The 142,414-nt window shown below is 49.0% G+C and overlaps 4 protein-coding genes across 7 annotated transcripts in view; 3 read left to right on the plus strand and 1 right to left on the minus strand.

Annotated features, from left to right (window-relative positions):
* The first annotated feature begins 938 nt into the window (after nt 1-938).
* On the plus strand, nt 939-45,777 carry LOC115080591 (cdc42-interacting protein 4-like). 4 transcript variants are annotated; one of them, XR_003853603.1, is made up of 16 exons: nt 16,829-16,884; nt 18,519-18,634; nt 24,377-24,433; nt 26,690-26,837; nt 28,079-28,141; nt 28,273-28,377; nt 30,656-30,784; nt 30,874-31,020; nt 32,476-32,679; nt 34,097-34,258; nt 34,391-34,500; nt 35,765-35,897; nt 38,716-38,837; nt 41,695-41,825; nt 42,452-42,964; nt 43,009-45,777. XR_003853603.1 is itself a non-coding variant. In XM_029584846.1 (15 exons), exons 1-15 carry the CDS (start codon nt 1,044-1,046, stop codon nt 42,598-42,600), a joined length of 1,800 nt encoding a protein of 599 aa, XP_029440706.1. In that variant the 5' UTR covers nt 939-1,043; the 3' UTR covers nt 42,601-45,777. The 4 variants fall into 4 exon arrangements, 3 of the variants coding, with proteins under 3 accessions (XP_029440706.1, XP_029440705.1, XP_029440707.1); XM_029584846.1 differs by lacking the exon at nt 16,829-16,884 and adding an exon at nt 939-1,067 and having other exon boundaries at nt 42,452-45,777; XM_029584845.1 differs by having other exon boundaries at nt 42,452-45,777.
* Nucleotides 45,778-49,730: 3,953 nt separating this feature from the next.
* LOC115080771 (breast cancer anti-estrogen resistance protein 3-like) lies at nt 49,731-81,584 on the minus strand. Its single transcript, XM_029585170.1, is given in 12 exon segments — nt 49,731-49,973; nt 52,838-53,029; nt 53,582-53,611; nt 53,614-53,669; nt 55,628-55,819; nt 56,017-56,132; nt 59,255-59,841; nt 60,511-60,608; nt 67,820-68,223; nt 71,021-71,148; nt 80,154-80,344; nt 81,496-81,584. Coding segments are annotated over 10 exon segments (1,995 nt in total). The 5' UTR covers nt 71,129-71,148; nt 80,154-80,344; nt 81,496-81,584; the 3' UTR covers nt 49,731-49,761.
* A 5,684-nt stretch (nt 81,585-87,268) lies between these two features.
* On the plus strand, nt 87,269-142,108 carry LOC115080416 (proto-oncogene vav-like). The gene is made up of 7 exons (XM_029584557.1): nt 87,269-87,567; nt 109,521-109,637; nt 137,574-137,632; nt 137,714-137,779; nt 137,867-137,975; nt 139,950-140,048; nt 142,058-142,108. The coding sequence occupies exons 1-7, from the start codon at nt 87,364-87,366 to the stop codon at nt 142,106-142,108; spliced, it is 705 nt and encodes a 234-aa protein (XP_029440417.1). The 5' UTR covers nt 87,269-87,363.
* A 19-nt stretch (nt 142,109-142,127) lies between these two features.
* The window catches only part of LOC115080978 (proto-oncogene vav-like), a 10,127-nt gene continuing 9,840 nt past the window's right edge, over nt 142,128-142,414 (plus strand). The window contains exon 1 of the mRNA XM_029585473.1: nt 142,128-142,164. The gene's annotated coding sequence lies outside the window, so the exon portion shown is untranslated. The remainder of the gene's footprint in view (nt 142,165-142,414) is intronic.

Genomic DNA, 142,414 nt, shown 5'->3' on the forward strand with positions numbered 1-142,414 from the left:
TAAATGCGCGCATGTTATAAAGTAGCCTGGCCGTGCGCAAGTGCTCCAAATTTTAAGTGGGCGCGTGAATGTGTGCGCAAATCACGTAAATCGGGGGATTTTAAAAGGGGTGTGCGCTGCAGCTATTCCCAGCTTTCCCCCCAGTCTGCCCCGTTAAGGGAGAGGGCTTCCTCTCCCTTAACGGGGCAGACTGGGGGGATCCAGGACCCTTACATCAGGGCAGAGCTTGTCTTTTAAAATTACACGTCATCTGCAGCAGAAGTAAAGTTAGGCGGCAGGGGGCCTCAGCGCGCGCCGGATCCCCTAAGTATTTACGCACACATCGCAGGTTCACGCCCCCACATGCCCAGGCCCCACCCTGACCCTGCCCCTGCCCCTTTTGGGAAACTTCCCAGATGGAGATACCCGGCCATCTCGGCATGCACGAGCCTGACGTACTCGCGCATCCCCTCATTAATGCGCCCACCTGGCTTTGACAATTTCAGCCCCGAGGGGCATTTACACCCCCTGAACGCTTGCTGGGCAGACTGGAAGGCCCATTTGTGTCTTTATCTGCCCTAAATCTTGCTTCCCAGCCTCCAAGCCGGGATATCCCCCTCCCCCACCGGCCCAACCTTAGTGGTCTCGGGACGGCTTCTTAAAAGAGTGGGCGGGGCTTCCAGAGGAGGGTGTGGTTTTTCCCCCGATGGGCGGGACCTCGTGGGAGGCCCAGGGCGCTTTTCACACTGAGGAGGGCGGGGTTCTTGAAAAGTGTCTCTTGCTGCGGTGGGCGCGGCTTCCCCACTGTGGGCGTGTCTCTTGCTGCGGAGGGCGCGGCTTCCCCACTGTGGGCGTGTCTCCTGCCGCGGAGGGCGCGGCTTCCCCACTGTGGGCGTGTCTCCTGCCGCGGAGGGCGCGGCTTCCCTCCCCTTTGGGCGTGTCTCCTGCCGCGGTGGGCGCGGCTTCCCCTGTGGGCGTGTCCTCTCCCTTCCCGGCCGCATTCCTCTCCCTTCCCGGCCGCTTTGCCCTCGCCTCCGCTTCCGTCCTGAGTCCGCAACGCCGCCATGGACTGGGGCTCCGAGCTCTGGGTAAGTCTCTGCCCGATCCCGTCTGCGAAGGCTCAGTGCCCGGGGGGATAGGGGGGTGCGTGGAGGGAGGGGAGACGGAGCTGGCAGGGACTGTGGGGGAGAGAAGATGTAGTTGACTGGGGGAGTGGAGGAAGGGAGCTGCCTGGGACCGTCGGGGAGAAGAGAGGCGGAGTTGCTCCAGATACTGGGGGTGGTGTCTGGGACCTAGGAGGTTGCATTGGATGTGGGAGAGGGGGTGCTGCCCAAGATCCTGGGGAGTGGGGAGAGAAAAGCATGAGAGGGAGTTTTCTGGGAGGGGAGAGTTAGTGCTACCTGGAATGATGGGGATAGGTAGAGGGGGAGGTGTCCAGGACACTGGGTGGGGACAGGTGGCTTCCCATAGGATGTAGGAGGAAGAAGTTTGGGGAGGGAGCAGCCTGGGGCTGGAAGAGACGATACCGCCTAGGAGGCTGGGGCTGATTCTCGGGGAGGAGGAGAAAGGCCTGAGAGGGAGTTGCCCGTGATCCTGGGAGGGGAGAAATGGAGGTAGCTGGAGGAATATTATTGGGGGTTACCCAGGATGCTGGGGAGCGGAGTGAGGATGGAGTTGCTTGGGACCCTGGGATGGGAGAGGTGGTGTTGCCCAGGATGCTGGAGAGAGGTGCGGGGGAGTGCAGTTGCCTGGGAGGGCAGAGGAGATGCTGAAGGAATACTGGGGGAGAAGAGTTGCCTTGGCATCTGGGAAGGGAACACAGTGATGGTCGGGATGGTGTGAGGCAGTGGAGGAGAAGCCTGGGAAGGAGGGAGGGGAGAGCTTAGTTTGTTCTGGATGCTCTGGGGCAGAGAGGGGCAGGCACCTGGGAGGGAAGGAAGTGGAGAGCTGGTCTTGCTCGGATGCTGGGGAAAGCCTGGAATTGGGGAGGTAAGGAGGGAAGGGTAGAAATGATCTTGCTCAGGATGCAGGGGGGGGGAGGAGTTTCCTGATACAGAGAGAAGGGAGGAGGTGGTGTTGCTCATGTTTCTGAGAAGTGATGGGAAAGAGTTGCCTGGGAGGAAAGAAGAGAGGTGGGGAGTGGTGGAGGGGAGATGACAGCACGAGTGGAGCAGGGATAGGGTGGGCAACAGATGAGAGAGAGAGTGACAGGGAGTGGCCCTACCACGTGCAGTAGCGTAAGCGGAGCTGGAACTGGATGGGCAGCAAAAGAGAGATCAGGTTAGGAAGTGATGGCATTAACTCCACCAGCAGGAGTGGCGCAGGGATGGATGAGCAGCAGGAAGCAGCCACAACAGACACCGCAGCAGGAGTGAAGCAGGGACAGGGTGAGCATCAAGCAAGGTCACAGCAGGAAGTGGGGAGGGCAGCAGGAGGGTGAGGGCAGCAGGGACAGGGTGAGCATCCAGCGAGGTCACAGCAGGAAGTGGCACCACCATCCTCAGCAGTGGGGTTAGGGGAGGGCAGCAGGAGGGTGAGGGCAGCAGGGACAGGGTGAGCATCAAGCGAGATCACAGCAGGAAGTGGCACCACCACCCTCTGCAGTGGGGTTAGGGGAGGGCAGCAGGAGGGTGAGGGCAGCAGGGACAGGGTGAGCATCCAGCGAGGTCACAGCAGGAAGTGGCCCCACCATCCTCAGCAGTGGGGTTAGGGGAGGGCAGCAGGAGGGTGAGGGCAGCAGGGACAGGGTGAGCATCAAGCGAGATCACAGCAGGAAGTGGCACCACCACCCTCTGCAGTGGGGTTAGGGGAGGGCAGCAGGAGGGTGAGGGCAGCAGGGACAGGGTGAGCATCCAGCGAGGTCACAGCAGGAAGTGGCACCACCACCCTCGGCAGTGGGGTTAGGGGAGGGCAGCAGGAGGGTGAGGGCAGCAGCAGGAGTGAAGCAGGGACAGGGTGAGCATCAAGCGAGGTCACAGCAGGAAGTGGCACCACCATCCTCAGCAGTGGGGTTAGGGGAGGGCAGCAGGAGGGTGAGGGCAGAAGCAGGGACAGGGTGAGCATCAAGCGAGGTCACAGCAGGAAGTGGCCCCACCATCCTCGGCAGTGGGGTTAGGGGAGGGCAGCAGGAGGGTGAGGGCAGCAGGGACAGGGTGAGCATCAAGCGAGGTCACAGCAGGAAGTGGCACCACCATCCTTGGCAGTGGGGTTAGGGGAGGGCAGCAGGAGGGTGAGGGCAGCAGGGACAGGGTGAGCATCAAGCGAGGTCACAGCAGGAAGTGGCCCCACCATCCTCGGCAGTGGGGTTAGGGGAGGGCAGCAGGAGGGTGAGGGCAGCAGGGACAGGGTGAGCATCAAGCGAGATCACAGCAGGAAGTGGCACCACCACCCTCGGCAGTGGGGTTAGGGGAGGGCAGCAGGAGGGTGAGGGCAGCAGGGACAGGGTGAGCATCCAGCGAGGTCACAGCAGGAAGTGGCACCACCACCCTCGGCAGTGGGGTTAGGGGAGGGCAGCAGGAGGGTGAGGGCAGCAGGGACAGGGTGGGCATCAAGCGAGGTCACAGCAGGAAGTGGCCCCACCACCCTCGGCAGTGGGGTTAGGGGAGGGCAGCAGGAGGGTGAGGGCAGCAGCAGGAGTGAAGCAGGGACAGGGTGAGCATCAAGCGAGGTCACAGCAGGAAGTGGCCCCACCATCCTCCGCAGTGGGGTTAGGGGAGGGCAGCAGGAGGGTGAGGGCAGCAGGGACAGGGTGGGTAGATGTTGTAGGAGTCCTTGAGGACGGGACTGTGGCCATCTATAAATTTATTTATTTATTTAGCATTTTTATATACCGAAATTCATGTAGCAGAGTTACAAATCAATTTGGTTTACATTTTAACATTAACATGCATGTAAGAATGCAGTTACATAGAACAAGGAGTATATAACTTGAAACAAATAAACTGGGAGACTGTTATCGCCATATAACATGAACAATAAATAGTGTGAAATTTTTGTGTATTAATTACAAATTATGTAAACGTGTATGCGGAGCCTGTGAAATCATCTGTGGAGGGTGAGCTTATAGCCATGTATAAAGAATTCAAATATATAAATCGGGATATAGCATGCGTATGAAGAATTTATTCACAGAAACATTGTCAATGATGAGGATACCAAGGGCCATCTACTCGAGCAAATTTACTTCCTGCTGCTGGACACAAAACCTAGTATAACTCTGTGCTTATCCTCACTCCCTCCCATAGATTATCCCAGGCTTTATCCCTCACTCCCCCACAGCTAAGGATCCTCTGTGCTTATCCCAGGCTTTATCCCTCACTCCCCCACAGCTAAGGATCCTCTGTGCTTATCCCAGGCTTTACCCCTCACTCTCTCACAGCTAAGGACCCTCTGTGCTTATCCCAGGCTTTACCCCTCACTCCCTCACAGCTAAGGATCCTCTGTGCTTACCCCAGGTTTTACCTCTCACTGCCCCCACAGCTAAGGATCCTCTGTGCTTATCCTCACTCCCTCCCACAGCTTATCCCAAGCTTTACCCTCACTCCCTCACAGCTAAGGATCCTCTGTGCTTATCCCAGGCTTTACCTCTCACTCCCTCACAGCTAAGGATCCTCTGTGCTTACCCCAGGTTTTACCTCTCACTGCCCCCACAGCTAAGGATCCTCTGTGCTTACCCCAGGTTTTACCTCTCACTCCCCCCACAGCTAAGGATCCTCTGTGCTTATCCCAAGCTTTACCCTCACTCCCCCCCAGCTAAGGATCCTCTGTGCTTACCCCAGGCTTTACCTCTCACTCCCCCCCAGCTAAGGATCCTCTGTGCTTATCCCAACCTTACCCTCACTCCCCCCCAGCTAAGGATCCTCTGTGCTTACCCCAAGCTTTACCTCTCACTCCCCCCCAGCTAAGGATCCTCTGTGCTTATCCCAACCTTACCCTCACTCCCCCCCCAGCTAAGGATCCTCTGTGCTTATCCCAGGCTTTACCTCTCACTCCCTCACAGCTAAGGATCCTCTGTGCTTATCCCAGCCTTTACCTCTCACTCCCTCACAGCTAAGGATCCTCTGTGCTTATCCCAGCCTTTACCTCTCACTCCCTCACAGCTAAGGATCCTCTGTGCTTATCCCAGGCTTTACCTCTCACTCCCTCACAGCTAAGGATCCTCTGTGCTTATCCCAGGCTTTACCTCTCACTCCCTCACAGCTAAGGATCCTCTGTGCTTATCCCAGGCTTTATCCCTCACTCCCCCACAGCTAAGGATCCTCTGTGCTTATCCCAGGCTTTACCCCTCACTCCCCCCACAGCTAAGGATCCTCTGTGCTTATCCCAGGCTTTACCCCTCACTCCCTCACAGCTAAGGATCCTCTGTGCTTATCCCAGGCTTTACCCCTCACTCCCCCACAGCTAAGGATCCTCTGTGCTTATCCCAGGCTTTACCTCTCACAGCTAAGGATCCTCTGTGCTTATCCCAGGCTTTACCTCTCACAGCTAAGGATCCTCTGTGCTTATCCCAGGCTTTACCCCTCACTCCCTCACAGCTAAGGATCCTCTGTGCTTATCCCAGGCTTTACCTCTCACTCCCCCACAGCTAAGGATCCTCTGTGCTTATCCCAGGCTTTACCCCTCACAGTTAAGGATCCTCTGTGCTTATCCCAGGCTTTACCCCTCACTCCCTCACAGCTAAGGATCCTCTGTGCTTATCCCAGGCTTTACCCCTCACTCCCCCACAGCTAAGGATCCTCTGTGCTTATCCCAGGCTTTACCTCTCACAGCTAAGGATCCTCTGTGCTTATCCCAGGCTTTACCTCTCACAGCTAAGGATCCTCTGTGCTTATCCCAGGCTTTACCCCTCACTCCCTCACAGCTAAGGATCCTCTGTGCTTATCCCAGGCTTTACCTCTCACTCCCTCACAGCTAAGGATCCTCTGTGCTTATCCCAGGCTTTACCTCTCACTCCCCCACAGCTAAGGATCCTCTGTGCTTATCCCAGGCTTTACCCCTCACAGCTAAGGATCCTCTGTGCTTATCCCAGGCTTTACCCCTCACTCCCTCACAGCTAAGGATCCTCTGTGCTTATCCCAGGCTTTACCTCTCACTCCCCCACAGCTAAGGATCCTCTGTGCTTATCCCAGGCTTTACCCCTCACAGTTAAGGATCCTCTGTGCTTATCCCAGGCTTTACCCCTCACAGCTAAGGATCCTCTGTGCTTATCCCAGGCTTTACCCCTCACTCCCCCACAGCTAAGGATCCTCTGTGCTTATCCCAGGCTTTACCCCTCACTCCCTCACAGCTAAGGATCCTCTGTGCTTATCCCAGGCTTTACCTCTCACTCCCTCACAGCTAAGGATACTCTGTGCTTATCCCAGGCTTTACCTCTCACTCCCTCACAGCTAAGGATCCTCTGTGCTTATCCCAGGCTTTACCCCTCACTCCCTCACAGCTAAGGATCCTCTGTGCTTATCCCAGGCTTTACCCCTCACTCCCTCACAGCTAAGGATCCTCTGTGCTTATCCCAGGCTTTACCTTTCACTCCCTCACAGCTAAGGATCCTCTGTGCTTATCCCAGGCTTTACCCCTCACTCCCCCACAGCTAAGGATCCTCTGTGCTTTTCCCAGGCTTTACCCCTCACTCCCTCACAGCTAAGGATCCTCTGTGCTTATCCCAGGCTTTACCCCTCACTCCCTCACAGTTAAGGATCCTCTGTGCTTATCCCAGGCTTTACCCCTCACTCCCCCACAGCTAAGGATCCTCTGTGCTTATCCCAGGCTTTACCCCTCACTCCCTCACAGCTAAGGATCCTCTATGCTTATCCCAGGCTTTACCCCTCACTCCCCCACAGCTAAGGATCCTCTGTGCTTATCCCAGGCTTTACCCCTCTCTCCCCCACAGCTAAGGATCCTCTGTGCTTATCCCAGGCTTTACCCCTCTCTCCCCCACAGCTAAGGATCCTCTGTGCTTATCCCAGGCTTTACCCCTCTCTCCCCCACAGCTAAGGATCCTCTGTGCTTATCCCAGGCTTTACCTCTCACTCCCCCACAGCTAAGGATCCTCTGTGCTTATCCCAGGCTTTACCCCTCACTCCCTCACAGCTAAGGATCCTCTGTGCTTATCCCAGGCTTTACCCCTCACTCCCCCACAGCTAAGGATCCTCTGTGCTTATCCCAGGCTTTACCTCTCACTCCCTCACAGCTAAGGATCCTCTGTGCTTATCCCAGGCTTTACCTCTCACTCCCTCACAGCTAAGGATCCTCTGTGCTTATCCCAGGCTTTACCTCTCACTCCCTCACAGCTAAGGATCCTCTGTGCTTATCCCAGGCTTTACCCCTCACTCCCCCACAGCTAAGGATCCTCTGTGCTTATCCCAGGCTTTACCCCTCTCTCCCTCACAGCTAAGGATCCTCTGTGCTTATCCCAGGCTTTACCTCTCACTCCCCCACAGCTAAGGATCCTCTGTGCTTATCCCAGGCTTTACCTCTCACTCCCTCACAGCTAAGGATCCTCTGTGCTTATCCCAGGCTTTACCCCTCACTCCCTCACAGCTAAGGATCCTCTGTGCTTATCCCAGGCTTTACCTCTCACTCCCTCACAGCTAAGGATCCTCTGTGCTTATCCCAGGCTTTACCCCTCACTCCCTCACAGCTAAGGATCCTCTGTGCTTATCCCAGGCTTTACCCCTCACTCCCTCACAGCTAAGGATCCTCTGTGCTTATCCCAGGCTTTACCTCTCACTCCCTCACAGCTAAGGATCCTCTGTGCTTATCCCAGGCTTTACCCCTCACAGCTAAGGATCCTCTGTGCTTACCCAGGCTTCCTGAAATGCTGCTGTTTGTGATTCTGCCACTCCTGGAGAGGATGCCTGCAGGATGTTCCCTATGCCCCTGTGAGCCTTGGTGTGCAAGGCCCTTGCTCCGAGTTGCACAGCCCCCGTTGTCCAAGTACATGCTTGGGCTCAGCAGGACACCCAGCTTTGAGAATCGGGTCCCTGTATACAGCTGCATACAGCTGTGCTTCCCCTCCCCTCCTCCTGACAGATGTTCTGTGTGCAGAATCAGTTTCCATAGGGCTGGGTGGGTGTAGATCTGGGAAGGGGGGTGCCATGTCTATCCTTCAGGCTGTGCTTCCTGCTGCCCCTCTGCTTGCTGGGCAGGAATAAACACAGGCAGGAAGTGGGAAGAAAGATCAGATGTGTGGCAAATCTTATCCCCTCCCCACTACCCACACACACACACAGAAGAAACTCCTGAATCTGCTCTTAAATGCAGGTTGGGAAGCGTCTGCAGTTGGAGGTGATGCTTGATGCTCGCATCTCTCTCCCCTTGCTGGATAATTCGGGGCCCTGCACGCCGATCCCTCAGCTCCCTGGGGGAGGCAGGAGTTTGCTGTTCTCAGGCCCCCGTTTCTGGTCTGCGACTGGCGGGCTCTGGCCTTGGCTTCCTCTGCTATTATCTGCTGCATTTTTGTGCTAAACCTATTCAAGCAGGATTTAAATGAAGCTGCAGATGGTAAATAAGGCCTTAGAAGAGATGATGCGAATTATGCAAAGGAGCTGAGGTGAAAGGGAAGAGCTGAGAGTAGGGAGCCCGGGGCTGGCCATAGGCAGGGCGAGGGAGGAGGGAAGGCAGCAGAGCTGCTGCTGCTTGGCCTGTAGGAGGCGCTCCACACTAGACTTGCATGGCAGGTTTGCCTGCACTTGGCCCTCATTCCCCACACCTTGCTTTATGGGGAGGGGGAGCAGGAAAACCATCCGGAGCCGATTTACGTGTTCACTGCGGAGCTGGCAGAGGCTCCCTGATATACGAGTTAACAGAGGGGAGAGCAGAGGCAAGCTGGGGCTTTGGCTGCCCCAGCCGGTGCCGTTCAGACTGGCAGAACCAGGTCTGCTGCATTCTCCACATTCTGCAAAGAACCTCAGCTGCACGGGCTGTTAACCCTTCCGTTCCCTGTCACCCTGCACCCCGGGGGCATTTCCTACAGCTCGTGTGTTATGATTTCACTGTGCTGGTGGCGTGCTGCCTGCCTCGGATATGTCCTGATGGCTGGGCACTCGGGCACGCTGCCACATCCTACAGCACTGACTCGTCACCAGGATGCTCAGTTCTTGGTGCCTGTGCAGTGACCGGTGCCCAGCTGCTTCCATCATTATAACCGTCATGAAGGGAGAGAGGGGAGAGATCCCTAGGCTACCCCTCCAGCACGGGGTTCTTCAGGGGAAGGGCAGGCCAGGGAGCACAGAAGAGGCTTGAAATAAACCAAGCCCAGAGCGAGCACGAGGAGGAACTGCATTCGCAGGGAAACCTGTAAGAAAATCTGTAGCACTTTGAGAAGTTTTACACCCGCTGCCGTGCATTGACTCTTAATATTCTCCCACTCCCGGGGTCTGCCAAAATGCAGCTTTACTTTTCCCGAAAAGCTGGGTCATGCATTCCTCAGCACTTGTCCAGTTTCACACAAATGCCAACTCTTGCACTACAGAAATGAGTGATTGCCCTTGTCCCAAAACACCAGGGATGTGCCTCTCTGCATAGGCCTGAATGGCAGAGACGGTGGGAGAGCTGACATTACCTATGCAAGAATTCTGGTCCGGACAGGAAAGGGTTTATTCTCCTACAGCTGCTGCCCAGACCGCAGCCTGTTCTAGCCCCCTCCCTGGGATCCTGCTCCCGGAGCTTCACCCTCAGGTCTGGTGGCAGATACTCGGCTGTCAGAGTTATCTGGGTCTTTACTGTGCTTAATTTTTCACACTTTATTGCTTTGAAAGGGTTGCAGACTGGACTCCGTTTTGAGAAGTGCTTATGCATGTAATACACTTTACACGCGTGTACAAGCCTTGTGAAAACTACCCCGGGGATTGAAAGGGTACAGGAAGGCACAGAAGTGATTACGATCCTGGGGGCAGGGAAAGCCTTTTTGCGTGTGCTTTCCAAAATCAGGAGTCTGTGCATAAAAGTACGTGTGAACATTTATAGCCTCTCCCGTGCAGGTGTAAATGTCCATCCGTACCCGCTGCCTTATAAATCCGGGCTTTGAGCAGACAAACAAGTCACGCGTGCCAAAACCTGCCTTCCGTGTTCTAAGACAAGTGCACGAACCTCTGAATCTTGGAGAGCAAGTCCTGGCAGAGATTTAATCCCATGACCTCGCCCCATGAACGGCTCATGTGAGCCACCTTAGGGTAAGGAGGCAAGCTCTATACAGCTGACGGTTCCAGCCGTGCTCTGAGAAGGGCCCCGCTTCTCGTATGTAAGATTTTCCATAATCGGAGTCTCCTAGACCTTATTCAGTCCCTTCCCTTCTTACAAACCCCACAATGGCGCAGCCACTAACAGGTGGGAAATAATAGCTCTCTTCTTACCAAGCGAGGTCCCTATGTATCCCAGCAGCATATTCACAGGTAAACGAGTGCCATGTAATTCTCACATTCCTGTTATTAACTAATTTCCAGGACACTAGGAGACTGCCCACACCCCTCCAGCACAGAGCACGGGAACCCTACAAATCTCAGCTAACTTGCTTTCTGTCAGGTGTTATCTGTAAATATCTTTATAGTTGTTCTGTTTAACCTGGATGCAGAGAGGAACTCTCTCCCCTGAGTCTGATATCCATGCACGCCTTTTCCCTGACAAGCACCCTGTCGTGTGCGCTCCTGAGCCTACCGCAGAGACCACTTTCAGGGGATTCAGTTCAATTCTACCCCTCAGGAGAGGCAAAGTGTCCACAACCAAGAAATTCAAGACAAATGAAACTGCTGGGCAGACTGATAGTTATTATGAAAATTGGAAAATTCTGACTTTATGGCTTGGATTTTAGGTTTAAACTCTGTGATAAAACTTGCTAAATCGGCTCATGTAATCTGAGACTCGGTTGGGTATAGGATTTTCACCTTTCTCCTCGGGATCCGCTGCTGCCATGTTAGGGCTCAGGCAGAGATGAGATTGCCGTTCACTTAACGAACAATTCAGAAGGGGTAAAGCACTTTAAATAGGTCCAGAGCTGGGAGCTTAAGTTGTCCTCTCTGGGTGCTGAAGTCCTCTCTCTCTTGTCCTCCCCCTAGCATCTTCCCTGTGTATCTTCTCGCACCCTCTACAGGGCTGTATGGACTCTTCTGTCTAGAACAAGATGGTTGAATTGCCACACGAGTCTCATCTGCCATTGCTGGATTCCCTTTCAGTCCTCTGTGCTAGGACAGTGAGATTGAGTGTTCATGCCCTGATCTGAGGGGGTTACTGAAAGGGTTTGTAGGACAGACGATGGGTCACCGCTTTTTCAGTCCTCTGTGCTAGGACAGTGAGAGTGAGTGTTCATGCCCTGGTCTGAGGGGTTACTGAAAGGGTTTGTAGGACAGAAGATGGGTCACTGCCCTTTCAGTGCTCTGTGCTAGGACAGTGAGAGTGAGTGTTCATGCCCTGGTCTGAGGGGTTACTGAAAGGGTTTGTAGGACAGACGATGGGTCACCGCTTTTTCAGTCCTCTGTGCTAGGACAGTGAGAGTGAGTGTTCATGCCCTGGTCTGAGGGGTTACTGAAAGGGATTGTAGGACAGACGATGGGTCACTGCCCTTTCAGTCCTCTGTGCTAGGACAGTGAGAGTGAGTGTTCATGCCCTGGTCTGAGGGGGTTACTGAAAGGGTTTGTAGGAGCAGAAGATGGGTCACTGCCCTTTCAGTGCTCTGTGCTAGGACAGTGAGAGTGAGTGTTCATGCCCTGGTCTGAGGGGGTTACTGAAAGGGTTTGTAGGACAGACGATGGGTCACTGCCCTTTCAGTCCTCTGTGCTAGGACAGTGAGAGTGAGTGTTCATGCCCTGGTCTGAGGGGGTTACTGAAAGGGTTTGTAGGAGCAGAAGATGGGTCACTGCCCTTTCAGTGCTCTGTGCTAGGACAGTGAGAGTGAGTGTTCATGCCCTGATCTGAGGGGGTTACTGAAAGGGTTTGTAGGAGCAGAAGATGGGTCACTGCCCTTTCAGTGCTCTGTGCTAGGACAGTGAGAGTGAGTGTTCATGCCCTGGTCTGAGGGGTTACTGAAAGGGTTTGTAGGAGCAGAAGATGGGTCACTGCCCTTTCAGTCCTCTGTGCTAGGACAGTGAGAGTGAGTGTTCATGCCCTGGTCTGAGGGGTTACTGAAAGGGTTTGTAGGAGCAGAAGATGGGTCACTGCCCTTTCAGTCCTCTGTGCTAGGACAGTGAGAGTGAGTGTTCATGCCCTGATCTGAGGGGGTTACTGAAAGGGTTTGTAGGACAGACGATGGGTCACTGCCCTTTCAGTCCTCTGTGCTAGGACAGTGAGAGTGAGTGTTCATGCCCTGGTCTGAGGGGTTACTGAAAGGGTTTGTAGGAGCAGAAGATGGGTCACTGCCCTTTCAGTGCTCTGTGCTAGGACAGTGAGAGTGAGTGTTCATGCCCTGGTCTGAGGGGGTTACTGAAAGGGTTTGTAGGACAGAAGATGGGTCACTGCCCTTTCAAGTCCTCTGTGCTAGGACAGTGAGAGTGAGTGTTCATGCCCTGATCTGAGGGGGTTACTGAAAGGGTTTGTAGGACAGACGATGGGTCACTGCCCTTTCAGTCCTCTGTGCTAGGACAGTGAGAGTGAGTGTTCATGCCCTGATCTGAGGGGTCACTGAAAGGGATTGTAGGAGCAGAAGATGAGTCACTGCCCTTTCAGTCCTCTGTGCTAGGACAGTGAGAGTGAGTGTTCATGCCCTGGTATGAGGGGGTTACTGAAAGGGTTTGTAGGACAGAAGATGGGTCACTGCCCTTTCAGTGCTCTGTGCTCGGACAGTGAGAGTGAGTGTTCATGCCCTGATCTGAGGGGGTTACTGAAAGGGTTTATAGGAGCAGAAGATGGGTCACTGCCCTTTCAGTGCTCTGTGCTAGGACAGTGAGAGTGAGTGTTCATGCCCTGGTCTGAGGGGTTACTGAAAGGGTTTGTAGGAGCAGAAGATGGGTCACTGCCCTTTCAGTGCTCTGTGCTAGGACAGTGAGAGTGAGTGTTCATGCCCTGGTCTGAGGGGTTACTGAAAGGGAATGTAGGAGCAGAAGATGGGTCACTGCTTTTTCAGTCCTCTGTGCTAGGACAGTGAGAGTGAGTGTTCATGCCCTGATCTGAGGGGGTTACTGAAAGGGTTTGTAGGAGCAGAAGATGGGTCACTGCCCTTTCAGTGCTCTGTGCTAGGACAGTGAGAGTGAGTGTTCATGCCCTGGTATGAGGGGGTTACTGAAAGGGTTTGTAGGACAGAAGATGGGTCACTGCCCTTTCAGTGCTCTGTGCTCGGACAGTGAGAGTGAGTGTTCATGCCCTGGTCTGAGGGGGTTACTGAAAGGGATTGTAGGAGCAGAAGATGGGTCACTGCTTTTTCAGTCCTCTGTGCTTGGACAGTGAGAGTGAGTGTTCATGCCCTGATCTGAGGGGGTTACTGAAAGGGTTTGTAGGACAGAAGATGGGTCACTGCCTTTTCAGTGCTCTGTGCTAGGACAGTGAGAGTGAGTGTTCATTCCCTGATCTGAGGGGGTTACTGAAAGGGTTTGTAGGACAGACGATGGGTCACTGCCCTTTCAGTGCTCTGTGCTAGGACAGTGAGAGTGAGTGTTCATTCCCTGATCTGAGGGGGTTACTGAAAGGGTTTGTAGGAGCAGAAGATGGGTCACTGCCCTTTCAGTGCTCTGTGCTAGGACAGTGAGAATGAGTGTTCATGCCCTGATCTGAGGGGTTACTGAAAGGGTTTGTAGGACAGAAGATGGGTCACTGCCCTTTCAGTGCTCTGTGCTAGGACACTGAGAGTGAGTGTTCATGCCCTGATCTGAGGGGTTACTGAAAGGGTTTGTAGGACAGACGATGGGTCACTGCCCTTTCAGTGCTCTGTGCTAGGACAGTGAGAGTGAGTGTTCATTCCCTGATCTGAGGGGGTTACTGAAAGGGTTTGTAGGAGCAGAAGATGGGTCACTGCCCTTTCAGTGCTCTGTGCTAGGACAGTGAGAGTGAGTGTTCATGCCCTGATCTGAGGGGTTACTGAAAGGGTTTGTAGGACAGAAGATGGGTCACTGCCCTTTCAGTGCTCTGTGCTAGGACAGTGAGAGTGAGTGTTCATGCTCTGGTCCTGAGGGGTTACTGAAAGGGTTTGTAGGAGCAGAAGATGGGTCACTGCCCTTTCAGTGCTCTGTGCTAGGACAGTGAGAGTGAGTGTTCGTGCTCTGGTCCTGAGGGATTACTGAAAGGGTTTGTAGGAGCAGAAGATGGGTCACTGCCCTTTCAGTGCTCTGTGCTAGGACAGTGAGAGTGAGTGTTCGTGCTCTGGTCCTGAGGGATTACTGAAAGGGATTGTAGGAGCAGAAGATGGGTCACTGCTCTTTCAGTCCTCTGTGCTAGGACAGTGAGAGTGAGTGTTCATGCCCTGATCTGAGGGGTTACTGAAAGGGTTTGTAGGACAGAAGATGGGTCACTGCCCTTTCAGTGCTCTGTGCTAGGACAGTGAGAGTGAGTGTTCATTCCCTGATCTGAGGGGGTTACTGAAAGGGTTTGTAGGACAGAAGATGGGTCACTGCCCTTTCAGTGCTCTGTGCTAGGACAGTGAGAGTGAGTGTTCGTGCTCTGGTCCTGAGGGATTACTGAAAGGGATTGTAGGAGCAGAAGATGGGTCTCTGGAGCTGTGGACTCTACCTGTGCTTCTATTCCCCAGCATAACTTCTCTGCTTTCCAACTGAAGGGCTCTGCCCTGCATAGGAACAAGACTGGACTGAGGTTTTCCTTGCTTGGTATTCGTCCATTCTGTTTTGTATATTTTTGTGACTCACCCAAAAATCTGGATGATGACAGAGGCCCCAGAGACGATGCTTCCTTTTGCATCTGTTTCTCATCAAATACAACAAAATAATGTTTTACAATGCCAGCAGTGAAGCTTAAAGCGCTAAAACTGCAAGATTGAAATGAAATTACTGCTCCGAGATAATCTTGCTACAGGAGCAGAGATGTGAACATACCCCAGTATTAAACCTCAGAAAGAAAGACACACACACAGAATCATGCTGCAGGAGCAGAGACGTGAACATACCCCAGTATTAAACCTCAGAAACACAGACACACACACAGAATCAAGCTGCAGGAGCAGAGACATGAACATACCCCAGTATTAAATCTCAGAAAGACACACACACACAGAATCATGCTGCAGGAGCAGAGATGTGAACATACTGCAGTATTAAACTTTAGAGAGACACACACACACACACACACACACACACACACACACACACACACACACAGAATCATGCTGCAGGAGCAGAGACATGAACATAGTGCAGTATTAAACCTCCGAAAGACGGACACACACACACAGAATCATGCTGCAGGAGCAGAGACATGAACATACCCCAGTATTAAACCTCAGAAACACAGTCACACACACAGAATCATGCTGCAGGAGCAGAGACGTGAACATACTGCAGTATTAAACTTTAGAAACACAGACACACACACAGAATCTTGCTACAGGAGCAGAGATGTGAACATACTGCAGTATTAAACCTCCAAAAGACAGACACATACACAGAATCATGATGCAGGAGCAGAGACATGAACATACCCCAGTATTAAACCTCAGAAACACAGACACACACAAAGAATCATGCTGCAGGTGCTGAGAGATTAACATACATAGAAACATAGAAACATAGAAATGACGGCAGAAGAAGACCGAATGGCCCATCCAGTCTGCCCAGCAAGCCTCACACATTTTTTCTCTCATTCTTATCTGTTACTCTTAGCTCCTTGTTCTATTCCCCTTCCACCCCCACCATTAATGTAGAGAGCAGTGATGGACCTGCATGCAAGTGAAATATCTAGCTTGATTAGTTAGGGGTAGTAGGGGCAGTAACTGCCGCGATAAGCAAGCTACACCCATGCTTATTTGTTTTACCTAGACTATGTTGTACAGCTCTTGTTGGTTTTTTTTTTTTTTTTTTACTTCTCCCCTGCTGTAGAAGCAGAGAGCCATGCTGGATATGCATTGAAAGTGAAGTATCAGGCACATTTGGTTTGGGGTAGTAACCGCCGTAACAAGCCAGCTACTCCTCGCTTTGTGATTGCGAATCCTTTTTTTCTTCACCCCTGTTGTTGAAGCTATGCAGGATATGCGTGAAGCATCAGTTTTTTTGTTTTTGTTTTATTTTTCCCCCTGCCGTTGTTTGTTGTTTGTTAATTTTTTTTCCCCTGCCGTTGAAGCAGAGAGCTATGCTGGAAATGCGTGATGTATCAGTCTTTCTCCCATGCCGATGCAGCAGAGAACCATGCTGGATATGCATGGAAAGTGAAGTATCAGGCACATTTGGTTTGGGGTAGTAACCGCCGTAACAAGCCAGCTACTCCCCGCGTTTTGAGTGCGAACCCTTTTTCTTCTCCCTTGCCGTTGTAGCAGAGAGCTCTGCTGGATGTGTGAAGTATCAGTTATTCTTCTCCCCTGTCATTGAAGCAGAGAGCTATGCTGTATATGCATTGAAAGTGAAGTATCAGGCATATTTGGTTTGGGGTAGTAACCGCCGTAACAAGCCAGCTACTCCCCTCTTTGTGAGTGCAAATCCTTTTTTCCATTACCTCTTGCTGTTGAAGCTTAGAGTGATGTTGGAGTCACAGTAACCATGTGTATGTTTATTGACTAAGGGTATTGTCTCCAGGCAGTAGCCGTCATTCTGGCGAGTCACCCACTCTTCATTGGCGGCCTCTTGACTTTATGGATCCGCAGTGTTTATCCCACGCCCCTTTGAAGTCTTTCACAGTTCTGGTCTTCACCACTTCCTCCGGAAGGGCATTCCAGGCATCCACCACCCTCTCCGTGAAGAAATACTTCCTGACATTGGTTCTGAATCTTCCTCCCTGGAGCCTCAAATCATGACCCCTGGTTCTGCTGATTATTTTCCTACGGAAGAGGTTTGTCGTTGTTTTTGGATCATTAAAACCTTTCAAGTATCTGAAAGTCTGTATCATATCACCTCTGCTCCTCCTCTCCTCCAGGGTGTACATATTTAGATTCTTCAATCTCTCCTCGTACGTCATCCTATGAAGATCCTCCACCTTCCTGGTCGCCCTTCTCTGTACCGCTTCCATCTTGTCTTTGTCTTTTTGTAGATACGGTCTCCAGAACTGAACACAGTACTCCAGGTGAGGCCTCACCAAGGACCTGTACAAGGGAATAATCACTTCCCTTTTCTTACTTGATATTCCTCTCTCTATGCAGCCCAGCATTCTTCTGGCTTTTGCTATCGCCTTGTCGCATTGTTTTGCTGTCTTCACATCATTAGACACTATCACCCCAAGGTCCCTCTCCTGCTCCGTGCACATCAGCCTTTCCCCCCCCATCGAGTACAGTTCATTCGGATTTCCACTCCCCATATGCATGACTTTGCACTTCTTGGCATTGAATCTCAGCTGCCATATCTTCGACCACTCTTCCAGTTTCCTTAGATCCCGTCTCATTCTCTCCACTCCTTCCGGCGTGTCCACTCTGTTGCAGATCTTAGTGTCATCCGCAAAAAGACAAACCTTACTCAGAATCATGCTGCAGGAGCAGAGACGTGAACATACTGCAGTATTAAACCTCAGAAACACAGACACACACTCAGAATCATGCTGCAGGAGCAGAGACGTGAACATACTGCAGTATTAAACCTCAGAAACACAGACACACACTCAGAATCATGCTGCAGGAGCAGAGATGTGAACATACTGCAGTATTAAACCTCAGACACACACACACACACTCAGAATCATGCTGCAGGAGCAGAGATGTGAACATACTGCAGTATTAAACCTCAGAAAGACAGACACACACTCACACTCACTGCAGGAGCTGAGACAGGAATACTATGCAGTATTAAACCTGAGAAACAGTCGCTCTCACTGTAGGTGCTCATAAGGTCCCTCTCTCATGTTTTTTCTTTAATATTTAGGAAGCTTTCTCCATTGGGAGCTTGTTAGCTCTCATAGCAGCCTATTCTTGGCCACATAATGATTTAGGCTTTTTGAATATTGTCTGCACCGCACTAATAATGTGCCTCAGCTGGTTGGGAATTATCCACTGCCCCTCATTACCCATCCTGCTGTTAGTGGGGTAGGGGCCTGAAATCTTGCACTTTTACCAAGGTAGGTACAGTGATCTCTTTCACCAGTTTAGTTCCCCACCACCATAAAACATCTTTAAATCTGAAACTTTCGTTCATGCTTAGTTGCCTTTTCTGTCTGTCTTGTCTAGATTTTAAGCTCTGTGTAGCAGGGACTGTCTGATGCGTCTCTGTAATTACGTAGCTAGGAACAGTGATGTTAAACCTGACACACAGACTGTCTGACTGCGGGAGCAGCGACAGGAACATTCCCCACTAGTAAAGTCCAGGAGGAAGGCTGCTGACGGGAGAATATTCATGGACTGGATGTTAGTTTCTCGTTTCTGTAGCACTCAGAAGAGGCAGTCCCTGCTCCGTGGAGCTTAGAAAGTAGCCGAGGGACCGTGACATGACTGAAGCCAGGTTAAATCCACTCAGCCTCCTCATCCTTTTCTTTCGTTATAGGATCAGTTCGACACCGTTGAGCGCCACACCCAGTGGGGGCTGGAGCTGGTGGAGAAGTATGTGAAGTTTGTGAGGGACCGGACGGAGATTGAGCAGTGTTACGCCAAGCAACTGAGGTAAGCTGGCTCCTCTCTCATCTGCGAGGCTTTTCCTTGCTTGGCTCGTGCGCATTTTGTGTTTCTCTGCTTCTGGCTTGATTTTTCTCCTTGTGGCTTTTCCAAAGCCTGGAAAGTTTCAGCCAACTTGTGCTTTACTCTGACCCTGAAGCACTTGCTAGTACTAACCCTGAATTTGCTTTCAGGCCTCTGTCCATGTGCTCTCCCTCTGGGTGTGACTTTCTCCCCCATCCCTGTACCCAAAACCAGCTCTCTCAGCTACTCATCTACTCTCCCCATTCCCTTATCCAAAACCAGCTCTCTCACCTACTCATCTACTCTCCCCCATCCCTGTACCCAAAACCAGCTCTCTCGCCTTCTCTTCTACTCTCCCCATTCCCTGTACCCAAAACCAGCTCTCTCACCTACTCATCTACTCTCCCCCATCCCTGTACCCAAAACCAGCTCTCTCGCCTTCTCTTCTACTCTCCCCATTCCCTTATCCAAAACCAGCTCTCTCACCTACTCATCTACTCTCCCCCATCCCTGTACCCAAAACCAGCTCTCTCACCCAATCATCTACTCTCCCCTTTCCCTTACCCAAAACCAGCTCTCTCACCTACTCTTCTACTCTCCCCATTCCCTTATCCAAAACCAGCTCTCTCACCTACTCTTCTACTCTCCCCATTCCCTTATCCAAAACCAGCTCTCTCACCTACTCTTCTACTCTCCCCATTCCCTTACCCAAAACCAGCTCTCTCACCCAATCATCTACTCTCCCCTTTCCCTTACCCAAAACCAGCTCTCTCACCTTCTCTTCTACTCTCCCCATTCCCTGTACCCAAAACCAGCTCTCTCACCCAATCATCTACTCTCCCCTTTCCCTTACCCAAAACCAGCTCTCTCACCCAGTCATCTACTCTCCCCTTTCCCTTACCCAAAACCAGCTCTCTCACCCAGTCATCTACTCTCCCCATTCCCTGTACCCAAAACCAGCTCTCTCACCTACTCTTCTACTCTCCCCATTCCCTTACCCAAAACCAGCTCTCTCACCCAATCATCTACTCTCCCCTTTCCCTTACCCAAAACCAGCTCTCACCCAGTCATCTACTCTCCCCTTTCCCTGTACCCAAAACCAGCTCTCTCACCCAGTCATCTATTCTCCCCATTCCCTTACCCAAAACGAGCTCTCTCACCCAGTCATCTACTCTCCCCTTTCCCTTACCCAAAACCAGCTCTCTCACCCAGTCATCTACTCTCCCCTTTCCCTTACCCAAAACCAGCTCTCTCACCCAGTCATCTACTCTCCCCCATCCCTGTACCCAAAACCAGCTCTCTCACCTACTCTTCTACTCTCCCCATTCCCTTACCCAAAACCAGCTCTCTCACCCAATCATCTAATCTCCCCTTTCCCTTACCCAAAACCAGCTCTCTCACCTTCTCTTCTACTCTCCCCATTCCCTGTACCCAAAACCAGCTCTCTCACCCAATCATCTACTCTCCCCTTTCCCCTTACCCAAAACCAGCTCTCTCACCCAGTCATCTACTCTCCCCTTTCCCTTACCCAAAACCAGCTCTCTCACCCAGTCATCTACTCTCCCCATTCCCTTACCCAAAACCAGCTCTCTCACCCAGTCATCTACTCTCCCCTTTCCCTTACCCAAAACCAGCTCTCTCACCCAGTCATCTACTCTCCCCTTTCCCTTACCCAAAACCAGCTCTCTCACCCAGTCATCTACTCTCCCCATTCCCTGTACCCAAAACCAGCTCTCTCACCTACTCTTCTACTCTCCCCATTCCCTTACCCAAAACCAGCTCTCTCACCTTCTCTTCTACTCTCCCCATTCCCTTACCCAAAACCAGCTCTCTCACCCAGTCATCTACTCTCCCCATTCCCTTATCCAAAACCAGTTCTCTTGGGAATGACTGCACTCTCCCACCCAGTGATTGACCCTGTCCCTTTCCTTACCAAAAGACAGTCCTCTCGCCTACAATTACCTAATCTCCCCCTTTCTTGTACCTAAAACCAGCCTTCTCACTTGAGTGACCTATTGTCCCCCTTTTCTGCATTATTACTTAAATTTGTTTGCTTTCCTAGCATGTGGCCAGATGGACTCAGGACCAATGGTTTTATGCTCCCCTGTCAGCAGATGGAGATGGAGTCAGGTTTCAAAGCTGATGTCACCTTAGATACTCTCCTGCAGTGACCTCAGCCCTCCAGTATCTTTCCGTCTCCAGCAGATAGTCGACGTACCTATGGGGATCGCTGTACCTTTTGGGTAATCCATCGTCCAGTCCCTGGATCAGGGCATCTATAATCTTATTGGGGTTCAGTGTTTATGTTTGGTTCAGCACAGTTATGGTTATCTGTTTAATTTTTTAATCAAGTTTTTTATCAATAGTATATCTACAGTGGCTTTTGAAGAGAATACTGAAGGGCTAAGGTCACTGCAGGGGTATGGATAGGGTGACATCAACTTTGAAACCTGACTCCATCTACTGGCAGGGAGCATAAACCCATTGGTCCTGAGTCCATGGGGCTCTGATGAAAATCTGCCCTTCAGCTGTCTGTGCTGTATTCAAGGATTTTCAGAAGGCGTTTGACAAAGTCCCTCATGAGAGGCTTCTACGAAAACTAAAAAGTCATGGGATAGGAGGCGATGTCCTTTCGTGGATTACAAACTGGTTAAAAGACAGGAAACAGAGTGTAGGATTAAAAGGTCAGTGGAAAAGGGTAAACAGTGGAGTGCCTCAGGGATCTATACTTGGACCGGTGCTTTTTAATATATATATATATATATATATATATATATATATATATATATATATATATATGATCTGGAAAGGAATACGATGAGTGAGGTTATCAAATTTGTGGATGATACAAAATTATTCAGAGTAGTTAAATCACAAGCAGACTGTGATACATCACAGGAGGACCTTGCAAGACTGGAAGATTGGGCATCCAAATGGCAGATGAAATTTAATGTGGACAAGTGCAAGGTGATGCATATAGGGAAAAATAACCCTTGCTGTAGTTACACGATGTTAGGTTCCAAATTAGGAGCTACCACTCAAGAAAGAGATCTAGGCGTCATAGTGGATAATACTTTAAAATCGTCGGCTCAGTGTGCTGCAGCGGTCAAAAAAGCAAACAGAATGTTAGGAATTATTAGGAAGGGAATGGTTAATAAAACGGAAAATTTCATAATGCCTCTGTCTCACTCCATGGTGACACCGCACCTTGAATACTGTGTACAATTCTGGTCGCCGCATCTCAAAAAAGATATAGTTGCGATGGAGAAGGTACAGAGAAGGGCAACCAAAATGATAAAGGGGATGGAATAGCTCCCCTATGAGGAAAGGCTGAAGAGGTTAGGGCTGTTCAGCTTGAAGCAGAGATGGCTGAGGGGGCATATGATAGAGGTCTTTAAGATCATGAGAGGTCTTGAACGAGTAGAGGTGACTCGGTTATTTACACTTTCGAATAATAGAAGGACTAGGGGGCATTCCATGAAGTTAGCAAGTAGCACATTTAAGACTAATCGGAGAAAATTCTTTTTCACTCAACGCACAATAAAGCTCTGGAATTTGTTGCCAGAGGATGTGGTTAGTGCAGTTAGTGTAGCTGGGTTCAAAAAAGGTTTGGATAATTTCTTGGAGGAGTAGTCCATTAACGTCTATTAATCAAATTTACTTAGGGAATAGCCACTGCTATTAATTGCATCAGTAGCGTGGGATCTTCTTAGTGTTTGGGTAATTGCCAGGTTCTTGTGGCCTGGTTTGGCCTCTGTTGGAAACAGGATGCTGGGCTTGATGGACCCTTGGTCTAACCCAGCATGGCATGTTCTTATGTTCTTATGCTTTGTGTATCGGTGTGATGCCTGCATGGGGCTCTGATGAAGATCTTCTCTTCAGCTGTCTGTGCTGTATTCATGCTTTACGTGTGTGATTCCTGCATGGGACTCTGATGAAGATTTTCTCTTCAGTTGTTTGTGCTGTATTCATGCTTTATGTGCCTTGGTGGGATGTGCCATTAAGCTGTGGAGGATCTGTGCATTAATAAGTGAAAGAGACTTGGGAGTTGCTCCTCATGTGGAAACAAGGAGATGGTGCGTCCTAGCTGTTTATCATCTCAAAGTATCTGCTATCCTCCTGGATTTTAGATTGTTTGTTTTATTATTGGAGTAGGACCCCTCTCTGTCTTGTCTTAATTTTTTCTTGTAATTTATGGGATGTTCCCGATCAGGGGTCGGCCTCCGTTGACTCGTCTACGGGTCTTTGAAGAGTTTTTAGATTTTCTTGTCAGAGCAGTGGATTGGGGCGTCCGTGGAAGCGAGGCAGGATGTGGGGTAAGGAAGACCTGCCTGTGCTACGTCTCCTAACGAGCAGATGAATTGCTGCAGAGGAAGAATGGTTTCACCTTACCTGGTTTGAGCTCCCGCTTATATTAAGAGCCTTGGAAGTTTTTCCAGCCTTCCTGCTTACGGTTTCCTCTTTTGGTCCAATTAATATTTTTCCCCGTGGTCCCTGGGAGTCAGCACGCCAGACCTTTGGAAGAGGGAAGCTTTCCCCCAGAAAGATACAGAGGAGTTACAGTTTCCACCTAAAGAAAGGGCTGCCAGTGGAGTCCATTGTTAGAGGAAACAAAGAAGATACAAAGTAAAGGTAACAAGAACTTTGTTGCTATTGGGGAAGGGAAGGTTACAGAAGGCGGTGAGAAGTGGAAAGAAATCAGGAGAACACAGGGGAGGCTGAAGGACCTTCAGGTGCTGCACACCAAGTTTAAGTGCTCAGAGAGGATTAAATCTGGGACTTGTGCCCTGCAAGAAAAAAGAAACGTTGGTGGGGAAGTGAAGGAAGATGAAACTAACTTGATCCTGAGGAACTGCGTGCAAGGAGGAATTTGGTGTAAACGCTGAGCTTCCATGGAGTCGCCTGCTGTCTATCTGTCTGTCTGCTGTCTATCTGTCTATCTGCTGACTTATTATTTATTGCTGCTAATCAGTCGAATGGGAGAAGTGTAAATATTACTCAGTCATCCATCAGTAAAGGAGTTGGAAAGCGCCAGTCCTCAGATGCTGAGATTGTATAATTATTGATGCTGAGAACTAAGGACAGAAACTGGGATTCATGACGAAACAGCTCATCCCCACATATGCGACCTTGTGGCCTCAGGTTAAAGTTATCCGGTAGGGGGAAGGTGTGCAGAAAGTGTCCGTCTCTGATTTCCTTTCTGTGTGTTCCTGGGTGCCAAATACAGGATCCATCCCTCCCAGGGGTTACACTTGCAAGGGAATCGGACAAAAATCTGCTTTTCAGCTGCCCGTGCTGTATTCATCATTTACATATCAGTATGGACCCCTGCATGAGGCTCTGAGGAAGATCTGCTCTTCAGTTATTTGTGCTGTATTCATCATTTACATATCAGTATGACCCTTGCATGAGGCTCTGAGGAAGATCTGCTCTTCAGTTGTTTGTGCTGTATTCATGCTTTACATGTATCAGTGTGACCCCTACATGGGACTATGCTGAGAATCTGCTTTTCACCTATCTGTGCTGTATTCATGATTTACTTGTACCTGTATGGAGCAGAGCAGTATCCAAGTTATTTACATTTTTATTGGTTACAGAAGTTAGACAGGGAGAATCTTACAGGAATAAAAGTAATCCCTGCCTGATTTATTGAGTCCTATTCATCCTGAATTATTGAGTCCTGTTATTACTACTTCTGCTTCCATGCTTTCTTTTCTTTATTTCCAGGAATTTAGTGAAAAAATATCTTCCAAAGCGGAACAGCAGAGAAGACCCAGAATTCAAGTAAGGAAACTGATTTTTCCATTTCCCCTCGTCTTTCGTGTCACTGGGAGATCCTAGGAGGAGGGATATGTGGAGAGAGTAGGGAAGGGGTGTAATATAATGATTTTTAGTTTCTCCTCCTTCTCTTGTGTCACTGGGAGATCCTAGGAGGAGGGATATGTGGAGAGAGTGGGAAGGGGTGTAATATAATGATTTTTATTTTTTCCTGCCTCTCTTGTGTCACTGGGAGATCCTAGGAGGAGGGATATGTGGAGAGAGTAGGGAAGGGGTGTAATATAATGATTTTTAGTTTCTCCTCCCTCCCTCTCTGTCACTGGGAGATCCTAGGAGGAGGGATATGTGGAGAGAGTAGGGAAGGGGTGTAATATAATTTTTAGTTTCTCCTCCCTCTCTCGTGTCACTGGGAGATTTCTAGGAGGAGGGATATGTGGAGAGAGTAGGGAAGGGGTGGAATATAATTTTTAGTTTCTCCTCCCTCTCTCGTGTCACTGGGAGATCCTAGGAGGAGGGATATGTGGAGAGAGTAGGGAAGGGGTGTAATATAATGATTTTTAGTTTATTCTCCCTCTCTCGTGTCACTGGGAGATCCTAGGAGGAGGGATATGAGAGAGTAGGGAAGGGGTGTAATATAATGATTTTTGTTTCTCCTCCCTCTCTCGTGTCACTGGGAGATCCTAGGAGGACGGATATGTGGAGAGAGTAGGGAAGGGGGTGTAATATAATGATTTTTGTTTCTCCTCCCTCTCTTGTGTCACTGGGGGATCCTAGGAGGTAGGGATATGTGGAGAGAGTAGGGAAGGGGTGTAATATAATTTTTAGTTTCTCTCCCTCTCTCGTGTCACTGGGAGATTTCTAGGAGGAGGGATATGTGGAGAGAGTAGGGAAGGGGTGGAATATAATTTTTAGTTTCTCCTCCCTCTCTCGTGTCACTGGGAGATCCTAGGAGGAGGGATATGTGGAGAGAGTAGGGAAGGGGTGTAATATAATGATTTTTAGTTTATTCTCCCTCTCTCGTGTCACTGGGAGATCCTAGGAGGAGGGATATGAGGAGAGAGTAGGGAAGGGGTGTAATATAATGATTTTTGTTTCTCCTCCCTCTCTCGTGTCACTGGGAGATCCTAGGAGGATGGATATGTGGAGAGAGTAGGGAAGGGGGTGTAATATAATGATTTTTGTTTCTCCTCCCTCTCTTGTGTCACTGGGGGATCCTAGGAGGTAGGGATATGAGGAGAGAGTAGGGAAGGGGTGTAATATAATGATTTTTCCATTTCCCCATATCTTTCGTGTCACTGGGACATTCTAGGAGGAGGGATTTATTTTATTTATTTATTTATTTAAAGACTTTTCTATACCGTCGTTTAGTAGTGCACCATCACAACGGTTTACATTTAGGCACGAAATAGGTTTGATAGTTTTCTAAGTTACCCAAGTGGTGCCAGTATTTTACGGTTACATTGTTCAAAAATATACTCTAATTGAATAGTGGGTTGGAGATGCTATTTACGATTGCCGTGCTAATCGTATATGTGCATACTGTATTTAAATTAATATTTAATTATGAGTAAAATAAAAAATAATAAAAATATAAAGACAAGCAACTCTGCTTTTATAGGTGATTTTCAGCAGAATGTATTTGTTTCTTCAGTGACCTTACTGTGGAATGCTTTTTTGAAGAGCCAATATGTGGATATGTGGAGAGAGTAGGGAAGGGGTGTAATATAATGATTTTTAGTTTCTCCTCCCTCTCTCGTGTCACTGGGAGAATCTAGGAGGAGGGATATGAGGAGAGAGTAGGGAAGGGGTGTAAGATAATGATTTTTAGTTTCTCCTCCCTCTCTCGTGTCACTGGGAGAATCTAGGAGGAGGGATATGAGGAGAGAGTAGGGAAGGGGTGTAATATAATGATTTTTAGTTTCTCCTCCCTCTCTCATGTCACTGGGAGATCCTAGGAGGAGTCAGATGTGGAGAGAGTAGGGAAGGGGTGTAAGATAATGATTTTTAGTTTCTCCTCCCTCTTTCGTGTCACTGGGAGATTCTAGGAGGAGGGATATGAGGAGAGAGTAGGGAAGGGGTGTAATATAATTTTTAGTTTCTCCTCCCTCTCTCGTGTCACTGGGAGATTCTAGGAGGAGGGATATGAGGAGAGAGTAGGGAAGGGGTGTAATGTAGACATTTTTAGAGGCTGTTGGTTAATGACTTTATGGTCTCGTAACTTTTACACTCCTGTGACTGTTCTCTCTCTTCCCCTCCTCTTAGGTACTCCCAGTATCACTCTTTCCAGCAGGTGATTAAGGAGCTGAGTGACTTTGCAGGGCAGAGGGAAGTGGTGGCTGAGACCCTGATGCTTACGATCTGTGTGGAACTCGTAAAGTATTCACAGGAGATAAAGCATGAGAGGAAAACGGTAAATAGGGTCTTTCCATGTGTGAGGGGAGCAGGGTTTTATTTTGGAGGGACTGGCTTGAGGCGGTGGGGTTAGGGTGCAGCTGTCCATGGTCCTGGGCTCTCTCTTTTTTTTTTTTTTTTTCCATGGCTTTCTCTGTCATTGGAGCTGGGCTATGGTCTGAGGGGTCGATGTAATAAAAGCTTCGCTCAGCTGAGTGTAGTGTGTAACACGCAATTGGATGAGCGTTTTGGACACGAGTCCACAATCCCTTATACTATAAGGGGTATAGCGCATCGGAAATGCGTGACCAACCCCCCCCCCCCCAAAAAAAAACCCCTAATAGTCCTCACTTGCAAATGCCTGTAGATCTGTGCGCTCAGAAATTAACGCCAGCCCAGGGCAGGAGTTAATTTCTGAGCAGCCCAAAAAAGTGTACAGAAAAGCAGAAAATACTGCCTTTTCTGGATATCCTCTGCCTTAATATCCTTTTCCTAACCCATGGCTGGGCACAGGCTGAGCATCCGTTTTCCTAACCCGCTGACAGCCTCCTCTCCTGGGTTGCCCAGGAGGTGCTAGGAGCGAGCAATTGTCCCTACCGCCTCCTTTTAGCACAACCCCGCGTGCCCAGGAGAGGTGGCTGGGCGTGCGTCAGGAAAGCGTTTTGCGCGTGACTGTACTGTATCGGCCCGTTAGTGTGAAAACATTTCTCCCCTACTTGTTAGTGTCCCCCGTGTAAACGTCATGGTAATTACAGCAGTAGGTAATGCACGGAGGTGGACTGGCCTACCCCGTGCTTTCCACGGTTACCGCAAGTCCATGGACAGAAGCAGGAGTTGCACTGATGGGGCCTTTCTTCAGGGTTTCTGAGAAGAAATCACATTTGTATGTGCACAGAGCATTTTTTAAAACACATTTTCGGGTTAGTGCTTCAGACTCCGGATGCGTTAGCGAGCATTAGCTTCCTGCATCAGAGGTATAATGGACTGAGCGCAGCCCCTGAGTGAGCCGCACGTATTCACTATGGGGAGTGCATCCTGCTGCTTCTCCTTCTTAGCGGCAGGGATATCGATGGAAAGGTGCCGGCCGCTTCCTCCTCATCCCTCAGACTCCGGCCTGTCTCGCACTAGCCGGGATTGGAACCTGGTTATTCTTTCTCACCTTTTCTCCCACCCCGGAGATGCTTTGCAGGTGGTGACACCTGCTACGTATGTGAGAGGATTTCTCCCCTCGTTTATCAGCTTTTCTGTTTAATTCCCCAGTATCTGCAGGAGGGAAGGAGAGCGCAGCAGCAGCTGGAAGGCAGTCTGAAGCAGCTGGAAAGTGTAAGTCAAAGCCTCTAACCCGTCCCACCCCAAATGCTGAAGGAGGGAAAGACTGCGATCCCGGAATGAGAATGGAGCAGCAGAAATCTTCCAGCAGTGAACGAGTGACAAACGAACAATTTCTTTTGCAGAGTAAAAGGAAGTTTGAGCGTGATTGCAGGGAGGCAGAGAAAGCTGCACTGACAGCCGAGAAACTGGATCAGGATATCAATGCAACGAAAGCAGATGTGGAAAAGGCAAGTAGCGCCCTCCGTGAAGGTGTCACAGGCTGCACGCCAGTCGCATGATGACGTGTGTATGTGCTGCCAGGGCAATAAGATGGTAAGATGGTCCTCGGCACCCATGCTGTGTTCAGGGTGGCAGAGATGGGCTTTCCTAGTTATTTCATTAATTTATTAGATATATTTTCCATATTAACAACGTGTGTGTGTGTGTGTGTGGATGCTCGTGCCTCTGCAAAGTGTGTGTGTTTGGGAGAGTCTGAGTGTGTGTGTGTGTGGATGCTCATGCATCTGTGAGTGTGTGTTTTGGGGAGCCTGTATGTGTGTGTGGATGCTCTTGCCTCTGTGTGTGTTTGGGAGAGTCTGTATGTGTGTGTGGATGCTCGTTCCTCTGCGAGTGTGTGATTTAGGGAGCCTGTATGTGTGTGTGGATGCTCTTGCCTCTGTGTGTGTTTGGGAGAGTCTGTATGTGTGTGTGGATGCTCTTGCCTCTGTGTGTGTTTGGGAGAGTCTGTATGTGTGTGCGGATGCTCGTGCCTCTGTGTGTTTGGGAGCGTCTGTATGTGTGTGTGGATGCTCGTGCCTCTGTGTGTGTTTGGGAGAGTCTGTATGTGTGTGCGGATGCTCGTGCCTCTGTGTGTTTGGGAGCGTCTGTATGTGTGTGCGGATGCTCATGCATCTGTGAGTGTGTGTTTTGGGGAGCCTGTATGTGTGTGTGGATGCTCTTGCCTCTGTGTGTGTTTGGGAGAGTCTGTATGTGTGTGTGGATGCTCGTTCCTCTGCGAGTGTGTGATTTAGGGAGCCTGTATGTGTGTGTGGATGCTCTTGCCTCTGTGTGTGTTTGGGAGAGTCTGTATGTGTGTGTGGATGCTCTTGCCTCTGTGTGTGTTTGGGAGAGTCTGTATGTGTGTGTGGATGCTCTTGCCTCTGTGTGTGTTTGGGAGAGTCTGTATGTGTGTGCGGATGCTCTTGCCTCTGTGTGTGTTTGGGAGAGTCTGTATGTGTGTGCGGATGCTCTTGCCTCTGTGTGTGTTTGGGAGAGTCTGTATGTGTGTGCGGATGCTCTTGCCTCTGTGTGTGTTTGGGAGAGTCTGTATGTGTGTGCGGATGCTCTTGCCTCTGTGTGTGTTTGGGAGAGTCTGTATGTGTGTGCGGATGCTCGTGCCTCTGTGTGTTTGGGAGCGTCTGTATGTGTGTGCGGATGCTCGTGCCTCTGTGTGTTTGGGAGCGTCTGTATGTGTGTGCGGATGCTCGTGCTTCTGTGTGTGAGTGTGTGTGGGAGAGTCTATGTGTGTGTGGATGCTCGTGCCTCTGTGTGTTTGGGAGCGTCTGTATGTGTGTGCGGATGCTCGTGCTTCTGTGTGTGCGTGTGTGTGGGAGAGTCTATGTGTGTGTGGATGCTCGTGCCTCTGTGTGTGAGTGTGTTTGGGAGAGTCTGTATGTGTGTGTGTGGATGCTCGTGCCTCTGTGTATGAGTGTGTTTGGGAGAGTCTGTATGTGTGTGTGTGGATGCTCGTGCCTCTGTGAGTGTGTGTTTTGGGGAGCCTGTTGTCTCTGCACAGTACAGCTTCCCAACAGAATGACTGACCGATCAACCAGCTGACCAACACAAACCTTTTATGTTTATAGATTTAGCACAGGGCATCGAGGAGTTAGCTCAAGGTGAGATACGTTCTGCTCCTCAAGGTATTTCCCTGTCCACAGAGGGCTCTCACAATCTGTTGGTACCTGAGGCATTTTCCAGGAAAAATCAGGTGTGAATTCTGGGTGTCTCTTTATGCACTGACTGTGTACACTTTCAGCTCCCCTGGGGGAGGAGGTCTGCACATTTTGTCACGGCCTATGAGGAAAGGAGTCTCCAGTGATGGTGGAAGTGAATCTCTGCTTGTACCTGTCTCTGATTCAGTGGTCTGCAGGTGTGACTGACTGAAGTGCTACCTTCTGTGTAGGGATCTCTAGCACTGCAGCTTGATCTATTTGTTTTCCCCTGGGAGATGTATTTGGGTTCTAGGGCCGGTGTGGTGATTGCAGTGCTGCCTTTTTGGTGGTAGGTTTGTTGACGTGAGAGTCCTGGCAGTTAGTGCTGAGTGATTCAGGTGATGCCGGCAGGTGAATATTCTTGGTTTGACTGGTGAGCAGGAAGGGGATGTGTCGTCGTTCTGCTCTGCTCCTGTGGACGTGGATTGTCTGTTTACAGAACTGGAGGTGCAGGATTTCTGTTGGGGTCTGTCCCATCCTCTCTCTCTCTCCTCTACCTCCTCTCTTGCTAAATGATTTTCCTCTTGTCCTGCAGGCCAAGCAGCAGGCAAACCTGCGCAGTCACATGGCTGAGGAGAGCAAGAATGATTACGCCTCCTGCCTGCAGAAGTTCAACCAGGATCAGAGCCAGTTCTACTTTACCCAAATGCCCCAGATCTACCGGGTGAGGACAGGGACTCTGCAACCACCCCCCACCGCTCTGGCACGGTCACAGGCCTTGCGATGTAATCAGACTTTCTCTGTCTCTCTCAGAAACTGCAGGAAATGGACGAGCGCAGAACAGCAAAGCTGAAGGAGGGCTACAGCCTGTTTTCCGATGCAGAGCGGCAAGTCCTGCCCATCATAGGGAAATGTCTGGATGGAATGAAGCTGGCGGCAGATTCTGTGAACGAGAAGCACGTAGGTAGAAACGGACGTCCTCGCCCGAAAATGCTCCTCTTCCTTAGGAAGATCGTTGCAGAGAATTTACAAAACAGAAAAGGTGCCTCCTGATGCTGGGATGCTAGAGTGGCCCCCAGTGCTGGGATGGGGGGCTGGCCCCTGATGCAGCGATGGGGGGAGGCAGAGCGTCATTGCTGGGATTGTGGGAGGGGGTTTAACAGGAATGGCCCTCCCCTGGTGCTGGGATTGTAGGAGGGGAGAGGGATGGCCCCCCTGGTGCTGGGATTGTAGGTGGGAGAGAGGGATGGCCCCCCTGGTGCTGGGATTGTAGGGGGGAGAGGGATGGCCCCCCTGGTGCTGGGATTGTAGGGGGGAGAGGGATGGCCCCCCTGGTGCTGGGATTGTAGGAGGGGAGAGGGATGGCCCCCCTGGTGCTGGGATTGTAGGAGGGGAGAGGGATGGCCCCCCTGGTGCTGGGATTGTAGGGGGGAGAGGGATGGCCCCCCCTGGTGCTGGGATTGTAGGGGGGGAGAGGGATGGCCCCCCCTGGTGCTGGGATTGTAGGGGGGGAGAGGGATGGCCCCCCTGGTGCTGGGATTGTAGGGGGGGAGAGGGATGCCCCCCCTGGTGCTGGGATTGTAGGGGGGGAGAGGGATGCCCCCCCTGGTGCTGGGATTGTAGGGGGGAGAGGGATGGCCCCCTGGTGCTGGGATTGTAGGGGGGAGAGGGATGGCCCCCCTGGTGCTGGGATTGGGGGGAGGTGAAGCCCTGGTGCTGGGATTGTAGGGGGGAGAGGGATGGCCCCCCTGGTGCTGGGATTGTAGGGGGGAGAGGGATGGCCCTCCCCTGGTGCTGGGATTGTAGGGGGGAGAGGGATGGCCCTCCCCTGGTGCTGGGATTGTAGGGGGGAGAGGGATGGCCCCCCTGGTGCTGGGATTGTAGGAGGGGAGAGGGATGGCCCTCCCCTGGTGCTGGGATTGCAGGGGGGAGAGGGATGGCCCTCCCCTGGTGCTGGGATTGTAGGGGGGAGAGGGATGGCCCCCCTGTTGCTGGGATTGTAGGGGGAGAGGGATGGCCCCCCTGTTGCTGGGATAGTAGGGGGGAGAGGGATGGCCCCCCTGTGCTGGGATAGTAGGGGGGAGAGGGATGGCCCCCCTGGTGCTGGGATTGTAGGGGGGAGAGGGATGGCCCCCTGGTGCTGGGATTGTAGGGGGGAGAGGGATGGCCCCCCTGGTGCTGGGATTGTGGAGTAGGGGAGCGGCCCTAGGTGCTGGGATTGTGGAGAAAGGGGGTGACCCTCAGTGCTGGGATTGTGGGGTGGGGAAGGGTTGGTCCCTGGTGCTAGGATGCTTTCTCTGGGATGGTGATGTCTTGTGTGCATGCTGTCTGCGCTGTGCTATCCTGACCTGGGTAGAGGGGTAGAGCGTGTTATGGGTCATGGATATTGATTTTGCTTTCTTGTGGTGTCCTCAGGACTCTCAGCTCCTGATAGAGATGCACAAGTCTGGCTTTGAGAGACCTGGAGACGTAGAATTTGAAGATTTCAGCGAGACCATGAACCGCACATCCTCCGACAGTAGCTTAGGGACTCCAAAAGGAACCCTAGATACCCGGGGAGACAACAGACAGCTTGCAAAGAGCAAAGGCAAGCGCTGGCCATTCCTCAAGAAGTATAAAGTGAGTGAGTGGCGTTTTCTCACAGCCCTGAACCCCCCTGCCAGGAGCACAGGACCCGATTCATCCCTCCACCCTTCCACAAAAAATGACAGGAGTTGGGTGGTGCCTTATAGAAGAACCAATGTATTGAACTATGAGCTTTTCAGGAAAGCATCTATAAGGCACCACTCACCTCGAGTCATTTTTTGCTACACCAGGCTGGCCCTCTGAAGATTTCTCACCCCCTTTCACAGACACTTCTGAACCTGCTGTGATTTAGGAGCTGTGCTGGGTGCTTTCCTGAGCTTGTGTGATAGCCCAGGTGATTCGGGGGGGGGGGGCGGTCTTGGCAGATGGTTACTGTTGAGGGGCCTGGTGGGACTTGGACATCCCGAGGCAGGAGTCTGGAAGCACTGAGTATTGATAGTGGAGTTGACCCTAGATGTTTCCTGATGAGTTGGTTTGGAACTATATTTGGAGCTAAGAACCTGTAGGTCATTTCATGAAGAAGTGAGAAAGGGGTGTTGGTAGTAATGTCTGGCTTCTTGGCCTGTGGTAGCTGGAAGAGCATGAAAATGGTGCATGTAATGAGCTATTAGCTTCGTTTAGACACCCCATGCCTTGCAAACCTTGACAAGCAGACGCAGACCCCTCCGCTGACACCTCTCCACACATGTGCTTCATGCTCCCTTCTACCCTCCTTGCCTTTTTTCCACTTTTCCTATGCTGCTCTCCACACCTTCCACATTCACCTCCAAGCCCTGATCCTTCCACCCCCTGTCATCCACTGCTGCCTTCTCCAGGCTCTGTGCCTCTGCCCCTACTGCCTCTGAACCCTGTTCCTTCCCTGTTTTTCTTGATAATGTTGTTGTTTTGGATCTGTTGTGTGTGGGGTGTAGACAGGTACGGTGGAGGGAAAGGTCTCCTGTTGCGCTGGGGAGATTGAGTAGGGTCTCTCCTTGGTCTCTTGGAGGAGGGCCTCTCCTTGGAGGGTCTTTCCTTGAACTCTTGGAGGTCTCCTTGATCTCCTTGGGGTCTTGGAGGAGGGCCTCTTCTTGGTGTCTTGGAGGAGAGTCTCTTGGTGTCTTGGAGGAGGGTCTTTCCTTGATCTCTTGGAGGTCTCCTTGATCTCCTTGGGGTCTTGGAGGAGGGCCTCTTCTTGGTGTCTTGGAGGAGGGTCTTTCCTTGATCTCTTGGAGGTCTCTTTGGTGTCTTGGAGGAGGGCCTCTTCTTGGTGTCTTGGAGGGAGGGTCTTTCCTTGATCTCTTGGAGGAGGACTTCTCCTTGGTATTGTCAGGGGAAGGGGTGGGAGTTTCTCTTTTTTGTCTCTCCTTGGTGGCGTCTCTGGGAGGTGGTATCTGTATTTGTGTTTTATACTTTTTCCCCAACTGAGTTTTTCTTTCTCTCTCTTCTTGTCTTTGTTTTCCTTACACCTTAGCTTCCTCCCCCTCCTCTTTCACTGCTAAATTCTTATCCTTCCTCTGCTGCTAATGGACCCCCATCCCCCAGGTTCAGCCGGGACCCCCTGTCTTACTGTCTGAATGAGATCAATAAGACCATGAAGCCCCGAATCTCTTCCTTCCGCACGCTGAAGAGGGGGGTAAGTTGCATTTCCTGCTCTCTGTGCTCTTCTGGAGATTGTGCGGTGCTTGCTCATACATGTAACACACATGCATAGGTGAGGATGGCATGCGGAGCAATCAGAAACATGTCTGCATGTCTCTCACTACAGAATATCGTCACAGAGGATTTCAGCCATCTCCCACCCGAGCAGAGGAGAAAGAAACTGCAGCAAAAGATCGAAGAGAAAAAACGAGATTTACAGAAAGAAACAGATCAAAGGTAAAGTCCATGGAGAATCTGAGGCCCACTCATCCTGTGCTCCCACAGACCCTGCTCCTCAGCCTCATCTCCCCCATCTCTCACTCATCCTGTGCTCCCACAGACCCTGCTCCTCAGCCTCATCTCCCCCTTCCACTCATCCTGTGCTCCCACAGACCCTGCTCCTCAGCCTCATCTCCCCCTTCCACTCATCCTGTGCTCCCACAGACCCTGCTCCAGAGCCTCATCTCCCCCCACTCATCCTGTGCTCCCACAGACCCTGCTCCTCAGCCTCATCTCCCCTTCCTCACTCATCCTGTGCTCCCACAGACCCTGCTCCTCAGCCTCATCTCCCCCTCCCTCACTCATCCTGTGCTCCCACAGACCCTGCTCCTCAGCCTCATCTCCCCCTCCCTCACTCATCCTGTGCTCCCACAGACCCTGCTCCTCAGCCTCATCTCCCCCTCCCTCACTCATCCTGTGCTCCCACAGACCCTGCTCCTCAGCCTCCCTCATTCATCTCTGCTCCCACAGACCCTGCTCCAGACCTCATCTCCCCCCCCCTCACCATGTCACCCTCTTTCCGCCTCCGCAGGGTGCTTGCTCCTGCAGTACTCTCTGAGCTCAGGCACACACCTACCTTGCTCCAGAGATCACATCTGCCTCTCCACCCCTCAGTGACCCTGCTTGAGATGCTGATCCAGCTAGTTTTGGGATGTGCACCCTTGCTGGTTTGCGGATTTGTCTCAGTTTTAGTTATTTTTATTTATTAAAATCTTATATTTCGTACACTTGTTGTTATATCCCATGTGGATTATGTATTAAAAAGACATATAATATAAACATACAATTCCTGTCAACTAAAACATTTACAACATTAAGACAATCTGTTACACAGATGGCAACAATTTGCAATGTAGCCCTTAGTTATGGTTGTGAAAGTATAATCATGTAAAGGTTTCCTGAAGGCACATGCTCTTAAGGGGTTAATGCCTGCCTCTTGCCGAGGATTCCTCGCAGGGCACTGCAGAGTTAAAAGCTCGGCTTCTGGACCTTTGTGGGTTGAAATCCTGAGAGCATGGGAATGGCTTGGACTATGAACGATGGTACCAGACTAACAGTTGTGCTGGGATTGGCCATCAGAGCCTCCCTGTTTATTCTGCCTCCCTGTTCTCTCCTTTTATTTGTACCTCTGGTTGCAGTTTTTAAGGGAAAGATCATACATAGCTCAACCCCCATCTCCTACTCAGCTTCACAGCTCCTTTCTCTCCCTCTCGCCCTGCAGAGATGCCTTACATAAAATGAAGGACGTTTACCAGAAATCCCCCCAGATGGGAAACCCTAACAGCCTCGAGCCAAAGATCACAGAAACCCTCAACGACATTGACAAATTGCAGCAGGAAATTCAGAAATACGAGGTGAGGATAATGGAAGTGGGGTTCTCTCTGTGCCTGAGCTGCAACTAACCTTGCGCAGCTTTGTGGCTCCAACAGGTACGGTGAGGGGCTCGGATGGGGGGGGGGGGGGGGTACTGAGTCGTGCAGGTACAGTGTGTGAAGCTCTCAGGGAGTGCTACAATGTGACAGGCTTGGAGCGGGCACTGTAGGACATTACAGGTACAGTGTAGGAGGGACTCAGGTGGGCTCTACAGGTATAATGTGAGAGGCTTGGAGCGGGCACTGTAGGACATTACAGGTACAGTGTGTGAGGGACTCAGGTGGGCTCTACAGGTATAATGTGAGAGGCTTGGCAGGTGCACTGTGGGACATTACAGGTACAGTGTGTGAGGGACTCAGGTGGGCTCTACAGGTATAATGTGAGAGGCTTGGCAGGTGCACTGTGGGACATTACAGGTACAGTGTGTGAGGGACTCAGGTGGACTCGGCAGGTATAATGTGAGAGGCTTGGAGCGGGCACTGTGGGACATTACAGGTACAGTGTGTGAGGGACTCAGGTGGACTCGGCAGGTATAATGTGAGAGGCTTGGCAGGTGCACTGTGGGACATTACAGGTACAGTGTGTGAGGGACTCAGGTGGGCTCTACAGGTATAATGTGAGAGGCTTGGAGCGGGCACTGTAGGACATTACAGGTACAGTGTGTGAGGGACTCAGGTGGGCTCTACAGGTATAATGTGAGAGGCTTGGAGCGGGCACTGTGGGACATTACAGGTACAGTGTGTGAGGGACTCAGGTGGGCTCTACAGGTATAATGTGAGAGGCTTGGAGCGGGCACTGTGGGACATTACAGGTACAGTGTGTGAGGGACTCAGGTGGGCTCTACAGGTATAATGTGAGAGGCTTGGCAGGTGCACTGTGGGACATTAAAGGTACAGGGTGTGAGGGACTCAGGTGGGCTCTACAGGTATAATGTGAGAAGCTTGGCAGGTGCACTGTGGGACATTACAGGTACAGTGTGTGAGGGACTCAGTTGGGCTCTACAGGTATAATGTGAGAGGCTTGGCAGGTGCACTGTGGGACATTACAGGTACAGTGTGTGAGGGACTCAGGTGGACTCGGCAGGTATAATGTGAGAGGCTTGGAGCGGGCACTGTGGGACATTACAGGTACAGTGTGAGGGACTCAGGTGGGCTCTACAGGTATAATGTGAGAGGCTTGGCTGGTGCTCTGTGGGACATTACAGGTACAGTGTGTGAGGGACTCAGGTGGGCTCTACAGGTATAATGTGAGAAGCTTGGCAGGTGCACTGTGGGACATTATAGGTACAGTGTGTGAGGGACTCAGGTGGACTCTACAGGTATAATGTGAGAAGCTTGGCAGGTGCACTGTGGGACATTACAGGTACAGTGTGTGAGGGACTCAGTTGGGCTCTACAGGTATAATGTGAGAGGCTTGGCAGGTGCACTGTGGGACACTACAGGTACAGTGTGTGAGGGACTCAGGTGGGCTCTACAGGTATAATGTGAGAAGCTTGGCAGGTGCACTGTGGGACATTACAGGTACAGTGTGTGAGGGACTCAGGTGGGCTCTACAGGTATAATGTGAGAAGCTTGGCAGGTGCACTGTGGGACATTACAGGTACAGTGTGTGAGGGACTCAGGTGGGCTCTACAGGTATAATGTGAGAGGCTTGGAGCGGGCACTGTGGGACATTACAGGTACAGTGTGTGAGGGACTCAGGTGGGCTCTACAGGTATAATGTGAGAGGCTTGGAGCGGGCACTGTGGGACATTACAGGTACAGTGTGTGAGGGACTCAGGTGGGCTCTACAGGTATAATGTGAGAGGCTTGGCAGGTGCACTGTGGGACATTACAGGTACAGTGTGTGAGGGACTCAGTTGGGCTCTACAGGTATAATGTGAGAGGCTTGGAGCGGGCACTGTAGGACATTACAGGTACAGTGTGTGAGGGACTCAGGTGGGCTCTACAGGTATAATGTGAGAGGCTTGGCAGGTGCACTGTGGGACATTACAGGTACAGTGTGTGAGGGACTCAGGTGGGCTCTACAGGTATAATGTGAGAGGCTTGGAGCGGGCACTGTGGGACATTACAGGTACAGTGTGTGAGGGACTCAGGTGGGCTCTACAGGTATAATGTGAGAGGCTTGGAGCGGGCACTGTGGGACATTACAGGTACAGTGTGTGAGGGACTCAGGTGGGCTCTACAGGTATAATGTGAGAGGCTTGGCAGGTGCACTGTGGGACATTACAGGTACAGTGTGTGAGGGACTCAGGTGGGCTCTACAGGTATAATGTGAGAGGCTTGGCAGGTGCACTGTGGGACATTACAGGTACAGTGTGTGAGGGACTCAGGTGGGCTCTACAGGTATAATGTGAGAGGCTTGGCAGGTGCACTGTGGGACATTACAGGTACAGTGTGTGAGGGACTCAGGTGGGCTCTACAGGTATAATGTGAGAAGCTTGGCAGGTGCACTGTGGGACACTCAGCTGTTCAGGTGAAGGGGGCATTGTGTAAGGAGCTCAGGGTGCATTATGGGATGTTTTAGATTGGCACTCAGGGTGCACTGTGGGATGGTCTCATGAGTCCGTGGTGGCTGTACTGGAGGTCACAGTGTGCACAGAGGTTTTCTGAGGTGGTGCTTAGATTGGCACTGGGGAGGGCACACATGGTTAACACAGGCATGTTTTGGGTTGTTGTGAAGGGTGCTCAGGGTGTTTTGGACTGGCAGTGTGGGAGTAGTGGAAAGCACTTGGGATGCGCTGTGGTGTGTGTTGGATTCTGTCTGCTATAAGGCTTTTATTCCTTCTTTCTTTCCTAGTCTTGGCTATCGAATGTGGAAAGTCGCATGAATAGCCGTGGTGACACTATTACGAGGTACACGGGACATTCCGAGCGCACCTCCACCCTGAACAACAGCACTAGCTCCCTCGAGAAAGACAGGTAAGGCATTGCACCGCTCCTGCTCAGGCAAAGCGTTCTCGCCTTCATAAAATGGCTTTTTCCTTACTGTCCTGGGAGTGGAATGTAGAAGGATCTCCCTGCTGTGCAGACCTTCCTCTAATTTTATTTATTCAGAATTCTTTATAACCTGCAATTCCTTATTTGTTCAATGCAGATAAAATCATTCAATGTACATAATAAAAACAAAAAATAGATCACATCATAAAATTAAAAACAGCAAATTCTCATGTAACATAAATGTGCACTGGTATTTCCTTACAACAGTCTCGTCTGCAGTGCCCGTAAGCACAACTCTGAAGATGCCTGAGCAAACAAACACTTCTTTACTTTTCTTGGAAGTTTTTTGTAATTTGCTTCCATCCTCAGCTCCAGTGGAATATTATTCCATTGTACTGGCCCCATACTGAAAAGACATGCAACCAAATTTGCTGCAGCCTACATTCCCTGTTTGATGGAAGGCACAACAGTTCTCGAGTTAGCGAGCGCAAAGTACGCTATGGAATATGTTCTGGCAAACATTGAACCGCCTCATAAATTGCCCCATGCACCAAAGAGAGTAACTTAAATTGAGATCTTTGTACAATAGGCAGCCAATGTAATTCCTTCATATAATTCTTTACAATGCTGTCCCATCCTGGAGGAGGAGGGGAACGCCGTTTGACAAGGGAAGGGCTTGGGATATCACAGGCGCTGGATTGTGACATCACTAGAAGAGATGGTAGAGGGCTGGGAGATCACAGGTATTGGATTGTGACATCACTAGAAGAGATGGGGGAAGGCTGGAATATCACAGGTGCTGGATTGTGACATCACTAGAAGAGATGGGGGAGGGCTGGGAGATCACAGGTGCTGGATTGTGACATCACTAGAAGAGATGGTAGAGGGCTGGGAGATCACAGGTATTGGATTGTGACATCACTAGAAGAGATGGGGGAGGGCTGGAATATCACAGGTGCTGGATTGTTACATCACTAGAAGAGATGGGGGAGGGCTGGGAGATCACAGGTGCTGGATTGTGACATCACTAGAAGAGATGGGGGAGGGCTGGAATACCACAGACATTGGATTGTGACATCACTAGAAGAGATGGTAGAGGGCTGGGAGATCACAGGTGCTGGATTGTGACATCACTAGAAGAGATGGTAGAGGGCTGGGAGATCACAGGTGCTGGATTGTGACATCACTAGAAGAGATGGTAGAGGGCTGGGAGATCACAGGCGCTGGATTGTGACATCACTAGAAGAGATGGGGAGGGCTGGAATATCACAGGTGCTGGATTGTGACATCACTAGAAGAGATGGTAGAGGGCTGGAATATCACAGGTGCTGGATTGTGACATCACTAGAAGAGATGGGGGAGGGCTGGAATACCACAGACATTGGATTGTGACATGACTAGAAGAGATGGTAGAGGGCTAGGAGATCACAGGTGCTGGATTGTGACATCACTAGAAGAGATGGTAGAGGGCTGGGAGATCACAGGTGCTGGATTGTGACATTACTAGAAGAGATGGTAGAGGGCTGGAATATCACAGGTGTTGGATTGTGACATCACTAGAAGAGATGGGGGAGGGCTGGAATACCACAGGCGCTGGATTGTGACATCACTAGAAGAGATGGGGGAGGGCTGGAATATCACAGGTGTTGGATTGTGACATCACTAGAAGAGATGGGGGAGGGCTGGAATATCACAGGCGCTGGATTGTGACATCACTAGAAGAGATGGGGGAGGGCTGGAATACCACAGGCGCTGGATTGTGACATCACTAGAAGAGATGGGGGAGGGCTGGAATACCACAGGCGCTGGATTGTGACATCACTAGAAGAGATGGGGGAGGGCTGGAATATTACAGGCGCTGGATTGTGACATCACTAGAAAAGATGGGGGAGGGCTGGAATATTACAGGCGCTGGATTGTGACATCACTAGAAAAGATGGGGGAGGGCTGGAATATCACAGACATTGGATTGTGACATCACTAGAAGAGATGGGGGAGGGCTGGAATACCACAGACATTGGATTGTGACATCACTAGAAGAGATGGGGGAGGGCTGGAATATCACAGGCGCTGGATTGTGACATCACTAGAAGAGCTGGGGGAGGGCTGGAATATCACAGGCGCTGGATTGTGACATCACTAGAAGAGATGGGGGAGGGCTGGAATATCACAGGCGCTGGATTGTGACATCACTAGAAGAGATGGGGGAGGGCTGGGAGATCACAGGCGCTGGATTGTGACATCACTAGAAGAGCTGGGGGAGGGCTGGAATATCACAGGCGCTGGATTGTGACATCACTAGAAGAGATGGGGGAGGGCTGGAATATCACAGGCGCTGGATTGTGACATCACTAGAAGAGATGGGGGAGGGCTGGAATATCACAGGCGCTGGATTGTGACATCACTAGAAGAGATGGGGGAGGGCTGGAATATCACAGACATTGGATTGTGACATCACTAGAAGAGATGGGAGGAGTCATGGGATATCACTGGAAGAGATGGAGAATGCTGGTGGAAAGGGGAGGGATGTGATATGGCTGGGGTGCAGAGCTACAGCCCCCCACCTCTCTAATCATTTGGATGCAACCGATGTTACAAAATGATTTTTGGTTGCAACACTCCTCAGAAAGGTGCTGTCTGTACAGCCTGGCATGCAAGGAATTCATTTAATAAAATAGTCTCGCTTTGAGAGAAATAGAAGAGTCTGGCCCATGTCTTGTCCGTGCTCCTGTGCCCGCACTCTGGCGATGTCTCCTCATCTCATGACGGCAGCACTGTTGGTGTTTTCCTCTGGAAATAGTCCATTCGAATGATGCCGTCTTCTGCTCTTTCTCTGCAGCCCAGAAACCCCTCACTCGGACGACAGCCAGGACCCTTTCAACCAGCCAATTTATACAGAATTTGATGAAGATTTTGAGGAAGAGGCGGCCTCTCCTATTGGCCAGTGCACAGCTCTCTACTCCTTTGAAGGTACTTGTGTAGTTTTCTTTGCCTGAGTCTGGCCACAGTCACTTTTCCTGGAGAGTTTCTCTCTGGATTTATCAGACATTGCTCAGGATCAGCTTCCTTCTCATTACCTCCACCTCCTCTTCCATGTGTGCCTAGCGCTTAGAGCAGCGGGAAACGAACCAGGGGTCAAATGGCACTGCCACCCTCCATTGCCTTAGGTACAGATTTAAATTGTGAGCTCTTTGGAGATGGGGAAATAGCTACAGTACCTGAACGTGATCCACCTGAAGTCCTGAAAAGCGGAATATAGATAAATAGCTCATTCTCCTAAACCTGAGAATTCAGTCCAGTTCTCTAGTGATAAAGCCACATTCTCATCCTTTCAGTACAGCGAGGCAGTTCCCAGCTCTGTCAGACGGTAAATGTGTGCAGCGCAGAGCGATGAACGGAAGGCGGGTCACACTAGGGTGATCGCATGAGATCCTGGCTTCCTTCTCTGGCTCGCTCCTGCATGGTTTACCCTGGTATAAACCTGGAGGGGGGGAGAGCAGCTTTTCCCAGCTGAGGTTATGGTCCCTGCCACTGTCCTAGCTCACAGGCCCTCTCTGGGCTGCCCTAACTTGACCTTCTCATCTCTTGTGCCTCAGGATCTGGTGAAGGAACGATTGCCATGAGCGAGGGGGAGGAACTGAGTCTGATGGAAGAGGACAAAGGTGACGGCTGGACGCGTGTTCGGAAGAGCAAGGGGGCAGAGGGCTACGTGCCCACATCCTATGTTCAAATCCATCTAAAATAGATGACGTAAACAAGACACAATTGGTTGCCCAGGTCCACAGGGGAAGAATGGATCACAGCAGAGGTGCTGGTATTGTAACTTTGTTATAGGAATTTAAAGCCATTGTCTCAGCTCACATTTTCAGTGCAGGCCACCCACAGTATAAGAGACGGGTGACAACTCTACGAGCTCCGAGCATCTGATCTCTGAGGCCTCCTGCCCCTGCATGGCAGCTCTCTGCTTCTGGCCTTGGAGACATTCTGACTCAGTGTGACGTGAGAGCTTTCCATTTCTGGCCTTGGATGTCATTTGTCATGATGGGACAGCTCTCTGCTTCTGGCCTCAGAGGTCCCCTATCATGACGTGACTGCTTCTTGTCTTGGAGGTCCCCTGTCCTTGTGTGTCAGCTCTCTGCTTCTGGCCTCGGAGGTCCCCTGTCCTTGTGTGTCAGCTCTCTGCTTCTGGCCTCGGAGGTCCCCTGTCCTTGTGTGTCAGCTCTCTGCTTCTGGCCTCGGAGGTCCCCTGTCCTTGTGTGTCAGCTCTCTGCTTCTGGTCTCGGAGGTCCCCTGTCCTTGTGTGTCAGCTCTCTGCTTCTGGCCTCGGAGGTCCCCTGTCCTTGTGTGTCAGCTCTCTGCTTCTGGCCTCGGAGGTCCCCTGTCCTTGTGTGTCAGCTCTCTGCTTCTGGCCTCGGAGGTCCCCTGTCCTTGTGTGTCAGCTCTCTGCTTCTGGCCTCGGAGGTCCCCTGTCCTTGTGTGTCAGCTCTCTGCTTCTGGTCTCGGAGGTCCCCTGTCCTTGTGTGTCAGCTCTCTGCTTCTGGTCTCGGAGGTCCCCTGTCCTTGTGTGTCAGCTCTCTGCTTCTGGCCTCGGAGGTCCCCTGTCCTTGTGTGTCAGCTCTCTGCTTCTGGCCTCGGAGGTCCCCTGTCCTTGTGTGTCAGCTCTCTGCTTCTGGCCTCGGAGGTCCCCTGTCCTTGTGTGTCAGCTCTCTGCTTCTGGCCTCGGAGGTCCCCTGTCCTTGTGTGTCAGCTCTCTGCTTCTGGCCTTGGAGACCTCCTGACCCACAGTGACAGCAATCTGCTTCTGGTCTTGGAGGTCCCCTGTCCTTGTGTGTCAGCTCTCTGCTTCTGGCCTTGGAGACCTCCTGACCCACAGTGACAGCAATCTGCTTCTGGTCTTGGAGGTCCCCTGTCCTTGTGTGTCAGCTCTCTGCTTCTGGCCTTGGAGACCTCCTGACCCACAGTGACAGCAATCTGCTTCTGGTCTTGGAGGTCCCCTGTCCTTGTGTGTCAGCTCTCTGCTTCTGGCCTCGGAGGTCCCCTGTCCTTGTGTGTCAGCTCTCTGCTTCTTGCCTTGGAGGTCCCCTGTCCTTGTGTGTCAGCTCTCTGCTTCTGGCCTTGGAGGTCCCCTGTCCTTGTGTGTCAGCTCTCTGCTTCTGGCCTCGGAGGTCCCCTGTCCTTGTGTGTCAGCTCTCTGCTTCTGGCCTCGGAGGTCCCCTGTCCTTGTGTGTCAGCTCTCTGCTTCTGGCCTCGGAGGTCCCCTGTCCTTGTGTGTCAGCTCTCTGCTTCTGGTCTTGGAGGTCCCCTGTCCTTGTGTGTCAGCTCTCTGCTTCTGGCCTCGGAGGTCCCCTGTCCTTGTGTGTCAGCTCTCTGCTTCTGGCCTCGGAGGTCCCCTGTCCTTGTGTGTCAGCTCTCTGCTTCTGGCCTCGGAGGTCCCCTGTCCTTGTGTGTCAGCTCTCTGCTTCTGGTCTTGGAGGTCCCCTGTCCTTGTGTGTCAGCTCTCTGCTTCTGGCCTCGGAGGTCCCCTGTCCTTGTGTGTCAGCTCTCTGCTTCTGGTCTTGGAGGTCCGCTGTCCTTGTGTGTCAGCTTTCTGCTTCTGGCCTTGGAGGTCCCCTGTCCTTGTGTGACTGCTTCTGGTCTTGGTGGTCCCCTGTCCTTGTGTGTCTGCTTCTGGCCTTGGAGGTCCCCTTTCCTTGTGTGTCAGCTCTCTGCTTCTGGCCTTGAAGGTCCCCTGTCCTGGTGTGTCTGCTTCTGGCCTCTGAGGTCCCCTGTCCTGGTGTGTCTGCTTCTGGCCTCGGAGGTCCCCTGTCCTGGTGTGACAGCTCTCTGCTTCTTGTCTTGGAGGTCCCCTGTCCTGGTGTGACAGCTCTCTGCTTCTGGCCTTGGAGGTCCCCTGTCCTGGTGTGTCTGCTCTCTGCTTCTGGCCTTGGAGGTCCCCTGTCCTTGTGTGATAGCTCTCTGCTTCTAGCCTGGGAAGTGTGAGTGCTTCGTCCTTTTGGGGGGGGAGAGGGGGGTTTCTGACAGTGTGGCGAGCTGATATATCTGGTAACAGACACCTCCAAGTCTCTAATTTAGTGAGGGATGCGATGGAACGTGAAAGGTGACGTTGTGGGAGCGGGTGGCCTGTTTATGTCTGTATGATGTGATGCAGGATGAGGTTACTGACGTAAGGAACTGGCAGTAGGTTTTGCTGCTTTAGGGCACCAGCGGTTCTGTGCTGCTTCTCCGCTGGACAGGATTCGGGGTTAGAGGGGAGGTGCATGCCCTGAGCCATCGGTAATTACCAGGGAGATGGTTGTGCTGTCAGCTTTCAGATGGGAGGGCCGCTCTCTCTTCCTTAATAGTGAAGGGGCCACCCCCACCCTCCCTAACTGCTCTGTCAGAGTGGGGGAGTGAGATCAGGTCACATCTAAGAGCTGGGGACCTCTGAGCAGAGGGGGAGGTAGAAGCATCTCTGAGGGCAGTAGCCCTGGGGAAGGACGAAGCAGGCGGCCTGGCTCTGTTTGTTCTCTCCTCAGCTCTGGAAGCTTTGCTGCGTTTGGTTTCTGTCTCCACCACATGCACTTTATGAAATGCAAGGAGGGACATAGTTCCTAAAGGAACGTACATCCACTTGCAAGATTCACCAGCAAACACAGTCTTGTGCCAGTGAATTGTATTATGAATTAATTATTTAACGTGTTAGTTTTTCTAATGGTGACCAGTACCTTAGCACTGTGGTGTTCCTTCTCCCTGAAATGTGTACAAATTGTCCTGCATTTCTGTGTCTGTGCTGGATCCTGGCTCTCAGGATCCCCATGCTCAGCCCCTGCAGTGTGTGATTATAGAAATCAACTTGTTCACCAGCCTGTGCCTTTATACACTGTGGAAAGATCTGTATTTTCTGCCTTGATGATAAATTTATAAATGATACAAAGCTGGCTCAGATGTTGACTGTGAGCTTTTTTCCGGAGCAGTGGTTTTCAGCCTTTTTTCTGTCGGGACACACCTGACAGATGGTTCTCACACGCATGACACGCTGAACACATGATTATCACGGGGCTAAATGTAAACTCTGTATCTCAGGAACCCCCTCAACCCCCAACAATGAGTACAGAACAGAACTAGGACATTTCTGTTCAATTTACCATACAAAAAAGATATTTCTGGTGTCATCTCAGTAACAGCAACAAACACTCTTCTACTAGACCCCTCCTTATGAAAAAAACAAAACAAAAAACCAGTAATTTACCAGCAATGTGTGTCCTGTTGACAAAACACAACAAATTAGATTGCTAGTAAAATACTTCACCTCGGTCACAGACACAGAATTGACCTTCACCAAGCACAGAGAGACTGCAAATTACAAATATGGAGAGACAAACTGGAATGGAAACAAAAAATAGCCACTCTGCATGCAATGCAAAACAGAAGAAATGGAAACAGAAATATAGCACCTAACAGACTCCCAGGATCTGCAATAATGCACACAGAGTAATGCGCAAAAAGTTAAACCTGCATTATGGAACTCAAACAATCCTATCTATGAAAGGGCAGCACTGCAAATATTACACCAGGCCCTAAACCCCAATACACCTCCTATCAGGAAAGCAGAACAAGCTGCTATAGATCCCCACACAGAAAGCACAAGCTTGCAGAATACCCTAACCTGGGTCACAGACGCAGAACACGGAAAGACCCTCACCCAATACAGAATACAGTGACCATCAAGTTAATGTTTTTGTGTTTCAATGCATACACTCAGTCTGGCTTCTTGCTGTTTCCAGTTCAGTTTTTGTCTCCACATTTCTATTTATACATTTCTCAAGTAAATATAAAATAATTCTAAAACTAGAATAATAAATATAATTAATGTTTCAAAACAACTGATAAATACAATAACATCCAATCATTAAAAAGTTCCAAAATTATTAAAAATTCTCTAAACAAAATATTTCAAACAGCAGATACATCACATAATACCCAATACTAAAAATGGCAGTCAATCAAGAAAGATAAACTTAAAAAGCCACCTTTACTTACCCTCTCCAGCAGCTCTCCTGCTCCTCTTTACCATGCAGGCCAAAAGCAGTCACCAGAAGGAGCAGTAACTGCTGAAGCTCTCATGAGGCTTTTGTAACTGCTGAAGCCTCATGAGAGGCTTCTAAGAAAACTAAAAGTCATGGGATAGGTGGCGATGTCCTTTCATGGATTGCAAACTGGTTAAAAGACAGGAAACAGAGAGTAGGATTAAATGGTCAATTTTCTCAGTGGAAAAGGGTAAACAGTGGAGTGCCTCAGGGATCTGTACTTGGACCAGTGCTTTTCAATATATTTATAAATGATCTGGAAAGGAATACGATGAGTGAGGTTATCAAATTTGCAGATGATACAAAATTGTTCAGAGTAGTTAAATCACAAGCAGACTGTGATACATTACAGGAGGACCTTGCAAGACTGGAAGATTGGGCATCCAAATGGCAGATGAAATTTAATGTGGATAAGTGCAAGGTGTTGCATATAGGGAAAAATAACCCTTGCTGTAGTTACACATTGTTAGGTTCCATATTAGGAGCTACCACCCAGGAAAGAGATCTACAGCGTCATAGTGGATAATACTTTAAAATCCGTCGGCTCAGTGTGCTGCAGCAGTCAAAAAAGCAAACAGAATGTTAGGAATTATTAGGAAGGGAATGGTTAATAAACGGAAAATGTCATAATGCCTCTGTATCGCTCCATGGTGAGACCGCACCTTGAATACTGTACAATTCTGGTTGCCGCATCTCAAAAAAGATATAGTTGCAATGCAGAAGGTACAGAGAAGGGCAACAAAATGATAAAGGGAATGGAACAGCTCCCCTATGAGGAAAGGCTGAAGAGGTGAGGGCTGTTTGGGGGGATATGATAAGTCTTGAACGGGTAGATGTGACTCTGTTATTTACACTTTCGAATAATAGAAGGACTAGGGGGCATTCCATGAAGTTAGCATGGGGCACATTTAAGACTAATTGGAGAAAATTCTTTTTCACTCAACGCACAATAAAGCTCTGGAATTTGTTGCCAGAGGATGTGCTTAGTGCAGTTAGTGTAGCTGGGTTCAAAAAAGGTTTGGATAAGTTCTTGGAGGAGAAGTCCATTAACGGCTATTAATGAAGTTTACTTAGGGAATAGCCACTGCTATTAATTGCATCAGTAGCATGGGATCTTCTTAGTGTTTGGGTAATTGCCAGGTTCTTGTGGCCTGGATTGGCCACTGTTGGAAACAGGATGCTGGGCTTGATGGACCCTTGGTCTGACCCAGCATGGCATGTTCTTATGTCCTCAGTCCTCTTCCTTAGAGCCTTCAACCAGGTGCACACACACACACACCTGATCAGTCTGTCTCTCTCTCACACACACCTGATCAGTCTGTCTCTCTCTCTCTCTGACACATCTGACCAGTCTTGCGTGCGCTCTCTCTCACACACACCTGACCAGACTCGCTTTCTCTCACACACTAGTCACTTCCCTAGCCCTGCAATGGTAAATAGGTAGCATTCAGCTGTTTGTCTGTGCTGTGATCATCGTGGCCTAGAGCAGTCAGCTGAGAATGAGGCCATGGGGATTTCCTGTGATGCACCTGTTTGGGAAATCCCAAGCCTTCCAGTCACCCTCCTTACACCCTGCACACACCCAGGCATGCCAGTCACCCTCCTCCATACACACAGGCAGAGCCCAGGCATGCCAGTCACCCTCCTCCATACACGCAGGCAATGCCCAGGCATGCCAGTCACCCTCCTCCATACACGCAGGCAGAGCCCAGGCATGCCAGTCACCCTCCTCCATACACGCAGGCAGAGCCCAGGCATGCCAGTCACCCTCCTCCATACACGCAGGCAATGCCCAGGCATGCCAGTCACCCTCCTCCATACACGCAGGCAATGCCCAGGCATGCCAGTCACCCTCCTCCATACACGCAGGCAGAGCCCAGGCATGCCAGTCACCCTCCTCCATACACGCAGGCAGAGCCCAGGCATGCCAGTCACCCTCCTCCATACACGCAGGCAGAGCCCAGGCATGCCAGTCACCCTCCTCCATGCACGCAGGCAATGCCCAGGCATGCCAGTCACCCTCCTCCATGCACGCAGGCAGAGCCCAGGCATGCCAGTCACCCTCCTCCATACACACAGGCAGAGCCCAGGCATGCCAGTCACCCTCCTCCATACACACAGGCAGAGCCCAGGCATGCCAGTCACCCTCCTCCATGCACACAGGCAATGCCCAGGCATGCCAGTCACCCTCCTCCATGCACACAGGCAGAGCCCAGGCATGCCAGTCACCCTCCTCCATGCACACAGGCAGAGCCCAGGCATGCCAGTCACCCTCCTCCATGCACACAGGCAATGCCCAGGCATGCCAGTCACCCTCCTCCATACACACAGGCAATGCCCAGGCCTGCCAGTCACCCTCCTCCATACACACAGGCAATGCGTGTAGGGGGAGGTGAGGAACGTGACTGACATCCGTGGATACGGAGGGTGTCTGGCATCCTTGGGCACTGCCTATGGAGGGGGGTGAGGAGCATTGCCTGTGTGAATAGGGGTGGGGGTGGAGCTCGTGGGGGCAGGGAGATCTGTTAAGGAGAAATATTGCACACTGGCCTCCTTTTTGTATAAAGGTCCATTTCTGGCTGTCACCTTTACTAATAGGAGAATGTGGGCACGAGGTCAATTAATTGTCTTTAGTAGCCAGGGGCAGGTCCCCAGCTGACTGATCTCATTAACTACCATATTTACAGAGACAGTAAAATGAAATCGCATCCAAGCAAAGGTGAAATAATGTTCCAAATCTGCAGCCAGGCTAAGCCCCGCCCCTCCACCCATCTAAGGGGAGCCTGCCCAGGCTCGCGCCCTTCCCATGGGATCCTGCACCAGGGACGGTGGGGCAGTCTTCAGGAATTGTGTGGACGCTCCAGCACTGCTTGAGAAGGTCGACGCGCCACGGTTTTCTCCGGCTCCAGTTTCTGGGAAAGCACTGTTAAGACTTGGTTGAATTTTTTATATCTCTCATTCTGTGCTGCCTCTGCACCTTTACTGCCCCAGAACAGCCGTAGGGCAAACTCCGTGCGAAAAGCCTCAAGCAACTGGGGGCTGGGTTCAAAACCTGTGGAAGGAAAAATAGGTGTGAGTTAACCATAAAGAGAGGCCCACAGCCACCTCTGTGCCACTGGAAGCTCGGGAGCACTACTTGGTGCTGCTGACTGGGAGAAAATCTTCATCAGCACCATCACATGGAGCTTTGCCACCCAAGAATTAAAAAATTGTTTTCCAAAGTTTCAGGTGCATTGGTTTGAGAGCAGAAGCCTTTCTGTGCGCTCAGCCTGCCCGTAGACACGAGGGCATTGGTGTGAGTGCCGAAGCCTTTCTGTGCGCTCAGCCTGCCCGTAGACACGAGGGCATTGGTGTGAGTGCTGAAGCCTGGCTGTGCACTCAGCCTGCCCGTAGACACGAGGGCATTTTATTTATTATTATTTTATTTAAAGTTTTTTCTATACCGTCGTTAAGCGGGTGCCATCACAACGGTTCACAATAGTTTCATAAAAAAAAATATTATTTGGTGAGTGTTATAAGTCATGTCCAGTTTCCTCTTACTCGGTTATGAGATATCGTACTACTTTATCCTAAACTATTCTCTTTTTAAACAACAAAGAACCAAAATAAAGTAATGAGATGCACACACTTAAAGAAACAAGGTGTGTGAGCTAGGCTGACTGCAACCAACATTTCCCTGTTTTCTGCTCTCAGTTCTCTTTGTGGTATACTTGCTTAAATAGCCATGTTTTAAAACTTTTTTTTGAAGGTTTTGATGTTACTTTGTAGTCTGATTTCTAATGGCATATTGTTCCATATTGTGGGTCCTGCTAGAGATAGGGCCCTATCCCTTACCTGTGTTAGTCTGGCTGCCTTTACTGAGGGAATAGTTAGCAGTGCTTTGTTTGCTGATCTCAGATTTCTGTGGCGGATATGTACGTGGTGGGCTGTGTTCAGCCACTCTGCTTTTTCGTCGTGTATTAATTTATGGATGGTGCATAAAGTCTTGAATTGTATTCTTTGTTCAATGGGTAACCAGTGTAGTTCTATTAAGGGTTCGGTGATAAGGTCTCTTTTGCTTTTTCCAGTTAAAATTCTTGCTGCTGGGTTTTGAAGTATCTGTAGTGGTCTTATTATGGTGTATGGTAGGCCCAGTAGTAGGGCGTTACAGTAGTCAGTACTGGCAAAGATTAAGGCTTGTAATACTGAGTGGAAGTTGGTGGGTGGCAGTAGTGGTTTTAGTCTTCTCAGAGTCATAAGTTTGGCATATCCTTCTCTTACTTTGAGATACATGTTGTTTCATAATTCTGAATAGATTATCACTCCTAGGTTTCGTACTTTCTCTGCTAGTTGTATTTTTGGTTGGTTTTTTAGTGTAACTGGGTTCTGAATTATCGTTAAGTTTTTTCGTTCTAGATGTAAGAATTCGGTTTCTCTACGTTGATCACTAGTTCCATTTGGTTTAGTGCTGAAGCCTTTCTGTGCGCTCAGCCCTGCCCGTAGACACGAGGGCATTGGTGTGAGGTGCCGAAGCCTTTCTGTGCGCTCAGCCTGCCCGTAGACACGAGGCATTGGTGTGAGTGCCGAAGCCTTTCTGTGCGCTCAGCCTGCCCGTAGACACGAGGGCATTGGTGTGAGTGCCGAAGCCTTTCTGTGCGCTCAGCCTGCCCGTAGACACGAGGGCATTGGTGTGAGTGCCGAAGCCTTTCTGTGCGCTCAGCCTGCCCGTAGACACGAGGGCATTGGTGTGAGTGCCGAAGCCTTTCTGTGCCCTCAGCCTGCCCGTAGACACGAGGGCATTGGTTTTAGTGCTGAGAGCCTTTCTGTGCGCTCAGCCTGCCCGTAGACACGAGGGCATTGTGTGAGAGCTGAAGCCTTTCTGTGCCCTCAGCCTGCCCGTAGACACGAGGGCATTGGTGTGAGTGCCGAAGCCTTTCTGTGCGCTCAGCCTGCCGTAGACACGAGGGCATTGGTGTGAGTGCCGAAGCCTTTCTTGGCGCTCAGCCTGCCCGTAGACACAGGGCATTGGTGTGAGTGCCGAAGCCTTTCTGTGCCCTCAGCCTGCCCGTAGACACGAGGGCATTGGTGTGAGTGCCGAAGCCTTTCTGTGCCCTCAGCCTGCCCGTAGACACGAGGGCATTGGTTTTAGTGCTGAAGCCTTTCTGTGCGCTCAGCCTGCCCGTAGACACGAGGGCATTGGTGTGAGTGCCGAAGCCTTTCTGTGCCCTCAGCCTGCCCGTAGACACGAGGGCATTGGTTTTAGTGCTGAAGCCTTTCTGTGCGCTCAGCCTGCCCGTAGACACGAGGGCATTGGTGTGAGTGCCGAAGCCTTTCTGTGCCCTCAGCCTGCCCGTAGACACGAGGGCATTGGTTTTAGTGCTGAAGCCTTTCTGTGCGCTCAGCCTGCCCGTAGACACGAGGGCGTTGGTGTGAGTGCCGAAGCCTTTCTGTGCCCTCAGCCTGCCCCTAGACATGAGGGCGTTGGTGTGAGTGCCGAAGCCTTTCTGTGGGCTCAGCCTGCCCGTAGACACGAGGGCATTGGTGTGAGTGCCGAAGCCTTTCTGTGCGCTCAGCCTGCCCGTAGACACGAGGGCATTGGTGTGAGTGCCGAAGCCTTTCTGTGCGCTCAGCCTGCCCGTAGACACGAGGGCATTGATTAGATTGCATTTGTTATAATTTGATTTATGGTTTAGTAAGTACATATTTCATGTCACTTACATTAACAATTTGAGATACATGAGCTGTGACATTACAGGTGTTACTAGCAGGTCAGAGCACTAGGTAGGATGACATCATAGCTAATGGCTGTGCCTTAGGGAACAGCAAGATTGCAAGAAGTGGTTTTTTTAGAAACAGGAACATCTTTATTAGGAGCCAACCTGTGGCTCTTTGTGGGTGGAGGTAATGTCCATCTCTGAGTTGAAGTTTAGGTTTCACCTGAGAGTTTAGCCTCTGCGTTCCTCTGGTAGACTCTGGCGTTCCCTGCGATGGATCGGGCAGACTCCAGGACGCTCAGCAGGAGGTCGCAGCTCTCCTCCGTGTGATCCCACAGCTCTGTCCCTTCCATAACACGGATCAGAGGGAGGATGTGAGGTACCACAAAGCTTTCCATAGGCACAGAGGTGTTTCCTGCAAAATGAGCAGCTCACAGCTTAATTTCAGAAAAGAGAGCCTTGGCATACAGGCAGCAGGGGATGACAAGATTTTGGGAGAGGGATTTAGGAGAGAGGGCATCAGAAAGATTTGCAAGAGGAGGTGTGGGTGAGGCACAACAGAAAAGAGGAGGGGATGGTGGGGGTAACAGGGAAGCTGAAGAAGGCTTTGGTGGAGGGGGGAGCTGCAGGGCAATCTGGTAGGGTGGGAGAGCTGCAAGAGATGTGGTGGACGGAGGATGTTGCAGGGGGAAGCAGTGGAGGGTGTGATGCAGGAGGATGCGGTGAAGGGTTTGATGCTGCAGGGGGATGTGGTGGAGGAGGAAGTGGTGGAGGGTGGGATGTGGTGGAGGAGGAAGCTGTACAAGGCTTTGGTGGAGGGGGGAGCTGCAGGTTATGTGGTGCAGTGGGAGAGCTGCAAGAGATGTGGTGGAATGGAGGATGTTGCAGGGGAATGTGGTGGAGGGGGGGAGGTGTTTGGAGCTGGAGGAACTTCAGAGAGATGTAGTGGAGGGGGAGGGATACCAACCTTCATTTAAGGCTTTCATGAATGGTTTTGCTGCTTCTGAAAGGTGATGGCGCTCTCCGTGTGATGCTGGCGAAGAGCTGTCCACGTCCTGGTCGAGTCGCACAATCTGGAACAATTATTATTATTATTATTGATTCAATTTGATTCAGTACCCTTGATTACATTATCATCCCCGAGGCAAGTTCAGAACGTAAGCAGTGCCATGCCGGGTCACACCCAGGACCCATCGAGCCCCTCATCCCGTACATAAGAACATAAGAAGTGCCATGCCGGGTCACACCCAGGACCCATCGGCCCCTCATCCGTACATAAGAACATAAGAGTGGCCGGGTCACAGCCCAGGACCCAGTCGAGCCCTCATCCCGTACATAGAACAAGAGGTGCCGGGTCACACCCAGGACCCATCGAGCCCCTCATCCCGTACATAAGAACATAAGAAGGTGCCTGCCGGTCACACCCAGGACCCATCGAGCCCCTCATCCTGTACATAGAACGTAAGAAGTGCCGGGTCACAACCCAGGACCCATCGAGCCCCTCATCCCGTACATAAGAACATAAGAAGTTCCGGTCACACCCAGGACCCATCGAGCACCTCATCCCGTACATATAACATAAGAGGTGCCTGGGTCACACCCAGGACCCATCGAGCCCCTCATCCCGTACATAAGAAACATAAGAGGTGCCGGGTCACACCCAGGACCCATCGAGCCCCTCATCCCGTACATAAGAACATAAGAAGTGCCGGGTCACACCAGGACCCATCGAGCCCCTCAATCCGTACATAAGAACATAAGAAGTGCCGGGTCACACCAGGACCCGATCGAGCCCCTCATCCCGTACATAAGAACATAAGAAGGTGCCGGGTCACACCCAGGACCCATCGAGCCCCTCATCCCGTACATAAGAACATAAGAGGTGCCGGGTCACACCCAGGACCCATCGAGCCCCTCATCCCGTACATAAGAACATAAGAGGTGCCGGGTCACACCCAGGACCCATCGAGCCCCTCATCCCGTACATAGAACATAAGAAGTGCCGGGTCACACCCAGGACCCATCGAGCCCCTCATCCTGTACATAAGAACATAAGAAGTGCCGGGTCACACCCAGGACCCATCGAGCCCCTCATCCCGTACATAAGAACATAAGAAGTGCCGGGTCACACCCAGGACCCCATCGAGTCCCTCATCCTGTACATAAGGACATAAGTGCCGGGTCACACCCAGGACCCATCGAGCCCCTCATCCCGTTCATAAGAACATAAGAAGTGCCATGCCGGGTCACACCCAGGACCCATCGAGCCCCTCATCCCGTACATAAGAACATAAGAAGTGCCGGGTCACACCCAGGACCCATCGAGCCCCTCATCCTGTACATAAGAACATAAGAAGTGCCGGGTCACACCCAGGACCCATCGAGCCCCTCATCCCGTACATAAGAACATAAGAAGTGCCGGGTCACACCCAGGACCCATCGAGCCCCTCATCCCGTACATAAAAACATAAGAAGTGCCGGGTCACACCCAGGACCCATCGAGCCCCTCATCCTGTACATAAGAACATAAGAAGTGCCGGGTCACACCCAGGACCCATCGAGCCCCTCATCCTGTACATAAGAAGTGCCGGGTCACACCCAGGACCCATCGAGCCCCTCATCCTGTACATAAGAAGTGCCGGGTCACACCCAGGACCCATCGAGGCCCCTCGTCCCGTACATAAGAACATAAGAAGTGCCGGGTCACACCCAGGACCCATCGAGCCCCTCATCCCGTACATAAGAAGTCAGACCAGTGGTCTATTGAGGCCATTCCAATTCATTTGGAAGTACCCGGCAGATCTTAAGGGGAAAATGACATCACTGTTTCTAACTCTGGGTGTTGACAGTAAGTGCCCACTTCTGCAGTTCTTGGGAGCTGTCGAATTCATTGGAGTTGTTAGATTGGTGGATAAGGAGATGCGGGGGGCCTGCAGCTGCCGTAACTTGTGGAAATGGAGCTCTAGTTTGAGGTTTCTGCCTGCTGCTGCTGGAATGATTATCAGGAGAGCACGGGCTGATAAATGTCTTTACCTGTGGGAACTCCAGGGCCTGCATCACTGCAGAGAAAGCAAAGAGGTCTCCAGCTGAGGCTTTCAGCTCCACTGCCAGCTGGATGATTTTGTGCAGTGTAGCTGCTCGCTCTGCCACCGTACCAGAGCAGCCCAGTATATCCACCACAATCCCCAAAGCAATCAAGTGATGCCTGCAAGGGTAATGCATTAGAGATTTAGGTACATTTTCTCTCTCTTAATCACAAGAAACAGCGGATTATGCTATGAGAGGTTGCCTCTCTATGACAATCATGCAGCGCCCCACCCTCTCACTCTCATACAGTCACATGCCCTCCAGGAATGCTGCATGCATGCTCTGCCCTCCCCTAAAACAATGGATGGGCCCCACCTCTCCAGTAGGTCTTTCCTCAACTGATGTCCATGTGGTAAGGTGATCAATTCCAGGCCAGAGCCAACTCCCATCATCCTCTGCTGCTCCAGAGAGACTCCGCAGATCCTAATGACCTGCTCCAAAGACATTTGGTTAATGATAAGCAAAGAAAAGCAACCCATATACAAAGCCAATTACAGCTCCCCTAACCCTGCAGGAAGGTCAGGTTGCCTCAGGATACAGAAGACCTTTTACAGATAGTTCCAATTGTATTGTTGTTAAGTTTGTGTGGCAGATCCTCTCAGACCCATGAGTTTGGGGGACCCGCCTGACCTCCCCAAGACTTGCCAAAAGTCCCTGCGGTCTAGCGGGGGTCCAGGAGCCATCTCCTGCACTCGGGCCGTTGGCTGCCATTGGTCGGCCCCTGTCACATGGTAGGAGCACAAGATGGTGCCGGCCGTCCATTGCTCCTACCATGTGACAGGGGCTGACCAATGGCACCGGTAGCCCGTGTGACATAGTAAGGGCAAAGGCTATCTGCACCATTTTGAATACAAGCAGCCGACAGCGTGAGTGCAGTAGATGGCTCCCGGACCCCCGCTGGACCACCAGGGTGTTTTGGTAAGTCTTGAGGGGCTTAGGAGGGTGGGGGGTTGTAGTTAATTAAATTTTAGCTGGGAAACAAATAAGAATGGAACGCATGAACGGATCAGGGTCCCCCCTTGCTGAATGCAATGTATCTGCCCCCTCACGAATACGAATACCAAAGGTAATGTATGTGGTCTCTCTGCACATCCCTACCTGACAGTCTATATGCAGGATGGGAAGAGCAGTAGTGAATGTGGGGTGGGGTGGGGTAGAGGGTACTGTGTGCATGTTGTACAGGGGACAGCTGGTTTCATACCTGACAGTCTATCTGCAGGATGGGAAGAGCTGTAGTGAATGTGGGGTGGGGTAGAGGGTACTGTGTGCATGTTGTACAGGGGACAGCTGGTTTCATACCTGACAGTCTATCTGCAGGATGGGAAGAGCAGTAGTGAATGTGGTGTGGGGTAGAGGATACTGTGTGCATGTTGTACAGGGGAGAGCTGGTTCCTTACCTGACAGTCTATCTGCAGGATGGGAAGAGCTGTAGTGAATGTGGGATGGGATATAGGACACTGTGTGCATGTTGTACAGGTGACAGCTGGTTTCTTACCTGACAGTCTATCTGCAGGATGGGAAGAGCAGTAGTGAATGTGAGGTGGGGTAGAGGGTACTGTGTGCATGTTGTACAGGGGACAGCTGGTTTCATACCTGACAGTCTATCTGCAGGATGGGAAGAGCTGTAGTGAATGTGGGGTGGGGTAGAGGGTACTGTGTGCATGTTGTACAGGGGACAGCTGGTTTCATACCTGACAGTCTATCTGCAGGATGGGAAGAGCTGTAGTGAATGTGGGGTGGGGTAGAGGGTACTGTGTGCATGTTGTACAGGGGACAGCTGATTTCTTACCTGACAGTCTATCTGCAGGATGGGAAGAGCTGTAGTGAATGTGGGATGGGATATAGGACACTGTGTGCATGTTGTACAGGTGACAGCTGGTTTCTTACCTGACAGTCTATCTGCAGGATGGGAAGAGCAGTAGTGAATGTGAGGTGGGGTAGAGGGTACTGTGTGCATGTTGTACAGGGGACAGCTGGTTTCATACCTGACAGTCTATCTGCAGGATGGGAAGAGCTGTAGTGAATGTGGGGTGGGGTAGAGGGTACTGTGTGCATGTTGTACAGGGGACAGCTGATTTCTTACCTGACAGTCTATCTGCAGGATGGGAAGAGCTGTAGTGAATGTGGGGTGGGGTAGAGGGTACTGTGTGCATGTTGTACAGGGGACAGCTGGTGTCTTACCTGACAGTCTATCTGCAGGATGGGAAGAGCTGTAGTGAATGTGGGGTGGGGTATAGGATACTGTGTGCATGTTGTACAGGGGACAGCTGGTTTCTTACCTGACAGTCTATCTGCAGGATGGGAAGAGCTGTAGTGAATGTGAGGTGGGGTAGAGGGTACTGTGTGCATGTTGTACAGGGGACAGCTGGTTTCTTACCTGACAGTCTATCTGCAGGATGGGAAGAGCTGTAGTGAATGTGGGGTGGGGTAGAGGGTACTGTGTGCATGTTGTACAGGGGACAGCTGATTTCATACCTGACAGTCTATCTGCAGGATGGGAAGAGCTGTAGTGAATGTGGGATGGGATATAGGACACTGTGTGCATGTTGTACAGGGGACAGCTGGTGTCTTACCTGACAGTCTATCTGCAGGATGGGAAGAGCTGTAGTGAATGTGGGGCGGGGTATAGGATACTGTGTGCATGTTGTACAGGGGACAGCTGGTTTCTTACCTGACAGTCTATCTGCAGGATGGGAAGAGCTGTAGTGAATGTGGGGGTGGGGTAGAGGGTACTGTGTGCATGTTGTACAGGGGACAGCTGGTTTCTTACCTGACAGTCTATCTGCAGGATGGGAAGAGCTGTAGTGAATGTGGGGTGGGGTAGAAGGTACTGTGTGCATGTTGTACAGGGGACAGCTGGTTTCTTACCTGACAGTCTATCTGCAGGATGGGAAGAGCTGTAGTGAATGTGGGGTGGGGTAGAGGGTACTGTGTGCATGTTGTACAGGGGACAGCTGGTTTCTTACCTGACAGTCTATCTGCAGGATGGGAAGAGCTGTAGTGAATGTGGGGTGGGGTAGAGGGTACTGTGTGCATGTTGTACAGGGGACAGCTGGTTTCTTACCTGACAGTCTATCTGCAGGATGGGAAGAGCTGTAGTGAATGTGGGGTGGGGTAGAGGGTACTGTGTGCATGTTGTACAGGGGACAGCTGGTTTCTTACCTGACAGTCTATCTGCAGGATGGGAAGAGCTGTAGTGAATGTGGGGTGGGGTAGAGGGTACTGTGTGCATGTTGTACAGGGGACAGCTGGTTTCATACCTGACAGTCTATCTGCAGGATGGGAAGAGCAGTAGTGAATGTGTGTGGGGTAGAGGGTACTGTGTGCATGTTGTACAGGGGACAGCTGGTTTCTTACCTGACAGTCTATCTGCAGGATGGGAAGAGCTGTAGTGAATGTGGGGTGGGGTAGAGGGTACTGTGTGCATGTTGTACAGGGGACAGCTGGTTTCATACCTGACAGTCTATCTGCAGGATGGGAAGAGCTGTAGTGAATGTGGGGTGGGGTAGAGGGTACTGTGTGCATGTTGTACAGGGGACAGCTGGTGTCTTACCTGACAGTCAATGTGCAAGATATGGAGAGCTGTTGTCCGGCACTCGCTTTGAGTAAAAACCTCCTTCAGCACTTTCAGTGCTCCTGGATCTAGCGGCTTGTTTTCCGGGGACAGTAGAAGTGAGAGAAAGTTCTTGGGTTTGAAACATGAACCAGTCTCTATCTGTGGCCTTACAAATTCATGTCCCTTCTCCCGCTCCTCGCTGGCTTCCTCGCAGCAGGGTGTCAGAGTGGTGCAAGGCATTTCCGTATCCAGAAAACCAAAGGTGGTCTCAGTTACCCTGGCACGGCTCTTCCACTTTTCCTCTGCCCTCAGGCGGTCAACATAGCTGCGGACTGAGGTGGGCACTTTGGGTACCAGCTCACAGTATGTGTTCTCCGTGAGCAGCAGTGAAGGAACACGCAGGGGCTTGGGGGGAGCTTTGGAGTGGAGCTGACCATCAGATCCTCTCAAGGGACTTCCTCCCTCAGAGCCAAAGGTGTTTTGCTGAGAAGTGTTGGACCTGAGGAGGGGGTCACTACCAGTGCGGAAGATGGGAGAGTGGGGAGGCGCAGCTGGTTCCTCTGCAGTCAGAGTTTCTAGATTAGCTGTAGAAAAGAATGAATAATAAGTTTTAAAGAATAATGTGACGGGGGTAATGCCCCCTGCTCTTCCACTCTCCCCATCACACTCAGCACGAGTCTGTGCCATTGGAAAATACCTACAAGAAAGTTAGCCCAGTTCAGGAATAGCATGAAGTGCGTGAGCCAGGGAAACTGAATTGTATCCAAGCTGTGACTCGGAGCTGTCCTTAAGGACTGGCAAGTGAGAGTACTGAGGATTAATGAATTCTGTCTGTGTGACCCTGGCAGTGCCTATGTCCCAGTCCCATCGCTGCCCCCATAATGGATGGTCCAGAGTTCGGCCATTTTCACATGTCTGCAGGTAATTGTAAAGTCAGCAGTTACTTTTCTCATTTTTCAAATTTCCTTTGAAAATTGCTCTGGGTAAAAGTTCCCATGGAGATTTGTAACTGAGTTTTCTGCAAGAATTTTTTTCCCTTTCAATCAGTTTTTGCCTCTGTCCCCAGGAACACCTGATAAATGCAGGTAGGTATATGCACATTTTGTACATTACTTATCTCTTTGCCTATGTCAATGGCTTTTGAGAACTGCCCTGTGTACTATGACATGCAGCCACATGCAGCAGGATAAGTTTAGCTCTCATGAGCAGGCGTGGCGAGCGGGATCTATTCACGTGCCAAAGAAGGAAAGTACCTGTTAGTAGGTTACTGTCAGACTGAGCACTGTGCAGAGGCAGCTGCTTGCCCACCGTGTCCAGACTGGCTGGGTGGCTTCCACTCCTCTCTCTGCTTCTGTAAGGCAGGGGTGGGGGAGGATCATGTCACTCACTGAAAACATTTTTCATTCTCTAGCATCCTATTTTCAGTCAGGTCCAGTACTCCACAACTTCACCTATTCTGAATTCATTTCTTTATTGGTGTTTACTGGGAGACTATGTCTCTGCCACCTCCCCCAGGCAGTTCCTACATGAACCTTCCAACCTCATTGAAAATGATTTCATAAACCCATGGACAATTCTGAATCTTCCATGTAGTTGCACAGTGCACAGGTGCTTTTATTGTGCATTTTGTTATTATTTAATAATGATCTGGAAAGAAAAAAAAGATACCTCCTGTGTTACTTCTTCATTGACTATCTACTAGTGTAAAGCAGTGTATTAAAAGCTTTATATACTAACATCAACTATTGTAAAGTATGTGTACATAAGTGTAAAATATGTGATAAACTTCGATATATTACTGCAAAGTATGTGTTATGCATACTAGTGCAAAGTACGTGCATTAAAAGCATCAGTGCATTAATGCAAAGTGTGTGATCCATTAGTGTAAAGTACGTGCATTAAAAGCATCAGTGCATTAATGCAAAGTGTGTGATCCATTAGTGTAAAGTACGTGCATTAAAAGCATCAGTGCATTAATGCAAAGTATGTGTGTTCCATTAGTGTACAGTATGTGTCTTATAATATAAATTGTGTTAAAGCACTGATGTACTACTGCATACTAGTATAAAGTACATGTATTAACGGCATTGGTGTACTAATACAAAGTATGCATATCCATGAACTAGTGTAAAGTACGTGTGTTAAAGAGTTGATATACTAGTAAAATACTATACTACCTTCACTGCTACGCTCGTTTCTGCACCTGCTGCCTTTCAGCCACACTGGGGGCTAAGTCCATGCCGGAAACCGGCTACCGGACCAAGGCACACCTCTGAGGGATATCTGAGATCACTTCAGGAATTCTCGACTGGGGGAGGGACCCTTAGGTATCACCGCAGGAGAGCGGGGCGCGATCTTCTTTAAGGTAAATTTTGTTTCTTCTTTGCTGTAATTCTTAACACTATTCTAGTGTGTGGGACAGTGTCCACATCTGCTAGGAGACGGAGAGATACTGAAGAGCTGAGGTTACTGCAGGGGTATATCTAGAGTGACGTCAGCTTTGAAATCTGACTCCGTCTCTCATCTACTAGCAGAAGAGAACAATACCCATTGGTCCTGAGTCCATCTGTCTACACTAAGGAAAACAAAAATATCAGGTAAGTAATTTCTCCAATGTTAAAAATAGATATACTAGTGCAAAGTATGTGCATTGTGTCCATGTAATTTGTACCTGTTATTTATGAATATGAACAAGAAGGGCCAAATGTGCATGTGGAAATGTGTGCGCTCTTATTTAGCATATATGTACTTCTGGCTTAACTGATTGCTTCTTACCCAAACAGTGCACACAATCAGGCTGATTCTGTAAGGTTTACGGGAAAACGGGTGCTCAGTGTTGAGTGTCTGCTCTCCCAATGCGCACCCAGCCACCTCTCCTGGGCACGTGATCCTGTATTTAAATGAGGGGTCTTGTGATAAAACGGAGGTGCTAGGGACAATAGTGCATCCCTAGCGCCTCCTTGGCAGTGGAACCCCAGGTGAGGTGGCAGTCAGCGGGGTCAGGAAATGACTCCATTTTACGAGCACCAGTTTTCTGAACCCACTGACAGCCATGGATTAGGAAAATGGACACCAGTAAAACTGAGTGTCTGTTTCCCTATCCTGACTGGCTGGCAATTTATTTATTTATTTTTACATTTTTGGTTTCTCCCACTTAATATCGCTAGGATAACTAATAGCCTCATCAGCATGCATTTGCATGTGATGAGCACTATTAGTTTCGGGGGTGGGGGTTTAGACGCACTTTGGATATGCTAAACCCCTTACTGTATAAGGGGTAGTGGACGTGCATCAAAAACGCGCATCCAACCACAGATAAAACGCTGCACTCAGCGGAGCGCACTTTACAGAATCGGCCTGTTTGAGAAAGCCCGCGTGAACTTCTGACTGAACCCTTCTAACAGTGCGCACACTAAGAAATCCTGTATGAAATTCTGGCTTAACTAAATAAGGATACGTTTTAGACAGGTTACTTTATCTGAGTAAATGCAGTTCTTAGGCCACGGTGCAGAGCTGATCATCGCAAGGCTAAAAACTAGCACAGCATGATCTATTGTTAGAAATAAGGTGCACTGGCAGAGCTGTGTGTGTGAGGGTCTCAGTACTGGAATAGCAGGGGGTGCTGCAGGGCAGGAGTGAAGTGCATTGGCAGAGCTGTGTGTCAGGGTCTCAGTACTGGAATAGCAGGGGGTGCTGCAGGGCAGGAGTGAGGTGCACTGGCAGAGCTGTGTGTGTGAGGGTCTCAGTACTGGAATAGCAGGGGGTGCTGCAGGGCAGGAGTGAGGTGCATTGGCAGAGCTGTGTGTGAGGGTCTCAGTACTGGAATAGCAGGAGGCGCTGCAGGGCAGGAGTGAGGTGCATTGGCAGAGCTGTGTGTGAGGGTCTCAGTACTGGAATAGCAGGGGGTGCTGCAGGGCAGGAGTGAGGTGCATTGGCAGAGCTGTGTGTGAGGGTCTCAGTACTGGAATAGCAGGGGGTGCTGCAGGGCAGGAGTGAGGTGCATTGGCAGAGCTGTGTGTGAGGGTCTCAGTACTGGAATAGCAGGAGGCGCTGCAGGGCAGGAGTGAGGTGCATTGGCAGAGCTGTGTGTGAGGGTCTCAGTACTGGAATAGCAGGGGGTGCTGCAGGGCAGGAGTGAGGTGCATTGGCAGAGCTGTGTGTGAGGGTCTCAGTACTGGAATAGCAGGAGGTGCTGCAGGCCAGGAGTGAGGTGCATTGGTAGAGCTGTGTGTGAGGGTCTCAGTACTGGAATAGCAGCGGGTGCTGCAGGGCAGGAGTGAGGTGCATTGGCAGAGCTGTGTGTGAGGGTCTCAGTACTGGAATAGCAGGAAGTGCTGCAGGGCAGGAGAGGTGCATTGGCAGAGCTGTGTCAGGGTCTCAGTACTGGAATAGCAGGGGGTGCTGCAGGGCAGGAGTGAGGAGCATTGGCAGAGCTGTGTGTGAGGGTCTCTGTACGGGGATAGCAGGAGGTGCTGCAGGGCAGGAGTGAGGTGCATTGGTAGAGCTGTGTGTGTGTGTGAGGGTCTCAGTACTGGAATAGCAGGGGGTGCTGCAGGGCAGGAGTGAGGTGCATTGGTAGAGCTGTGTGTGTGTGAGGGTCTCAGTACTGGAATAGCAGAGGGTGCTGCAGGGCAGGAGTGAGGTGCATTGGCAGAGCTGTGTGTGTGTGAGGGTCTCAGTACTGGAATAGCAGGGGGTGCTGCAGGGCAGGAGTGAGGTGCATTGGCAGAGCTGTGTGTGAGGGTCTCAGTACTGGAATAGCAGGAGGTGCTGCAGGCCAGGAGTGAGGTGCATTGGTAGAGCTGTGTGTGAGGGTCTCAGTACTGGAATAGCAGCGGGTGCTGCAGGGCAGGAGTGAGGTGCATTGGTAGAGCTGTATGTGTGTGAGGGTCTCAGTACTGGAATAGCAGGGGGTGCTGCAGGGCAGGAGTGAGGTGCATTGGCAGAGCTGTGTGTGTGTGAGGGTCTCAGTACTGGAATAGCAGGAGGTGCTGCAGGGCAGGAGTGAGGTGCATTGGCAGAGCTGTGTGTGAGGGTCTCAGTACTGGAATAGCAGGGGGTGCTGCAGGGCAGGAGTGAAGTGCATTGGCAGAGCTGTGTGTGAGGGTCTCAGTACTGGAATAGCAGGGGGTGCTGCAGGGCAGGAGCGAGGTGCATTGGCAGAGCTGTGTGTGTGTGAGGGTCTCAGTACTGGAATAGCAGGGGGTGCTACAGGGCAGGAGTGAGGTGCATTGACAGAGCTGTGTGTGAGGGTCTCAGTACTGGAATAGCAGGGGGTGCTACAGGGCCGGAGTGAGGTGCATTGGCAGAGCTATGTGTGAGGGTCTCAGTACTGGAATAGCAGGAGGTGCTGCAGGGCAGGAGTGAGGTGCATTGGCAGAGCTGTGTGTGAGGGTCTCAGTACTGGAATAGCAAGGGGTGCTGCAGGGCAGGTGCATTGGCAGAGCTGTGTGTGTCTTAGTACTGGAATAGCAGGAGGTGCTGCAGCTAAGGAATGAGGTACATTGGTAGAGCTGTGTGTGAGGGTCTCAGTACTGGAATAGCAGGGGGTGCTGCAGGGCAGGAGTGAGGTGCATTGGCAGAGCTGTGTGTGAGAGTCTCAGTACTGGAATAGCAGGAGGTGCTGCAGGGCGGGAGTGAGGTGCATTCACAGAGCTGTGTGTGTGTGAGGGTCTCAGTACTGGAATAGCAGGGGGTGCTGCAGGGCAGGAGTGAGGTGCATTGGCAGAGCTGGGTGTGAGGGTCTCAGTACTGGAATAGCAGGAGGTGCTGCAGGCCAGGAGTGAGGTGCATTGGTAGAGCTGTGTGTGAGGGTCTCAGTACTGGAATAGCAGCGGGTGCTGCAGGGCAGGAGTGAGGTGCATTGGTAGAGCTGTATGTGTGTGAGGGTCTGAGTACTGGAATAGCAGGGGGTGCTGCAGGGCAGGAGTGAGGTGCATTGGCAGAGCTGTGTGTGTGTGAGGGTCTCAGTACTGGAATCGAAGGAGGTGCTGCAGGGCAGGAGTGAGGTGCATTGGCAGAGCTGTGTGTGAGGGTCTCAGTACTGGAATAGCAGGGGGTGCTGCAGGGCAGGAGTGAGGTGCATTGGCAGAGCTGTGTGTGGGGTCTCAGTACTGGAATAGCAGGAGGCACTGCAGGGCAGGAGTGAGGTGCATTGGCAGAGCTGTGTGTGAGGGTCTCAGTACTGGAATAGCAGGGGGTGCTGCAGGGCAGGAGTGAGGTGCATTGGCAGAGCTGTGTGTGAGGGTCTCAGTACTGGAATAGCAGGAGGCGCTGCAGGGCAGGAGTGAGGTGCATTGGCAGAGCTATGTGTGAGGGTCTCAGTACTGGAATAGCAGGGGGTGCTGCAGGGCAGGAGTGAGGTGCATTGGCAGAGCTGTGTGTGAGGGTCTCAGTACTGGAATAGCAGGGGGTGCTGCAGGGCAGGAGTGAGGTACATTGGCAGAGCTGTGTGTGAGGGTCTCAGTACTGGAATAGCAGGGGGTGCTGCAGGGCAGGAGTGAGGTGCATTGGCAGAGCTGTGTGTGAGGGTCTCAGTACTGGAATAGCAGGAGGTGCAGGGTGGGAGTGAGGTGCATTGGCAGAGCTGTGTCAGGGTCTCAGTACTGGAATAGCAGGGGGTGCTGCAGGGCAGGAGTGAGGAGCATTGGCAGAGCTGTGAGAGAGGGTCTCTGTACGGGGATAGCAGGAGGTGCTGCAGGGGAGGAGTGAGGTGCATTGGTAGAGCTGTGTGTGAGGGTCTCAGTACTGGAATAGCAGGGGGTGCTGCAGGGCAGGAGTGAGGTGCATTGGTAGAGCTGTGTGTGAGGGTCTCAGTACTGGAATAGCAGGGGGTGCTGCAGGGCAGGAGTGAGGTGCATTGGTAGAGCTGTGTGTGTGTGAGGGTCTCAGTACTGGAACAGCAGGAGGTGCTGCAGGGCGGGGAGTGAGGTGCATTGGCAGAGCTGTGTGTGTGTGAGGGTCTCAGTACTGGAATAGCAGGGGGTGCTGCAGGGCAGGAGTGAGGTGCATTGGCAGAGCTGTGTGTGAGGGTCTCAGTACTGGAATAGCAGGGGGTGCTGCAGGGCAGGAGTGAGGTGCATTGGCAGAGCTGTGTGTGTGTGAGGGTCTCAGTACTGGAATAGCAGGAGGTGCTGCAGGCCAGGAGTGAGGTGCATTGGCAGAGCTGTGTATGAGGGTCTCAGTACTGGAATAGCAGGGGGTGCTGCAGGGCAGGAGTGAGGTGCATTGGCAGAGCTGTGTGTGTGTGAGGGTCTCAGTACTGGAATAGAAGGAGGTGCTGCAGGGCAGGAGTGAGGTGCATTGGCAGAGCTGTGTGTGAGTGAGGGTCTCAGTACTGGAATAGAAGGAGGTGCTGCAGGCCAGGAGTGAGGTGCATTGGTAGAGCTGTGTATGAGGGTCTCAGTACTGGAATAGCAGGGGGTGCTGCAGGGCAGGAGTGAGGTGCATTGGCAGAGCTGTGTGTGTGTGAGGGTCTCAGTACTGGAATAGAAGGAGGTGCTGCAGGGCAGGAGTGAGGTGCATTGGCAGAGCTGTGTGTGAGGGTCTCAGTACTGGAATAGCAGGGGGTGCTGCAGGGCAGGAGTGAGGTGCATTGGCAGAGCTGTGTGTGAGGGTCTCAGTACTAGAATAGCAGGGGGTGCTGCAGGGCAGGAGTGAGGTGCATTGGCAGAGCTGTGTGTGAGGGTCTCAGTACTGGAATAGCAAGGGGTGCTGCAGGGCAGGTGCATTGGCAGAGCTGTGTGTGTCTTAGTACTGGAATAGCAGGAGGTGCTGCAGCTAAGGAATGAGGTACATTGGTAGAGCTGTGTGTGAGGGTCTCAGTACTGGAATAGCAGGGGGTGCTGCAGGGCAGGAGTGAGGTGCATTGGCAGAGCTGTGTGTGAGGGTCTCAGTACTGGAATAGCAGGGGGTGCTGCAGGGCAGGAGTGAGGTGCATTGGCAGAGCTGTGTGTGAGGGTCTCAGTACTGGAATAGCAGGGGGTGCTGCAGGGCAGGAGTGAGGTGCATTGGCAGAGCTGTGTGTGAGGGTCTCAGTACTGGAATAGCAGGGGGTGCTGCAGGGCAGGAGTGAGGAGCATTGGCAGAGCTGTGTGTGAGGGTCTCAGTACTGGAATAGCAGGGGTGCTGCAGGGCAGGAGTGAGGAGCATTGGCAGAGCTGTGTGTGAGGGTCTCAGTACTGGAATAGCAGGGGTGCTGCAGGGCAGGAGTGAGGAGCATTGGCAGAGCTGTGTGTGAGGGTCTCAGTACTGGAATAGAAGGAGGTGCTGCAGGGCAGGTGCATTGGCAGAGCTGTGTGTGAGGGTCTCAGTACTGGAATAGCAGGAGGTGCTGCAGCTAAGGAATGAGGTACATTGGTAGAGCTGTGTGTGTGCAGTTCTCAGTACTGGATTGGCAGGTGCCAATATGATTTGTAGATAATAATTCTAGTACTACAAATGATCTTTCTCATGTCAGTCACTGATGAAAGTTGAGGCACAAAAGCACTGCAGTTGTTCTTTTTTCATCACTCATAATGCTAAATAAAAGTGAAATTAGAATAAAGGCTATTCTTGGTGTACCTCAGCAGATTGCTCTCCAGTGCTTCCGCTGGGGTAGCTGCTCGGAAGCTTTGCCTCCTCATAAGCTCCTTGGGTTGCTGACCTGGCTCTCGGTACCTCTCCTCCAGTAGTCGTAGGGGGACATTTCTGGTGACGGGGTGCACAATGACAGCTTCACTTCCTTCCGAAATAATTTTGCGGTTGCCCACATAGAATCGAACCAGAGCTGGGATATTATCAAATTGTTCCTGCTCAAACTGAAAGAGAGTGCGGGAATAGCCTTTCTTGGGTCGGAGCACTACCCGGATGATCTTGAAGTGCAGCGCCTCTTGTCCGAACTTACAGGTGAGGACGTAGTCTCCAGGACTGGAACGTGAATCTCTGATTAAGAAATGGCCATCGGTCTGCAGAAGAGCTTCAGCCTCCTGTGGAAATGGAAGGAACCCGCGTGACCTGCATTAGCACAGCTGAACCGAGGGCTAGTAGAAAAGGTTTTGTTTTCTTCCAGAAATACCAAAATCTTTACAGGGCAGCCACTCTGAAAGGGGGGGGAAGCATGAGGAGGGCGCTAGAGTCTGGCACCCGAGATTTAATGCTACCCCAAGCAGGCTCAGGAAGCAAAAGCCCAAGGGAGTGGTACAGCTTTGAGGTGAAATTCTCTGCATGAAAGAAGAGCAGGATCTGGGGGTGAGCATATCTGATGATCTTAAAGTGATAGGAAAAGCTAGAAAGATGCTGGACTGCATGGGGAGAGGAATGGTCAGCGGTGAGATATTGCCCCTGGTGAGACCTCACTGGGAATACTGAGTGCAAGGCTGGAGACCGCACCTTCAAAAGGATAGAAACAGGTTGGAGTCGCTCCAGTGGGAGGCTACTGAAATGGTCAGTGGTGTTTGTTCTATCTTTCAACATCCTTATTAATCAAAGCAGATAAAACAAGTTCAGTAGATTGCAATACAATTCTCCGGTTAGAACATTCCCAGAAACAAGAGAATCTTTTTCCCATCTTTTATGGCTCTATTCCTCATTCCTCCCTCGCCCCTCTCTCTCTCGTTCCCTCCCTCCAGTACAGTGGTCTTCATTCTCAAGCACAGAGGGATAGACTTAAAGATCTAAGCATGTACATCCTAGAGGAAAGGCAGGAGCCATTTAAATATCTCAGAGACTTACATGCACAGGCAGCGAGCCTCTAGCAGGTGGGGTGAATGGGGGTTGAGAGTTATCTGAGGAGATATTCCTTTACAGAGCGAGGGTAGCGGAGACCTGCAGCATCCTCCCAGTGCAAATGCTGGAGACAAGGGCAGGATCTGAAGTCAAGCAAGCACGGAACATGGGATTGAGGGAGGGGAAAGGATTGTAGAGCTAAGCTGTAGGTGCAGATGGGCAGATTGGGTAGGTCATATGCCTTTTTCTGCCATCATTTTTCTCTATTTCTATGTTATCTGATGGTGAACCAGACTGAAGGGAAACACAATGTATTCACAATGACCAGAAAAGAACTTTGTCCGTCTCAGGACATACAGTGCACAGCCGAAGCTAATTGTGTGGGAATAACTTACTGCAGCTGCTTTGTCAGAGCAAAGATTTTATTATTCAGATGATTCAGCATTCTCCAATTTAAGGTCTCTCCTTGTCTCCCAACTTGCTCTCACCAGAGGGTCACTACACAGCTTAAATCCTTCCTGCCCTCCCATGGGAGGTGTCTAGAGGGCCAGACTGCATTCCACAGAAAGGGCATCTACCTCTCTGGAGAGGGTGGGCAGGGTACCAGGTCACATTCTATAGGAAGGGTATTTACCTATACTGCAGATCCCTAAAGGCTTGAAGAAAGAGTAATATTTCTGCATGGGGTTAACTGCACAGAGTTGCAGTTACTACCATAAACAAATTGCTGGGCAGACTAGATGGACCATTTGGTCTTTAGCTGCTGTCATTACTATGTTATGTTACCTCACTGGAGAAGGTGGGCAGGGTTCCAGGTCACATTCTACAGGAAGAGCATTTACTTCTCTGGAGAAAGTGGGCAGGGTACCAGGTCACATTCTATAGGAAGGGTATTTACCTATACTGCAGATCCCTAAAGGCTTGAAGAAAGAGATAGTGTAACGTTTCTGCATGGGGTTAATTGCACAGAGTAGCAGTTACTACTATAAACAAATTGCTGGGCAGACTAGATGATGGACCATTTGGTCTTTAGCTGCTGTCATTACTATGTTATGTTACCTCGCTGGCGAAGGTGGGCAGGGTTCCAGGTCACGTTCTACAGGAAGCGTATTTACTTCTCTGGAGAAGGTGGGCAGGGTTCCATGTCACGGTGTACAGGAAGGGCCTCTACCTCTCTGGAGAAGGTGGACAGGATACCAGGTCACGTTCTACAGGAAGGGCCTCTACCTCTCTGGAGAAGGTGGGCAGGGTACCAGGTCACGTTCTACAGGAAGTGCCTCTACCTCTCTGGAGAAGGTGGGCAGGGTTCCAGGTCACGTTCTACAGGAAGAGCATTTACTTCTCTGGAGAAGGTGGGCAGGGTACCAGGTCACATTCTATAGGAAGGGTATTTACCTATACTGCAGATCCCTAAAGGCTTGAAGAAAGAGATAGTGTAACGTTTCTGCATGGGGTTAATAGCACAGAGTAGCAGTTACTACTATAAACAAATTGCTGGGCAGACTAGATGATGGACCATTTGGTCTTTAGCTGCTGTCATTACTATGTTATTTTACCTCGCTGGCGAAGGTGGTCAGGGTTCCAGGTCACGTTCTACAGGAAGCGTATTTACTTCTCTGGAGAAGGTGGGCAGGGTTCCATGTCACATTCTACAGGAAGGGTATTTACCTCTCTGGAGAAGGTGGACAGGATACCAGGTCACGTTCTACAGGAAGGGCCTCTACCTCTCTGGAGAAGGTGGGCAGGGTTCCAGGTCACATTCTGCAGGAAGGGCCTCTACCTCTCTGGAGAAGGTGGGCAGGGTTCCAGGTCACATTCTGCAGGAAGGGCATTTACCTCTCTGGAGAAGGTGGGTAGGGTACCAGATCACGTTTTACAGGAAGAGCATTTACTTCTCTGGAGAAGGTGGACAGGGTACCAGGTCACCTTCTACAGGAAGGGCCTCTACCTCTCTGGAGAAGGTGGGCAGGGTTCCAGGTCACGTACTGCAGGAAAGATATTTTCCTGTGGGGAGTGTGACCAGAATTTCAGGCCACATTTTGCAGGAAGGGTAATTACCTTGCGTGGAAGGGGTCCGTGGTACCAGGCATGGCTCCGCAGTTCTTCAGAATTCAATTTTAACTCCTCTTCAAGTTCTTTCTTCAGCTTTTCTTTCATGGATTCCATCTATTACTCCTGCTAGTTTCCTGAAAAATGAAATTGTTTTCTTAAGGAATCCAGTAAAGGTTTCTCTTGGGATCTACAGCTGAAATTTCCTGTTTCTCGCGTGATCCATCAGTGGAAAAATAAAGCAGCCATTCCACGCAGACCTAAAGCAGTTTACATTTCAGGACAAACTTTCGGCGGTGTGTATGTATGAATAAAACATTAACCTCCCTCCTCCTCCTCTATTCCCTTGGACCCTCTGCCATGTTTAGAACACAGAGCACCAAAGGGAGGGAAGGAGTGTGGGGGTCAGTGCCATCTTTAGACAAATAGTTGGAAGACATCAGGGGTGGAAGCTAAGTATGGAGGATGGCAACCTCAAGTCACATCCCCCCTCCCCCTACCTTTTACAGGAAGAACTCTAAGGGCCTTATATGCCAGCAAGAAACCCTTGGCCAGTTTCAGCCACCCAGTAAAAGTACCATTAAAATTACTGATGGCATCAATCAGTCCAGAGCATGGCCCAAATCTGAGCTCTTACACACTCCACAATGACAGAAATTCCCACAGCTGGATGCTATCTCCAGAGCATTTGGATTTACCTGCCTTTCTAGAGAGTCATGGGGACCATCAGCACCACGCATGGTCCCCACCGAGCCCTGCTGATCCTGCTTGTCAGGTCAAGTGGGAACCAGAAGGCTGGACTGCACTGTGACTTCAGAAAGTGACTAAAAATTGCATTTTATCTAGCAAGCTCAATCTGATTCATGTGTGAGGGTAACTTTACCCAACACTGTCTAATCTTAACCCAAAATTCCTTTCATATTACATCAAAAGATGACCTTGTGGTCTGTAGGAGCACCACAACAGGTCTGTCAAATCCATCACTGTTCCCACATTTCACCCAGGTCAGAGGAGGGGGGGGGGTGTTTGAGAGCTATTTTCTCAATAGGAAAGTGTGGAAAACATCCCCCCCCCCAAAAAAAAAGTCTGTAGTAATATAAAAAGCTTTAGAAGATGACCTGCCGTTGCTATTCCTGCTGTACTGCCAATGATATAGACCTGAGCACAAAGCACAGGGCTGCTTCTGCCGGGCCCGGGGGTACCAGTGCACTCTGCCGGGCCCGGGGGTACCAGTGCACTCTGCCCTGCTCAGGGACCCGGCTTTGGTTTCCAGTGCAGTGTGACAGACTGCATTTACCGCAGTTTGCCGCTAGAGGGAGCAGGCTGGAAGGGAGTCACAGTGGACTGGAGCCTCCTGGGACATGTAGTCTTCAGGTGTGCTGGGCGGGCAGGACAGGAAGTGATATTTGAGGGGGGCCAGCTGCTCAATTAAAGACAATTAAACAGCTGAAGCCTATTAGGGAGATTAAAGCTAGAGAGAAAAGAAAACGCACAAACCTGAAGAGGAAGAGTTGTCTATGGCCAGAAGTCCGAGAATAAGCAATAGCGGTAGGAATTTTGTTTGCTTGATGGTTAGGAGGCAGCTAGTTGGGGAATATCGATGGTAAATGGACTGAGTAAAGAGACTGCGACAGCATTGAGCCTTTAATTTCCTGTTTAGATGATCTGCTGTGTTAAGCCAAGAATAGAATCCGTAGCAAAGCCCCTACATGGAAACAAACCGAGATAAGCTGTTGTGCTTGGAAATAAAGTGTGTAAAATGTGTAGGGAGCTCCTGTGCTGCACTCCTGCCCTGAAGAGATTACACGGACATAGCAGCACGGTAAAGGGTGGTGCATGAAAACCAGTCAGCCCCCATGAGATTCACCCCCTTACCCAGCAACATAACACCATCTTCCACCACCAGCATGGCCAAGTGCATCACAGCCATTGTACCCTACCAAAACACAAAACCTAAACCCTGTCAGAGCGCACAGGAGGGGTTCAGACCCCAAGAAGGCAGCAGACTCTGCCCAGGGACCTGTACTCGCTCTGGCAGCCAGGAGTGACGTCCGGTTGCAACGAAGGTAAGCGCTGCCACCATCCCATTACTGCAAAGCAAACGTGTTCCAACAGGTGAATTATGCAACCTGCTAGTCTACCCTTCCCTACACGGGGTGGGGAATAGCTGGGTAAACCAGGAGCAGTAAGCAGCATTATCTAGAAGTGCTGGGGAGAGAGTTACAGCCAGTCATACCTTCTCTTACAATGATAACTATGGGGAGAGGTTCAGGCAGCCAGTGAACTTGTTACACAATTATTTGCATTGCCTCCTGCTGGGCAAGGCTGGAACTGCAGGAGCTGAGGGCTCCCCCCCTCCCCTCCCATACCCAGTGCTCCTGCACCATCCCCTACAGCTCCTGCTGGGAGAGGCTGGGACTGCAGGAGCTGTGACTTCCCCCATACCCAGTGCTTCTGCACCATTCCCTACAGCGCCTCCTGCTGGGAGAGGCTGGGACTGCAGGAGCTGTGACTCCCCCCATACCCAGTGCTCCTGCACCATTCCCTACAGCGCCTCCTGCTGGGAGAGGCTGGGACTGCAGGAGCTGTGACTTCCCCCATACCCAGCACTCCTGCACCATTCCCTACAGCGCCTCCTGCTGGGAGAGGCTGGGACTGCAGGAGCTGTGACTCCCCCCATACCCAGTGCTCCTGCACCATCCCCTACAGCTCCTGCTGGGAGAGGCTGGGACTGCAGGAGCTGTGACTTCCCCCATACCCAGTGCTCCTGCACCATTCCCTACAGCGCCTCCTGCTGGGACTGCAGGAGCTGTGACTCCCCCCATACCCAGTGCTCCTGCACCATTCCCTACAGCGCCTCCTGCTGGGAGAGGCTGGGACTGCAGGAGCTGTGACTTCCCCCATACCCAGCACTCCTGCACCATTCCCTACAGCGCCTCCTGCTGGGAGAGGCTGGGACTGCAGGAGCTGTGACTCCCCCCCATACCCAGTGCTCCTGCATCATTCCCTACAGCGCCTCCTGCTGGGAGAGGCTGGGACTGCAGGAGCTGTGACTCCCCCCATACCCAGTGCTCCTGCATCATTCCCTACAGCGCCTCCTGCTGGGAGAGGCTGGGACTGCAGGAGCTGTGACTCTCCCCATACCCAGTGCTCTTGCACCATTCCCTACAGCGCCTCCTGCTGGGAGAGGCTGGGACTGCAGGAGCTGTGACTCCCCCCCCCCCCCCCCCCCATACCCAGTGCTCCTGCATCATTCCCTACAGCGCCTCCTGCTGGGAGAGGCTGGGACTGCAGGAGCTGTGACTCCCATACCCAGTGCTCCTGCACCATTCCCTACAGCGCCTCCTGCTGGGAGAGGCTGGGACTGTAGGAGCTGTGACTCCCCCCCCCCCCCCCAATATCCAGAGCTCCTGCACCATTCCCTCCAGTGCCTCCTGCTGGGAGAGGCTGGGACTGCAGGAGCTGTGACCCCCATATACCCAGTGCTCCTGCATCATTCCCTACAGCGCCTCCTGCTGGGAGAGGCTGGGACTGCAGGAGCTGTGAATCCCCCCCCCCATACCTAGTGCTCCTGCACCATTCCCTACAGCAGCTCCTGCTGGGAGAGGCTGGGACTGCAGGAGCTGTGACCCCCATACCCAGTGCTCCTGCACCATTCCCTACAGTGCCTCCTGCTGGGAGAGGCTGGGACTTAAGGAGTCTTGATATAAAATATATGTATTAAGGTGAATGCCTGAGAACAGATGATTTGGGGAGCAGCATGTTTATATGTATTATAGAGACTTTGTTATGGATGCACATTCTTTGAGCCCAGATTTTGCACTGCAGATTGACATCTGGAAAAGCTCACTGCTTATTCCAAGGACCACCCCACCCACCCAAGAAACAAAGGCATCTTTCCTTTCCAAGACTGTTGTGCAGACCTTCTCCTACGGACCTGTGTGTTTAGGCAAATTCCAGCACCCTACAGTTAATGATTAACAAAAAAACAAAGCATTCACGGCAGATCTGAAGTGCCCAGCGCTTAACACTTTGGAGGTAAGGGCTTCTGGCTCCTTCTTTGCTCCCTGACACATTTGCAGCTCGTCGGGCAGCAGATGGTTAAGCGTACAGGGAATGAGTCACTTTATATAATGCAGAAATTAAAGAGATGAGATTCTGGCAGCTGCACTACCTGCTGCCCCCTGGGCCCAAATACAGTCCAAGAAACTTGTTCCTGCTTGGGGTTATTTCCTCCCATTCATTTCCTGCTTATCAGTTTGGGTTTTTTTTTTTTGCATACTTTCTCTAGCTCAAAGAACTGAGTGTGCTTTTTACCAGGAAAGTGTTTCCATGTGCAAGGTCTGTCAGAGCCTGAGGTTCCCTTTCTCCTGCACTTAGGTTTCGGTGGTCCTGTCTCGCTTGGGTTTAGTTGGTCTACTCACCCCCCCCCCCCCCAAGGTATGACCCCTGCCATGTACAGCAAGCATGTCTTTCCTCATAGGTTGTCACTTCTCCAAAATACTCTGTCTCTTTCTGGCTGGGTCAGGTGAATTAACACCTTCCCCAAAATTATCATCGCAAAGTTAAATCAAAGAAGAAAACCCTAAAATGAAAGATTTAAAGACACACACCAGGTGTCTCAAATTCTTATTTATCTCCTCCATAGATAAATGTATCTTCCGTTTACAACACAATCATTCCTTTAATCTTTTGGCTGCATTCATGGGATGGGAGAGTGCAGTGCATGAAGAATGTGCAGACATGCTAATCACACCTTAGAAGCTAAGGAAACATGGGGGATCTCATGATGACCACTTTCCTTCCGTGGCACAGAGCTTCATGCATGTTCCTTATCTGAATTTCTCTGTTAGGAGTTTCTTGTGTAAACAGAAGAGTTGATTTTCCCCATCTAGGCAAGAAATGGGGTCAGCTGGTGCCCCCAGGAACTAACCAATGGCAGTGCAGCTTTCAAAATGCACGATGACATCACAGTGATTGCAGTGAAAGTGAACTGGCCTGTCCCCCCCCCCTATCCCCCAATGAATTCTCCATGTATGAAAGCAGCTGGATGAAGGATTAAGACCACAATCATATAAGCATAAACTAGTTTTCCAGTAGGAAGCTGGGTTGAAAGTTTCTATAATCAAATTCACGGCACAGTTTAACGTTAACTCTTGAGGCAGCAAGCAAATAGGAGCTCAAAATATGTGCCAAATAGAGCAACAAGCTGAGAGGAGTCTCTCAGACATGATGTACCTGCCCAAAAATCTGTTATGTACACAACTTGATTTGTGTTTGTTTTGTGTGTACCTCTCTTCACTATCTAATGCTTTCATTAGGATGGGATTTCCATGAGATAACACCTAAGCGACTTCTATATATATCTATCATTTTATATATTATATATATAATTCTAAGCAATAGGCACAGTTTTTACAGGCTGTGCTAGGGAATAAAGAACATAAGAAATTGCTATGCTAGGTCAGACCAAGGGTCCATCAAGCCCAGCATCCTGTTTCCAACAGTGGCCAAACCAGGCCACAAGAACCTGGCAATTACCCAAACACTAAGAAGATCCCATGCTACTGATGCAATTAATAGCAGTGTCTATTCCCTATGTAAACTTAATACAGTTAATGGACTTCTCCAAGAACTTATCCAATCCTTTTTTGAACACAGCTACACTAACTGCACTAACCACATCCTCTGGCAACAAGTTCCAGAGCTTTGTGCAATGAGTGAAAAATAATTTTCTCTGATTAGTCTTAAATGTGCTACTTGCTAACTTCATGGAATGCCCTCTAGTCCTTCTATTATCCAAAAGTGTAAATAACTGATTCACATCTATTTTTCAAGACCTCTCATGATCTTAAAGGCCTCTTTCATATCCCCCCTCAGCTGTCTCTTCTCCAAACTGAACAGCCCTAGCCTCTTCAGTCTTTCCTCATAGAGGAGCTGTTTCATCTCCTTTATCATTTTGGTTGCCCTTCTCTGTACCTTCTCCATCATAACTATATCTTTTTTTGTGATGGAGAAGATACAGAGAGGATAAAGTATGCACCCTCTCTCCCCCCAACTAATCCACGACAATCTCAGGTTGAATGGAAATCAAAAGTTCCCAGGTATGGAAAGTGTAGGATAATCTTTAGCCTTGCTCTAATTATTGGATTTTATTTGATGTGACTGCTGCTTTGAAATATTTTATTAGTGTTTGGTACATTTTTTAAAATTTCATATCAGTTAATTATTGGATGCTATTCTATTCAACATCTGTTTTCAAATATTTATTCTTATTAGTATGGCTTTACTATTTGTTTTTATATACCGACATTCAATCTGAGATATCACATCGGTTTACAATGCAACTGAGGATATAAGAAGAGATTGGCTTGTGATTTACAATGTAACATTATTTCTAACAATTTAATTTAGGATGAAGCAAGGGGCAAAATAGTTTCTTACAGCTTAACTTGGCATAACTTAGAATGCACAAGAGTAACATTGTTTCTTACAGATTAACTTAGGATAAAACAAGAGAGCAACATTGTTTCTTATTGTTTAACTTAGCATGATTTAGTATAGAGCAACACTGTTTTTTTTTACTGTCTGACTTAGATTAAGTTTGAACAGGAGCAGGGGTGGATTCCCGCTGACGACCGGCCTGGGAATTCGCCGCCCTGGAGATACCATGTGGTCTGCCGAGCGTGGCTCTTGTCACTGCCGTGCTCGGCCGGCCACGTGACTAGAGCGACCGGCCCACCGGGGGATGCCCGATAGGCCAATCCACCCCTGAACAGGAGGCAGCAGTGGAGACAAACAGGAAGCTTTAGGGATGGTTATTATTATGTAATTGTTCATTAATAGGGAGCCAAAGAGATCTAGGGGTTGCTAAGACTGGGTGAGCTTATAAAGATGATAAAATTGTGTCAATAGTGATCTGGAATAGGCGGAGCAAACTATGCTGCTGGAGTCATAGTTGAAGGGTGGATTACTGGGGAGGGAAACTCATCTTTGTGCAATTGGTGGACAGGTCTTAGGTGGCTAGAGGAAAGGTGTTTTAGAAAGAGCCATGTTTTGAGGTTTCTTTTGAAGGATTGAGTCGTGGGATCCAATCTTAGATGAATAGGTAAGTTGTTCCAGAGGGAGGGTCCTGCCACAGAAAGTGCGTGCTCTCCTATTGTGGTCAGGTGTGTCATTTTGTGTGGCCAGGTGTCATTTTCAGTGAAGGTATTGGGAGTAGCCCGGTGTTGGTGGATCGGAGGTTCCTTTGGGGGGGGGGGGGGGGGGTGTAAAAATGAAGGGATGCATTCATCCAGTTAAACTTGTCATTGTAGAGGGCTTTGTGAATGAGAGTTAGGGCTTTGTATTGTATTCTGAACGGAATAGGTAGCCAGTGTAGCTTTTTGAGGATCGGTGAGATCTCATAAAAGATCTGATCATAAGTGATCTTGCTGCTGCCTTCTGTAATAACTGCAACCGTCTGAGGGAGGTGGATAGGAGACCCAAAAGGAGGGAGTTGCAGTAGTTGAGCTTGGAGGACTGTTCAGTAGTCATGGGTGAAAAGAAGTGGTTTGATTTTTTTTTATTTCATGGTTTTATTGTTTGATGTTTCTGTTTTTCCATTCTTGAATGATATGCATTGTCTAGCTTATTATTATTTTGATTTTTTTTATTTCATGGTTTTATTGTTTGATGTTTCTGTTTTTCCATTCTTGAATTATATACATTGTCTAGCTTATGAGTAGTATTATTTTGATTTTTTCTTTTATTTCATGGTTTATTGTTTGTTTTGTGAGGAATGGTGATGTTTCTGTTTTTCCATTCTTGAATGATATGCATTGTCTAGCTTATTATTATTTTGATTTTTTTTATTTCATGGTTTTATTGTTTGATGTTTCTGTTTTTCCATTCTTGAATTATATACATTGTCTAGCTTATGAGTAGTATTATTTTGATTTTTTCTTTTATTTCATGGTTTATTGTTTGTTTTGTGAGGAATGGTGATGTTTCTGTTTTTCCATTCTTGAATGATATGCATTGTCTAGCTTATTATTATTTTGATTTTTTTTATTTCATGGTTTTATTGTTTGATGTTTCTGTTTTTCCATTCTTGAATTATATACATTGTCTAGCTTATGAGTAGTATTATTTTGATTTTTTCTTTTATTTCATGGTTTATTGTTTGTTTTGTGAGGAATGGTGATGTTTCTGTTTTTCCATTCTTGAATGATATGCATTGTCTAGCTTATTACAATTTTCATCTGCATGTTTGTTTATACTTTATGATCACTTTTTTCTGTATTTTGTGAGCATCTGTGTTCTGCATTCCCAAGTGACATATTTTACTAGCATATAGGTTATGTGTAGGGATCTATGGCAGTTCTGCTTTTCTAATAGAGCACACCTGATTATATCAGGCCCTCCAGAGCAGCTGAGCTGCTCCGATTCATTCTCCTCCTCTTTACATGAATGGGAGCAGATCAGGGGATTTGTTCTCTTCTGGTAAAGAAGGATTTGGGGGTTTTGTCCTAACTGAAATCACCATGTACACATTTCTTAAACTCCTCTTTCAAGCCAGCCAGGAAATCTTTTTGGTGTAATAAAAGACTCGGACAGCCAATCGCTGCTATAGACGTTTTTTTACCATCTTCTAAAGCAGGGGCTCCCAACCTTTCTAACATTCAAAAGTGTTAGGGACCCCCTCCAGTCCCTATCAGCCTCACTCCCCTCGCCAGTCTCTCTCCTTCTCCCTCAGTCCCATCACCAGTGGTGCTGCAATTAGCTGCAGGGATTTCACCATGCTCTGTCCCTTTATCCCTATGCTAATCTCTCCTGCCCTCTCTCCTGAGTCCTCTTCTCTGGACCTCTCCTTCCTTGCCTCTTCCTGATCTCATCCTCTCTCATAGCCCCTTTACAAGTTCTTTCCCTCCTGCTTCTCTGCCTCCCCCCCCCCCCCATAGCACCTTCCTGAGTGCTCTCCCACTCACTCATGGCTTCTTCCTGAGTTTTCTCCACTCACCCTGTGTGCTGGCTCTCCTTCCCTCCACAGCCTTCTCCCCCAGAGATCCTCAGGGGAGTGGTCAAGCTGCTCTCTGATTCTCTCCCTTCTGGCAGACCTCTCTCTGGGAACCATTGCTCTAAAGGAATCTCATCCTCTCACCTGTCAGCAGTAGGCACCCACTGGTCTTCGTGTAGGTCTGCTCTCCTCCTAGTGCTTGCAGTACTGCTCCGAGGAGTGAGGGCACTGAACAGAAACCTCTGCCAGGGTGCAGGCCATCTTCAGCATCCTCTGAGTGGCCACTTACATTGATCCAGACGCTAAAACCCCACATGGAAGACAGAATCTGTCACCTGCAGGGTAGAAATGAGAATTACTCTACAGAAGGAAATGCAGTTTCTGGAGGTCTTGCAAAACTGAATTTCTTTTTCAATCAGTTTAAGTCCTGTGGTTTAGTTCCATCTCTGTCTGTCGAGTAACTTACACCCTTTCCTCCCCAGTCGCAATGTGGCTCTATAAGAGGGGAATGAATGCATGGTAGAAAAGTGTGGCAGCAGAGCCTCTGTGTTAGCAGGGGTCTGATTAATTTCCCTAATAGAGAGAGCATCCTAGATTAGAATAAAACAAAGCGTGACATGGCTGTATGTCCACCACATCTAGAACTGCCAGACCTCATCTAGCACTTGGCATTCCTGGGTACCTGGGCAGGTTTATGGCATTGCTGTCCTCAAAATGTATAATAGAGAGAGACAATATTATAATGCATCTCTTAATTTTGCATGTTAGGCACAGGTGGGAAACGCTGCCCTGAACTTCCTCAGCCTCCTATGCAGCCGTCACATTAAATCCGGGAAAGTACAAATATAGTACAAACAGCCCAAAGGCGGAGACAGGGAAGGATAACCTTCACATGAAAAAGATACACACTTTATTCAAATAAAATTTGAAGAAAAATCCTAGAAGCGGAATGAAATGAGGCAAGGAAAGGCAGGACCACTGTGTAAGGAATAAGGGGGAATATTAAAATATCCTATGCTTCTGCATTCCCCCAACCTCTTTTTAATGCAGTTAAAAGTACACAGACATACGTACGCGGCGAGACCTGCACCTACTTCTATATAGGCAGAGAAGGGTAACATTTGCACAAGGCTTGTTCTGCAGGTAAGTTCACCTTTCTCCTCCAAATCATGAATTCAGATGCTACAAGAAACTGGCAAAGTAAAAGGATCTCTGTGCCAGTCCTAGTTCGGGTGCCCCAGGAGTTTGGGCTTAGCATCTATCTTATTGCCAGACCCTGCACGCGAGGGACCTGCCAATGGCCATGCAGGTCCAGACTGGTATTATGCGGCATCTAATACTGCACTTGTGCTGCTCCCTGGCCCGGTTGGGACAGCTCTTCCTTGTTACCTGCAGATCTCTCCTCCCCCATGCCAGCTGCCCATTTCGCTGGTTGGAACTGCTCCCCTTTACCTCCTGCTTTCCTGTTCATGGGCCCCGTTTTTACCTCTGCACTTCCCGATCCAGCCTTCTCGGTGTGGGTCTATCCTGCTTCCTGAGCTCAGGCACAAGACAGAGACCTTCCGTGTGTGGAGCTGGTACCGGCCCCCGGCACTCCCTCCTCTTACCCTGCCCACTCCCATTCCTTACATTCCTGTAGCGAGGATGGCTGGAGCCACCCATGTGTAAAGCCAGAGGCATGACAGGGCATAATCTCCCCCCCCCCCCCCCCAAAGAAGTGCAATAATACACACTCACCCAGAAATACCCCACCCCATCTAAAGAAAGACCCCCATCCAGTTACCCTCCATCACACATACACCCCCCCTGAAATACCCCACCCCCATCTAAAGAGACCCCCTTCAGCTACTCTCCATTACACACACACACCCACCCTGAAATATCCCACCCCATCTAAAGAGACCACGTCCAGCTACCCTCCATCACACACACCCTCCAGCTACCCTCCATCACACATACAACCCCCCACCCCATCTAAATAGAGACCCCCTCCAGGTACCCTCCATCACATATACACCCCCCACCCTGAAATACTCCACCCCCCATCTAAAGAGAGACCCCACTCCAGCCATGATATTCCCCCAGGGAGCTGAGTAGATAGATTAAAAAGAATTAGGGGATTAGTGTGCACAACTGAGTGATCATTTTCCCTTTGAGGAACACTCATGAGGATATCCCTTCCTGAAAAGAAGAGAGCCAGTTCAGGGCATCATCTAAGCCCCAATTAAATTAGGCTGCTTATAAAACCCCAAAGAGAGATCCAATAGACATTTAAAGGCAGAGCCCCTCTTACCTCCAGACGTGCTCAGCCCCCATCTTGTGTTACTCCCAGCCAGGGAGTTAAAAGGTGACTTGTGAATGGTCCTAGGAAGCAAACGGCAGAGCTACAGCGAAAGTAGTTTGACGTGAGAGCAGCATATCTGTGTCTGTAGGGTTCTAATGACTTTGAAACCTACATAAAAGTTGAGGTTGAAACTAAGCCTATGAATCAGTGCTGACTGCATTAAGTAAGAGGCTCCTGGTTACTGCTGTGATTAAATCTTTGGCGTTGGATCATACATTCCCCTTTCTGCTGGAAGGATCATCTTCTGCTGGGATGTATCACCTGACTTATCCCCTTACTGCGTCCTCAGTGCTATGCTTTGTACAGGGACTTTGCCATCGGGTTATAGCTGGAGTGCTAATATGTATTTGTGTCAGTGCTCAGAGTCTTGCAGGCACCATCAGGCTTTTGAGGCCATATATGGTACCTTATTAAAAGAAAGTTAATTATGTGATGGCCCCGTCGTCCTGTTCCTCAGCTTGTCTCAGACCTTTGCTGCAGTCACAGTGACATCAAGTGGTCATGTCAATACATTTCTGCTCGGGATTGCCTGCAAATTTATTGCAGGGAATGGATTCAGATATTCTTACTTTTTTTTCCCCCTCATCACCTTCTTCCCAGCCTCTCTCAGAACTGGTTCTGATCCCCTTTCCTGATTTACTAATTTATTTGTTTTGCTTCTGGCATGACAGTGCACAGGGTTCACACAATTCCCTGAACTGCTGCTCAAGGAGTGTGGAGCTTGACACTTTTAGCCTTTTATTCCCACACCCCCTTCCAACTGGGCAAGCTGCCAGTTCCATGATGATCACCTCCAGCAGCAAAAAAAAGCTGGATTCGCTTCATCCCTGTTTTATGGCCATTGAGTCTGGTTCACCAGACTTATCACAGTGTGAATAGTGCCCAGTTCGGCCTCTGCCAGGGTCTTCTTGTGATCTGATGCCATAAGGTCACTGGCCAAGTTCCTCCTCCCAGCCTAACAGGGACTGACACCACATAAATGTGTGTTATACTGTGTACCCGGCAAGGGCTTTATGTAGTCACTCATTTATTATAAGGATTCTCAGCTGCTGAAAATATTGGAAACTCCATAAAACAGCAGAATACATGAAAAAAAAATCTTGAAGAAATGCCCAAGGGCACTCAGGATATTCAGTCTGTACAGCACTACATACTGTGCACTTAGTAGTACTATAGGCATTTCAGGTAGTAGCAGCAGAGAGACGCCCATGCATACTAGGTCTGTATAGTTCTGTGAACTCTTAGTAGTACTATAGGCATTTCAGGTAGTAGCAGCAGAGAGACGCCCATGCATACTAGGTCTGTATAGTTCTGTGAACTCTTAGTAGTACTATAGACATGTTAGGCAGTAGCAGCAGAGAGACGCCCATGCATATTAGGTCTGTATAGTTCTGTGAACTCTTAGTAGTATTATAGACATGTTAGGTAGTAGCAGCAGAAAGAGACATCCATGTATTATAGGTTTGTATAGTTCTGTGTACACCTAGTAGTACTATAGACATATTAGGCAGTAGCAGCAGAGAGACACCATACATACTCAGTCTGTATAGTTGTGTACACTTAGTACTATGGACATGCTAGGTATTAGTAGCAGAAAGAGAAAAATGCATAGGGATGCTCAACCTATACAGTGTTGCAATACGTACACTTAGTAGTACTTAGCAGCAGAGAGAGAAATCCAGAGATACTCAATTTGTATAGTCCTGCATGCACACACTAGTGACATATTTATTTTATTTATTTGAAACTTTTATATACCGACAACCGTTTGCACATCGTATCGGTTTACAGATAACTTAAAACTATGATAGTGTAACTATCATTTAGGCATGGCCTTTACAGGGAACAGATAACACTTTTACATAAGAACAAGGTGGTTAAATATTGGTATATATATAAAATAAATTATGAAAGTACAGAATAAACAGGATATTGGTTATAGCAAATATAAAATACTATGTACAAGGGTGTGTTAATAGGATTAGGAGGGGTAACAGGATAAGAGGGATGAAGGGAAAAAGGTAGGAGGGGGGAAGAAAAGGGGAGGGTGAGGAGGTAGGGAGGGGTAATTAGGATTAGAGGGGGTAGAAGGATAAGAGGGAAGAAGGGATCAGGCATTGGGGGGGAGGGGGAGGGAGGAGGGAAAGAGGTTGACAGGGATGGTCATAGGGAACAGATTTTGTGGGGGACACCTACGGAGATGTCTCTCGCACCAAGGTTGTGGGAAATTGACAGGATCATGTCTAAGCAGGGTTCAAAAGTATACAACAGTTTTCCAAAAGGACAAATTGGATCTTGCAGGACAGACATTGGCAATTGTTAGCAGATGTTCAGTAAATATACAGCAGATATTTAATGAATAGTCACAGAGGTGGGGTAGAGATGGATGGAAAGGCTTGTAGGAATAGCCAAGTTTTAAGTTTTTTTTTGAATTTGGGTGTGGAGGTTTCAGTGCGTAAATCAAGAGGCATAGAGTTCCAGAGGGAGGGACCTGCAAGAGAGAAAGCTCTGTTTGTTGTGGAAATTAGTTTGGTAGACTTAATTGAAGGAGTGTGGAGAGTCCCCTGGAGGGTAGAGCGGGTTGGCCTTGTGGAGGTACGAGGAAGAAGTGGAGGGTTGATCCAGTGGGTATTCTCATTTATGATACTTTTATGAATGAGAGATAAGGTTTTGTAAAGGATTCGTGATTGTACTGGTAGCCAATGTAGATCAATAAGGGTTGGTGTAATGTGGTCCCTCATTTTAGAATTTGTGAGAATACGTGCTGCAGCGTTTTGTAAGAGTTGTAAGGGTTTGGTGTGGGTAGAAGGGAGGCCAAGAAGAAGAGCGTTGCAGTAATCTAGTTTGGAAAAGATAATAGACTGCAATACTGTACGAAAGTCAGAGAAATATAGCAGAGGTCTGAGTTTTTTAATTGTTTGTAGTTTAAAGTGGCATTCTCTGAGGATAGATTTAATGAAGGGTTTGAAGGAGAGCTGGTTGTCAATCAGGACTCCTAGGCTTTGAGTGTGGGCTGGGAAGGTGTAGGATGAATAGGAATGGAGGGTGAAGAATGTTTATTGGAGATGATTAGGAGCTCAGTTTTATGAGGGTTGAGAGCCAGGTGCATGCTGGTGAGGAGGTGGTTGATAGAAGTGAGACACGCCTCCCAGTTTGAGAGCAGTGTGGAGGGAATCTGTGAATGGGAAAATATTTTGCACATCATCTGCGTAGATGAAGTGCTTGATACCAAGGTTAGTAAGGAGGGTGGTGAGAGGGAACATGTAGATGTTAAAGTGGAGGAGAGAGAAGAACCTTGGGGGACACCACGTTCAAGGCTGACCGGGTCAGATTGTGTGTTGTCTATGATAACCGTGTAGTAGCGATTTTGTAGATAAGATTTGATCCAGGACCAGAGATACCAATGCTGATTAGGATGTTGATAAGGATGTTATGATTGACAATGTCGAATGCTGCCGAGATGTCCAACATGGCAATGAGGTAGGAGTGACCAGCATCTATTCCTTTAATGATGGTGTCAGTTAGGGAGAGGAGTAGGGTTTCAGTACTGAGGTGTTTCCTGAAACCATATTGAGAGGAAGGAAGGATTTTGTGTTGTTCGAGATAGTCAGACAGACGAGAGTTGACTAGTTTTTCAAGGACTTTGGAAAGGAAAGGGAGATTAGAGAGAGTCTGAAATTGGATAGGTTCGCTGAGTCCAGGCTGGGTTTTTTGAGGATGGGCTTAATCACAGCTTGTTTTAGTATGTTGGGGACCAAGCCTTGTTCAAGAGAACAGTTGAAGATGTAAGAAAGAGGTTTGGCCATAGTTTTAGGAATAGATAGTAAGAGTTTGGTAGGTATAGTTTCGGAAGGATGGGAAGAGGGTCTCATCTTTTTTAGGATGTTTTCAATTTCAATGGAGGAGGAGAGTTCAAAGGATGAGAGTGAGGCAGAAAGGTGAGTGATGGGAAGTGATATGTTGTCGGTGTTTAGGGAGAATTGTGCAAGGAGTGAGGACACTTTGTTTTGAAAGAAAAGTGCCAGTTCATTGCATCGTTTGTTAGAGGTAGGCTCGTGTGGTAGTGTAGGGGTGAGACTGGTAAGGGTGGAAATCATGGAGAAAAGGGCCTTGGGGTTGTATTGGAATTGGTGGATTTTTTTTGCAAAATATACACGTTTGGTTTCCAGAATGGCTTTTCTGTATTCGTGCATAAGTTGATAGTAGTAGGTTTTAGTTAATATGTTAATGTTAAGGTTTAACAGATATGTTAATTAGAGAGAGAGACACACATACACACACCCAGGGATAATCAATTTGTACAGCTCTCTATACACTTGGTACTATTACAGACATATAAAGTAGTGGTAGCAGAGATGATCAATATGTACAGCTCTGCGTACACTTGGTACTCTTTCAGACATGTTAAGTAGTGATAGCAGAGAGACACACACACCCAGAGTTGATCAATCTGTACAGCTCTCTATACACTTGGTACTGTTTCAAACATGTTAATTAGTGATAGGAGAGAGACACACACACACACACCCAGAGTTAATCAGTCTGTACAGCTCTGCGTACACTTGGTACTGTTTCAGACATGTTAATTAGTGATAGGACAGAGACACACACACCCAGAGATGATCAATCTGTACAGCTCTGCATACACTTGCTACTGTTTCAGACATGTTAAGTAGTGGTAGCAGAGAGACACACAGACATCTTTTAATTCCCACTGTCTCTAGCACTAGTTCCATTTGTGTTTTATGCTTTGTTGTATGTGAATTTATGTAGAATGAATCTGTGTGTGTTTGGTGTTGTGGGACATATGTGATGTATCTTTATACTATATTGGCTCCTCCTCCTTCCTCCTCCTAGCCCCACCCTACAGCACGGAGACACACGTGGGCTTTGTGGTTTGTGTGACAGTTACAGGAGAGGAAGGAACTCCATTTCTTCTCAGAGACAGAGAGCGAGAGGCTTGGGGAGGGAGCCGTCTGCAGAGCCACTGATCCGGGACTAGGTTTGCAGATGGAGTTGTGGAGACAGTGTGCTCACTGGCTGATCCAGTGCCGTGTCCTGCCTCCCAGTCACCGTGTAACGTGGAGCACAGCACAAGTGTGTGACCTGGCCCAGGCCCTACGAGATGGAGTGTTGCTCTGTCAGCTCCTGAATAACTTGTTACCTCATGCAGTCAACCTGAAGGAGATTAACCTCCGTCCCCAGATGTCCCAGGTGAGTCTCGTCTTGGCCACTGACATGTCAGGGGGGGAGCAAATGTCTGGGCAGAGAGAGAGATACAAGAAAGGCATCACAGCTTGCATAACACCTTTTTATTTAAACAGAGAACAATTTTGGCTGTTATATTTCTTGCATGTATCAATTTTCATCATTCTGTGCTTCCAAAGTGTAATAATGCTGAGACTCAGAGTAAGGATGAAGAAACTAAAGAGACAGTGTCAAGGTTTAACAGAGAAATGGAAAGAGAGAGTGTGCTGGTCTGTGAGGGAGTTGGAGTGTGTGTGAAGGCGTGAGTCTGAGGGAGTTGGAGTGTGTGTGAAGGCGTGAGTCTGAGGGAGTTGGAGTGTGTGTGAAGGCGTGAGTCTGAGGGAGTTGGAGTGTGTGAAGGCGTGAGTCTGTGAGGGGAGCGTGTGTGTGTAGGCGTGAGTCTGTGAGGGGTGTGTGTGTGTGTGAAGGCGTGTGTATGAAAGCATTGAGTAAGTATGTGAAGGAGTATGCTTCTCTGTGAGGGAGTGTATTTGTTTGAAGATGTGACTGTGAGAAGGAGTATGCTTGTCTGAAGACGTGTATGTGAAGGCATGAGTGTGTGAGGGGAGCGTGTGTGTGTGAAGGTGTGAGTGTGTGAGGGGAGCGTGTGTGTGTGAAGGTGTGAGTGTGTGAGGGGAGTGTGTGTGTGAAGGTGTGAGTGTGTGAGGGGAGTGTGTGTGTGTGAAGGTGTGAGGGGAGAGTGTGTGTGTGTGAAGGAGTATGCTTGTCTGAAGAAGTGTATGTGAAGGCATGAGTCGGTGAGGGAATGTTGGTGTGATTCTGTGAAGGTAATTGCCAGGTTCTTGTGGCTTGGTTTGGCCTCTGTTGGAAACAGGATGCTGGGCTTGATGGACCCTTGGTCTGACCCAGCATGGCAATTTCTTATGTTCTTAAGGTGTGCATCTGTGAAGGAGTGTGTGTGAAGAATTGTGTGTATGAAGAGATTGCATGAGGGAGTGAGTATTTGAAGTGTGCCTGTCTGTGAAGACAGTGGGTGTGAGTGTGAGATGGAGTGTACTTGTCTGAAGTGAGAGTGGAAGGTGTGTTGTCTGTGAGGGAGTGTGCTTGTACATGATTGTGTGTATGTATGTGCGTAATGAATATCAAGGCATTTGTGCTTTTTTGTGCATAAGCATATGTTTTATCTTTGTATGTATAGGATATAGGAGTTTGTACGCCTGTGTGTTATGGATGTTTAAATTGGGGACAGAAGTTTTTGCAATAAATACAGCACAGTAAGGAATAGGATTCCAATGGTGGGATGTATGTGTACAGTATATTGTGCAGTCTGACAGGTAGATGCACACTATATTGTACTGTGGATGTGTATGCACACACATTTGCATGCCTTTATGTCAGTGTGACAGGATAGTGGAGAAAGATAATAAAATACTTGTGCATAAAGATGCATGCTATGAGTGTTACAGACAGGGTAATCCCTTTCTACAGGGCTCTGGTGAAATTCCACCTCGATTCCCTCTATAAATAGACACGGAGAAGGTGCAGGAAAGTTACTAAGGGGTTAATATTCAAATCTCTTGCACTGGGACAAGTTCACAGATGCATTTCCCTCATGGGCTTTGCACCAGTACAAAGTACACAATGCATCTACTTTCATGTTAACGTTTTCAGGGTTAGGGTACGCACAGGCTCATCCACCTGCCAGGGTCAGGGTTCGCACAGGCTCATCCACCTGCCAGGGTCAGGGTTCGCACAGGCTCATCCACCTGCCAGGGTCAGGGTTCGCACAGGCTCATCCACCTGCCAGGGTTAGGGTACGCACAGGCTCGTCCATCTGCCAGGGTTAGGGTACGCACAGGCTCGTCCAACTGCCAGGGTTAGGGTACGCACAGGCTCATCCACCTGCCAGGGTTAGGGTACGCACAGGCTCATCCACCTGCCAGGGTTAGGGTACGCACAGGCTCGTCCAACTGCCAGGGTTAGGGTACGCACAGGCTCATCCACCTGCCAGGGTTAGGGTACGCACAGGCTCGTCCACCTGCCAGGGTTCGCACAGGCTCGTCCACCTGCCAGGGTTAGGGTATGCACAGACTCATCCACCTACTTTTTGTATGGAAAATAATTAGTATATTTGAAAATGCAGTCTTCACAATTTAATTCCTCCAACCTAAACACAGCACCAGGAATGCAGGTGGGTAATGTAGCTACGAGTACCACCATGCACACTTTCAGCAATGCTGAGAGGGAGAATTGCAATTTGTGGCTATATCCGAATGCTCAGTGTATGTGATACACAGAGACTGAAAGAGTTAAAGGTGATGTAAACATTGGAATATCAGGCCAGCTTCTGCAAAGTATGAGAAGGAAGTATGAGCCATACAATGAAAAATTCCAGCACCAGGCTTCACCATGGGAAGCTGGAGAGAGAAGGTGCAGGACACCTGGAATAGACTTTCCGTGGAGGTTATAAGGACCTAAAACATTGGCAAAGGCACTTATGTGGCAGGGAGAGAGATGACCAGAGATCGTCAGACCTCTTAAGAGCAGAACCAAAGGAGCAGACTTGGGTTGACTGCTCACATCCCTGCTTCAATTGTAAGTTATAGAGTTAATCTGCATGGGCCTGGTGTGGTGTGGTGCAGGTGAAAGGTCAGGGTTTCTTAAACCGAGAGAAATCTGCATAGACTGAGCCTCCAATACATACAAATGTACCTCTTGCATATTCATTCTGTGGTGGCCCCAGGACAGGGTTGTGAGTCTTGGGATCGGTGGGTCTGTGTGTAATATATGTGACAGAGGGATTACATTACAGATGACAGAGATCATGAAATATACAGGGCCCAGCATCCTCTCGCCAACAGGGGCCAGTTTGGGTCACAAGCACACGGCACATCCCAGTCCTTGTTGCTCATTCCTAGGCGATGGCTTTCCCTTCTAAATGCTGCTGTGCTATGCCTGGACCTCAACCCTCCTGCAACACACGGCAGAGCTTGATTGTGCATTGAGTGAAAAAACACTCAGATTTCTTTTAAATCTGCTGCCCGTAAGTTTCATGGGCTGACCCCTAGTCTTTGCACTATTGTAAAGGGCAAATATTAATAAGCAGCCTTCGTTTCCCTGTCCACTTCTGTCATAGCCCTAGCCTGTTTAGCCTTTCCTCGCAGGGAACATACTTTGCACCTTTTCCTGTTCTGCTATATCTTTTTTGAGATAGGGTGATTGGAGCTGTGCACAGTACTCAAGATGTGGTCGCACCATGGAGAGAGTGAGTATTATGATATTCTCTCTTATTCTCCATTTCTTTACTAATAATTCCTAGAGTTCTATTAGCGTTTCTGACTGCCGCCACACACTGAGCTTAGGATTTCAACGTATATTGTCTTCAAGGACTCAAAGATGCTTTTCCTGGATGGTGACTCCTAATATGAAACTTAATATTGTGTACCCATAGTTTGCATTATTTTTCTCTATGTGCATCACTTTCACATTAAATTTCGCCTGCCCGTTACATTCCCAGTTTCCCAGTCTCGTAAGATTCTCCTGCAATTCCTCACATTCCACTTGTGTTTTAACAACTTTGAATAATTTTGTGCCATCTGCAAATTGTATCATCTCTCATTACTCCTTTATCCAGATTATTTCTGAATGTTAAACAGTACAAAAATCCTAGTACAGATCTCCAGGGCACTACTTTTAATGCTTGATTTTATACACTATACTCATTTGTTAGATTGAAAGAACATCAAAGGCCCATCAAGCTCCATCTTCTCATAGTTGTCTATGATAGAAGGGATTCTTAGTGTATGGCATATACTGTATATGCCAGAGGTGGCTGAGTGGATATATTGTATATACAAGGGGGGAAGGCGTTGAGGTCTCTTTATGGGAAGAGTGGTGGACGGAGGGGTTGACGTCTCTCTTTATGGGAAGAGTGGTGGATGAATGGAAGAGCCTTTCAGTGGAGTGAGGGCCACAAGTGATCCTGGAATAAGCAGAGAATCTATAGCTGTGAAGTGAGGGAAAAACCAGAGATTGACTGAGGTGATGGACATTGCACAAGGAAATATACTGCGTAGCCTAGATGGGCCTAAGGCTCTTTATCTGCTTTCACATTCTGTTTGACATAATTCAAGCTTACTTGGGCCCGATTCAAAGAATGATGGGAAGAGCAGAGGAGTGGGAGAGGTGGGGTGGGCCTGGATGGTGGAGAAGACAAGGAAACCGATTTATTTAAGTAGAATGGTACAAAAGACAAAGGTAGTTTGCACAGAGCAGCAGTGCCACTGTGGAGCTCCCAGGGAGAAGTGGCAGGGTCAGTCAGCACGAAGGGATGGCTGAACTCTTTGGGGGGGGGGGGGGGGCTCTCTGCTATAATTTGGGGGAGATGGTAGGTTGTAGGATGACATAGCTAGAAAATGAACCTAACAAGAAAAAAGGTAAGGCGTGGGCTTCTTTACACAGTGCAACTCATACAGCTGGGAGATCTTAGTACAAAAAAAGGATAATGACTGATTCCAGAGTAGAGTAGGCACGCACTATAATGTTGTTGTAAACTGAGGTTTGGGTGGACCCTTGGACACTGTGGCAGCTGAGCACGCCCACAGGGGGAAGTTCCATAAGGGGCCACAGGTCAGGCTCAGCTTAGGACTCACAAACACAGAGATTGATCTTTTATTAGACTGTGTAAGGAAGCCACCAGAGGTGGCAGTAGTGAGCAACTGGAATAGCCCAGCTGGGCTCATATCCCTCAGGTGCTGGAACAGCGACTCCTCCAGTAGCAGTGCTGAAGTGAAAAGAATTGAGAATAATGAGTACAGTGGAATATGCACAAAGCCCCAGAATGGAGAACCCCAGGATAGGGAGAGCAGGCCCTCGAGGAGCGAGTACCTGATCCCTGAGAGGCTTGAAGGACGTAGGAGATGGCACTAGGGCTGGAACGGAGGCAGGCCCTCGAGGAGCGAGTACCTGATCCCTGAGAGGCTTGAAGGTGATGTACTCACAGTGGTTCCACGTAGGAGATGGCACCAGGGCTGGAACGGAGGCAGGCCCTCGAGGAGCGAGTACCTGATCCCTGAGAGCTGAGAGGCCTAAAGGTAATGTACTCACACAGCGGTTCCACGTAGGAGATGGCACCAGGGCTGGAATGGAGGCAGGCCCTCGAGGAGCGAGTACCTGATCCCTGAGAGCTGAGAGGCTTGAAGGTAATGTACTCACACAGCGGTTCCACGTAGGAGAAGGCACCAGGGCTGGAACGGAGGCAGGATCTCGAGGAGCGAGTACCTGATCCCTGAGAGCTGAGAGGCTTGAAGGTAATGTACTCACACAGCGGTTCCACGTAGGAGATGGCACTAGGGCTAGAACGGAGGCAGGATCTCGAGGAGCGAGTACCTGGTTCCAGGGAACAGCTCCAAAGTGAAGATGGTAGTACTCACTGGTGTTGAAGATAGCAAATCCTTCCAGGCAGAAGAGAAAGTAGGAGCAGGCAGAGAGTCAGGGAACATGGGCCCTCGAGAAGCGAGTACCGGTTTCCTGACAGCGACCTGAAAAGCAAGTGAGGCCCCTGAGGAGCGGGTACCCCGTTACCGTTAGAGAGTCCAATAGAAATTAGAGAGGCAGAGTAGCTGGGTACGGAGAGCGAATCCCATCCGTAAGATTATCCTTGCTAACTCAAAGGCTAGCAAACATTGTACGCCTTAAATATCCGGGCATCATGACGTCATCAGGGGGGACGCCCCGGAGGTTCGCGCCAAGTAGGAAATAAGAAGGGCTGCGTGGCGCACACCCCCTATGGTGCAAGCGGAGCATGGCGGGAGGTGACGCCGGAGAGGACAGCAGGCAGACGCTGCGGCAGCCAGGCATCCATCCATAGCGAGAGGAGGTGCAAAGAAAGAAAGGTAGGCGGAGTGAAGCCGTTGGGAAGGGATGGTTGCAACAATTGTATGTGGAGTAATTTGTACAGAGTATGCACAGTAGAGTGAATATAGAAAAGGAGGTTCTAGATAATAGGTACACATGTCAGAGGTTCTCTGTGTCAGATTTCCTGTGTATGGCAGAGCAGATTCTGTTACAGTATATTCTGCATTACATTTCACACAGGTGGGCCTCTGTACACAGATTATATGTGCAGTGAATATGGAAGAGGTGGTTCTAGGTGTATGACAGGCTATTCTGTGTCAGATTTCCTGTATATGGCAGAGCAGATTCTGTTACAGTATATTCTACATTACACTTCACACAGGTGGGTCTCTCTACACAGAATATATGTGCAGTGAATATGGAAGAGGTGGTTCTAGGTGTATATGACAGAGGCTGTTCTGTGTCAGATTTCCTGTATATGGAAGAGCAGATTCTGTTACAGTATATTCTACATTACATTTCACACAGGTGGGCCTCTGTACACAGATTATATGTGCAGTGAATATGGAAGAGGTGGTTCTAGGTGTATGACAGGCTATTCTGTGTCAGATTTCCTGTATATGGCAGAGCAGATTCTGTTACAGTATATTCTACATTACATTTCACACAGGTGGGTCTCTCTACACAGAATATATGTGCAGTGAATATGGAAGAGGTGGTTCTAGGTGTATGACAGGCTGTTCTGTGTCAGATTTCCTGTATATGGCAGAGCAGATTCTGTTACAGTATATTCTACATTACATTTCACACAGGTGGGTCTCTACACAGAATATATGTGCAGTGAATATGGAAGAGGTGGTTCTAGGTGTATATGACAGAGGCTGTTCTGTGTCAGATTTCCTGTATATGGCATAGCAGATTCGGTTACAGTATATTCTACATTACATTTCACACAGGTGGGTCTCTCTACACAGATTATATGTGCAGTGAATATGGAAGAGGTGGTTCTAGGTGTATATGTCAGAGGTTGTTCTGTCAGATTTCCTGTATATGGCAGAGCAGATTCTGTTACAGTATATTCTGCATTACATTTCACACAGGTGGGTCTCTACACAGATTATATGTGCAGTGAATATGGAAGAGGTGGTTCTAGGTGTGTGACAGAGGCTGTTCTGTGTCAGATTTCCTGTATATGGCAGAGCAGATTCTGTTACAGTATATTCTACATTACACTTCACACAGGTGGGCCTCTGTACACAGATTATATGTGCAGTGAATATGGAAGAGGTGGTTCTAGGTGTATATGTCAGAGGTTGTTCTGTCAGATTTCCTGTATATGGCATAGCAGATTCTGTTACAGTATATTCTACATTACACTTCACACAGGTGGGCCTCTGTACACAGAATATATGTGCAGTGAATATGGAAGAGGTGGTTCTAGGTGTATATGACAGAGGTTGTTCTGTCAGATTTCCTGTCTATGGCAGAGCAGATTCTGTTACAGTATATTCTACATTACACTTCACACAGGTGGGCCTCCACACAGATTATATGTGCAGTGAATATGGAAGAGGTGGTTCTAGGTGTATATTTTATTTATTTAGGGCTTTTTTATATCGACATTCATGATACCAATCATATCGGTTTTCAAGAAACAATGGTGCAAAAACATTAACATCAACATGAACAATAGGCGAAGAGAGAACAAGTGAACAAAAGTTACAATAAAACAGGGGCACATGAACTGGGAGAAGGAAGAGCCAGAGACATGGCTAACTCAGAAATAAATAATATCTAGTCATATTCAGGATTATATTAAAACGTAGTCAGGACTGGATTATTTCAAATATGTAAATATCATATACTCGGGGCTGTAATAATATCAAATGTTCATGACTAAGTAGTGTCAGTTCATAAAACTCGGGACTAATTAATGTATAGTCAGAAGCCAGGTCAGGGATGTGGTACGTCGACTGGAGAACCTTGGCGATTTGTTATAGTTGGGGCGGTTATAGATCAGGGAAGGCTTGTAGAAATAGCCATGTCTTGAGTTTCTTTCTGAATGTCAGTCTGCAAGGTTCTTGTCTAAGATCTGGGGGCATGGAGTTCCAGATGGTTGGAGCCGCTGTCGAGAAGGCTCCATCTTTGGTGGATGAGAGATGGGTGGATTTGGCTGGGGGGGGGGGTGTAGTGAGGCCTTGTATGCTTCTCTGATGGGTCTAGAAGAGAAGTGCAGCGTGAGTGGGTAGTGTAAATCAATGGGTGTTCTGTTGTAAATGGTTTTATGGATGATGGTGAGACACTTGTGAAGAATTTATATATGACAGAGGTTGTTCTCTGTCAGATTTCCTGTATATGGCAGAGCAGATTCTGTTACAGTATATTCTGCATTACATTTCACACAGGTGGGTCTCTCTACACAGAATATATGTGCAGTGAATATGGAAGAGGTGGTTCTAGGTGTATATGACAGAGGCTGTTCTGTGTCAGATTTCCTGTATATGGCAGAGCAGATTCTGTTACAGTATACTCTACATTACACTTCACACAGGTGGGCCTCTGTACACAGATTATATGTGCAGTGAATATGGAAGAGGTGGTTCTAGGTGTATATGTCAGAGGTTGTTCTGTCAGATTTCCTGTATATGGCATAGCAGATTCTGTTACAGTATATTCTATATTACACTTCACACAGGTGGGCCTCTGTACACAGAATATATGTGCAGTGAATATGGAAGAGGAGGTTCTAGGTGTATATGACAGAGGTTGTTCTCTGTGTCAGATTTCCTGTCCATGGCAGAGCAGATTCTGTTACAGTATATTCTGCATTACATTTCACACAGGTGGGTCTCTTCACAGAATATATGTGCAGTGAATATGGAAGAGGTGGTTCTAGGTGTATATGACAGAGGTTGTTCTCTGTGTCAGATTTCCTGTCTATGGCAGAGCAGATTCTGTTACAGTATATTCTGCATTACATTTCACACAGGTGGGTCTCTCTACACAGAATATATGTGCAGTGAATATGGAAGAGGTGGTTCTAGGTGTATATGACAGAGGCTGTTCTGTGTCAGATTTCCTGTATATGGCAGAGCAGATTCTGTTACAGTATATTCTGCATTACATTTCACACAGGTGGGTCTCTCTACACAGAATATATGTGCAGTGAATATGGAAGAGGTGGTTCTAGGTGTATGACAGGCTATTCTGTGTCAGATTTCCTGTATATGGCAGAGCAGATTCTGTTACAGTATACTCTACATTACACTTCACACAGGTGGGTCTCTACACAGATTATATGTGCAGTGAATATGGAAGAGGTGGTTCTAGGTGTATATGACAGAGGCTGTTCTGTGTCAGATTTCCTGTATATGGCAGAGCAGATTCTGTTACAGTATATTCTACATTACACTTCACACAGGTGGGTCTCTACACAGAATATATGTGCAGTGAATATGGAAGAGGTGGTTCTAGGTGTATGACAGGCTATTCTGTGTCAGATTTCCTGTATATGGCAGAGCAGATTCTGTTACAGTATACTCTACATTACACTTCACACAGGTGGGTCTCTACACAGAATATATGTGCAGTGAATATGGAAGAGGTGGTTCTAGGTGTATATGACAGAGGCTGTTCTGTGTCAGATTTCCTGTATATGGCAGAGCAGATTCTGTTACAGTATATTCTACATTACACTTCACACAGGTGGGCCTCTGTACACAGATTATATGTGCAGTGAATATGGAAGAGGTGGTTCTAGGTGTATATTTTATTTATTTAGGGCTTTTTTATATCGACATTCATGATACCAATCATATCGGTTTTCAAGAAACAATGGTGCAAAAACATTAACATCAACATGAACAATAGGCGAAGAGAGAACAAGTGAACAAAAGTTACAATAAAACAGGGGCACATGAACTGGGAGGAGGAAGAGCCAGAGACATGGCTAACTCAGAAATAAATAATATCTAGTCATATTCAGGATTATATTAAAACGTAGTCAGGACTGGATTATTTCAAATATGTAAATATCATATACTCGGGGCTGTAATAATATCATATGTTCCTGACTAAATGGTGTCAGTTCATAAAACTCGGGACTAATTAATGTATAGTCAGAAGGCAGGTCAGGGATGTGGTACGTCGACTGGAGAACCTTGGCGATTTGTTATAGTTGGGGCGGTTATAGATCAGGGAAGGCTTGTAGAAACAGCCAAGTCTTGAGTTTCTTTCTGAATGTCAGTCTGCAAGGTTCTTCTTGTCTAAGCTCTGGGGGCATGGAGTTCCAGATGGTTGGAGCCGCTGTCGAGAAGGCTCCATCTTTGGTGGATGAGAGATGGGTGGATTTGGCTGGGGGGGGGGGGGGGGGGGGGTGTAGCGAGGCCTTGTATGCTTCTGAGTGGGTAGTGTAAATCAATGGGTGTTCTGTTGTAAATGGTTTTATGGATGATGGTGAGACACTTGTGAAGAATTTATATATGACAGAGGTTGTTCTCTGTCAGATTTCCTGTATATGGCAGAGCAGATTCTGTTACAGTATATTCTGCATTACATTTCACACAGGTGGGTCTCTCTACACAGAATATATGTGCAGTGAATATGGAAGAGGTGGTTCTAGGTGTATATGACAGAGGCTGTTCTGTGTCAGATTTCCTGTATATGGCAGAGCAGATTCTGTTACAGTATATTCTGCATTACATTTCACACAGGTGGGTCTCTCTACACAGAATATATGTGCAGTGAATATGGAAGAGGTGGTTCTAGGTGTATATGACAGAGGCTATTCTGTGTCAGATTTCCTGTATATGGCAGAGCAGATTCTGTTACAGTATACTCTACATTACACTTCACACAGGTGGGCCTCTGTACACAGATTATATGTGCAGTGAATATGGAAGAGGTGGTTCTAGGTGTATATGTCAGAGGTTGTTCTCTGTGTCAGATTTCCTGTATATGGCAGAGCAGATTCTGTTACAGTATATTCTGCATTACATTTCACACAGGTGGGTCTCTCTACACAGAATATATGTGCAGTGAATATGGAAGAGGTGGTTCTAGGTGTATATGACAGAGGTTGTTCTCTGTGTCAGATTTCCTGTATATGGCAGAGCAGATTCTGTTACAGTATATTCTGCATTACATTTCACACAGGTGGGTCTCTACACAGATTATATGTGCAGTGAATATGGAAGAGGTGGTTCTAGGTGTGTGACAGAGGCTGTTCTGTGTCAGATTTCCTGTATATGGCAGAGCAGATTCTGTTACAGTATATTCTGCATTACATTTCACACAGGTGGGTCTCTGTACACAGAATATATGTGCAGTGAATATGGAAGAAGTGATTCTAGGTGTGTATGACAAAGGCTGTTCTGTGTCAGATTTCCTGTATATGGCAGAGCAGATTCTGTTACAGTATATTCTGCATTACATTTCACACAGGTGGGTCTCTTCACAGAATATATGTGCAGTGAATATGGAAGAGGAGGTTCTAGGTGTATATGACAGAGGCTGTTCTGTGTCAGATTTCCTGTATATGGCAGAGCAGATTCTGTTACAGTATATTCTGCATTACATTTCACACAGGTGGGTCTCTCTACACAGAATATATGTGCAGTGACTGGAAGAGGTGGTTCTAGGTGTGTATAACAGAGGCTGTTCTGTGTCAGATTTCCTGTATATGGCAGAGCAGATTCTGTTACAGTATATTCTGCATTACATTTCACACAGGTGGGCCTCTGTACACAGAATATATGTGCTGTGTGATCACAGTAGATTGAATATGGAAGAGCTGTTTCTGTGTGTATATGACAGATGTTGTCGTGCCTTAGGTTTTCTATATATGGCAGAAGGGAATCGAAGGTATATGCTATATTATATATGACAGAGTCGGGCCACTGCACACCAGATATGCTGTGGGTTCAAAGTATAGTGAAGGCCGTGGCTGAAGTGCAGGTGTGCAGCGGTTCGCTACCGTGCCGTGGCTGAAGCGCAGGTGTGCGGCGGCTCGCTACCGTGCCGTGGCTGAAGCGCAGGTGTGCGGCGGCTCGCTACCGTGCCTGAAGCGCAGGTGTGCGGCGGCTCACTACCGTGGCTGAAGTGCAGGTGTGCGGTGGCTCACTACTGTGGCTGAAGCGCAGGTGTGCGGCGGCTACCGTGCCGTGGCTGAAGCGCAGGTGTGCGGCGGCTCGCTACCGTGCCGTGGCTGAAGCGCAGGTGTGCGGCGGCTCGCTACCATGCCTGAAGCGCAGGTGTGCGGCGGCTCGCTACCATGCCTGAAGCGCAGGTGTGCGGCGGCTCACTACCGTGGCTGAAGCGCAGGTGTGCGGCGGCTCACTACTGTGGCTGAAGCGCAGGTGTGCGGCGGCTCACTACCGTGCCACGGCTGCAGTCTCATTTACTGTTTCCCTCCTGGCCTGCAGGATGTCCTCCCACCAGCAAGGGGCATTTGAGAGCAGCATTTATCTGCAGCTGCTTCTGCTTTCTCTTTGCAATGAAAGCTGCGTGGGGCTCTGTGGACTTGTGAGACCTGCTGGCCCCATGCACTTCAGACTGCAGAGGGAAGTTGGGACAGGTGGAAGAAGCAGCACTTGGTAAGTCTGCTCCCAGACTTTTGCTGTTCAAGGATTAGGGTAGGGAGGGGAAGGGACAGCTGAACGTGCCACTGGGTGTGGGGGGGGGAGAGAGAAGGGAAGCTGATGCCAGGAGATGGGGGAGAGGGAACATGAGGCTTCAGAGGTGAGGAGGAGAGATAGAGGGCAAGGGAAGACAATGTCAGGGAGTGAGGTTGAGGGAGGTGATGCCAGGGGGTGGAAGGAAAGGGAAGAGAAAGTGTTGACAGGGGGTGGGGAAGATGATGGTGGTGTGGGAGAGGAATGGAAAGAGAGAAGGTGATGATGCCAGGAAGTGAGGGAGAGTTTTTCCAGGGAGTGGAGGGAACAGGAAGAGAAGGTGACTGGGGTGGGGGTGGGGGGTGGAGAGAGAGGTGAAGGGCAAGGGATGGAGATGATGCTAGGGGTGGAGGCAGTGGGAAAGTTGATGATGCCAAGGGGTGAAGGAGATGCCAGGTGGAAGGAAATGGAGGATGAGGATGGTGGGGGGCGGGGTGGAAGGGATAGGGAAAGGTCATGATGATGTGAGTGGGTGGGGGAGAGGGATGGAGGGAGAGGAAAGATGATGCCAGGAGATGGGAGCGAGGGGGAGGGATAGAAGGAAAGAAGTGGTGATTCCAGGAGTGAGGAAGTGGAGAGAAGTGACCATGCCAGGTGGAGGGGAAAGGTGATGGTGGTGGGAGAGAGGGGTAGAGGGGAAAACATGATAGCGGGGAGGGAGAGAGATGGTGATGCTTCCAGCAAGTGAGAGTGAGGTAGAGGGAAAAGGAAGGTGGTAATGATGGAGGGAGGGAGAGAGGGAAGATGATGCCGGGATGTGGGGGGAGAGAGGTAGAAGGAAAGGGAAGATGATGGTAGTGATGATGATGATAGGGGTGAGAAGGTGGAGAGAGAAGGGGATGATAATGCCAGGAGTTGGAGGGAGAGGGTAGGTGGTGGTGATAATGCATTGGGTGATGGAGAGAAGGGAAGAAGTGAGTGTAGAATATAATGAATATGGAAGAGGTGGTTCTCTATGTATATGACAGGAGTTGTCCTGTGTGTAATTCTTTCTGTATATGGTAGTGGGGATTCTGTTAAGGTATATTGTATATTATATATGACAGAGGTGGGGCTCTGTACACTGGATATATGTGCTGCTGTGTGCAGGGAATATGGAGCAGGTGGTTCTCTGTGTATATGATAGGAGTTGTCCTGTGTGTAATTCTTTCTGTATATGGTAGTGGGGATTCTGTTAAGGTATATTGTATATTATATTTGACAGAGGTGGGGCTCTGTACACTGGATATATGTGCTGCTGTGTGCAGAGAACAGTGAATATGGAAGAGGTGGTTCTCTGTGTATATGACAGGAGGTGTCCTGTGTGTTATTCTTTCTGTATATGGTAGTGGGGATTCTGTTAAGGTATATTGTATATTATATTTGGCAGAGGTGGGTCTCTGTACACTGGATATATTGTGCTGCTGTGTGCAGAGAATATGGAGCAGGTGGTTCTCTGTGTATATGACAGGAGTTGTCCTGTGTGTAATTCTTTCTGTATATGGTAGAGGGGATTCTGTTAAGGTATATTGTATATTATATTTGACAGAGGTGGGGCTCTGGATATATATACTGTGCATGTAGTAAGACAGGAAGTAAGGGACAAGCATATGCTTGGGATGTTGGGGGAGGGAGAGGGTTAATGTTGCTGAGTGCACATGATTTATATAGCAGTAAGACCTTCTCTGTAGGCTCAGAGAGAGAAGATAACATTATCCTTCCTCACCTTAGCAAAAACTGAGTTTAAAACCTCTGGGGTCTATCAGTTTGAATTTTATATTCTGGAGCTGCCTAGTGACAATGTCTTGCCCTGTGGGACTGCCACGCTGGGCCTGGGTCTCCAGTGCCATTGCATGTTTAGCTCAGAAAGCACTGCAGTAACTACACAGAGTAATGGAAAGAGGCAGTGTAGGGAGCTTTTGTGTCTTGCTCAGCTCTCTGGGGTAAGTGACAGAGGAAGTGAGTAGCACAGAACTTCCTCACACTCGGGATCCTGTGTCATAGTCTGGGGCTTTCCCAGAGCTGTGACATGCAAGACCTTCAGATGATCTCTGTCTATGTCCATCCAGGGGAGATGGATACAGGCAGCTTTTGTGGACAATTAATACTGGAAGGCAAGAAAAGCTGCAACTCTCAAAGCACGAGGGCTTTTTCCAGAGACACTGCCTGTGCTGAATGCTGCTAGGATCTGAAGCATGCAGTTTCAATTTCTCTTGCCACCCAAGTTATTTAACCTATTTTTATTTATGCACCAAATACAAAATGCAAAGGAAGAGAATATATGTTGAAATTGTGTGCAATATATATTTGAATAGCATCTAAAAACAAACACCCAGGTAAAGTTATATTACTGATATTGAAGTATTTAATTAGGAGTTCCCACCTAGGAAAGATCTAAATGGCTTAGTGGATAATACATTGAAATCGTCGGCTCAGTGTGCTGTGGCAGTCAAGAAAGCAAACAATGTTAGGAATTATTAGGAAGGGAATGGTGAATAAAATGGAAAATGTCATAATGCCTCTGTATCGCTCCATGGTGAGACCCCACCTTGGATATTGTGTACAATTCTGGTCGCCGCATCTCAAAAAAGATATAATTGTGATGGAGAAGGTACAGAGAAGGGCAACCAAAATGATTAGGGGAATGGAACAGCTCCCCTATGAGGAAAGACTAAAGAGGTTAGGACTTTTCAGCTTGGAGAAGAGACAGCTGAGGGGGGGATATGATAGAGGGTCTTCAACGAGTAGGACTAGGGGGCACTCCATGAAGTTAGCATGTAGCACATTTAAAACTAATCTGAGTTCTTTTTCACTCAATGCACAATTAAGCTCTGGAATTTGTTGCCAGGGGATGTGGTTAGTGCAGTTAGTGTAGCTGGGTTTAAAAAGGTTTGGATAAGTTCTTGGAGGAGAAGTCTTACCTGTTATTAAGTTGACTTAGAAAATAGCCACTGCTATTACTAGCAACGGTAACATGGAATAGACTTAGTTTTTGGGTACTTGCCAGGTTATGGCCTGGATTGGCCACTGTTGGAAACAGGATGCTGGGCTCGATGGACCCTTGGTCTGACCCAGTATGACATGTTCTTAATTATTTGTTTGTAATAAATTGTGCATAGGCAGGGCAATATTTCAATATTATTTAACCAGGTAATGGTTACCTGAAACTTCTCTCACTTTCCTTGGGGTAAAGATAAAGCCTGGGATAAGCACAGAGGATCCTTAGCTGTGAGGGAGAGTGAGGGGTAAAGCCTGGGATAAGCACAGAGGATCCTTAGCTGTGGGGGAGTGAGGGGTAAAGCCTGGGATAAGCACAGAGGATCCTTAGCTGTGAGGGAGTGAGGGGTTAGATAAAGAGTATCCCTGAGGATTGTAGGTGATGGTTTCTGTGAGAGGTCTGCTAGAGCTGTTTAGTTGGTTTGGATAGGTTGTGAGAGTCTTTTTCTGTTGTCACAGGACCCATCTTCTGCTGCTAGCCAGCTGAGCTTAGGTAGCCAGATAAATATATCCAGCTAACTTAGCCTGCATATTCAGTGATGTGGCCATACCACTGAACATCCCCAGGTATCTTAAAGTCAGAGAAGTTTATCTTGCTCTCCAGCACTGTTAAACGATCTCGTCTCATGCACGGAGTTATTCTGGGCTCTATGGTTTACCAGAAGTCATGAGGCTGTTGGAGAGATGGCAGGGTTGATGTGATAAAGTGTGCTAAGCTTAGGACACACTACTTCTGGTTTACTGCATATTTTGGTCTTTAACATACTTCTCGTGTGCTAAGCTTAGAACACACTTTACTTCTGGTTTACTGCATATTTTGGTCTTAAACTTACTTCTTGATATAATATGGGGTTTAGTGCACAGAAAGCATGTATTCAAAGGAGAAGTAAAAAAGTGAGTTTAGTTTGTTCATTTTCATAATTGCTAAAGGACTGATTTCTTTTATTTATAATTTTTAGCGATATACCTTTTAATGTTACATTTTGTATTTTTAAGGTGTTTTGTTCTATAGTTTTATATTTTAAGATGTGCTTGGATCCATAGTTTCTATATTTTAGCTTATGTTGAGACAGATTTTAGATGAATCGTTTTAAGTTATCTTCCCTTTTATACGCAAATGTAGTAACCAACATTTGATTTATGTTGTAATCCAACGTGATATGTATCAACATGAATGCCGGTATACAAAAATCATTTAAACTGATTTATCATCGCAAAACAAAAACAGAATAAAACTAAAATCAAAACAAAATACATTCTTAAAATATTATATATATATATATATATATATATATATATATATATATATATATATATATATAAGAGACCAGAGAGGAAAGCTATTAAGGAAATCTCATTTTTAAAAGCTAGGCTTTAAACAGTGTTCTAGTTTCATACACTTTCCATGCAAATGCATGGTAATGAGCAGCATATGAAATGATTTCCAGTGCAGCATAGTGCACTAAAATTTCTTCACTTTTGAATCTTATTTTTCTGTTGATTTCTTTACATCGATACCTGAGATGAAGTTTTAACTTCCATTTACTTCTAGAAGAAGTTACAAAAAAATTAATCAGCCACCCACAGACCTGGGATACCAATTTGAGGAGCCATAAGAATGGGACCCCCACACCCAGGAGACCTGAATCTGGGGCCCCTGCACCATTAAGCCCCCCCCTCCCACTATGACACCCTCCAATGCCTCAGTCCATCCAGCTACAGATCCTCATCAGCTAACGTATGCCACCGAATTCCTTTAACTTATAATTCATCTCTAATGCTTTCCAGCCACCTCGCTAGTGCCTCTAAATCCACTAACTAACCTCACTGGCCCCCAAATCCACTTATGCAGCCCCTATAACCTCCCCCCAGTGTCTTGCCTAAACCCACTAAGACATCCCCATCATTCTAGCACTCAAGCCTCCAAGTCCCTGCAAACTCTCACTCATGATTCTTCTACCGCCATTTAAATAAATGTTTTGTATAGCAGAGGCTAGAGTAAAGACAGCTGCTGCTGAGTTAATTATTCGTTTTCCTCAGCAGCATTTGTGGCTAGTCTGGACTGACTGAATAAACGTAGCTCCTGCTGAGTTCATTGCTAAAAGATTTGGGGAAAATGTGGATCCCTGGGCAGCCTCAGAGATATGTGCCTGCACCCCCCCCTGGCCGGGGTGGGAGTAACCGTATGCACCGGGTGCAGTGATGCTGGCTCCTCTAGGGTTACTGGGATAACTGAATACTAAACACCCGTAGAAACGATCACATCACGCCCATCCTTAGAGACCTCCACTGGCTCCCGATCTCCTAAAGAATTCTCTACAAAACCCTTTCCCTTATACACAAGAATTTACACAACCAGATCACTTGGCTAAACGACTCAATCCACCTCAACACCTCCAACAGACCAATCAGCTCTGCCTATAAAGGACCCCTTCACATTCCCTCTCTTAAAACCACTCAACGATCCTCCACTAGGGACAGGGCACTCAATAGCAGGTCCCATCAACTGGAACTCAACTCAATGCCGCCTGACCCACGCATTGAACCCTGCACACAGAAATTAAAAACGTGACTCTTCAAGCTAGCCTATGCCTAATTCCCACCATCACCACTTGTCGCCTGTCGCTCTCCTCCTCCTCCCACCCCTCAACCCCAATTTTATGCATTTACTGCCCCAACTGCCCCCAAACCATTAGCTAACTTGTCTGCTCGAGATGACAATCCCCTCCACGCCTATTCATCACCTTCTACAAAGTTATATCTTCCCTTAAATTGACAACTGTGTGTGTATATATATTTATTTCAGCAGTTATGTAGTCTCTTCTTAATGTTATGTACCTTGTCTTACCAGGCTATGCAATCAAATCATTGCGTGTAATTTCTCTCTCATTATTAAATATTCTATGTAAAGAGATACAACCTGCAAACGGTTGTGGGTATATAAAAACCTTTAAATAATTAGATAACTGGGCCCCGATGCATGAGGACAATATTTCAAAGTTGGCCCCCCTCCTCCTCCAGAGTTTAAATTCTGCCTCCACCCAGCCTTCTACTCTGCCTTTTTGTAGTTTTATCTGTGCTACTGTTGTGGCTGCTGGTCACAAAGGTCCAGATGATGTCAGGTGCTGTGAGGTTCGGGCTCAGACCTGAGAATGGGGGCTTTGGCAGGGGTAGATTTAATTTGCTGGGTTGTGGTGGATAAGCTACCAGAGTGGTTTAGGGGGGATGTTTGGGTACTGAATTGTAATAAAGCTGTGACCTTTGATCTCCAAACATATATTGCATATCAATGATTTATGTGAATGGAGGCTGTTTCAGGGTGACTTCATATTATCAATATCTGAAAAGTGGCAGTGTTTAAACCTGAGACTCAATAGAACCTGGCTTCTCGGGTCTTTGAAATCAGCAGCCAGTGGTGGGGGCAGTAGATGTGGGGATACAGTGTGGAGAGAATCAGTGTAGTATGGTGTTCAGTGGGGGGGGGGGGGGGGGGGGGGGGGGGGGGGGGGGGGGGGGGGTCGGTCAGAGTACATTAGTGCAGGGATTCTCAGAACACAGTGAACATGCATGAGAGAGATTTGCATACAGTGGAGGCAGTGCATGCACACTCTCATGCATATTCATTGTGGGGGCAGTAGATGTGGGGATACAGTGTGGAGAGAATCAGTGTAGTGTGGTGTTCAGTGGGGGGGTCAGAGTACATTAGTGCAGGGATTCTCAGAACACAGTGAACATGCATGAGAGAGAATTGCATACAGTGGAGGCAGTGCATGCACATTCTCATGCATATTCATTGTGGGGGCAGTAGATGTGGGGATACAGTGTGGAGAGAATCAGTGTAGTGTGGTGTTCAGTGGGGGGGGGTCAGAGTACATTAGTGCAGGGATTCTCAGAACACAGTGAACATGCATGAGAGAGATTTGCATACAGTGGAGGCAGTACATGCACACTCATGCATATTCATTGTGGGGGCAGTAGATATGGGGATACAGTGTGGAGAGAATCAGTGTAGTGTGGTGTTCAGTGGTGGGGGTCAGTTCATTAGTGCAGGGATTCTCAGAACACAGTGAACATGCATGAGAGATTTGCATACAGGGGAGGCAGTACATGCACATTCTCATGCATATTCATTGTGGGGGCAGTAGATGTGGGGATACAGTGTGGAGAGAATCAGTGTAGTGTGGTGTTCAGTGGGGGGGGGTCAGAGTACATTAGTGCAGGGATTCTCAGAACACAGTGAACATGCATGAGAGAGATTTGCATACAGTGGAGGCAGTGCATGCACATTCTCATGCATATTCATTGTGGGGGCAGTAGATGTGGGGATACAGTGTGGAGAGAATCAGTGTAGTGTGGTGTTCAGTGGGGGGGTCAGAGTACATTAGTGCAGGGATTCTCAGAACACAGTGAACATGCATGAGAGAGATTTGCATACAATGGAGGCAGTGCATGCACATTCTCATGCATATTTATTGTGGGGGCAGTAGATGTGGGGATACAGTGTGCAGAGAATCAGTGTAGTGTGGTGTTCAGTGGGGGCGGTCAGAGTACATTAGTGCAGGGATTCTCAGAACACAGTGAACATGCATGAGAGATTTGCATACAATGGAGGCAGTGCATGCACATTCTCATGCATATTCATTGTGGGGGCAGTAGATGTGGGGATACAGTGTGGAGAGAATCAGTGTAGTGTGGTGTTCAGTGGGGGGGGTCAGAGTACATTAGTGCAGGGATTCTCAGAACAGTGAACATGCATGAGAGAGATTTGCATACAATGGAGGCAGTGCATGCACATTCTCATGCATATTCATTGTGGGGGCAGTAGATGTGGGGATAGAGTGTGGAGAGAATCAGTGTAGTGTGGTGTTCAGTGAGGGGGGGTCAGAGTACATTAGTGCAGGGATTCTCAGAACACAGTGAACATGCATGAGAGAGATTTGCATACAGTGGAGGCAGTGCATGCACATTCTCATGCATATTCATTGTGGGGGCAGTAGATGTGGGGATACAGTGTGGAGAGAATCAGTGTAGTGTGGTGTTCAGTGAGGGGGTGTCAGAGTACATTAGTGCAGGGATTCTCAGAACACAGTGAACATGCATGAGAGAGATTTGCATACAGTGGAGGCAGTGCATGCACATTCTCATGCATATTCATTGTGGGGGCAGTAGATGTGGGGATACAGTGTGGAGAGAATCAGTGTAGTGTGGTGTTCAGTGGGGGGGGTCAGAGTACATTAGTGCAGGGATTCTCAGAACACAGTGAACATGCATGAGAGATTTGCATATAGTGGAGGCAGTGCATGCACATTCTCATGCATATTCATTGTGGGGGCAGTAGATGTGGGGATACAGTGTGGAGAGAATCAGTGTAGTGTGGTGTTCAGTGGGGGGGTCAGTACATTAGTGCAGGGATTCTCAGAACACAGTGAACATGCATGAGAGAGATTTGCATACAGTGGAGGCAGTGCATGCACATTCTCATGCATATTCATTGTGGTTAGGTGGATTCCAAGATCTGGGTTGAGAACCCCTGCATTAGTGGATCTCTTGGGCTTAGAGATCCTGTTTCTCAGGCTGTGTCTGGTCTGGGGGTCCCAGCTCTGTTCCCTCTCTAGCCTGGGGTGGGGGGCCATAGTCCTGGAAGCTTTTGGGTCCTGGGTCTGGAATCCCAGAAGAAATGTGTTAGTTGGTGTTTCGAGCTGTGCTGAAGCCTTACCTTTGCTGCTATTGTGCCTATGAATAAAACCTCTCATTGTTATATTACCTTGCTGATTTTACTATTTGTTTGTTGTCAGTTCTCTTTACTATCAATTTAGGATCTGATAATCAAAAGTACTTTATGCATGTAAATCATGCTGGTAAAAGTACACACAAAACTCACTTTACTCACAGCAGAAAGGGGCATTTTGGGGACGGGGTGGAGTCAGGATGGGGAAAGTGTTTACTTAAATCACCATGTGCTCAGGAGCAGGTCTAACTATCGGGCGATACAGTAAAGTCCGCGGGAGAGCAGACGAACGCACTGTACTGTACCGGCCTGGATGTGAATATGTTGTCTGTGAATTTTCATCTGCTTTGCAAATGCAGCCTAAAGTCTGTGTACATTGCGTATGTAAACTGTTTTAGCTCACTTGTGTACTGTGCACCTCAGTTTATTACCAGGGCCTGTATAAGGAGTATTCGGCATCCTAGGCGAAAGAGACCAGAATATTTTATTGGCGGCGCTGTTTCCATGTTGTTCTCAGGGGCGGTTGCTGGTGCCTTGACGGTGCCAGCATGGCGCACCTTGCTTTGGTGATACGGGCTCAGGCACAGCACCCTCTCTGGGCCTTTCCTGCCAGCCCTCCCCAAATCTTGACCCTTGAGACAACCACCTGATTCGTCTAAAGGGAGCACAGGTCTGCATGCTAAAGCTATGGCCATAACTAAATATTCCCCGTTTCCTCTTATTTTCAGTTCCTGTGCTTAAAGAACATCAGGACTTTCCTTTCTACCTGTTGTGAAAAGTTTGGCCTGCGCAAGAATGAGCTGTTCGAACCCTTTGATCTCTTTGAAGTGCGAGATTTTGGAAAGGTAAGAAATTCCCTTAATATTTAATTTTTATTTATTTATTTATTTTATTTATTATTTATTTAAAATTTTTCTATACCGAACTTCATGACAAGCTTCATATCAGGCCGGTTTACATCAAACTTAGGGGTTAACTTAACAGAACCATATAACAAGAAGGCCGAGGCGCAGATACAAATAACAAGGAGAATAAAACATGGGGGCTAGAGTAGCCAGGAAACAAAGGACAGAAAAAAACTGGAGAATGAACAAGAGTGAATATACAATGGCTGGGTCGGACATTTAGTCTATTGAGCTATATGACTAAAACTGTTGCACTGTTAGGTTTCAGGGAAGGCTTGGATGAAAAGCCATGTCTTGAGTTTTTTTCGGAAAGTAGATTTAAAAGAGGATTGCATTCAGGTACTGTAGGTGTACGTTACATACAGAAATGTGCAATGGAGATCTTCTGCTCTGAACCTCGTTGCACGAGAGAAAGCTTCCCTTACTTAACATCCGATAACCCAGCTTTATTCTGATAGGGCCAACAACAAATAAGGAGTTTCCAACATTGCTTGACTGAGTCCTTCCTCAAACCTTTCTCGCTGTGACTCCATCAGCACAACTGCTGCACTAGCAACACTTTCTGGGGAGGTGTGGGTTGGGGGGACGATGGGGGTCGGGGTTGTTGGAAGCTCTGAGCGGTTTCTCGGGGACCCTGGGGGTGGGGGATGCTGGGGTCAGGGGTTGTTGTGGTTTCTGGGGGAGGCTGGGGGTCGGGGGGTTATTGCGGTTTCTGGGGGAGGATGGGGTTAATGAAATAATGGTTTGTGCTTTTGCTTCCCTGATCTTGTGTTCCACTTTCCCTGTACGTAAAACTGTCTATCATGAAATGTCTGCTTTTACCTATGCTGAATGGGAAATTTTTGAAAATCATTCTTTACCCACATAGAAAGCATTTTCTCTCCCCGCATGTTTGCAGGTCCATGCGTACCATGTGTGTCTGCAGGCCTGGGAGACAGTGTTCACAGGGAAACTTTCTACAGAGGAAAAAAATTGTTCTGACAGCATTTTGTGACTGCTCAACAAAGTTAAATCCCCATGAATGAATTTCCTGGCATTTATTCTGCTGATGGGTTCATACGGGTTACTCCAGCTGCTTCAGTTAAAAACCTGCACAATCTATGGGTTGCAAAATACATGAATTCTTCTGCAGCCACCAATTTTGTAGTCTGCTTACAGAAGGAAATTATCTGCACAATGTCTACATGTACCAGAAAGTCTCCATAGTCTGCACCTCCCGTCTCTGCGCACAGAGGAGCCGGGCCCGCGCAGCCTGCACCTCCAGTCTCTGCGGACAGAGGAGCCGGGCCCGCACTCTCTCTGTGCCTCCCGTCTCTGCGGACAGAGGAGCCGGGCCCGCACTCTCCCTCTGTGCCTCCCGTCTCTGCGGACAGAGGAGCCGGGCCCGCACTCTCTCTCTGTGCCTCCCGTCTCTGCGGACAGAGGAGCCGGGCCCGCACTCTCTCTCTGTGCCTCCCGTCTCTGCGGACAGAGGAGCCGGGCCCGCACTCTCTCTCTGTGCCTCCCGTCTCTGCGGACAGAGGAGCCGGGCCCGCACAGCCTGCTGCACCTCCCGTCTCTGCGGACAGAGGAGCCAGGCCCGCGCAGCCTGCTGCACCTCCCCTCTCTGCGGACAGAGGAGCCGGGCCCGCACTCTCTCTCTGTGCCTCCCGTCTCTGCGGACAGAGGAGCCGGGCCCGCGCAGCCTGCACCTCCAGTCTCTGCGGACAGAGGAGCCGGGCCCGCACTCTCTCTGCACCTCCAGTCTCTGCGGACAGAGGAGCCGGGCCCGCACTCTCTCTCTGTGCCTCCCGTCTCTGCGGACAGAGGAGCCGGGCCCGCACTCTCTCTCTGTGCCTCCCGTCTCTGCGGACAGAGGAGCCGGGCCCGCGCAGCCTGCACCTCCAGTCTCTACGGACAGAGGAGCCGGGCCCGCACTCTCTCTGTGCCCCCCCTCTCTGCGGACAGAGGAGCCGGGCCCGCACTCTCTCTCTCTGCCCCCCGTCTCTGCGGACAGAGGAGCCGGGCCCGCACTCTCTCTGTGCCTCCCGTCTCTGCGGACAGAGGAGCCGGGCCCGCACTCTCTCTGTGCCTCCCGTCTCTGTGGACAGAGGAGCCGGGCCCGCACGGTCTGCACCTCCCGTCTCTGCGGACAGAGGAGCCGGGCCCGCACTCTCTCTGTGCCTCCCGTCTCTGTGGACAGAGGAGCCGGGCCCGCACTCTCTCTGTGCCTCCCGTCTCTGCGGACAGAGGAGCCGGGCCCGCGCAGCCTGCACCTCCAGTCTCTGCGGACAGAGGAGCCGGGCCCGCACTCTCTCTGTGCCTCCCGTCTCTGCGGACAGAGGAGCCGGGCCCCGCACTCTCTCTGTGCCTCCCGTCTCTGTGGACAGAGGAGCCGGGCCCGCGCAGCCTGCTGCACCTCCCGTCTCTGCGGACAGAGGAGCCGGGCCTGCAATCTCTCTCTGTGCCTCCCGTCTCTGCGGACAGAGGAGCCGGGCCCGCACTCTCTCTCTGTGCCTCCCGTCTCTGCGGACAGAGGAGCCGGGCCCGCGCAGCCTGCACCCCCAGTCTCTGCGGACAGAGGAGCCGGGCCCGCACTCTCTCTGTGCCTCCCGTCTCTGCGGACAGAGGAGCCGGGCCCGCACTCTCTCTGTGCCTCCCGTCTCTGTGGACAGAGGAGCCGGGCCCGCGCAGCCTGCTGCACCTCCCGTCTCTGCGGACAGAGGAGCCGGGCCTGCAATCTCTCTGTGCCTCCCGTCTCTGCGGACAGAGGAGCCGGGCCCGCACTCTCTCTCTGTGCCTCCCGTCTCTGCGGACAGAGGAGCCGGGCCCGCGCAGCCTGCACCACCTCCCGTCTCTGCGGACAGAGGAGCCGGGCCTGCACTCTCTCTCTGTGCCTCCCATCTCTGCGGACAGAGGAGCCGGGCCCGCGCAGCCTGCGCCTCCCGTCTCTGCGGACAGAGGAGCCGGGCCCGCGCAGCCTGCGCCTCCCGTCTCTGCGGACAGAGGAGCCGGGCCCGCACAGCCTGCTGCACCTCCCGTCTCTGCGGACAGAGGAGCCAGGCCCGCGCAGCCTGCTGCACCTCCCCTCTCTGCGGACAGAGGAGCCGGGTCTGCACTCTCTCTCTGTGCCTCCCATCTCTGCGGACAGAGGAGCCGGGCCCGCGCAGCCTGCGCCTCCCGTCTCTGCGGACAGAGGAGCCGGGCCCGCGCAGCCTGCGCCTCCCGTCTCTGCAGACAGAGGAGCCGGGCCCGCACAGCCTGCTGCACCTCCCGTCTCTGCGGACAGAGGAGCCAGGCCCGCGCAGCCTGCTGCACCTCCCCTCTCTGCGGACAGAGGAGCCGGGTCTGCACTCTCTCTCTGTGCCTCCCATCTCTGCGGACAGAGGAGCCGGCCCGCGCAGCCTGCGCCTCCCGTCTCTGCGGACAGAGGAGCCGGGCCCGCACAGCCTGCTGCACCTCCCGTCTCTGCGGACAGAGGAGCCAGGCCCGCGCAGCCTGCTGCACCTCCCCTCTCTGCGGACAGAGGAGCCGGGCCCGCGCAGCCTGCTGCACCTCCCCTCTCTGCGGACAGAGGAGCCGGGTCTGCACTCTCTCTCTGTGCCTCCCATCTCTGCGGACAGAGGAGCCGGGCCCGCGCAGCCTGCGCCTCCCGTCTCTGCGGACAGAGGAGCCGGGCCCGCACAGCCTGCTGCACCTCCCGTCTCTGCGGACAGAGGAGCCAGGCCCGCGCAGCCTGCTGCACCTCCCCTCTCTGCGGACAGAGGAGCCGGGCCCGCGCAGCCTGCTGCACCTCCCCTCTCTGCGGACAGAGGAGCCGGGCCTGCACTCTCTCTCTGTGCCTCCCATCTCTGCGGACAGAGGAGCCGGGCCCGCGCAGCCTGCACCTCCCCTCTCTGCGGACAGAGTAGCCGGGCCCGCGCAGCCTGCGCCTCCCGTCTCTGCGGACAGAGGAGCCGGGCCCGCACAGCCTGCTGCACCTCCCGTCTCTGCGGACAGAGGAGCCAGGCCCGCGCAGCCTGCTGCACCTCCCCTCTCTGCGGACAGAGGAGCCAGGCCCGCGCAGCCTGCTGCACCTCCCCTCTCTGTGAACAGAGGAGCCGGGCCTGCTCCTCCCGTCTCTGCGGACAGAGGAGCCGGGCCCGCACTCTCTCTGTGCCTCCCGTCTCTGCGGACAGAGGAGCCGGGCCTGCACTCTCTCTCTGTGCCTCCCGTCTCTGCGGACAGAGGAGCCGGGCCCGCACTCTCTCTCTGTGCCTCCCGTCTCTGTGGACAGAGGAGCCGGGCCCGCACGGTCTGCACCTCCCGTCTCTGTGGACAGAGGAGCCGGGCCCGCACGGTCTGCACCTCCCGTCTCTGTGGACAGAGGAGCCGGGCCCGCACGGTCTGCACCTCCCGTCTCTGTGGACAGAGGAGCCGGGCCCGCGCAGCCTGCTGCACCTCCCGTCTCTGCGGACAGAGGAGCCGGGCCTGCAATCTCTCTCTGTGCCTCCCGTCTCTGCGGACAGAGGAGCCGGGCCTGCACTCTCTCTCTGTGCCTCCCATCTCTGCGGACAGAGGAGCCGGGCCCGTGCAGCCTGCGCCTCCCGTCTCTGCGGACAGAGGAGCCGGGCCCGCGCAGCCTGCGCCTCCTGTCTCTGCGGACAGAGGAGCCGGGCCCGCGCAGCCTGCACCACCTCCCGTCTCTGCGGACAGAGGAGCCGGGCCTGCAATCTCTCTCTGTGCCTCCCGTCTCTGCGGACAGAGGAGCCGGGCCTGCACTCTCTCTCTGTGCCTCCCATCTCTGCGGACAGAGGAGCCGGGCCCGCGCAGCCTGCGCCTCCCGTCTCTGCGGACAGAGGAGCCGGGCCCGCGCAGCCTGCGCCTCCCTCCTCTGCGGACAGAGGAGCCGGGCCCGCACAGCCTGCTGCACCTCCCGTCTCTGCGGACAGAGGAGCCAGGCCCGCGCAGCCTGCTGCACCTCCCCTCTCTGCGGACAGAGGAGCCGGGTCTGCACTCTCTCTCTGTGCCTCCCATCTCTGCGGACAGAGGAGCCGGGCCCGCGCAGCCTGCGCCTCCCGTCTCTGCGGACAGAGGAGCCGGGCCCGCGCAGCCTGCGCCTCCCGTCTCTGCGGACAGAGGAGCCGGGCCCGCACAGCCTGCTGCACCTCCCGTCTCTGCGGACAGAGGAGCCAGGCCCGCGCAGCCTGCTGCACCTCCCCTCTCTGCGGACAGAGGAGCCGGGCCCGCGCAGCCTGCTGCACCTCCCCTCTCTGCGGACAGAGGAGCAGGGCCTGCACTCTCTCTCTGTGCCTCCCATCTCTGCGGACAGAGGAGCCGGGCCCGCGCAGCCTGCGCCTCCCCTCTCTGCGGACAGAGGAGCCGGGCCCGCGCAGCCTGCTGCACCTCCCGTCTCTGTGAACAGAGGAGCCAGGCCCGCGCAGCCTGCACCCCCCGTCTCTGTGAACAGAGGAGCCGGGCCCGCGCAGCCTGCTGCACCTCCCCTCTCTGCGGACAGAGGAGCCGGGCCCGCGCAGCCTGCTGCACCTCCCCTCTCTGTGAACAGAGGAGCCAGGCCTGCTGCACCTCCCGTCTCTGTGAACAGAGGAGCCAGGCCTGCTGCACCTCCCCTCTCTGCGGACAGAGGAGCCGGGCCCGCGCAGCCTGCTGCACCTCCCGTCTCTGTGAACAGAGGAGCCAGGCCCGCGCAGCCTGCTGCACCTCCCCTCTCTGTGAACAGAGGAGCCAGGCCTGCTGCACCTCCCGTCTCTGTGAACAGAGGAGCCAGGCCTGCTGCACCTCCCGTCTCTGTGAACAGAGGAGCCAGGCCTGCTGCACCTCCCCTCTCTGTGAACAGAGGAGCCAGGCCTGCTGCACCTCCCGTCTCTGTGAACAGAGGAGCCAGGCCTGCTGCACCTCCCGTCTCTGTGAACAGAGGAGCCAGGCCTGCTGCACCTCCCGTCTCTGTGAACAGAGGAGCCAGGCCCGCGCAGCCTGCTGCACCTCCCGTCTCTGTGAACAGAGGAGCCGGGCCTGCTGCACCTCCCGTCTCTGTGAACAGAGGAGCCAGGCCCGCGCAGCCTGCGCCTCCCCTCTCTGCGGACAGAGGAGCCGGGCCCGCGCAGCCTGCACCTCCCCTCTCTGCGGACAGAGGAGCCGGGCCCGCGCAGCCTGCGCCTCCCCTCTCTGCGGACAGAGGAGCCGGGCCCGCGCAGCCTGCTGCACCTCCCCTCTCTGCGGACAGAGGAGCCGGGCCTGCTGCACCTCCCGTCTCTGTGAACAGAGGAGCCAGGCCTGCTGCACCTCCCGTCTCTGTGAACAGAGGAGCCGGGCCTGCTGCACCTCCCGTCTCTGCGGGCAGCAGAGTGGAGTCTAAACTTCCCTGTGTTTGCATGTTAATGCCTCTTTAGTCTAACAGTTTGCATGTTCTGAGCTCATCCATAGTTTTATTGTCACCTAGGGAAATCTAGACAGGAAGTACTTAGTTACTCAGTAAATGCATTCTGTGTGTGCCAGGTCTGAATAGGAAAGCAGGGAGGAGTCTATCAGCATCACATTCTCTTTATAAAACCCAAGTGAAACTGAAATATGAGACTGATTTGGTTACGTTTGCAAATCCTGTAGGTTTCTTTATTCAGAATTGGATTGGTCTCTTACTGATGCTGCCAGCCCTGTTACCTCTTGGAGAAGGAGGGAGCAGCAAGATGTAAAGAGGCCTTGCTTAGTGCAGACTTTATCATCCTTACCCCATTCTGCAGGTAATGAAGGGGGAATAAGGCCAGACAGCAAGTCAGAGGGCTCGGTTTAAAACAACCTCTCAGCACTTCACTTAGGTCCCTTAATTTTAGTTCTGCTCTTCATTTGCCTGGAGTTTGGTGCCTGTTAGATGCCTGTGGGTGATAATCAGTGCTAAGCACCTACGTTTTCCTATCCTAACTCCCAGCCTGTGGACACCCATGTTTTAAGCTCGGCATTTGTCAGTTTTTAAGGAGATTTTAGGAAGCTAACTCCATATTTTAGGTGCCTAAATCTTTTGAAAAACGAGTCCACACATTAGGCTGGGATTTGCTACAGGCCCTTATTTATAAGTAATGAGCCCATACTGTGCCACTTTCACTATCGTTCCTTGAGAGGGACAGCATTGCTCGCTGGTAGGCTGAGGGCTCCAGCGCACCCATGCCATCTGTTTTGGTCCTGTAGGACTGGGGGTACATGTCAGAGTTTGTGTCTTGTAATTCTCCTGAACTGGAAGATGTGTCGGTGCAGAATGCATGTGCTTAGTTCTGTAAGAGAGGGCACGGTGGTTTCACATCCTGTTCTACTGTGGTAGAGGGAGCTGTGCAGCTTCCTCACTCATTTTACACAACTGCTTTTGGTTTCGGGGAGAGAGAGGACTCTTTGTATGCACTGAACTGAGGCTCATGAAAAGGCTTAGGCCAGACTCATTTTACTCTTTTCTCTTACATATTTGAATATTTCTAGAAAAAAAAACCCCTTTGACTTTGCATGCGATCCTGTCTGATCTTTTGCACATTAGGAGGGTGATAAATCCTGCAAGGTGCTTCTAGGTATAGATGAAATAGAGAGCTGGTGTGTTCACAGATGGAACTGGGCTAAAAAAGGGACCGGGTCAGAACATGCCTGGGCTAACGTTTACAAACTGAGACTGTTAGCATAGTATTCAGGCCTAACTGGCTAAATTTGTCCTGCTTAAGAGTGCGTGCCTGATGCCAGAGTTTTGTGCGGTTATCGTGCTAGCTATGGCTGAATATCCAGTTAAAATGAACCGTTCAGTGCCTCCTGTACTGCCACAAGAGGCAGAATCTGACAGTGCACCAGGAAGGTGGAGGATCAGGACCAGGAAGGTGGAGGATCTTCATCGGATGACGTACGAGGAGAGATTGAAGAATCTAAATATGTACACCCTGGAGGAAAGGAGGAGCAGAGGAGATATGATACAGACTTTCAGATACTTGAAAGGTTTTAATGATCCAAAGGCAACGACAAACCTTTACCATAAGAAAAAAATCAGCAGAACCAGGGGTCACGATTTGAAGCTCCAGGGAAGAAGATTCAGAACCAATGTCAGGAAGTATTTCTTCACGGAGAGGGTGGTGGATGCCTGGAATGCCCTTCCGGAGGAAGTGGTGAAGACCAGAACTGTGAAGGACTTCAAAGGGGCGTGGGATAAACACTGTGGATCCATAAAGTCAAGAGGCCGCCAATAAAGAGTGGGTGACTCGCCAGAATGATGGCTACTGCCTGGACACAATACCCTTATTCAATAAACATACACATGGTTACTGTGACTCCAACATCACTCTAAGCTTCAACAGCAAGAGGAAATGTGGAAAAAAGGATTTGCACTCACAAAGCCGGGAGTAGCGGCGGTTACTACCCCAAACCAAATGTGCCTGATACTTCACTTTCGATGCACATCCAGCATAGCTCTCTGCTCCAACGGCATGGGAGAAGAAAAACTGATACTTCACGCATATCCAGCATAGCTCTCTGCTTCAACGGCAGGGGAGAAGAAAAACTGATTCTTCACGCATATCCAGCATAGCTCCCTGCTTCAACGGCAGGGGAGAAGAAAAACAACCAATAAGGGCTGAATAATATATTCTGGGTAAAACAAATAAGCATGGGTGTAGCTTGCTTATTGCGGTTACTTCCCCTTCTACCCATAACTAATCAAGCTTGATATTTCACTTGGATGCAGCTCCATCACTGCTCTCTACATTAACGGTGGGGGTGGAAGGGAATTAGAACCAAAGAGCTAAGAGAAACAGATAAGTATGAGAGAAAAAATGTGTGAAGCTTGCTGGGCAGACTGGATGGGCCGTTTGGTCTTCTGCCGTCATTTCTATGTTTCTATGTTACTAAAGAGATGAGAGAAAATTCAAGCATTTGAAATGCTGTGTGCTTTATTTAGAGGTTCTTATATACCGCGGTACGTATAGTTATACATCACCTCGGTTTACAGTAAACAATAAATTAGCAACAGGCTTTACATACAACAAGTTATACAGTAAGTAACCAAATAACAGCCACAGGCTTTACAAATAACGGGTTTCAGGAGTACATACTATAACTCCTTTAACTATAATAACCAATGCATATTCTATTTCAACAACGAAGCAGGAGAGAAAATACGCCATTAACTTGTTAAAGGCCTAATCCAATGTCAAGTTATTGTCAAGTCACAGATATTGCACATAGAGAGAGAAGGAGTAAATGGAGAACAGAGAAATTAGCAGATTGTAACAAACATGGGGAGAGAAGATGAACATGGAGCTGGTGAAAAATTAAACAGGAAAACTGCATAGAATAATTCTGAAGAGACGTGGGCTGAAATAACATTATCCCTGAGCCTGTGTCCCTTTGCAGGACCCCAAAGACACCTTAAATATGGTTTAATTTCTTGTGTTTCTTCTCTGCTGCTGTGAAGACTCCGTGTCCGGCTGGAGGGAGGGAGTGAGATCATCTTCTAGGCCCTGTGTGCAGGTTGCATCTTAATAAGCATTAGACAGCACTAACGAGCACACGGGAGGCTGAAAAGTGGAAAGAGCTGATGAACAGATTCCTTAATACATCTGATATTTACAACTTCCAATCTCCAATGAATTTGTGGCCTTCCTCTTCCAGTCAGTTTATTTTATGGGTTGCTCCTCTTTTCCAATCCCTGGGGTAGTTTTTAAGCTTCCTCCCAATAGCTGGCAGATAGGAAGTGTTCATGTAAAGTCGCATTTTGCACACAATATGCTCTTCCTTTATACCAGGGCGTTACCTTCTCTCTGAATCTCAGTGAGACTTATGAATACAGGTGATGGGTGCCACTGGTTATCTTCCACTTCCCCTAATTCATTACTCCATGCGGACTCTGAGGGTCCGCAGGATCTTTCTCTATGAGATCTCTCACTTCCTCAAGCCTGGACCCAAGAGTGATCAACCAAAGAACAAAAGAATAATCCTTAGGAACAGGGAAAACCAAACCCAGAGGAAGGAAAGATGGAGAAAATGTCCTGCTCCCAACAGTTTCCAGAAAACCTGTCAAAAATAGGGGAGAAAGGTATCCTATCTACTTTACTTCACCAGATCTCAGTCTCAGAGCCTTATGTTCTAATGACCTTCCCTAGAAGGATGAAACCAGACTGGGAGGGCACACGGGAGCTTCCCTAGAAGGATGAAACCAGACTGGGAGGGCACACGGGAGCTTCCCTAGAAGGATGAAACCAGACTGGGAGGCACACGGGAGCTTCCCTAGAAGGATAAAACCAGACTGGGATGCACACGGGAGCTTCCCTAGAAGGATAAAACCAGACTGGGATGCACACGGGAGCTTCCCTAGAAGGATGAAACCATACTGGGAGGACACGGGAGCTTCCCTAGAAGGATGAAACCAGACTGGGAGGCACATGGGAGCTTCCCTAGAAGGATGAAACCAGACTGGGAGGCACAGGGGAGCTTCCCTAGAAGGATGAAACCAGACTGGGAGGCACAGGGGAGCTTCCCTAGAAGGATGAAACCAGACTGGGAGGCACAGGGGACCTTCCCTAGAAGGATGAAACCAGACTGGGAGACACAGGGGACCTTCCCTAGAAGGATGAAACCAGACTGGGAGACACAGGGGACCTTCCCTAGAAGGATGAAACCAGACTGGGAGACACAGGGGACCTTCCCTAGAAGGATGAAACCAGACTGGGAGGCACAGGGGAGCTTCCCTAGAAGGATGAAACCAGACTGGGAGGCACAGGGGAGCTTCCCTAGAAGGATGAAACCAGACTGGGAGGGCACACGGGAGCTTCCCTAGAAGGATGAAACCAGACTGGGAGGGCACACGGGAGCTTCCCTAGAAGGATAAAACCAGACTGGGAGGCAGAGGGGAGCTTCCCTAGAAGGATGAAACCAGACTGGGAGGCACAGGGGAGCTTCCCTAGAAGGATGAAACCAGACTGGGATGCACACGGGAGCTTCCCTAGAAGGATGAAACCAGACTGGGAGGCACAGGGGAGCTTCCCTAGAAGGATGAAACCAGACTGGGAGGGCACACGGGAGCTTCCCTAGAAGGATGAAACCAGACTGGGAGGCACACGGGAGCTTCCCTAGAAGGATGAAACCAGACTGGGAGGCACAGGGGAGCTTCCCTAGAAGGATGAAACCAGACTGGGAGGGCACAGGGGAGCTTCCCTAGAAGGATGAAACCAGACTGGGAGGCACAGGGGAGCTTCCCTAGAAGGATGAAACCAGACTGGGAGGCACAGGGGAGCTTCCCTAGAAGGATGAAACCAGACTGGGAGAGCACACGGGAGCTTCCCTAGAAGGATGAAACCAGACTGGGAGGCACAGGGGAGCTTCCCTAGAAGGATGAAACCAGACTGGGAGGCACAGGGGAGCTTCCCTAGAAGGATGAAACCAGACTGGGAGGCACAGGGGAGCTTCCCTAGAAGGATGAAACCAGACTGGGAGGCACAGGGGAGCTTCCCTAGAAGGATGAAACCAGACTGGGAGGCACAGGGGACCTTCCCTAGAAGGATGAAACCAGACTGGGAGGCACAGGGGAGCTTCCCTAGAAGGATGAAACCAGACTGGGAGGCACAGGAGACCTTCCCTAGAAGGATGAAACCAGACTGGGAGGCACAGGGGAGCTTCCCTAGAAGGATGAAACCAGACTGGGAGGCACAGGGGAGCTTCCCTAGAAGGATGAAACCAGACTGGGAGGCACAGGGGAGCTTCCCTAGAAGGATTGAAACCAGACTGGGAGGCACAGGGGAGCTTCCCTAGAAGGATGAAACCAGACTGGGAGGCACAGGGGAGCTTCCCTAGAAGGATGAAACCAGACTGGGAGGCACAGGGGACCTTCCCTAGAAGGATGAAACCAGACTGGGAGGCACAGGGGAGCTTCCCTAGAAGGATGAAACCAGACTGGGAGGCACAGGGGACCTTCCCTAGAAGGATGAAACCAGACTGGGAGGCACAGGGGAGCTTCCCTAGAAGGATGAAACCAGACTGGGAGACACAGGGGAGCTTCCCTAGAAGGATGAAACCAGACTGGGAGGCACAGGGGAGCTTCCCTAGAAGGATGAAACCAGACTGGGAGGCACAGGGGAGCTTCCCTAGAAGGATGAAACCAGACTGGGAGGCACAGGGGAGCTTCCCTAGAAGGATGAAACCAGACTGGGAGGCACAGGGGGAGCTTCCCTAGAAGGATGAAACCAGACTGGGAGGCACAGGGGAGCTTCCCTAGAAGGATGAAACCAGACTGGGAGGCACAGGGGGAGCTTCCCTAGAAGGATGAAACCAGACTGGGAGGCACAGGGGAGCTTCCCTAGAAGGATGAAACCAGACTGGGAGGCACAGGGGAGCTTCCCTAGAAGGATGAAACCAGACTGGGAGGCACAGGGGAGCTTCCCTAGAAGGATGAAACCAGACTGGGAGGCACAGGGGAGCTTCCCTAGAAGGATGAAACCAGACTGGGAGGCACAGGGGAGCTTCCCTAGAAGGATGAAACCAGACTGGGAGGCACAGGGGAGCTTCCCTAGAAGGATGAAACCAGACTGGGAGGCACAGGGGAGCTTCCCTAGAAGGAAGAAACCAGACTGGGAGGCACAGGGGACCTTCCCTAGAAGGATGAAACCAGACTGGGAGGGCACAGGGGAGCTTCCCTAGAAGGATGAAACCAGACTGGGAGGCACACGGGAGCTTCCCTAGAAGGATAAAACCAGACTGGGATGCACACGGGAGCTTCCCTAGCAGGATGAAACCAGACTGGGAGGCACAGGGGAGCTTCCCTAGAAGGATGAAACCAGACTGGGAGGCACACGGGAGCTTCCCTAGCAGGATGAAACCAGACTGGGAGGCACAGGGGAGCTTCCCTAGAAGGATGAAACCAGACTGGGAGGCACAGGGGAGCTTCCCTAGAAGGATGAAACCAGACTGGGAGGCACAGGGGACCTTCCCTAGAAGGATGAAACCAGACTGGGAGGGCACAGGGGAGCTTCCCTAGAAGGATGAAACCAGACTGGGAGGGCACAGGGGAGCTTCCCTAGAAGGATAAAACCAGACTGGGATGCACACGGGAGCTTCCCTAGCAGGATGAAACCAGACTGGGAGGCACAGGGGAGCTTCCCTAGAAGGATGAAACCAGACTGGGAGGCACAGGGGAGCTTCCCTAGAAGGATGAAACCAGACTGGGAGACACAGGGGAGCTTCCCTAGAAGGATGAAACCAGACTGGGAGGGCACACGGGAGCTTCCCTAGAAGGATGAAACCAGACTGGGAGACACAGGGGACCTTCCCTAGAAGGATGAAACCAGACTGGGAGGCACAGGGGAGCTTCCCTAGAAGGATGAAACCAGACTGGGAGACACAGGGGACCTTCCCTAGAAGGATGAAACCAGACTGGGAGGCACAGGGGAGCTTCCCTAGAAGGATGAAACCAGACTGGGAGACACAGGGGACCTTCCCTAGAAGGATGAAACCAGACTGGGAGGCACAGGGGAGCTTCCCTAGAAGGATGAAACCAGACTGGGAGACACAGGGGAGCTTCCCTAGAAGGATGAAACCAGACTGGGAGGGCACAGGGGAGCTTCCCTAGAAGGATGAACCAGACTGGGAGGGCACACGGGAGCTTCCCTAGAAGGATGAAACCAGACTGGGAGGCACAGGGGGAGCTTCCCTAGAAGGATGAAACCAGACTGGGAGGCACAGGGGGAGCTTCCCTAGAAGGATGAAACCAGACTGGGAGGCACAGGGGAGCTTCCCTAGAAGGATGAAACCAGACTGGGAGGCACAGGGGAGCTTCCCTAGAAGGATGAAACCAGACTGGGAGACACAGGGGAGCTTCCCTAGAAGGATGAAACCAGACTGGGAGGCACAGGGGAGCTTCCCTAGAAGGATGAAACCAGACTGGGAGGCACAGGGGAGCCTCCCTAGAAGGATGAAACCAGGACTGGGAGGCACAGGGGAGCTTCCCTAGAAGGATGAAACCAGACTGGGAGGGCACAGGGGAGCTTCCCTAGAAGGATGAAACCAGACTGGGAGGGCACAGGGGAGCTTCCCTAGAAGGATGAAACCAGACTGGGAGGGCACAGGGGAGCTTCCCTAGAAGGATGAAACCAGACTGGGAGACACAGGGGAGCTTCCCTAGAAGGATGAAACCAGACTGGGAGAGCACACGGGAGCTTCCCTAGAAGGATGAAACCAGACTGGGAGGCACACGGGAGCTTCCCTAGAAGGATGAAACCAGACTGGGAGGCACACGGGAGCTTCCCTAGAAGGATGAAACCAGACTGGGAGACACAGGGGAGCTTCCCTAGAAGGATGAAACCAGACTGGGAGGGCACACGGGAGCTTCCCTAGAAGGATGAAACCAGACTGGGAGGCACACGGGAGCTTCCCTAGAAGGATGAAACCAGACTGGGAGGCACACGGGAGCTTCCCTAGAAGGATGAAACCAGACTGGGAGGGCACAGGGGAGCTTCCCTAGAAGGATGAAACCAGACTGGGAGACACAGGGGAGCTTCCCTAGAAGGATGAAACCAGACTGGGAGGGCACACGGGAGCTTCCCTAGAAGGATGAAACCAGACTGGGAGGCACACGGGAGCTTCCCTAGAAGGATGAAACCAGACTGGGAGGCACACGGGAGCTTCCCTAGAAGGATGAAACCAGACTGGGAGGGCACAGGGGAGCTTCCCTAGAAGGATGAAACCAGACTGGGAGGGCACACGGGAGCTTCCCTAGAAGGATGAAACCAGACTGGGAGGCACACGGGAGCTTCCCTAGAAGGATGAAACCAGACTGGGAGGCACACGGGAGCTTCCCTAGAAGGATGAAACCAGACTGGGAGACACAGGGGACCTTCCCTAGAAGGATGAAACCAGACTGGGAGGCACACGGGAGCTTCCCTAGAAGGATGAAACCAGACTGGGAGGCACACGGGAGCTTCCCTAGAAGGATGAAACCAGACTGGGAGGCACACGGGAGCTTCCCTAGGACTAGGGGACACTCCATGAAGTTAGCATGGGGCACATTTAAAACTAATCGGAGAAAGTTCTTTTTTACTCAACGCACAATTAAACTCTGGAATTCATTGCCAGAGGATGTGGTTAGTGCAGTTAGTGTAGCTGTGTTTAAAAAAGGATTGGATAGTTCTTGGAGGAGAAGTCCATTACCTGCTATTAAGTTCACTTAGAGAATAGCCACTGCCATAGCAATGGTTACATGGAATAGACTTAGTTTTTGGGTACTTGCCAGGTTCTTATGGCCTGGATTGGCCACTGTTGGAAACAGGATGCTGGGCTTGATGGACCCTTGGTCTGACCCAGTATGGCATTTTCTTATGTTCTTATGATGAAACTGAAGTTGCAGGGATTTCCTTAGTCTGAGAGCAGAGCGTCTCGGTCTCCCCCAGGGTGGTAACCTCTTTCCATTCTCCCCCCATAAGATTCTGTGCAGGATGGAGGGAGGGAGGGGGTGTGCAGACTTTCTATCTTCCTCTACTCTCCCTTCTTAATGTCTGTCAGAATGAGAGGTTTCAATCCTTGGTGTCTGATTTGAGTGTCTGCCTCCTTCTCTGGCCTGTGTGTTTCAGTTAGTTCTCTCTTTCCTGCCACAGCAGAGGCTTCATTTCCTCTCACCGTCTGTTTCTCCCTTCTATCTGCTCCATTTTCACTTTCCTCCATTCATCCTGCCAGATTTCTCCCATCCCCACACCCAGAGTCCTCTCCTCCTTCACTGCCATCTCTGGTCCCTTCGCTGCCCCTCTCTTCCTCCTTCCCCTTTTCCACGTTTCCTCCCCATTCTCTCAGGATTTCTCCCTCCCCTACCCCACACATTCTCTCTTCTTATTCCCTCCCTACATTCTTATCCTCTCCTGCTCCTGTTACCATCTTTAATCTCTCCTCTGGCTCCTCCTGTATTCTCTCCCTCATCCCTCTCCATGTATTCGTTCTCTCACGCCCTCGCCCCTCTCATACCCCTGCCTCGCTCTCTCACGCCCTCGCCCCTCATACCCCTGCCTCGCTCTCTCACGCCCTCGCCCCTCATACCCTGCCTCGCTCTCTCACGCCCTCACCCCTCTCATACCCCTGCCTCGCTCTCACGCCCTCGCCCCTCTCATACCCCTGCCTCGCTCTCTCACGCCCTCGCCCCTCTCATACCCCTGCCTCGCTCTCTCACGCCCTCGCCCCTCTCATACCCCTGCTCTCTTCCTGCACCATGCAGGAGATGAATACATTGCTGAAACCAATCAGAAGTGGGAGGCAGAGAATTAGCACAGAGCAGCCTCCTGTTCAGACTCTGTCCTCGTGGCCACCCCATGCTCAGCAGGGATGCAGGAAAACAGCATCTTGGAAGGGAGATCCTGGTGCTCCCCTGGACACTCTTGAGTTTGGGTTTTTAAACTGAGTCTCTGGATCAAATCCAGAGTTCCCAGGTATGGAATTGACAAAAAAAGTCAAGATCTGGACCCATAGGCAGTGCCAGAAGGAAAGCTGAGCACAGAGGGAAGTGACTGAAGTTCATATGGAACATTTAATCTAATTTACACTCAAACCCAAGATAAAGGGCTTGATTTACTCTTCTCCCATTTCATGCCTGTGGGGAAAAAGCCTTAGCAAAGCAAGTTGAAAAAGTTTTAAATGGTTCCAGCCTCTCCCTTTATGCTAACTTCTTCTGAGGTGCTTGTATATAAATGAAATAAATTGCACGCACCTGTCAGCCTCGTGCAGTGTTTGGTGGGCTCGGGCCAGAGGAAAGGTTTATTCTGCTGGAGGAAACACTGAGAACTTGCATTTCTGTTGTCCGACACGAGAGCGTTGCTTAACCCTACTCGTGCTTCGTTTGTGCTGAAATGGGGATTCTTGTGTCTTGCCCTGGAAGAGCACCTTTCCCTTATAAACTCTTCAGCTAACCTGTAGGCAAATATACCAACAGCCAGGACTGAAAAGGGCTATTCTGCTGCCTTAATCCAACCTGAAGCTTGGACCACAAGCACCACCACCTCCCTCCAGGAGCTTTAATGGTGCAATGTTCAGTTTTCCTCTTCCTTCCTGCGTCCAAGTTTTTGATACACCTTGTTAAATGTAACTTTCTGACTCCTGTTAAAGCCCTATTGTTAAACAGTTGATTTATTTATTTATTTATAAACTTTTCTATACCGAAGTTCAAATAACAGTGACAAAGTTGTCTTACATAGAACATGGGGAGAGAAAAACTTGGATACAGCTTAAGCATGGGGAGTAACGTGTCCTAAACTGGTAAGAACTGATAAGAGTTGGCTTTTTGGGGTAACAAGGTATTCCGAGGGAGGGGGTAGGAATGAGTATGTTGGAATAATGTATGTTAATGCATGTTAATGCATGTTAATGCATGTTAATGCATGTTAATGCATGTTTATATGTATTAATGTATGTTAATAATGTATGTTGGGATAATGGAATAATGTATGTTAACGCTTGGTTCATTGTAAACCAATCTGACATGACTCATGTCATGAAGGTCGGTATATAAAAGAATTAAATAAAAATCATCATTGGACAAACCCGCACTGTTAAGATAAATTCTGTTTGTTCTTCAGCATCCTCTTAGTTACATCCAGAGTTTTCAGGAGACTTTCCCAAATTATTTAACCCACTAAGGAGCCAATGCAATATTTGTGCGCAGAAATAAGTATAAATTCCCGGAGGAAAAATCCATAAACTGCTATTACGATGATTAATAAGCAATAGTAGCTTGTGATCTATCTAATGTTTGGGGTACTTGCCAGGTTCTTGTGGCCTGGTTTTGGCCTCTGTTGGAAACAGGATGCTGGGCTTGATGGACCCTTGGTCTGACCCAGCAGGGCACCTTATGTTCTTATCTCTGTTCTTATGAAAATGGGCAATCAGTGTTGAGCTCCTGTTTTCCTAACACGTGCCAAGCACACGATCCAATATTTGAATTAGGGTTCGTGCAAAGAAGGAGGTGCTAAGGAAAATGTGTGCATCCATAGCGCCTCCTCTGCATCAAAAGCACAGGAGTGGTGGCTGACAAGCGGGTTGGGAAAATAGATGCTCAATAGATAAGCGTCCGTCTTCTCCCGCTACCAGCATAGACACACAAGATACACGGTCCGCACCCTGTATCTTGTGTCTGTCTAGTGAGCATCCAGATTTTTTTTTTTTTTTAACTAAATCTGCTTTGATTCCTCCTGCTTAGTATTGCAGTATTTATTTTTCTTTTAACTCACCCTTGAGCATGGCATACGGTACCTTTACGCCAGTCCCAGGCTGGAGTAACATTTTCCACATGGGAATCTTTTTTTGCATCGTGGGTGATTAGCTAATAGCCTCATTTACATAATCCTTCCCACTCCATCCTGCTCCCAAAAGGGGAAAGGGTGATAGTGAAGTCAACAGTGCAGAGCAAAGAGATCAAAAGTGTGAATTAACACAGGTGTGAAACGGGTGAGAAGTAGCACCAATTGTCAACACGTCAACCCCTGGCCTGGATGAAAGGCGCTAGTGCTCACACATTTCAAACCTGTGCTAATTCTCTCCCCTCCCCTTTGTGGCAGAAGAGCATCCTGCTACCTTTTTTTCTGGGTCCTGAAAGCAGAGCAAAGCTCATGGTTAAATCGGTTCTGGCTCCCCTGCTGAAACAGAACAGAGCCAACAGTTGCACGGATATTTTGGGCTCCCCAGCCCTTGGAGAAAGCAGAGTAGAGCAAAGAGTGTTAGAGCTGCCTGCCCCGAGATGAGGACAGCCACATAGCTATGATTTTCTGCAGTTTCTATGCAAGTTTGAGGCACTGAGGGAGAACAACCAAGGTTAAAAAAGATTTGGGGTGAATGCCTGTAGGGTCCTTTGCTTTTGGGTGTGTTGCCTTCCTGCTTCCCAGGCCCTGCCGTCTCTGCTGCTGGTGATCACATTGAGGGTGAAGGGGCCAAGAGTGAATGAGGGGATGTGAAGGGATTGGAAGAAGAATGAGTAAGGTGATGTACTGGGGCAAGAGATTGAGTGGGATAAACAAATGGAGGGGAGGGTGAGTGGGTGATGAGATGTGGGAGGGCAAAATAGTGAATGATGGGCTTGGAGGGGCTATGGGTTGTGTGGGGAGAGGGGGAAAGATTTAATAAGAGCATTAAAGATTTTGTGAGGTATGAGTGAGGAGATCAAAAGGAGGGGAGGGCAAGCGAGCGATGGGATCAGAAAGGTGTTTGGTTGTGTGGGGGAGAGTGCTGTAGGATATGAGTGAAGAGATTAGTGAAACTATGAGGTGTGACTGAAGAGATCAGTGAAACTAAGAGGTGTGACTGAAGAGATCAGTGAAACTAAGAGGTGTGAGTGAAGAGATCAGTGAAACTAAGAGGTGTGAGTGAAGAGATTAGTGAAACTGAGGTGTGAGTGAAGAGATTAGTGAAACTAAAAGGTGTGAGTGAAGAGATTAGTGAAACTGAGGTGTGAGTGAAGAGATCAGTGAAACTAAGAGGTGTGACTGAAGAGATCAGTGAAACTAAGAGGTGTGAGTGAAGAGATTAGTGAAACACAGGTGTGAGTGAAGAGATTAGTGAAACTAAGAGGTGTGAGTGAAGAGATTAGTGAAACTAAGAGGTGTGAGTGAAGAGATCAGTGAAACTAAGAGGTGAGTGAAGAGATTAGTGAAACTATGAGGTGTGACTGAAGAGATCAGTGAAACTAAGAGGTGTGAGTGAAGAGATCAGTGAAACTAAGAGGTGTGAGTGAAGAGATTAGTGAAACTAAGAGGTGTGAGTGAAGAGATTAGTGAAACTAAGAGGTGTGACTGAAGAGATCAGTGAAACTAAGAGGTGTGAGTGAAGAGATTAGTGAAACTGAGGTGTGAGTGAAGAGATCAGTGAAACTGAGGTGTGAGTGAAGAGATTAGTGAAACTGAGGTGTGAGTGAAGAGATTAGTGAAACTGAGGTGTGAGTGAAGAGATCAGTGAAACTAAGAGGTGTGAGTGAAGAGATCAGTGAAACTAAGAGGTGTGAGTGAAGAGATCAGTGAAACTAAGAGGTGTGAGTGAAGAGATTAGTGAAACTAAGAGGTGTGAGTGAAGAGATTAGTGAAACACTGAGGTGTGAGTGAAGAGATCAGTGAAACACTGAGGTGTGAGTGAAGAGATTAGTGAAACTGAGTTAAGTGATCAGAGAAGGAATGAATGAGAAGAGGGGAGGGGATAGGAGTGGGTGTAGTGTGGGAGGGAGAGAGAAGAGTGCGTAAGGAGCTCATGTGGCATTGTTCCCTTCCTTCCACCCCCATGGAGGCAAAGAACAGGCTATGTTTCTGAATTCCAGGCCTCACACCGCTGACCCGGGAGACTGAGGCCAGCAAACAGTGCGCAAGAATTTACTGCTACCCCCAAGCCAGGGCGAGGTAGCTGATTCTCACTGGAGGAGATTTGTACCCTCTGAGAAGAGCGGCTGGAGAGAGTAATTTTCCAGAGAGAGGAGGGACTTGAGGATCACCAGAGAAGAGGGGGTGAAACAGTGGCTTTAAGACAGTGGGGGCAGGGGTGGATTGGCCTATTGGGGGATCGGGCATCCCCCGGTGGGCCGGTCACTCTAGTCAGTCTGCCAAACACAGCTGTGACAGAGCCACGCTAGGCAGACCTCGTGGTATCTCCGGGGCGGCAAATCCCTGGGCCAGTCCATCATTGGGAATCAGCCCCTGACTGGGGGGAATTTATAGGGATGGAAGATCAGAATCACCAGGGCAGAAAGGAGGGAGGAGTTAGAGAGAAAAGTCTCTCTACCCCTCTCCTCCTAACCCCAGAAATGTGGAAAAGAGGATTTACATTCAGACAACATCCAAGGCATGGATCTGTGCAGTCTGGGTAAACAAGCATCAGGGTAACTTGCTTGATGTGATGGTTACTACCCTTAACAATTAAGCCTTATTCTTCACTTTTGATGCAACTCCAACATTACTCTCTGCATCAATGGCAGGGGGTGGCAGGAAATTTGAATCAAACAGTTACCAACAAGGGCCCTGAAGAGACAGCTAAGGGGGGATATGATAGAGGTGTTTAAAACCATGAGAGGTCTAGAACGGGTAGATGTGAATCGGTTATTTACTCTTTCGGATAGTAGAAGGACTAGGGGGCACTTCATGAAGTTAGCATGGGGCACATTTAAGACTAATCGGAGAAAGTTCTTTTTTACTCAGCGCACAATTAAACTCTGGAATTTGTTGCCAGAGGATGTGGTTAGTGCACTTAGTATAGCTGTGTTTAAAAAAGGATTGGATAAGTTCTTGGAGGAGAAGTCCATTACCTGCTATTAAGTTCACTTAGAGAATAGCCACTGCCATTAGTAATGGTTACATGGAATAAACTTAGTTTTGGGGTAATTGCCAGGTTCTTATGGCCTGGATTGGCCACTGTTGGAAACAGGATGCTGGCCTTGATGGACCCTTGGTCTGACCCAGTATGGCATTTTCTTATGTTCTTAACTTGGTGGTTGAGGAAACAGATAAGTGTGGGAAAATAAATGTGGGAGCTTGCTGGGCAGACTGGATGGGCCAATTAGTCTTCTTCTGCCATCACTTCTATGTTTCTCCATCCCCAGTGCTCATTGAGCTTGTAAAGAGTTGAAGAGTGCGTTTGGATATCTGTATGTCAGTGAGAGTTCACACATGGCACCCCATCACAGTTACACTTCCTGTGTATTATGTTCATTATAAGTTTTAAAGTTAATATTTAGTTATTTATGACCAATGAACCTATTTCATTATTTACAGTTCATTTAACATATTGGATGCTCATTAAGGGATCCCAAAACTAAATTATGCGAACCTCTATATGTAAGAAAAAATAAATCACAGAAAAATAAAAATATTTCTTATTTCCAATATTTTGAGTGGACTATTTAACTGTATAAACAAGCGACCATCATATAGCACAGGGTCAGTATATCTTATCTGGTAACCCATACTTACAAGCTTTGGTGTGCTATGAGATATAATCAGTCAATTGAATATTTGGGTTTTTTTTCACTCTTTTGTGCTGTGAATTCCCTCCCTTTTGTTCTTTATTCTTTTTTTTTGCTGGAAAATTTTTTAAATGTACCAAATGTGTACTTACCTATTAAGCAACTTCATGCTGATCTTCACAGTGATTCCGAGTATGCTTGCTTATGCTGATGACTTCATTTCATTAATTCCTCTTGAACGCTGTCTAAAACACCCGACACCACAGCATTTAACAGTACACGTCCCTAACAGAAACCTGAGATCAGCAAATAAAGCATTACTAACCATCCCCTCAATTAAAACAGCTAAACTAACCCAAGTAAGGGAAAGAGCACTATCCTTAGCTGGTCCTATGCTATGGAACTCCATGCCCGTCGAGATCCGCTTACAGACATCAAAACCTTCAGAAAACATTTAAAAACATGGTTATTTAAACAGGCATACAACAGAGAAAGGAGAGTAGAACACAGGGAATAAGAAAAGCGATCTGCAGAACACCGTGGTGGGGCCGCTTGGCAATAGTGATCATAATATGATCAAATTTGATTTAATGACTGGAAAAGGAACAGTGTGCAAATCCAAGGCTCTCGTGCTAAACTTTCAAAAGGGAAACTGATAAAATGAGAAAAATTGTTAGAAAAAAACTGAAAGGAGCAGCTACAAAGTAAAAAATGTCCAAGAGGCGTGGTCATTGTTAAAAAATACCATTCTAGAAGCACAGTCCAGATGTATTCCCACATTAAGAAAGGTGGAAAGAAGGCAAAACGATTACCGGCATAGTTAAAAGGGGAGGTGAAAGAAGCTATTTTAGCCAAAAGATCTTCATTCAAAAATTGGAAGAAGGATCCAACAGAAGAAAATAGTATAAAGCATAAACATTGGCAAGTTAAATGGAAGACATTGATAAGACAGGCTAAGAGAGAATTTGAAAAGAAGTTGGCTGTAGAGGCAAAAACTCACAGTAAAAACTTTTTTAAATATATCCGAAGCAGAAAGCCTGTGAGGGAGTCAGTTGGACCGTTAGATGATCGAGGGGTTAAAGGGGCACTGAGAGAAGATAAGGCCATCGCAGAAAGATTAAATGATTTCTTTGCTTCGGTGTTTACTGAAGAGGATGTTGGGGAGGTACCCGTAATGGAGAAGGTTTTCATGGGCAATGATTCAGATGGACTGAATCAAATCAAGGTGAACCTAGAAGATGTGGTAGGCCTGATTGACAAACTGAAGAGTAGTAAATCACCTGGACCGGATGGTATACACCCCAGAGTTCTGAAGGAACTAAAAATGAAATTTCAGAACTATTAGTAAAAATTTGTAACTTATTAAAATCATCCATTGTACCTGAAGACTGGAGGATAACAAATGTAACCCCAATATTTAAAAAGGGCTCCAGGGGCGATCCGGGAAACTACAGACCGGTTAGCCTGACTTCAGTGCCAGGAAAAATGGAAAGTGTTCTAAACATCAAAATCACAGAGCATATAGAAAGACATGGTTTAATGGAACAAAGTCAGCATGGCTTTACCCAGGGCAAGTCTTGCCTCACAAATCTGCTTCACTTTTTTGAAGGAGTTAATAAACATGTGGATAAAGGTGAACCGGTAGATATAGTATACTTGGATTTTCAGAAGGCATTTGACAAAGTTCCACATGAGAGGCTTCTAGGAAAAGTAAAAATTCATGGGTTAGGTGGCGATGTCCTTTCGTGGATTGCAAACTGGCTAAAAGACAGGAAACAGAGAGTAGGATTAAATGGACAATTTTCTCAGTGGAAGGGAGTGGACAGTGGAGTGCCTCAGGGATCTGTATTGGGACCCTACTGTTCAATATATTTATAAATGATCTGGAAAGAAATACGAGTGAGATAATCAAATTTGCAGATGACACAAAATTGTTCAGAGTAGTTAAATCACAAGCAGATTGTGATAAATTGCAGGAAGACCTTGTGAGACTGGAAAATTGGGCATCCAAATGGCAGATGAAATTTAATGTGGATAAGTGCAAGGTGATGCATATAGGGAAAAATAACCTATGCTATAATTACACACTGTTGGGTTCCATATTAGGTGCTACAACCCAAGAAAGATCTAGGTGTCATAGTGGATAACACATTGAAATCGTCGGTTCAGTGTGCTGGGGCAGTCAAAAAAGCAAAGAGAATGTTGGGAATTATTAGAAAGGGAATGGTTAATAAAACAGAAAATGTCATAATGCCTCTGTATCACTCCATGGTGAGACTGCACCTTGAATACTGTGTACAATTCTGGTCGCCGCATCTCAAAAAAGATATAATTGTGATGGAGAAGGTACAGAGAAGGGCTACCAAAATGATAAGGGGAATGGAACAACTCCCCTATGAGGAAAGACTAAAGAGGTTAGGACTTTTCAGCTTGGAGAAGAGACGGCTGAGGGGGGATATGATAGAGGTGTTTAAAATCATGAGAGGTCTAGAACGGGTAGATGTGAATCGGTTATTTACTCTTTTGGACAGTAGAAAGTCTAGGGGGCACTCCATGAAGTTAGCATGGGGCACATTTAAAACTAATCGGAGAAAGTTCTTTTTTACTCAATGCACAATTAAACTCTGGAATTTGTTGCCAGAGGATGTGGTTAGTGCAGTTAGTGTAGCTGTGTTTAAAAAAGAATTGGATAAGTTCTTGGAGGAGAAGTCCATTACCTGCTATTAACTTCACTTAGAGAATAGCCACTGCCATTAGCAATGGTTACATGGAATAGACTTAGTTTTTGGGTACTTGCCAGGTTCTTATGGCCTGGATTGGCCACTGTTGGAAACAGGATGCTGGGCTTGATGGACCCTTGGTCTGACCCAGTATGGCATTTTCTTATGTTCTTATGTTCTAACACTCAAGCACCCTACCCCAATCTACACAGGTATATATTCTATTTTTATTTTAAATGTTTGCTCTTGATTTTAGAATTTTAAAATCTGTTTAAAATAAAGAATGGACATGATATAACATGATACAACACTTCCAATTATGAGTAATTATAAACAAGCCATGTTACCATAAATTCTTGGCACCTATTTAATGATAGATTTTATTATGTTTTCCATTATTTGTGCCTTATTGTAAACCATTATGATGGTACCTAACTTAATGACAGTAAAGAAAAGTTTTTAAATAAATAATAAATACATTTCAGAGAACACTCCTTCAAGGGAAACAGCAAAACTTCTTTCCTCACAATGTTCAATGTGAGCATTTATTTCTTCAGCTCAGCTCTGATATAAAGATATTTACTTATTATACTTCCATTTTATCATCCATAAGTATTCAGCATGAACATTATTTCCTCAGCTAGTTCCTGACTGAAAATTTTACTACTTTCTTTTTCTTCCTATAGTAAAAACAAAAAGTCCAACTCACTTAAGCTCCTAAAACTAATTTATGGAAAGACATAAAAAAAAAGAGAAAACCGGTTCTCACCTTGACTTTTCCAGCACTGCCATTCTGCTCTGCTCCATCACAGCTTCTGACACTGATAGTTGCCAGCTCCGCCATTTTATACCCAGAAAGCCCAGGAAAACCCCAGGTGTCAATCATGGGTTAAACCATGTGTTCAGGGGATCGCATTGGTAAGTTAAATTTAAGGGAAAAATTCTGGATATACTGTAGAGCCTTATGGTCTTAACGACAAAATAGAATGGCAGACAATAAATTCATAGAGTCCAGAAATATTGTTGTTCACATAGATGCATCCTATTGTTACCAGTGCATATTTGTTTTACCTGAACACATGGTTTAACCCATGATTAGCACCTGGGGTTTTCCTGGGTATAAAATGGCGGAAGCTGGCAACTATCAGTGTCAGAAGCTGTGATGGAGCAGAGCAGAATAGCAGGGCAATGTGGAAGAAGTCAAGATGAGAACCGGTTTTCTCTTTTATGTCTTTCCATAAATTAGTTTTAGGAGCTTAAGTGAGTTGGACTTTTCATTTTTACTATAAGGAAGAAAAAGAAAGAAGTAAAATATTTTTCAATCAGGTACTAGCTGAGGAAATAATGTTCATGCTGAATACTTGATGATAAAATGGAAGTATAATAAGTAAAATATCTTTATATCAGAGCTGAGTTGAAGAAATAAATGCTCACATTGAACATTGTGAGGAAAGACGTTTTGCTGTTTCCTAATTTCTCTTGAACTCTGTCTAAAACGCCCGCGTTTTAGACAGAGTTCAAGAGAATTAAGAAATTAAGAAATTAAGAAATTAAGAGAAATTAAGAGTTCAAGAGAAATTAGAGTTCAAGAGAAATTAACAAGCAACTATATGATGGTTGCTTGTTTATACAGTTAAATAGTCCACTCAAAATATTGGAAGTAAGACATTTTTATTTTTCATTAAGGGATCCCTACAGGACATGGTTGTTAATTTTATTCTTATGTAATTTACAATCTTGTACTAAAATAATTTGTACTTGATCTTGAAATTCTCCTTGTATAATTTACAAACTTAGGATACATTTATATCTTGTATAATTTGTACTTAGCTTGTCTTTTGGTGACTATTAATCTTCAAGTGATCATGTTTTTGTTGTGGGGAGGGAGGAGTTTGCAGTCACCTTGACTGAGGAAAGTCACTGTGAAAATGAAATAGAAATTGAAAATTAAATTATTGGTCAGGAAGCCAGTCTCTTGGGTTCTAATTGGTTAAAACAGAACCATCTTGAGAGGAGTTTACTTAGAATATGCCAGATAATCTTCAGTCTTGACTTAGGAGCATAGAGTCCCAACACAGGTCTGCTCAACTATCTTGTAGACTGACTTAACAGAGTTTACCTGGACACTGAACAGTTAAAATAATCTTAATATATAGTGTTACTTGTATAATCTTTGTTTCTTCCCCCTAGTTGTCTGCAAGTTGTATTTTTAATGTTCACTGTTCCTCCTTTTTCTTAAACTTCTTAGTTTGTTAGCCTTGTGTTTGTAATTGATTAGTGAATAGCAGAAGTAACTCACTGTGTAATTCCAATAATTTTGGGTTGGGTCTCTAGGTGTCATTAACTGTGTGAACAGGGTTTTGTGGGGTTGCAGTGTTCCTAGATAGTTTGTGAAGAAGGGTACTTGCCCAGAGGCAAGCATATGAACCCTGTTGGCAGGTGGTGTTTGGGTCATGTGTGGAGATGCAGGTGAAGCCTGGGCAGTGCTTGGTAACACCTTCTGAATGACCAAGAGGTTGTCCAGAGTGGGCAATAAGAGTATATGTTTAGCAATGATTTTAGCTGGAATTACAAGTTAAGATGTACATTTAAACAATATGGGCCAGATTTTAGTAGCTACATGCGAGCATAGATTTGTGCGCTCAAGCTGGCGCGCACAAATCTACACCCGATTTTATAATATGCGTGCGCATGTTATAAAATCCGGGTCGGTGTGCGCAAGGGGGTGCACACTTGTTTGCCTTGCGTGCACCGAGCCCTAGGGGAGCCCCGATGGCTTTCCCCATTCCCTCCAAGGCCGCTCGGAGGGAACTTTCCTTCTGCCTCCCAACCCTACCTAAATCCCCCCCTATCTCTTTTTTTTAAATTTACACTTGCCTGTGATGGGCCATTGCTGGCGTGCGATCCCGTGGCCCAGCGGCAGTGGAGAGGCCTCTGGCCCCGGGATATACGTGCGTCCCGGGGCTTGTGCTCATCGCTGGGCCAATGCAAAATAGGATCGGCGCGTGCAGGAGCGGGTTTAAAAGGGTTAGGCGCATAACAGTTTTAAAATCTGCCCCTATGAGTAGAATTCTGGCAACTTATGTCCATTCATGAGGAAATTGAATTTTCAAATTTTTGTTTATAGTTTTACTTGTAAAAATCTCCATAAATGTTTGACAGATTTCTCTTCCTAAAGTCTCTCAATTATTTTCTCTTGCAGTTGAATTGTTTGATTTTGCAGGCATTATGAATGTGTTCAATAACAGGTTTCTCTGTCTGCAGGTCATCGATGCCTTATCAATATTATCATGGACCCAGCTGGCACAGAGTAAGGGTATTATGTAAGTAAAGTTCAGTGGTGAGAATGAGAATATAATCAGTTTATCAGCACTTAACCAAAATCCACAATATTCTCTTTTCAGTCCATTTCCCACCGAGGAAAGTATCGGCGATGATGAAGTCTACAATGGATTGTCAGATCAAATTGAGTAAGTGACCTGGTATTAAATCCTGAATGTTTTGGTGAATTATGTGTGATAGTCTCAGGTGCTGACCTAGTTTCCTTTCCTCACCAGTGAAACAGTGGAGGAAGATGATGACTTGTATGACTGTGTGGAGACTGATGAGAATGAAGGGGATGACATCTATGAAGACCTGATGAAGACGGAGGTTGCTGTCCTACCTGTAAGTGTAGTTATTCAAGATCCCCCTCAGAAAGAGCTGGTGCAATATTTCATATTATATATATATATATATATATATATATACATATTAGAAGTATGCATTATCCAATTCACTGATTGCACATAAACAATGCGAATTATATCTTTCATGCTTTCATTATTTTTATATTAGGTCATTTGAAAGTATCGGCAATTAATTTTTTCAAAGCTGTTTCTTTGTAAGTAAAAAAGAATTCATGTGAGGTAAAATAAAAACTTAGCTTGCCATTCAAATTATGCATTTGACCTCATATGAATTACTTTTATTTGCAAAGAAAACTTCCCAGAAAATAATTGCTGATACTTTCAAATGGCCTATGATTAAAATAATGAAAGCATGCCATATTGTTTATGTGCAATCAGTGCATTAGATGATGTCATACTTCTAATGTATATATCATTTGAAATATTGCACCAACTTTTTGAGGGGGATCTTGAATAATTATTTTTAGATATTTTCCTCTCTGGGATCAACTTATTTTCAGAATTGCTACCTGTAAGTGTTATAAGCCATGCCCAGAAATTAAATCAATATACAGAAAAAGGTTGGAGAAATGTCTAGATTCATTCTAAAACTGTGCATCTGTAATAATGGTCAGAGAGGATTAAAGTGAGGCCAGTGCTTTGTGGGAAATCAGATCAGACAGGATAAGAAGAGCTTGCATTGTATTACCTGTACTTGTCAGCTCTGTTCTCAGTAACCCAACAGCTTTAATTTAGACTTTTTAAATATAGACATTTTCATTCAATAAATGTTGAGCCAGGCCTAATGGCTGCTTAGGGCTCTGGATTTGATTCCCAGGATCAGCCAGGACTGAGGTGTTGTAATGGCGATGTTTGCAGCCTTTGGGTGAGGGGGGGGAGGGGATTGTCGTTCTGCAATGGATTTAGGGCCATGACTGGCAGGTTCTGGAAAGAACCCAAATGGCAGGCCCCCAGCCAAACATAAGAGCTGCCATACTGAGTAGGTTAAGGTCCATCAAGTCCAGTATTCTGTTTTTCAACAGTGGCCAATCCAGGTCACAAGAACCTGACAGGATCCCAAATAGAGATAGATTCAATGCTGCTTATTCCCAGGGATAAGCAATGGCTTCCCTAAGTCTAGCTGGCTATTAGTTTATGGACTTTTCCTCCAGAAACTTGTCCAAACCTTTTTTGAACTCAGCTTTGCTAACTGCCATTATCACATTGCCCTGCAGTAAATTCAGAACTTAATTGTGTATTGAGTGAAAACATTTTTTTTCAGATTTGTTTGAAATGTGCTACTTACAACCTCTTGGAGTGTCCATAGACTATTACTACAATGACTGGACCTAAAGTCAGCTGGGAGGAGCTATAAAATACTTATTTTATTTATTTATTAAGCTCTTGTATACAGTCATTCAGTCTAGCCATCACAACGGTTTCCATGTATAAAGCATAAATAACAATAACTTAGTGATTATTCCTAAAATATGGTAAATAAAAACAAAATAAACAGTAGGCAAATAAAACACAAAATACAATCATATAAAAAAAAACAAATTAAAATACTTAATTTTTAAAAACTGAGAGGGAGAAATCTATAGCACTTTAAGTGCCTCAAGTTATGTAAAATACATAAAATAGTATAAAATAGCTTAGTCATTCCCTCCGAATGTGGTTCTGAAAAGCCAGGTTTTCAAATTCTTTTTGAATGATTTTTTCTGCTCGGGTCCTTAACTCAACAGGCATCTTGTTCCATAGTTTTGGGCCAGCGAGGGAGATACTTCTCTCTTACTTGACTAAGATGAGCTGATTTAACTGAGGGTATTAGCATTGTGTAGGAGAAAAAATTAGATAAATATAATGCATAATGAAAGTGAAATTATGTAAATAATGTCTGTCAATGAAACCTTAGTAAAATGGATGCCAAGTATGCAAACATGACTCTAAGTTGTAATTCCCATAACTTCAGCAGAAAATGACAGAATTAGACAAGAGGAAACTTGCTGCCTACAGGAGATCTGGCCAAACTGAGCAGAAGTATACAAGTACTCTAGAATCCATCTATCTGGTAAGATCCCTCACAGACTTTCTATGCTTTAACCAGGAAGATGGATGACTAGTCAGGGAAAAGGTTCATGTGGGGCCATGACCACTTAACTCTTAACACTCAGAAGATGTTCTCATTCCATTTGAATTATTTTATGTACTTAATGTCTGTGAACTGCCCTAGAAATAATTTAATAGAGGAGGCAAGCTTACAGTTCAGAAGGGCCTCCTGCAGAAAAGGGTCTTCACGGTCTGACATCTTTTAAGGAATTAACAATGATGACTTAGCAGGGTGAGGGCTCTGCAGACTACCAGTTCAGACATGGACAGAAGCAGCTTGAGTGGTCTGCAAAGCTTATCAGTTTATAACCTTGTCTCCATTCATCCATGGCCTTTGAGTATTGTGCACAGTTTGGGTAACCCCATCTCAAAGAAGATAGAGCAGAGTGAAGAATGAAAAACGGAAGGGCAGCAAAAAATTATTAGTCATGGAAAGGCTAAACAGCCTGGAGGAAGGAAGCGGCTGAAAGAGGTTTTAAAATCATGAGGGTTAACAGGAAACAATTATTTACCCTTCACAAAATAATGCTAGGACTCGCGGACACCATGGGGCCTTACTAAAGTAGCTGGAGAGTCCACCAGTCTGAGCACCCTGGCTCAAATGGATCCAGCATTGGCATCCAGGAGTGCTGTGGGGCTGCTTTAACTTTAGGACTCCCAGAAAGCAGCCGGATAACTGATAACTGGCATATTCAGCGGTTGCATCTGTGCCACCAAATATTCCCGAAACGTTAGGCAAGATGAGTTTATCCGACTAGCTTATGGCAGCCGCCCAGCAGCTGAGAATGGATCCCATGAAACTCACTGGTAAAAAAAACCACATTTAAGCTTTTTTCCCAAAGCACAAATGACTGCATTTCCTGCCAGAGATCACCTTCCCTTCCATTGTCTTGACAAATCATTTTTTCTTCACAGTACTTTATGAACCCACTTCAGCGGTTCTTTAAAAATCCAGGACATGGAAAACATTTTTATCAATCTTGAGGTAAAGCATTCTTCCTTTACACATTTGAATAAATCTGTTCTTTTTTTTACAGAAAGCATTTAGATTGGAAACTTCTTTTGTATGAGAAGGTTTGCTCTTTCTTCAAGAGTTCAGTAATGGATGAAGCAAACCTGAGGTATGTGCCAGTTCATTATAAGCATGGGAGGGAGAATAAGCCACCCTAGGCTACTTGTATGATCTTAAAACAGTTTTATTGGAAACAATGTAGTGAGTGCAAGTGTTTTGCTAGTACAGTCTCTATGTCCAGATCATGCTAGATTTCCATGTTAGCTGTTGAGGTTTGGATTTTATGTGGCTGTGTGTATTTGGGGGTAGGTAATCATCCTATGATCTTGCAAACACTTCAGTGTTTGTCACAGTAATCAAAGCAAAACTGCAAGAATGTTTCTGCTGTGATATTGTGCCCCTCCAAAACTAGCCACGAGATTGCAGCTGCTTGTTGTGCGGTTCTTTAAGGGAAGACCATGGATATGCATAGCTGCTTCTCTGACCTAATTCTGCTCCAGGCATGTCCACAAAATACTTGGGCTAAAGTCTGCACATTAATGATACATGCATATGGAGGGTAGGCAATAATGAAGAGCCCATCTGTGTGAAGTGAATCAGAGATCCCCCCTCATTGCTCACCCAATGTCTAAACTAAGGTTGCTAGTTGTATATTGTAATTTGTGCTGAATTTAATATGCATTTTATTGTAACATACTATAGCCACCACTGGAATAGCAAGAGGTAAATGAGATTTAAATAAACATAGTACAGAAAACCTTACTGCGCTGGGTCGGAAAGTGAAAGCTATGATGACCATAATCTCCTGAAGTCAATATGTCAATGACTACAGTCCTGGTTTTTGTGATGGGAAACACACTGCTGTGAAGAGGTGTTGGAATGCTTTACCTGATATAAAAATCACCATTGCTGCAAGCTTACAGGGATGAAATGCTTGCATGTTTGTGTTTTGTTTCTAGGATATTCTGAATGTTCCCACCGATACTTCCTTGAAGATCTCAAGAACTTGATTTCTGTGAACCACCTCCCAGAACCTCTATCAGGTTTTCATCAAATACAAGGAGAGGTGAAGCTCCCAAGACACTTTGTTCATTTGCTGTACCCCTGCACAATAACTGATGTCACCATTACTCTCTGGAGAGGGTCAAGGAGGCACAAGATGTTTCATTAGGTCACTGGTTACTGTTGGAGATACCGCTAACAATATAAATAGAAACAGAGAAATGACCGCAGAAGAAAGAGAAAAGGACCAACGGTCCATCCAGTCTGCCCAGCAAGCTTATGATAGTTTCTACCATGCCATTACAAGCCACCTC

This window comes from Rhinatrema bivittatum, chromosome 19 (genome assembly GCF_901001135.1).
Source record: "Rhinatrema bivittatum chromosome 19, aRhiBiv1.1, whole genome shotgun sequence".
Lineage (NCBI taxonomy): Eukaryota > Metazoa > Chordata > Amphibia > Gymnophiona > Rhinatrematidae > Rhinatrema > Rhinatrema bivittatum.

Bases quoted from the DNA above. Each gene is read 5' to 3' on its own strand.
- LOC115080591 (XM_029584845.1), top strand. From the start codon at position 16,846: ATGACCCCTGGTTCTGCTGATTATTTTCCTACGGAAGAG. The intron at 18,635-24,376 runs GTAAGCTGGCTC...CTTTATTTCCAG, and splicing joins TGTTACGCCAAGCAACTGAG to GAATTTAGTGAAAAAATATC. The intron at 41,826-42,451 runs GTACTTGTGTAG...CTTGTGCCTCAG, and splicing joins AGCTCTCTACTCCTTTGAAG to GATCTGGTGAAGGAACGATT.
- LOC115080416 (XM_029584557.1), top strand. From the start codon at position 87,364: ATGGAGTTGTGGAGACAGTGTGCTCACTGGCTGATCCAGTGCCGTGTC. The intron at 87,568-109,520 runs GTGAGTCTCGTC...TCTTATTTTCAG, and splicing joins TCCGTCCCCAGATGTCCCAG to TTCCTGTGCTTAAAGAACAT. The intron at 140,049-142,057 runs GTAAGATCCCTC...TTTTGTTTCTAG, and splicing joins CTCTAGAATCCATCTATCTG to GATATTCTGAATGTTCCCAC.